We start from the raw sequence: 144,179 nt of genomic DNA on the forward strand, positions 1-144,179 counted from the left end.
GTTTACATACCACAGGTAAACGATTACAACAATGTCACTGCACCCAAGCATGTGGAACCTTTAATAACTTTCGTAGTACTTAATACATTTTTTAATATCGTGTTATCGATTACGAAGACAACTGAGAAAAAATATATTTCATTCTTAATATAACCAACAAATTAATGCTATACATCTTTATATATATACAAATCATCATAAATGTCATGCTGTACATAATATCCTTTGTCAAGGAAACAATGTTAATTGAATTACAAGCAAAATATCAACAATCTTCCAAAAACCCATACACATGGAGGGCTTGCATTCTTGCCATGTTGTCTTCGTCCAGTATCCACTCCTTCACGTAGTTCTTTCTTATTTCTCGCAACTCCTCCTGAAACAAAATGTTTTTGCTTCAGTTATAAACAACACCATCATTTCAAATGTATATCACTGAATTTTATGCTTACAGTTGTGTATTGTGGCAAGCTCTTGCCGTTGTACAGGTCTTCTCCATCCCAAATTTGCATTGCCTTTAACATGATTACTCCACAATCAAATCTGAAATCAAACAACCAAATATATAAGTTATGACAACATACAATAGTGAAAGCACCAAATTATTTACCCTCAACTTACAAGTTCGGTTGACTTGGGATGTTTGATTCTACAACAGGCAAAGCAGAAATACTACCTTCAGGCTGATTGTACAACAGGCACAAAAATTTTGCCATGTTTTGACCCTAACAAAATATTACATAAACTAGTATCAAAAAATTTAATAAATTGAAATCATCAACATTTTGGACATGATATACTGTCATTTCATACCACAAACAAGTCAATCCTCCTCCGATCTCTCACTGCCTTGTTTAAGGAGTCAATCACTGATATTTGTAATGTTTTCATGTTCAAACAGTAACACCACCAGTGGTAATCATGGCAAAATGGCATAAATACCTAAAAACAACATATATCAAATATTCGCACATGGACATGCTACAATTCTAAAAACATAAAAACAAGTCATTATTTAAACTCACAAACTCAGCGCTGGCAATGTCATGAACACCAAAACGATCAGACCTCAGATAGCTCTGGTAATTATGAAGTCTAAACACATGTTGATTTTTTTCCTTCCTCTTATAATCATGGATAATATGGTCCTGTGTACATTTCCAAATGCATTATTTTTTTTATATCATAAAATGTAAATTGAAACGATTTAACATTTACCGCATATAAAGAACTGAAGTGAACCCTCTTCACCACACCCGTCAACCTTTTTTCAAAGTGCATAAAAATTGTACTAGCAAATAACACGACCTACACATTTCAAATTCTCAAATCATGTTACAAAGTAAACAACGATATGAACTAACTAAAACTTACATCATACTAACCATGTTATCAATATAATCACGATGGCCTAAACTCTGAATGGAAGTTGTGTTCAAAGACTGCCCAATGATGTCGCACACAACCCTGAAAAAATAAAATTATTATTCAATCACAAACAAATAAATCACATACACCTAAATTTAAATAAAAAACATGAACCTATTAGCTCGGTCTTTTACACTAACTGCAATGTACAGTTTTTCAACATCCACATCCGTGGCTGGATCACCAACAAACTTCCTCAACGGAAGATGGTCTTCATCTTCATCATTGTCACCATCATCATCGGGAATATAATAAGGAGGAGGGTCGGATGCTCCACCTTTCTCAGATATTACACCTTTGTGATGTTTGGGTGGTGGTTCTTCATCCACTAAAGGGTGTTCATGACCTACACCACCACATCCTTCATCCCCTAAAGGATGTAAATCAACTCTGACAACATAACCTTCATCCCGTTTATGTTCATCATCAACTCCACCTCCACATCCGTCATCACCTACACCAACACCTACATCTACACCTTCTTCATGACGAAACACATCACCTTCTTCATCATCATACACCTTACCTTCTTCATAATAGATTGGACATTGACGGAGGTTCATTAACTCCTTCGTAAGAATTCCAATTCTGGAACTCAATGACAAGATTTCAAGATTGGTTTTCCTAACCATCTCCTCTGCACATGCTTCCCAAGTGCCGTCATCGGAGCTATCTTCAACTGTGTTCGGGAGGGTGGATGGTTCACCCTTGGTCTCTTCACCAATTCCTCTCACATCCATGTCAAAAGCGGCCCGCACTTCCGGCTTTATAAGATCGTTCTTACTTAAGTACCAATCCAATCTTACCTATCACAAACAAAATAACATATGTACTTAAATATATCCATCAATATTGACGAAAACATATTTATAAAACTCGCAAACACTTACTTTTCCGGTCTTAAAGATATTTGCAATTGTTTCTTCCGTTGCCGTATATGGGGACCATCGCCATATGTGCGGCCACAACCTTTGCAAACGGTGACCGTGCAAGGACAATCTTTCCACGGCCCAAGCCTTCAAAAATAAAAACAAACATTTAGCCAATATTTAATACAATTTCAATCATAATGGTTCAATAAATAATGGTACCTGCAACACAGCTACATTGCCACTAAGACCGAGTGACTTTGAGACTTCTCCACGCATTATTTTCTTCGTACACTTGTTTAAATTATGAACAATGTTTTTGTGTACACAAGATGCCCAATCATACAAACACAAACTATCTAAATCATCTAAAACTAAGCAAGGTANGTTACAAACATGTTTAGACTTCCTAGGAAAAAAAAATGTAAATAAACAAACTAAAATATATAACCTACACACCACATCNACTTCTATGTCGTCATCCTCTACAATNGAATGAAACTTCTGAATCAACTCCTCCTTTGTCGTGGTGTTNGGNTTAAACATCTCACCAACCAATCCAACTAAACATTGGTCAAANCTAACTTCTACACCGCCNATGTCTAACCCTGTGNCCATGAAGACATCAACAACATTTAAAGGAACCAATTGTTGACATACCCTAAAACTAACATCAATACCAGCCCACCGTTGAACCATCTCCTTCAATAATTTTAAATTCACTTCAATAGGGTTTAAAAGGTTCAAGCAGAATTTAAAAGGGGTCATATTAAGTCGCTCTATATGACGGTATTGTAGTTTGGTATTCATTTTAAGGATGCAAGCCGAATCCATGAAAATGCGAAGGCGCCACTACAAAACATTAAAATAACATACATTAAATACTAACTTTCAAACTTCATACATCATACATTCCAATAACACATAAAAATTTATCTTACAGTTGGTTTTGTTGAAGCCATTGGACCTGCANTGATAACAATGCCCACAAAATAAATTAGGTTTCTTTCAAAAAATAAATACCTTTTTACCAAAAACGAGATTAGAAAAGGAAAATTATTCCACTTACAAGAAAAGCAAATCACCACCCAAACCANTAAAGTGATGGTGCGAGAACAACAATGCTACGACGACGATGACGACACGAAAGAGGTTTCACCACGCACCCACAACGACAATGATGCTCCGAGAACAAAAAAACCCTTTCACAATGACGCCGGCTGAGAACAAACCCAAACCACTAAAGTGCTGGTCCGAGAACGGCAATGCTCCGACGACGATCTCGACACGATAGAGGTCTCACCAAACACCCACAACGACAATGACGGTCCGTAAAAGACAATAAACTCTCACAATGACAATGCCTGAGAAAGCAAGGAGAAATACGCCGGCGAGAAGCGAGGAAGGGAGATGAGAGACTTTCGTCAAAGAGAAACGAAAACGAAAATGAAAAATGATGATACCGCCAAAACTAAAACCCAAACTCCAACATTACATCTTTGCCCCTCAGTTATTCCATCTCTGCCCCTCAAAAAATTAAAGATTGAAATTTGTGAAAAATAAAATCCCACCCAATCAGACACCGACACCTGGCCAGTGTCAAAACAGTGTCAAGATTGGATGTCAAAGTAACATTTTCCTATGTATTATTGATGTATATATTATAAATTGGTAAACCACAAATGTTACACCAAAGATATTTTTGTAAACATTTTCTAAAGCACAAAAAGAGAATTCGGAGACATCACTGTCCTTAGGCATTGCACGTGACACATCACTGTCCTGACAACCTATTCCCTTTGACAAAAATGACCCAACAATTCCTTTCAGAATCTTTCTTTTGTTTCATAGTTTTGCATGATAGGAAATGAGACAAAAACAACTCAAGACTGAATTACTATGTAGAGACGAAGTCTAGACACTGTAAAATGATAAATTATATTTTTCATTGGTTTTATAAAAACTTTTCCATGTTCACAAAAATAACTCATACCATAACGTTTTCTTAATTTAGACTTTCCTAAACAAAAATTATGATTGTTGCATTGTGAAAACATTGGACGCCGTTACCCTCATTATTGAATGAGCTTCTCATAATAGCTTCGCTTCCTGCAACATATAAAATGTTTAATCATTAGTAATTGGACCTTAATTATGGAGAGAAACTTGAAAAAAAAAAAACACGATGAGGAATACCATTTTAAGCGAATTAAAGTGTTAGTAAAAAAAAAAAATTTCATCTAAAACTGTAGAATTACGGAGGAAATACCCACGTAAAGTTGGTCTCTTTTTCTAATTGAAAAATATTATTTGACACGTATAAATTTTTTACATATTCATTTAACACTATTTTATTTTATTTTTGATCTTCTATTTTTTTTTAAATAAAAAAGTTTACATATTTTTTTATGATCATTTTAATCTTATAAATCAGAGTTCCGTACAAATAAAAGGAACTATTATATCTTGATAGCTCTTTTTTTCTTAAACCCACCTGATAACTCTTACCGGTGTTGAAATAATATCAAGGATTGTGATGTGTGATTAAGAAGGGTTGTGAAAGTATAAGTTCCATAAACTCTGGTGAACCCCTTCCAAGCTCCATAATTTTTTCTCTCAACTCAATTAATGCTTTTCTCTCACCTTTCTTAACTGCTATATCTGCAATCGTTTCTGGAAATTTGTTGAAGCCTTTTTTTTAGTATTAGAACTTCTTTTTAAGACATTTCAGAAGTACACTTTCAATCCCGAGGGAATAATTGAGTTTCGAAAGGTGAATGAAATAATGGGCGTTCATTTCAGCGTGAGGACTAAAATGGCGTACACAAGTACGGCATGTTTGTTTATTTTGAGTGAGTTTGATGAAGTACGAGCGGCGGTTGACATATATATTACCTGGAGTGAGAAAATAGAGGTCATTGGCATATGCAGAAGAAAAACGCAGAGAAGGTCCCCCTGGTAGTACCATTCTCGAAGCTCTTACCAAATTTGTCATATAGGCCTCACCAATTTTTATGGATGCACACACCAGAGAAGGAAACCGTCGCAGCGCTTCCAACATCGGAAGTTGCAGCTGGAACAATTTTTCGTTAGCTTCAGGGTAAACATGTGTTTCTTGATACAACCATTTGTTTTGGGACCACAAAATAACACCAGATACAGGCTAGCTAGCAAGCATTCTCGCTAAAAATTCTAAAATGTTCGCATACTTGACTATTTGCTAACTTAGCCTACCTACGAACCTACCCGCAAGTTCAATATTGAGTTATATCTACACCCTCCATTGATGATGATTGTTGAGTTGCTGAAGTCCTGCGTTCCATTACCTTTGTTATTGAATGAACTTGTTATAGCACCCACTCTGCTAGCTTCACACCTTGTAAATATTCATCAAATCTAAACAATATTAGCTATCAATTAAGGACAATCCAAGACGCAAAGAATTTTTGCATTCATTATCTTTTGTCAATTCACAGAAAGCAAATAAGCAAAACACAATGAATAGTACACATCACGTATGTGCATCTTTATCTGTGGGTAACTTGAGAGCCAACCAACAACTTCATACAAACATATTTTTCAGCTCTCTAAAACTCTTTTGGTGCCTTTTCTTGCTAGAATCACACGTATGTATAATGATAAATATTTTACTCAACAAGGTTCTCTCTCCGTTCGAGGCACACCTGACAAAGCCTTAACCAGTACGACTTTTGGTAGAAAACCAGGGTTTTCTCTGAGGTTCCCTTTCTTGTTCTTTTTCTCTGGGTTAGTTTGGCGACTTGGATGGGGATTGGACCCCGGCTTTTGTTCTCAGAGATGTGAAGGCGGAAAGAGAGGATATATGCCACAGAATCTCTCTCGAGAAGTCATTGTGGGAGAGGTAGAGGTGTTCGAGAACGGTGCAGTTCAAGAGAGGGGAAACGGTACCGTTTAAGCGGTTTTCGTGGAGGTGGAGGAAACGGAGGTAGACAAGGGAAGGGAGGGAGAAGCCCACCACTCTGCTGTTTGTGGAGCAATCCACTCCAAGCCACGCGGCGGAGGAGCTGTCGCTTCCGGTCAAGTTGGAGAGGAGGTTGTCGTGCCTGTCGGTTTGGAGGCGGAATTGGGTGAGGGCGAGTATATGATTTTGCCATGCACTCTCTGCAACACAGACGATGGTCAAGGCCAATGGCAGTGACAGGTTTATGGAAGAAGGGTCTTCCATGTTGGGTGTGGGAACGGGGAAAGAATGCTTTTGCTTGTTCTTCTTTTCTCCTTTCTTCTTCTCTAGTGGTACAGCTAACTTGTGGTGTGTCCTAGGATCTGTTCCTTGATTTCCCAGCTTCTTACTAAGATGGGTATTGCACTATTTCTTTATCTCATTACCTGTTCATCCAGGTAATCTTCCTGTAACGAGGGGCCATCTAATGTAAACACCACCCCAAAAATTCCAGTAAAGTTAAGTTCAGGGTTGTTGTCCCTAAAGCTGAACCTGCAAGTGAAAAGTTGCTTGACGCAGCTTTTGATTTCAAGTTTGCTGTCGAAGTCGAAGAAGCACTAACCGACATTATAAAATACAATAAATTAGGTACGAGAATGTATTATTATAAAATTTAGGAAAATAATATTTTAACACCGTTTTTTAACACCATTTTGACACTGTACACGTGTCAAAATGTGATTGAACGATTTCAAATTAAAAAAGTTGAGACAAGGGTATGTTTGGAAAAGAAAAACCAAAGTTTGTTTTTTTAATTTGAAATCGTCCAACCAGATTCCCGTGTGACAGATTCAGTGTCAAAATGGTGTCAAAATATCATTTTCCTAAAATTTAACGACTTGCTGAATAAGATACTACAAAGATTATGGTGCTAGCAACAGAAACCACTAAAACAAGTTATTTTCAAATCATACATAGAATTCTCTATATACATATGCAAGCACACATACAACGCTATGCAGAATCCCAGTAACGCTGTCAAAGTAGAAAACATCAGAAGCAATATGAAAATGAAAAACAACGTTGGAATCAGCATAATTGAGGTGTGAGGAGGGAAAAAAAGGGGTAAACGGAGCTGAGAGTTGCGCTCGAGCTTCCACGTTATATATGCGGTGTATAGAAGATGAGAGTGAGATATTCGAACCTACGTTCTGTCTTGAAACCAGTCAAGAAATCCAACAAAATATTAATGGAAGTCGTTGTGGGTGGTAGTACAATTGTAGTTTTTGTAGGTATAATAATGACACGATCCTTGTAAAAGATTCACATCACATCGTAGTACCTAAACGTAGTTGGTGAAGTTAGGCCTTGTAAAGGGCATTTACGTGGTTTGAGATTTAGCAGAGACACAGGGACTTTCTTTTGGTGTTTTCTTTCGGTAGAATAACACATTTTGTATTCATTTAACACCTTGTATACCAGATAAAATAATTATAAAATGGTAAAGTTTAATATTTTTACGAGAAAATAAAAGTAAATAAAGATAATCTTAAATTAATGTAAAAAATTTAGTATTTTTTATTTTTTTTAACGAGTGCATGCTCTCAAAAGGTAATTTTGTGGGAGATTATCTATCGCTACTCTGAGGGGCAAGAGTTATGGCTTTTGTGAGGGTAAGTATAGGGTGTGTGATGAGGAAAAAATTGGGAGAATGCTTATGGTTTGAACGGAGAGAGTGATGAGAATTGGGATATGATGGTAATTTTGCTGGAAAGAATGTTATTTGATATAGCTGAATGAGACATAATGTAGGGTTGCTGATGCAATAGTTTGAGCGTGAGTTATGGGAGAGAGTTATGCAACAGAACTTTGGTGCTTTTGTTCTATGTGTTGGGTCCATCTTCTTAGCTGTGTCTCTGAGACGAAAAACCCAGTATATTATGTAGAAAAGAGTAATTATGCATACCAATATGAGTTAAAAAATTCATATAAAAATAAAAAGGAGTTTTATACATACAAAAACTATTTTTGGCATTCGAGAAAAATAGCAACAAGTTATACTATGAGATAATGGGTACTAAATCGAAGCGATAAAGTAAAGTTTAAATTAATAGTTATATGTTAATTTTGTTGATAAGAGCTATGATCTACGTATTAGTCCCACGAAGGCCACCTTGTCTTTTCTCACTCCCACACAACAGTCCATGCATATATGAACATTAAGAGACAATGCAGTATCTCACTTTTGTTTTACTTTTGGAATGAGGCTGGTGGCTATCCTTATAACTTTTGAACCTCTTCTTTGAATGAAAATCCACTTCTCGGAATCATCATCACTTCGCCTTCTGTCTCAAATACTCACTCATGGGCTTTGTCATTTCTTTTTCCGTTTGCAATTTCAAATCCAATCTTACATAATTGCTCTCAGAATAATAGACAGACATCACCTAAAAGAAAAAAATGTCATCTTTTTTTCCATAAGTTGAAGTAAAGACAGTGTAATCGTAATATATTCTAACACGTTAGGGTACACCTAACTAGGTTTCATGTCATTAATTAACCAGTAGGACAAAGAAAAAGCTAGATCGGTGTAGCCCCATATGGTAACCTCGATTGCCGTCGATTGTGGACCTTACCAAAAAGGAGACATCTCCAGCACTTTATAGCGACCTTCTAAAATTTTGTACCTTCTCTGCGATTTTGGTGCAGTGGACTTTTGCGTCCCACTTGAGATACTGTGATTTTGATTGCCACGTTAGGGTTAACATTATTTCTCTGATTTCAATGGAGAGTGAGATGGAAAAGGAGTTGGAGATGTTTTGATTGATCCTCTTGGACAAATTGATCTCTTCCGTTTTTTCTATCACTTCGATAACATTGTTTAATTGGTAATACTCGTTGCAATGGTTTTGGAGAAACTTGAAGTGATTTTACCTCAACGGTTTAGATTCAACATTCAACACTTTATTTAGAACCTGCTTCTTCAAGTATTTTGGGCTATATTTGCAAGATTGAACAATGCATTATAAATAGGACCTACGAAATTTATGAAAAACAAAAATAGATAAGAAATTTTAAGAAGTAAATTTTTTTAAATCTAACTCATTCCACACAAAATTTACATTTATATCTACTTATATAATTATAAATTATAAATTAACTTTAGGACTTCCAACAATTTTTACCATGAGTTGTAGAGTTCTTTTGTAAGATTTACCACACAAACCTATGCCAAAAAATAAAAAGAGGCCAATATTCACAAAAATTAATGGTGTGACTCGTTGTTTAAAAAGCACACCTTTGTTTCTGTAGACAGTGTTGTCGTGCACTGGTTGATTCACATGTATGGCAACATGCCGCTGTTATGTGACAGTGACAATGACAGTAATACTAACAGACTTTTTCCTCAAAAATTATTATAGACTTTTAACCAAATAAAGCTAGACAGGAAAAGTAGGTTGACGTTCATATGACACTGAAGTTAAAAGAAACACACATTTTGAATGGAAGTTGTATTTTAAAGTTTTAACATTAGATAAAGTAATATGATAATCAGTCTGGTTTGTGAATATTCTGAAGTTATAGTTGATACCTATTTCTTTTTATGTTTACAGGGAAAAGGTATGCCTCATTATTTTTCTATTTGCCTTTTCAAGAAAGAGGGTAAAAAGGAGGATTTTGTTTCGTCTGCCCCAATGATTTTACAAGAAGAAGGTACATAAGTAAGATAAAACAAAACCTGTTTCTTTGTGTTTTATTATTCACTTATTTTTATTTATTTTTTTACTTTAAACGAAAATGCTGTTAGCACGATCACGTAAACAAAAAAAAAAAAACTATAAATACGCACCCTAAAGTCAAATTTACAACAAAAGAAACCAAATGAGTAACGGACATGTGGATGAGTCTGTAACGAAATAAAATCTATTATAGCTTTATTCAAATAATATTACATGTGCACATGTTATTTCTTCTCTCCAATTTTCTCCCTTTTTACTACTATTTTTTGACAATTGATTATCTCTTTTATGTTGATCCGATAGTTAATGACAACTTTTTCCCTTATCTCGTCATATTCTTTTCTTTTTCTCTTATAATCAACTCACAATTGATAGATTAGGTTTGTTTTCGTGTCTAAACTTTTAATTTATCTAGTTAAGATAATCTGAAAGTTTTTTTTTTATCAAAGTGAGATCCAGTGGTCTAATTGTTTAAAATTTTTATTTTGTTTTGTTTTATTTGGTTGCTTAAATAACTTTCTATTAATATATTTCGGTGTCTAATAGATTTATATTCTTGCTTAATTTTTGAAAGTGATTGTTTTTAACCCTTTGTTCAAATTTGTCATGGTCCCATGGATATGCTTGATTTTGCTTCTACGAATATTAAAATAAGATATTATCATGAAAATCGACGATGTTGGTGGTAGGCAAGATTTGACTTCTGTTGGACATTTTGCTTCAAACTTAATAAAAACATACGAAAATCATTAAATGGTGGATGTAAATTATAATTCATGAGAATGACTCCAGAACTTGTTGTCATGCTAGTGAGATATAAGATATTCTTGTGTTATGAACAGATGAATAATATAGTGCAAAAGAGTCTATAAAATGGATTTTCTTTTTAGATTTTAGTCAATGAAAAATGCAGGTAAAATATAAATTGTGTTTAAGCTGTTGGAATATGAAGCACCACTGTTTTGTAATGATATCATGTATGTACTCGAGTTATTTGGTGTTTACATAATTTTAAGGATGTCTAAACAAATTATAAAATGACAATAGTTTTTACCGTGAGTTTAAAAATGTGAGTGATGGGATTTATTTATCTAGATAGTTTAATGAAGTAATTATGCAGACAAATATGTTTGTTCAGTTGAACGGGTGGATGATTATTAGAGTAGGAGCATAATCGTACCTATTATGTACATGTTGTAAAAACTGATAATAACACGAACACAAATTTATTTTTAAAGTGTGTAGATATATTATCTTGATTTTTTCTAGATAAAACACTAAAAGATTTAAATCAATAAATTGTGAATATACGCATGACACTGAAATATCAATTTCAATTCAGAATCTTAAAATAATATATTTATAGATTATTTTACTTACAAAATAATTTTTTTATTCGATATAAAACTTTTAACTTTAATTCACAACATTAATTTGATGTTATAATAATATTTATTATTATTATTATTCAAGTTAAAAAATAAAAATCAATTAAAATATTAATATTTTAAATCATGTAACGTATGTGTCAAGTATGGCCCCTCTTGTTTGAATAAACAGTATCTTCACAAAATGTACTCCATCACATGTGTCGATATGTCGGGAATGGAAACTTCGTCTCAATTTCTGAACAAACGAATTTATATTTTATTTTCCCACTAATTTCGCGGTTGTTCCATTTTCTGGTGATGAAAAAAGCAAGGGAGTTGCAATTTGTTCTTTCTTTTGTCTTAAAACCATTTATCCTCACATTAATTTCCACACCCACCTACGATGAAGTTACCTTTTATTTTGTTAACTTGGCTTACAGAGGTAGGTCAGTGGCATCGGAATTCATTGGTGTCATCAGTTAAGGTTATGATATGTCTCTTGGCAATATCTGTTTTTTCATTATCTTTTAGAAGATGGAAAAATAAAAAAAATGTAGAAGAATTGATATTCTCTTTGATGGTTTCTATAGTTAAAATAGACATCAAAATGAAATGGAATAATGTTGAATATCTTTAACTTTGCTACGACTATATGATAGTTTTATTCCATTTTATCTTCGAATGTTGAATAGTTGAGTTTAGTTCCATAAAATTTTATCCTTCGTAATAAGATCAACGTCACAGTAATATATTAATCAATTATTAATCAGTCAGAAATTCCCTGGACACAACGCCTGATGAGTCCTGCTCTTTTAATCACACAACCCATAGATTTTGAACTTGTGTTTTATTAACTTATATGTTGGATGGATTAGCATAATAATTTACTATTGCGTTGGGTTTAGGTTTCAGGGAATTAATTAATCCCAAATCAACACCTTTCTAAGTCTGAGGTCCAAGGATAGTTGTCTTTTCAAGGAGATGTCTTTTCTGAATGACTTGCATGCACGCATGATGACCTCATATATACGGTGGAAGATCAGAACATTCTCACTTCAATGAAAAGACCAAAAGATTCATGTCCAGACAAGATTGCTGATCCCCACGTAAAGTTAATCCAGTAAAAAAGTCATGATAAATATATTTCTTTTAAGTGGATTCTTAACTCTTTGTCCTTAATTTTTAATTGCTTTAATACCGTTTTTGGTCTTTAGTTTAGAAGAGTTTGTTCAATATGGTTTTATTTCTTTTTTTTTTTCATAACAATTGATCTCACCTTTTCAAAAAAAACTGTTTAATTGAATTTTTTTTGTTCATAGTCGTCTCATATTCAAATTTAAATTGTTTATTATCGTCTCATAAAGTTTAAATTGTTTATTATTGTATACGATGATGACATGATTTTTAACATAACATTATGTCATAAGTGTTAAAATAACATTTAGATAGGTGAATGCATGAAAGAACTTATTGACGAAACAAAAAATGAATCAATTGAACAGTTTTTTCAAAAAGTGGCATCAATTGTTACTAAAAAAAAAGTAAGACCATATTGAACAAAACCTCCCAAATTAGGGACCAAAAGCGGTATTAAGTCTTTCTAATTTAAGTATAAACTTAACCACTTTTTAAATAGCAAATTTCTTATCTACAAAGAAAAAAAACACAATTGGATAGACATAAGAAAGCAAAAACATGGGACATGGCATGACACTCCTGAACAACACATCTTAAAAATTAAAAAAAAAACAATTTTTATTATCTATCTATTATGATATAAAAGAAATTAAAACAAATTTATTATATTATTTATTTTATATTATTGATAAGTATTTCAAAATATAATTTTTTAATCATTTTACAATATAATTTTTTTTATTATTTATTTTCTTGTCAAACATATATAAAAATTATTTTATTTTTATCTATGTTTTTAATTTTTTATTTATATTTATTTTTCTATTTCGCATGTGCGTAAAATACATTTTACCCTTTTATCTATTCATTTTATTTTTAAATTATTTTTTTTAATTTTATCCTTTTACTATTTCTAATTAATTGGTTATTTAATAAACTCTTATAAAATAAATTATATTTAAAATATAATTTTTTATATATATTTTTATTTTTAATTTCATTTTTTATGATTTATAATTATTTAGTCATTAATAAAATTAAATTTAAAAACATATATTTTATTTTTAGTTTTTAAAATAATATTATTTTAATATATATATATATATATATATATATATATATATATATATATATATATATATATTAATGGGGTTTGTTAACACACGTACGCCTGTTTTTCAGTTGGTACGTTTTAACAATGTGTACCGGATTATAGTAGAAAAAAATATTTTCATATATCATGGATTCTAAATTTTAAAGTAAAAAATATTTAAATAATTTTCATTCTCAAACTAAAAAAAAGAGGAAGAGAAGGAGAAAACGGGTGGAGGTAATGGATGACGGAAATGTTGAAGAGAAGAGGAGGGAGAGGATGTGTGTGAGTGATGGAAAGGAAAGAGAAGGGAAAGAAGAGGGGGTGATGTGCACGGAAAATATTAAATTAGAATATTTAATTAAAAGTATTAAAAGTTAACAGTTAAAGAAAAAAAAGGTAAATTGGGGAGGTGCATGAAGGGTGTGGAGGTGGAGGGAGCAACATCATCTTTTATAGAGGCTTGTATTTTAACCCATTTACTCCTTGTACCTCCAATGTCTACTAACTCCACATCCACATGTTACTTGTGATGTTTTTGAGCATAATATTTATTTTACTCGCTGTAGCCCACACGGTTTACTAACATTCCCGCGTGTTTATTGTCTTTTGGGGCTTTCTTGCCTCCACACCATTTATCCTAGACTGCATACTTACCAAACTTAATTCATATTTTACTACGTGCACCCCCACATGTTTACTTATTCACCTTCAACATTTTTTTCATATATATATAATGTAAAAAAAATTAAATTAAAAAATCAGACCAATACTCAAACAAATAGTTGTTAGGAATTATGTGATACCTGATTTTTCATGATGAATAAAAATATAAAGAAACAAGGTTAGTACTTGACCAAATCGTTTAAAAAATAAAAAATTATTAAAATTCTTTTGCAAATAGTTTTCCAAATTACGTAAACCTTAATTTTCTACTGAGAATATCAATAGACAGAAGAGATAACTAATATTTGTGGACAATTTTTTTTAAGAAAATAAATTTTTAATTTCTTTTGTGTACAACCTTTTATTATTTTTTTTTGAGAAAAATCAATATTTTGAAAAACTATACCTCTTTTGCATGTTTGATTAAAAGTACCAGGACAGGATGCTGACCGTTTTTCTAAGTGTGATCAACTTCCAAATTCGAAATCCAATTTCATATACATTGGGTTATCTTTATAGTTTTTTTCCTTTCTATTTTTAATTTTTTTTCGCCTTACTATTTCGTAGTTTCCACACAGTATAATTTTTAATCTCTGTAAACAAGCAATAACTATTCCATGGTTCTAAAATGTATATGTCCTGAAAATTCGCACACCCTTAACAGCCTAAGGTTGATCAAATTGGCGAAATGGTTGGCATCTTCTATCTGCATGATGAAACGATACATGATCGAATGTCCCAAGTTCATTTTCCAAATTACACTTGCTATAGGAGAAAACACAGTTATTAAAAAATAGACATAAAGACCACGAACTCGTCCTTAATTATATCAAATTACTTTCTAGTAAGGAAGATTTAGTATTATGTTGAAGAAAAGCATATTTGATATAAGGTAGCTTTTAGTTTTTTCCCCAATAAAACAAATTTAATTAAAAACTACCTACTCGCCTGTTAAAAGTCATGGGATGATAATGCACAAAGAGACAAGAAATAATAATAATATATAATAATAACGTACTTAAATTAAAAAAAGAAAGAAGATATGAATAGTACGATATTACGTAAAACATCTTCCATTCCTGTTTTCTTTTTGTGCTTTTCTCTCCGCGTTTCAGTGGCGCATATCACATGTAGCAGCACCTGACAAGTCACCCCATTCTCTTTCTATCTCGTTTGAATAAAATAACAACACTTTTACTCATTCAGCGACATCCTACCCAACAAACAACTTTCTTTCTTTCTTTTCTCTCTTTATTCCTCATATATAGAATCTTCCTTCTATTTCCTACTTTTGCACACCCTCTTTCTCATAGGCTGTAGTACGTGTGCTGAACTTGTGTCATTTTTTAATGCTGGTATCTAATGTCTGATGCTTAATGGTCTTTTGCTTCCTTTTTATTCCTAACTTTCTTGTGCTCAATTTTTCGTTTTCTGTATTCGGTCCAATGTAGACTGACATTTTCCTTCACCCGTTTCTTCACTTTTTTTTTTTTGGCAAAAATATGACGTATTTAATTATTGTTGTTATTTGAATGATCAGAGTCACTCTCATTGCGGTAATTCTTCCGTTAGTGCCTTTTTCTTCATGATGAGGGTGAAGCAAGCAACGTGTAGGTTTGTAACTTTGATTTGGATTATTCTATCTCAACGCATCTTCTTCTTTTATTTATCTAATAAACAAAGCCACACGACAAGGTTAAACCCTGACTTTGACTTTTAAACTATACGCTTCAATTCTTTACGCCGGAAATAAACCTTTCATGGAAGTTAAATTTAGTTAATTAAATATATTTGTTCAAACCATTCATATTTGTAGGAGATATTCGCCGACGGAATTATTTAAATGACCATGACACTGACAATGAGTGAAGTAAATCAAAATAAAATGACTCCGAGTAGACAAGAAAAAAATGTGACACGAAGGATAAATGAGCTTCCAAAGATTCAAAGTATATTTTGGAGTGCTTATAGTCTGGAGAAGACTCTGGATTTAAAGAAAAAATATCCAATGAACCTAAAAATTTAAGGAAGGCTTGCCGATAAATAGAGAAGAAATACAAAAATAAACACGTTTCCTTATGTATTTTATAAAAAACTTTCCCATGCTCACAAAAAATAAAACTTTAAATTCATACGCTAACGTTTTTCTTTTTAATTTACACCTGGTCAAGCAAAAATTATGATAGTCGTGTTGTGAAAATATTGAACCCCGTTGCCCTCGTTCTTGAATGAGTTTCTAATAATGGCTTCGCTTCCTGCAACATATAAAATGCGTAAATTAGTTATTGGACATTGAAGAAAAATTCACGTTTAGTAAGAAAAAAATAAAAAACCTTTATCTTAAAGAAGAAAAAAGATAAAATGTATTGAACCGAACAAAATAAGAAGGTTAGGAATCATGGAGCCTGCGAAGATTGACGTGAATTAAGAAAAGAGTGAAGACAGTGATTGTCAAGAGAAGACATGACCACATGCAGTTGGAATTTATATAGTTTCCAATATCTTTTATCTATTTATCCTTTTTTTTCTGTTAGTAGTACCTTTCACTTATTTAAATAACTCCTAATTTGACTTGTAGCAGTACCAAACCGACCGTGTGGCCACGCGTCTCAAAAGTACAGTGTTTAAACACAGATTCTTCAAACACTTTTGGGCACACAACAAAATCAAAGCCCACTCTCCCCACTAATAAAATCTCCCAACTTTGGTGACCCCCTCTTCCATTCCTCAATTTTTTCTCTCAACTCTCACGTTTTAAAGCCTACCAATGGTATCTCAACGTTTATGGATGGAACTTTGTTGAGGCCTTTTTTTAGTATTGGAACACATTTTTAAAACATTTCGTAAGAGATAGTACACTTCAATCCCGAGGGAATAATTGAGTTCTGAAAAGGAAATGAACAATCAGCGTTCATTTCAGCGTGAGGACTAAAATGACGTACAAAAGTTAAGGATGTTTGTTTATTTTTAGTGAGTTTGACGAAGTATGAGTGGCGGTTGACATATATATTACCTGGAGTGAGACAATAGATGTCCTTGGCGTATGCAGAAGAAAGAGGCAGAGAAGGTCTCCCTGATATTTCCACTCTCGCAGCTCTTCCCAAACCTATCATATATGTCTCCCCAATCCTTATAGCAAGAGCTATGGATTCGCGCACCAAAGGAAGAAATCGTTGCAGCCGTTCCCACATCCGAAGTTGAACCTGGTACAATTTTTATGTCAGATTCTCAGGTAAAGATATGCTTGTTGACGCAACCATTTCTATTGGGACCACAAAATAAAATAACACGGATACATGCTTGCTAGCTCCACCACTACACCCCTCTCGCTCATATAGTCACCATCTTTCTTTCTGCTTACAAGTCACAACTCAATTACTATTATTTTAACAAATTTTTATAATATTTAATTACACATATTCTTTATTATATATATTTTTATTTAAATCATCAAATCAAGACCTATATACACCTCTCTTGGGATTTCAAAATATTACTTTTGCTCTAAAAACTCTAAAATGTTTGCATACTTCACTATTTTTTAGCTTAGTCCTACCTACGGACCTACCTGCACGTTCACTGTTGGTTTACGTCTCCACCCTCCATTGATGAATATCGTTGAGTTACTGAAGTCCTGTATTCCATCAGCTTTGTTATTGAATGAGCCAGTTATAGCACTCACTCTGCTAGCTTCACACCTTGTAAACATTAATCAAATTTCAAAATTGTTAGTTATCAATTAATCAATGCATCTTTATCTGTAGGTAACTTGAGAGCCAACAAAAGCATACATAGTTGCCAACTCTCTAAATAGCTTTTGGTGCCTCTGTTGCTACAACCATAAATATGTATGATGATCAATATTTTACTCAGCAAGTTATCACTCTGTTTTATAATATCACATTCTAGTAAAGTAACATTTTTTTTTTTTTTTTCATTTTAGTTTGTTTCTTTGGTTGCCTTTCGCAAGCAGCGGTGGAATGCAGAAGAACCCACAAAATCCGAATATAAAACATTTATCTCGGCACATGACATCGTCCCGTGCCCCACAACAAATCTTTCTACTCTGTCGATGACGACGCTGCCATTATCGTTCGTAAGGTCCCACATCACTCGCGGACCTCCCCACGCGCCTATTGAATATGTTCCTGTACTCTATTGCCTCACCTCCATCACGACCTATGAAGACTTCGTGAACATGATAGACGAGTAGGACAGCACCGCCGCAACCACCATATTCTCCGTCGACGAGGAATTCGCTGGCATTATAGTTCTGAAGGCGCCAAATCCCTCATGGACCTCTCCACCTACCGATGAAGACTTCGTGAACATGATAGACGAGTAGGACAGCTCCGCCGCCGCCACCATCTTCTCCGTCGACGAGGAATTCGCTGACATTATCGTTCTGAAGGCGCCAAATCTCTGCACGCGCCTTCTGAAGATGTTTCTGACCTCGATTGCCTATTATTCGTGGACCTCTCCACGCGCCTCCTGAAGATGTTCCTGAGGTCGATTGCCTCACCTCCATCACAACCGATGAAGACTTCGTGAACATGATAGACGAGTAGGACAGCTCCACCGTCACCGCCGTCTTCGCCGTCGACGAGGAATTCGTTGGCATTATCGTTCTGTAGGCGCCAAATCACTCATGAACCTCTCCACGCGCCTCCTGAATATATTCTTCTGAGAATCCCCCATGTTTGATGTTTGGCCGTAGATAATTTGTCCATCTAAGACGACAGCTTTTCCCGCATCTCTTAAGGCCTAAACCACACACATACAAAGAAAATAAGAAACAACCTAAAGAATTCTGTGTTCTAAAATAAGATTGGCAAGTTAAATCATTATATATATGTAATTGAGAAGTTTGGTTTGCAATAATATTTAATTGAGATGTGTTGATTGATGAATAGAGATGGAGAGCATACCTATTTTCTGGGGCAAGGCTATCCAGTTGCCACCAGTACCATGGTGCTCGATATAAGCCTTGAGTTTAGCATCTTCTTCAGGTGACCATGGACCTTTCTTGACGTTGGCTTTGTCACAACAAGGAGCCCTTCCCATGTCTGCTCTGCCAGCTTCTCTCTCTGTGTCAGTTGGTCTGAGTCTTAAGTAAGCCAATCTTTCTTATGGGTTGAGTATAACGATAATAATGGTGCGTTTCTTAAGCTTGATTGCCTCACCCCCATCACGATCGATGAAGACTTCGTTAACATGATCGACGAGTAGGACAGCTTCTCCGCTGCCACCATCTTCACCGTCGACGACGAAGTCGCTGGCATTATCGTTCTGAAGGCGCCAAATCAGTCATGGACCTCTCCATTCGCCGGAAGATGCTCCTGAGCTCGATTGCCTCTCCTCCATTACGACCGTTGAAAACTTCGTGAACGTGATCGACGAGTAGGACAGCAACGCCGCCACCACCAACGAAGTCGCTGGCATTATCGTTCGGAAGGCGCGAAATCACTCGCGGACCTCTCCACGCGCCTCTTGAAGATGTTGTTGAACTCGCCCCACCTCCATCACGACCGATGAAGACTTCGTGAACATGATGGTTCAGTCGGCTTGCGTGACGGATTCAGCCGTGACTGGGACTATATAAAACGGTAATAATCGGAGTTGGAGGTTTTGGGCAGGTAACAGACCTCATGGTTTCGCCGTGTCGTCTCCGTCAGGGCGGATTGTGAGGCAAGCCTCGCAACGAGCGAGGGAAGGTAGGCCATGGAGTTGGCGTACAGCGGGCAGGAAGCAATGTGAACGGCGAAGGACCACGGTGGCGAGTGGCGGGTAAGAGAAGTTTCTAATGGGTTGGATGAAGGTGGCGTCCGGTGGGCCGGAGAAGTTATGAAAGGTGATGCACGGTGGGCCGGAGAAGGTTTGAACGAGGACGAACAAAGGTGGCCACCAGCAGCCGGAGAAGTTCTGAACGGCGAAGAAACAAAGTGGCGAGCGGCGGCCGGATAAGATGTGGGCGATGATGGACTATCCTTTCAGTTGGGTTGAATGGTTGGCGAGGCGCAAAGCAAAGGTGAGCCGGGTTCTTGTCCTTGGAGCTGAAGTTGCAGGTGAAAAGTTACGTAGCTTTTGATTTCGAGTTTGCCGTCGTAGTCGAAGAAGAAGCACCAATCGATATTATCAAATGCAATAAATTAGATATGGGAATGTATTATTATAAAATTGAACAACTTGCTGAATAAGATTTACTTGAAAGATTATGGTGTTAGCAGGAGAAAACACTAAAAGAAGTTTTTGAGAAATGATAGATAAAATTGTATAGATATATGCATGCATACATACAAGGCCATGTAGTATCCCAGTGTGAAAGAGGAAAACATAAGAAGCAGTATGAAAATGAAAAGTAATATCGGAATGAGCATAATTGAAGCGTTGTGAGGTGGGAAAGGAAATAGTAATTAGAGGCACTTCAACTTCTTACCTCTATATATGACTGACGGGGTGTAGAACGTGAAAGTGAGACCATATAAAAGAATTCTTTTGTAGTTATTATAAGTAGAGACAGACAACTAAATGTATTAGGTGGGGTTAGGCGTTGCGAGGGCATTCAGATGGTTAGAGAGTTTAGCAGGGACTTTGGTGGACTTTGGTTGCATTTTGTATTCAACCTTGATAGAAGAGTATTTTTATTTTAAAAACCAAAATAAATTGAGTAGAAAAGTTAAATATTAGTATTTTATTAAATATTCGAAAGGTTTATCTTTACACCTTATTTTTTTGTTTTCTCCTTTCAGTTTCATAGCCAAAATATTCAACGGCCAATACGTACGAATGGGACCACACCACAACAGTGGGATATATAGCACAGCAAACTCATGAATATTCTATTGCGCTAGATCTATGGATTGGTCCCACGCATCTCCCACAAGGGTGCATGCATGAGCATTGCTGGACATAGCAGTATCTCCATTTTGTTTTACTTTTGGAATCAGGGTAGTTCCTATCCTTCTAACCTTTCAATCTCTTCTTTCAATAAAAATCAACTTCGGAATCAACACCAGTTCACCTTACGTCTCAAGGTTAATTTATAATGTATAATATATATGAATGTAATTCGTATTTTACAAGTCAATTTAATTGATTTAGTAGATTTAAAATTTAAGTCATCTTTCCTTTTTTTTATTAGCAAAAATATGCTATGAAAACTTAATTTATCCTCAAACAGGGTGTAAAGAAAAGGTTGGGCAGTGATATGTGCGTTGAAAACCATTACAAAGGATAGATGATGAATAAATGGTCACCTCGATTGTTGCCGAAATTTGACCTTACCAAAGGATATCTCTTCATCACTTTTTCTACCTTCTCAAATTTTTGTACCCCTTTGTCCAATTCTGGCGCATTCGCTATTTTGGCTCTTTTAGCTCCCACTTGCCTTTTCTCCTTTCTATTGTTTTCATTTTTATACAGTTATTTATCGTATGAATACTTGGCTACACCTTATCAAAGTTTTCCAATAAACTAAATTACTGTTGTTGGTTGGTATAAAACTACCTTTTTTATTACTGAAAGAACTATTGCGCTATGGAACTGGGAGTCACAAACATAGATCAGGAACGTACAAAGTTAGCAACTCTAGAAATTGTTTAGTTTAATTCAGCAGTACTGTGGAGTCCTCTTTTCAACAAATTATATAGACTTTAGTAGCCATTTTGTATTAATATCTATCCGAAAGGGTTTTAACAGTACAAGGAGATTTATTATAAGTCAAATTAAAATTTTACTTGTTTCCTATTGATTTAAAACATAATTTTTTTTCTCATATCACATTTATTTAGTATTCCAATTTGAAGTGTTTATCATTATAATTTATTTTTTAATATTTAATATTGAAAAAACAATAATACATTATTTTGATATTGAATATTTGATAATACCACGTTTCCTTTATATGAATTTCTTATTATTTTATAATGATTAATTAATTTATATTGAAATATTAATAAAAATATATAGATACAAGCATAAGTAAGTGTATACATGTTATTCGGTGACGACGAGATGAGATCCAAATTTCATATCTTTTATAAATTTGTATGTAAGAATGAGAATAAATCTAATTTTTTTTTAAGATAAATATAAGATAGCAAAATTAGTCGCCATTGTCATTCCTACTAAAAACAACTAAATCTTTATGTGCATATTAAGTATTTACTTCAGTTAGAATATGTTTAATGTAAGGATTTTTTTATAAAAAATACTCCGATATTTTACAATATTTTAAATAAGATATTGTTTTAAATAAATTATACTGCGTTTTTACAAATTTTAAGCTTATTGTAAGATTTTATGAAAATCAACACTTGTGTAATTTGTATTTATATTAAAATTCTTTATAAATTAAAATATTATTGAGACACTAAAATATTACAAATTATATTTTGATGGTACAAAGTATTTTTTAAGATTTAATTTAAAAAAAAACATATTATGTCATATCAGTCTCTTTTTAATGGAAAATTCTTATAAAATATAATTTAAAATCTTTCTCAGTGTCTCTCTAAAGTATTCTTACCAATTGAAAAACATTTTAAAGCAGTGATTGTGGCTGTGAATAGAAACTCCAATCAATTTCAACTCTTAAAAGCTACTTGCTGTTTTGATATTTGTTAGCATTCCATTGGTCTTTGGGTAGCTATAGCGGTCAATGAACAAAAATCGCTTACACTATTTAGACCACTTTTTTTTTTTTTTTCTTTGCACTGCGATTTTCTTTTTCATACAAAAGAACTAATTTCGTAGAATTTTATTTTCGTAATAAATTTAAAATTTACTTTGTAGGGAATGACTTACATAGATTTAAAAAAAAAGTAGATATGTTAAGTTGGGAGAAAAGAGAGGTATCCTAGAATACAGGAAAAAACACACAACAAAATAAAGGAAAGCAAGTATGAAGAAGAAAACGCATATATGAATACTGATCCTAAAGTCCAATCCATGAACTACAAAGGTCAATCAGCGGTTCAGTTATTTCTTCTTGTATCTCCACAATTACTAACTACACTCTCACTTTTTACTACACCACCCTGTCATTCATTCTGTCAATGTCATTGTCATTATCCATCATCACTTCGACAAGAAAATAAAAGCAGAAGAAAAATTATTTCCAAAAGTTTTTTTAAGAACATACTTTAATGTTTTTCAAAATAAAATAAAATTATGAACATATTTCATGTAGAAATATTCTAGAAAACTAATTCCGGAAGATATTATATGTATTTAGGAAGGTTTGTGGGAAATTTTATTTTGGAAAATGCATTTCAGAATATATTTTGTGTTCTGAAAATGTTGTTTAAAAAATTCTATTCCGAAAATTCTCTGTTATATATAACAAAAAAAGTCACCTTTTCTAACAGAATAAAATAGTTATTTTAAGAATTTGAGGGAATGGGCAAAGAAATTGTGAGGGTGAAAAGCTAATTGGAATTGGGCCGCCTGAGGGACAAGATACATTTTAGTCCAAAAAAGATAATAGAAGGGACAAGTCTTCTTCATTTTTTTAATTATAAAAAGCTATATCACTTAATTTTTTGAAATAATAGTGCATAATTTTACTTGTAAACATATAACAGTGTAGTTTATAATGTTTGTGAAGTAACAAAATGATATTAGAGTTTATGAAAATTAATGGATATCGTGATTATATTACATTTTGAAATTGATAACAATAAAATGAATATATCACGTAATGTATCTAAGATGAACTAATGACAGATGCGATATATGTTCATAATTTTGCAAGCAAGAAAATAATCCATTCCATTTCAGTTGTAGAAATCATCTAATTTCGCATACTACTGCGTTTCATATTTGTAGTTGAACATCTAAGACTTTCAATTGCATTAGTTACCACCAGCACAATGACAGAATCAATTGGTCACTGTCAAATTCCGCAACAATCTAATTCCGAACAAGATTGATTATTAAGTGAAGGCAAACTTAAGAATCATAGCTTGTCAAAAAGTTGCGCAAGTTGTTGTCTAATGACATATTTTTATGTTAAACAATTTGTAAGATTTGTTACACAAATATATTCCAATTAAGAAAGAGAAAGTAGCCAAAGTTCACAAATGCTGTGAATCCTTGTGAAAAAAGTACAAATATCTTGAGGTTGGAATCGGTTTGTTTCCGTAGAGAATTTGTTGTCTTCCACTGGTTGATTCACATGTAAATGACCACATGTCGTTGTTATCCTTTAAATGCGGTCGCCTGATGCTCCTAAAATTCCACTACTCTTAAATTTCTTGGCCAAGTCAAACTTCAGAACCTTCCAGTCTCCAAGGACACTCTGGTCTAACTAATAGTAAACCTTTTACTTTTGCCATAGTCAAATATGAAACTTGCAAAATGAACGAAATTGGGTTTATATTACTCTTCCGTTGAAGAGTGATAATCATGACAAAAACTTAACATGTGTTATTATATTTATCTTCACAATAACATCCCTATTTTTAGCTAACATATAGCATTCTCTTTTGGAAATGACAAAATAAATTAACTAATTCCATCACGCTTTTCCCAAATAGAAAAAGAATCAAAATATATTGATATACATAATTTGGGGTGGGACGGTTCGTTTTCTCAACTTAATAATATTTTCCACGTTTAATATTACAGAAATTTTTACTGTGAATTTTGACAAAAATATTTATAATAAAATTGAAACCGGGAGAGTACAAATTCACTGTTCCAGTAATTTAATCAGTTAAATTTATTATTAACAAATTTAATCAGTTAAATTTTATACTTTCATTATGAACGAGCAAAATAATTATTCATTTAAGTAAACTAAATTTCTTTGAATCTTCGTATCGCTTAACGTTTATTTAAATAACCTCATTCGGTCTTAAATAACAAATTTGCTATTCATAAAAAGTTATGTGTTTAAACTCAAACTACAAAAAGATACATAAACAATTTAAGAAGCCAGTTAAAGAAGTATTTACTATTACCTGTAGGTGGATCAGCCCCTTGTATCAACATGAATCATTCGGTCCCTCTTTTCAAGTGAATTATTAACATTTAAGTTAGAATGTTCTGATCTTCCACCATATTTATGAAATAATCATGCATGCAAGCCTTTTAAAAAGAAAGCCACCACAATTCTTGGTCCTCAAGCTTTACTTGATATAAAAAAGGGTTGATTTGTGATTAATTAATTCCCTCAAGATAATGATTTATCAACGCATTACTCAATTATTATATGTATCCACAGGGAATATATCCTCTTCCTTTTTATCTTTCTTTGCTACATAATGCATTTGGTAGCTTACTAGCTAGGACTATAAACCACAAGGAGATACCAGATTCCAAATCAACACACCCAAAACCTTTTACTTTCTATTACTGAATTTACTTTGTTTGGTTTTACTGGTCTACCTTTACTTAGGATACATTGTATATTCTGATCTTCGATCGCTCTTTTTGAAACCATCATGCACAAGTCTTTTCGAAGAAGACAGATTCAGGAAAAGGAATGTCGGAATGTCGAATGCCATTATATTATTTACATGGTAGCATACCAACCCTTGGCCCTATAAGATACAAAAGGGTTGATTTTTGATTAATTAATTCCCTAAAACCTAAAGGAAAGCAGGGGTCAACGCCTTAGTAAAATATTATGCTAATAGTAAAAGCTTTCTTTAACAAAATAATCTTAGTAAAAAAGTAAAAAGGTGAAGGTGAGAGAAATGAAAAAGGGCGAATTTGGAGAATAAAAAAAGGTGAAGGGATGGGGCGAAAAGCAAAATAAGGGTTTGAATAACATGGACTATAAAATTTCAAAAACTTTTTTGTTCTAGAGTCCAGCCCATGAATGTCTTGGACTTGACTATGTTGAATTGAAATCAACACTGTAAATCTATATTTGTTAGTTCAATAAAACCTTGTGTTCATCGTAATTTGTAACTATATATAATAGCTAAATTGTGCATAAAATAAATTAGAGATATTTCAGTTGAAATTGATGTTTTTAATTGTCCGAGTGAAGTACTACTAGAAGAAAAAGACCATTCTCACCTCAGTATGTAAGAACTGAAAGTGATGGAAATTCGGAACTTTTTTAATTTATCATAGATTATATTTTCTAGAAAGTTAAAGATATTTAAAAGGTCAGTTCTATTCTTACAATATGGTGAATCAATAAGATATATGATATATGATGTGTTATGAATTTAAATATAAAGATAAATTTTATATTGAATAAAAAAAAGACACCTGATTATAACATAAAAAAAATTATAAATTCATGATATTAAAATTTTAAATCGAAAGTGATGTTTTACTTAAATTAGATCCAAATCACATAAAAGAATAATTTTTATTTAATTTTGTATTGAAAGTAATTAGAACAAATTAAAAATTTTATGTAGGGTAGATTATCCGAGCCAAAGAATCTTGTTATTGAATATATTTTCTGGAAAGACGCGGGTTTCACCAACTTTTTCTCGTGCCTGATCCAAGCTGCCAATGGAAATAATCCGATTAGGTACACAGAAGTTATTACAATATATTTCGGAACTATGCTTCAGTTTTAACTATATTGGAATCTAATATAGATATTTTTCAAATGATTTTTATATTATTTTTTCTTCTTATATACTAAATCTATATAAAATATCTTAGAATCTGTACATCAACAACACGTTTTATTTATTAGATTTCTAATGTCTTATTTACTTGAAGAGATTTGGAAGTGAGTAATTCAATGAATTTGAAGATAATTTTTGTTCTTGTTTATTTGAATATATTTGAAGATAATTGAAAGTGAATTTGAAAGTAAATTTTTTTAATCTGTCATAAATTAATTATACAGTAATTCTAATTAATTTTACTTCAAAATCTGTTTAATCACTCCGTCTTAAATCCCTTCAAGTGAAGAAGATATAATAATTAGAATCTAGGTATAAGAATATATTATTCTTTAAAAGATATAAATGTGTTAAATACAATTAATATATAAAAAAACAAAATTTCAAAATATTTGATTCGATGTAATTAATATTTTTTTAACTAGTTATAATACAAGCACTAACAAAATTACATTATATATATAGTAACCATATTTATAAACCGATAGGCTCGTATTTAAAATAAAATTTGAAGATAATAATTGGAACTTGAGAGTTTGAAATACGGGCAACAATGTAGAAGATGCAATCCTAGACATGCTTTGGAAAGCTACAATCTCATCGAAGTGCAACACTACTCAGACAACAATTCAATAGTACCTAAAATAACATGGCAGCTAAAAAAACCCAAACATTATTAACAAAGAACCCAAGCAAGAAACTAACTCAATCAAAAACACAAAATAAAACCAAGAAAACACTCACCAATTTGTAGTTCAGCAACGAGAGTGGGCCTTCAACGAATGGAGGTCCTTCAAATAAAGGCAACAAGTGCCCAACAAAGACAAAGAAGGCATATATGTATGACTTCGGTTCTGCAACAACTAAAGTAGAACATATGTATGACTTCGATTCTGCAAAATCCAAAGCCTATAACTATGCACTATGGTGTAATAATTAAAATATTAGCGACAATTTTGAAAATTTCATACACTTATAGGTCTCAATTGCCGGAGAATCAAAGCTGAATATATGTATGACTTCAATTCTATAAAAACTGAAACATATAACTCTGCACCATGGTGAAATAATTTTAAAAATAATGATAATTTTGAAAATTTTGTACAGTTATAAGCCCTGTGGTTGCAAAAGAACCGAAGCAGAACATATGTATAGCTTCAATCCCCTTTCAATTAGAGCTATAAATTCACAAATTTTTCAAAATTGCCTTTGCATCTTTATGTGTTTCATTTTCTTGAACATTATAGCATATCACGAGGTTTTAAAAAATCAAAACTGTGAATATGAATAGATTTGAGAAGAAATGGAAGTGAAAGCGAGAGAGTAAATTTGAGTAGATTTGAAAAGAAAACGAAGTGCATTTGGATTAAGAGAAAAAATGGTGAAAAAAATGAAGAGATTTGAGATGAAAATTAGTAAATAATGTAATAGGTTTAACAAATTAAATAAATATTTTAATTGATAAATTATAAAATTATCATTTTACCTTTATTACTATTATTTCTATAATCTTTTATTATTATTGTTATTATTATTATTATTAATATTACTTATATTAATATTGGATTGAAATGTATATATATGTACGTATATACCTTGGATAATTCAGGTCTAAAAATATATCCATGCATTCAATTTCATTCAACATATAACTAAAAAAGTCATTTTAAAGATCACAACTTCCAAATCAATCAGGGAAAGTTTATTGTAAATTAAATTAATAATCTACATAATCCATATGAAATTCCCTACTCTAATTAACCTAATTAATGGGGGAGGGTTAAGGCTAAAACCCTTTCCTTATAGAGAACGATTTTAAAAAGGCCAATACTCATATCATTGTGGAGCTTGACACAAAATCTTATGAGAGATGATATATACCTTACACACCCATTAAACAAAAAATAATTACTTTACAATTTAAAATGTTTATATTTTAATTAATATTTTAACTTAAAATATTAATATATATTATTATATTATTAAAATAGATTTTAAGTGTTCGAATTTCTTTTAGTGAATCTCAAATTATAATTTTCCAAACCGTACCTAATGAAAAAAAGAATGTTTTGACACTCTCTAATATAAATGTATTTACTTTATAATCTAATTTAATAATATAATAATGAACAGAAAAATTAGTGAATGTGAAATTATGTTTTTTTTTTTAAAATTTTATGCAGCAATAGAAAAAAAAATGAGATATAATACTTTCGCATTCTCCAAAAGAAAAATACACTCTTTTTACGACTTAATTTAATAATATGATAATGTAGATTTGAATTTGAAATTAACAATAAAATACATTTAACTAAAATATTATTATTTTAAATTGTGAATTAGATGTTTAATATTTTATAAATATGAACATCCCACCACTTGGAAAAAAAGTGCACAATAATTTCCTAATAAAAAATTTTACTTGAACTTCCATTATTACTCACACTTTAATAACAGAAATACATATTCTTTCGTTATTCCTCCACCATGTGACACCCAGGCATTAAGGAGGGCGGAGAGTGATCGCCAGTGCAAGAGGTATGGACAAGGAGCGGCTCCTGGCAGGCTTCCAGTGGAAGGGGTACGTGAACGAATCGAACATACACCGGAATGAGAGAGATCTAGAGATTGTATAGGTATGAGACTATACAGTTGAAGGATAGCTTAAAAGAATTGATTTGGCTACTCATATTAACAAATGTATTTGCTTTCCGGTAGCCTAACTCATAAAAACTCCATGGTTAATAAGCATACTGGAAAGCCTTGTGTGTTACACACCAACCCCCCAAAACCCATTTTTTTTTTTCCATGATATAGAATAAGTACTAAATGGTAGGTTTTATCGAAGTCAACTTAAAACACAATAGCTCGTTTGCATTCCCTTTTCTATTACAATCTTAGTTTCATGAGTATCCCATCAAGAATTTTTGTTCTTTTATGATTTTCACATATAATAAGAGATAACTTTTCATCTTACTTAATTGTCAATATCTTCAAAAACACACCTTATATATCAATAAAATAACTATATATTCCAACTTTCACAAACTTCCTCCTATTAATGTGGACTTTTTAAAAACAAGTTAAAAGAATAAGTTTTTTATTGTCTTTTTAAAACCTTAGGTTTGTTTGAAAACCAAATTCCATAAGCAATAATGAATATATAAATTAACTTTTACACTCTATAAAAAAATAAAAATAAGTTTATTCATAAGAAATTCTAATTTATGGGAAACAATTAGTTTATTTAATTTTCTAAAAGTAGCTATGATTTTTTTTTTCAAAAGAAATTCATCTTGATTTCCGACTTTTTTCACAACTTCAAATTGTTTTTTAGTCTGCTTCTTTAAAACAATACTGTATTGACTCTTGAGTCCTAATGAGGGGGATTTGTAAATGATCCAATTATGGCTTTGTCATATTCTTTAGTCTTATATGATGACGCAAAAATGTTGTTTAATTCATCATTTTCAGAGGCTTTAAACTTGTTCTTGGTTTGAAAATTCGTTTTTTATCTTCTTGTTTAGCAAAATCTGAATTAGAATCCCCTGTTTAGTTTCTAATTCTTTTCCACTTTTCCTCCTCTTCTCTACTTCTTGCACATCCAAATCCTCATTCCCCTTTTATCCAATTGATTTACCTCATTCATTGCTTAATGATTTTTCTAACAAATCTCCTGGATTTTTTTTTTCATTCCTTCAATATCAAATCAATTTTTCTTTCCAAATGAATATCTTTCATTCTTCAATATATACCACCTTCCATAAGTTGTAACGAAATCAGCATACCCTTTGTTGAATTTATGAAAGCTTTTAATGTCCGACGTAACTGGATTTTAAAGTTCTTGGAATAATAAAGGTATGTATGAGTGATGAGTGTTTTGAGAAGTTTGGTTGGTGTATATTTCCCTTATCCAATTTGGTGGAGGACAGAATGGTGGCCATAGGATGGAGAAGAAGGTTATTTGGAAGCTAATTGGTAATTGCCACTCAACAGGCTAACATGAGGGCCTCATTTGGTCCCTCTCCGCCGATAATCACTTTTTGTTCACCATTACTTCACTCAAATAAAACACCTTTCCATTCTAATTATTCGGGCAATAAATGGAGTTTTCTTATAAATCTAATATAATCCTTGTCTTTTTTCAAGAGATTCGACATACACATAAAACTACTTCAGAGTAAAATATTATCCTTTTTGAATTAGGTTTCATTAGTTTGCTTTTCGTATCATTTTAAAAAGTCTCTCATCCTATGTATATACACAGAGCTCTTATTTTTATTGGATGTGCAAACGAGTTGCTGTGCATTTGTTTCCATGGCAACTGAGGAAGAATTATTGAGTAGTGTAGAAGTGGTAAGTGAGTCGTAGTCCATTAATCAAGGAATAATTTGATGAAATGAGAAAGGAAGAAAGAATGGGAAAAGGAAGGATGTTGATGTGAAAGTGCATGTGGCGTTGCATGTGCAGAGAGGAGAAATAATTGTTGTTGTGAGAGAGACTGCCACATGGCATGGAGAAATAAGAGGTTGGTGTGTAATTGTCAGAAGTACCCTCTTGGAACCACCACTTCTTCAGTCTTTCATCTTTCATCTTTGACTCTTGACCTCAACTAACATGGCTGTGCTTTTAATAAAAAACAAACCCTACCTTATCTGCTTTACAAAGACCCTCCCATAAAGCTTGATTGAAATCAAAACGACAACCGTATCGCCCGTGAAGAACAAAATCCATCACTGCGCTTTTCATCTTTCAAAACGACAACCATATGTCCTCCGTGTCGTCGTAGGAGCTTCCCGTTGCGCCATGTCACCATCGCATACCGTGTTCTTCTTTCACAGCGTGAAATTTCGGCGAAGTTTGCGGTTGGGAAAATTTAATTTAATATAACGTAAGAGAATCAAAGCACAGAAGAAAAAAGAGAGAGAGGATACGTTTGGACCTACAAAACCTTTCAGCACTTTGATTTTTTAGTCCAAACCCATGTGCTTCTGTCATTTTTAATCCTGTTTAACTTAAATCTATTCAAATTCTTCTATTCCTATTTAATGCAATCCTTTCATTATTTCCAATTTTAAACTATACTCTCCGCTCTTACGGAAAACTATACTTTTTGAGTAATGGTGTACCGACGGGTCGAATGGACCCGCTACTAGGGGACCCTCTGGAACCCTTCTCTTGGAAGACACTAATTTATCCTTAGAAATCTTTCTTTTTTCTCCATGCTGCATAGAGCCCTCATCTCGAGTAGGGACGACCGAGGGGGTAGCGGATGGAGATGACGAATATGGAGCAATGTTGAGTGCAGGATTGACAGAGCGAGAAGGAACTTTAACAGCGTCCGATCGGGTAGATTTGACAATTGATGGAACGGGTGCAGAAAAGGTCCCTCCACCAACTTTCTTCAATTTCGCCTGCTTCCGAGACATCATCAATACAAAGGCTTTGTTTTTCTCCATCTTCCCAAAAGAGATCTGAAACATGAAACCGAATTTGAATAAGGTACAAAGGTTAAACATGACTGAAGATAAGGGAACCTTACCGAATATTCTAGATGTTGGGAAAATCTTACTATACACACTTATAATGTGGACTACATGTGGTTATTATCCTTTGTTTCCTTAGAGAATTTGTGGTCCTCAACTGGTTGATTTACATGTAAAGGACTACATGTGGTTATTATCCTTTGAATATATTAACCTTAATTCATGCATACGGTCGCTGATGCTCCTAAAATTCCATACTCTTTAATTTCTTGGCAAAGTCAATGAACTTCAGAACTTCTGGTCTAACTAATAGTAAAATAATAGAAACATTATAATTATACTTCTGAAAGTATAATTATCAACCTAGAGGTCGTTTGAGAGTGAGAGTTTTACATTTTACTTATACAAACATAATATTTTTAATGTAAGTAGAATTGATTTATATATATATATATATATATATATATATATATATATATATATATATATATATATATATAAAGAATACGGTACTTAAATTATATGTATATGAAAGTTTATAAACAAATATATGATTTTTATGATAATGTAAAATGTATATAATATTAGAGATTAATTTTACTGGGAAATTATCAACAATCTAAAAGATGTTTTGGATGAATTGAAGAATCCACAGACAACGAACGTTTAAGCAAATTGCTGAGATAAAAGAGAGAGATTGGTGATCATAATATGCTAGTATGTATAATTGATGTTTAAAAGACTTGTTAATCCGTATATTAATGAAAATAATGTAACTAATATATTTTGACGATATACAATTACATTTTAGAAATCAATAAAGTAGGGAACAGAAATATGACTGTTCAAAAAAAAAAAAATTAGTCAAACCATATCGTGATGATCATAGAAACATACATTTGTTCAACATCTTGAAGAAAAGTAAACAAAGGTAGGTGTAGCTTAAAGTTTTTCTTTCTGATCTCAATATTTATTATATTTTAATAAATATTGTATTTCAAGATAAATATGTGTCACAAAATTATGAAACACACATCTTTATTAAAATATCTAGATAAAATTAATCTTAATTAGGCGTATCTCATTCTCCAAAAAAAAAAATAAGTTATCTGAAAATAGAAAAAAATTTCATGTACCAACATAGAAACAAAATAATAAATAAAGAAAAGTTACACGGTAGATCTTCATATTTATATTCTAATCAAATAACTGCAACATCCTGCGTGTGCTTCTGAGCTTCCCAAAGTTAGCCTAAATTAAGGTGTCAGGTGTTACTTGTTTTTATCTCCATGATAAGTACCTCCTCCAAACAAATATGCAATGACCTGAAATAAAATACTTAAAAGGTAGTTTTGTTCTGAATTCTCGGTCCCGTTTGAGCCATTACTGCATTCACCCAATGGAAAATGAAAATAAAGATGTCATATTCGAATTATTTTAGTACAAATGAATTGATTAAAGTAATGATGAAACTACAATGGAATTGTAAATATTTAAAATTCACAATATATTAAGTTAGAGATGTTGTAAACTTCACATGTTAAATCTCCCTTGTTACATAGGCCAGAAGACTCTCCCGACAAGACATTATATTTAAAGCATTTTAAGTCTCTAATTTCTATCCCACTCACTCCCTTTTCCGACAAACCTTCTCCGAGGCATCTAATCAACCTTATTTTTTTCACTATTCTTAGCTAAAAAGTAGTTCCTAAAAAGAGATAAAAATTTAGAAGGAATGCCTTTCGGCACTTTGGTTGTTTTCTTTAAATCTACCACCATAACAGACAATTTACTCTTCGGTGAGCTCAATCTTTATCTGACCACATCTACAAATGTCATGTACACAATTGATGAGGTTAATAGAAATGACCAAATGTTTGAAAGACATCTGACCAATCTATTATAGGTACATTTCCCTGTCCTTGCCAGCCAGATCCATCCACATTTACCACTATAGCTCATGTGAAAATTGACTTTTCAGTCATTAGCTAATTCAAACAAACAGTTCAAAAAGTTGCCTTTATGACCCACACATATTTCCTCAACTTTTCATTCCATGAGTGTCATCAACTGTTTAGGCTTAGCTAGTAGTTTGAAGCCCTCACTTTAGGAATGTATATGACATTTTGGAATGCAAAAACAAGGCAATAATACCTATCAAACACATATCCAATGAGTAAATGTTTAAACAGACCAATCTAATTGCAACATCCTTTAGAAAACAGTACCAGATAATTTTCGCCTTTTCAAAATTTTGTTTGCCCTTTTTTTTGATATTGAACGAGTTGGTAATCCCTCCGGCACGGATTTCCGCCTCAACGGCATTTAGTTCCCCTTCATCATCGGCAAGGAATGAGCCTTCTATACCTGTGGGTCTGCATACGAAATTTAATTAAGGCTAAATTGAGACAATTTATTAATTACTATACTGATAACATATTAACAACGGCTCAAAGGTCAACATATAATAAGTTAAAGATATGCAAACTGATCCTGTTGTGCACAAGGCTGGGTGGGATTATACTGAGACTGAAACCGTTTATTAGGTTTGTTAATCCATGAATAAATAGTTTTGAATATACATGAATTGACATAATTAGGGTAGACTAAACACCATTTCCTCTCAGTTATCTAAATTCCAACTTATGACTAAGTTTGAAGTAACTAAGTAGAAGAGATGGGATTGGTGTTTTAAGTTTCCAATATAGAACCAGAGTACAGAAATCCATACCTTGTTAGGTTACATATGAAGAGCCATATAAAAGCACCCAGGAAGAAGACAATCAACAGAAGATAGACAAGGAATCTGGAATCCAGAAGAATCTGCATCTTACATAACTAAATGAGAGTGAGTTTATTGATAGGGTGAGATGAAATGATCCAGTTATGGATGTTATGGATCTAAAGAGGTAGACAAATGGAATTTGATGTTTCATTAAAAGAATTTTAAAACACCTGTCTCTTTCTTGTTAAAAAAATAAAGGCATAGGGTTTAAATATTGAAGAAAATTTCGTCCTTGTGTAAAGTGACACTCTATAGGGTAGAGCCGCTTACTCCAGCTCAGATAAAGTAAAGACTCTTATTATGCCTCTCGCATCTAATTTTAAAATGAAATGAAATGAAATTTTCCTCGCAACTATGGTTGTTTGGGAGATAATGGACATGTTTTACTTTTCAACGAGAAAAGTAAGTCGTTTTTCAGTTTAAGTCACCTTCAATATAACTTCGCCACTATTCCACCCACCCACTCACCCAGTGTATATGTATACACTTAGGTATCACCTTCTAACATCTTAAAAGATGTATAAATACCAAATATCATAATAACCTCTTCTAAACATCTCAACGTAAATATTAAATATATATCCTTGTATATTTTCAATACTATAAGTAAGATTTTATCATATACATTATTTACTTTATTTTTACAACATTAATTAACGACAATATAATGAAAAAAAATATTTGTTAATCATTTAAAATGACACAAAAATCAGATCTGATGAAACGATTGAAAGTTCAAACTAGATGAAGTATTAGTTAAAAAAGTTAAATGTACCTAAATGTGATAAGCACATTATAAAATTTCATTGTAGCGCTAATAGCGACATGAAAAAAGAATTACAACAGAAACGTAGTTAATTTTATTGAAAAGTGTTCATTATACTTGTAATTTCTTTTCATTATTAAAGAATAATTCCTCACTAAGTCTAATCTATTTTAGAAATTTGATAGTCATTTTTTTCAAGTTTGTTTTTGTTCCATTTTAAGATGATTGTTATTCAATTTATTTGAAAAAATATAATATTTCATTCATAAATAAAAACTTATAAAATTTGCAAATTTCATGAATAGTTTCATACAAAATCATTTATGACTACACTGATCAGTTTTAAAGAATGTAATTGCTAATAAAAGTAAGTGTCGGTCATAATAAATAAACGTATTTCTAATTCAAAATTTTAACAAAATAAACTTATAAGTTTTCATTTTTATATATTATTTAATTTTTTCCTTTCGTGTGAGATTTAAATTTACATTTAGATAATTCAAAAGTCACTGTACGATATTAAGTGCTACAATCTTTCATATATCTAATAATGAACATAGAATTAAATTACAATGGCATTAAATAATTAAAGGAGAAAGAGAAACGTTTTTATTGGATATGTTTGAATTAAAGGAGAATACAACCATTTCATGAAAATTTAAAATAAATCCAACTGAAATAGTAGGACAATGGCACACACATGTTGTAATGAGGTCAAGTCAATGACTTGGTATCCAAGGGTTGGAATTTAGTTTGAAACTTTATATGCATTTGGATATTCTTAGTACATTTGGCTAATATGCAGGGAAAATAAATAATTTTATTTATTATTATTTTTAATTATTTATTATTGGTATTATAATAAAAAACAAAAAATTCATTATAAAGTATGATTACTAGTCATTTATAATCAATAATAATAATAATTAAAGAGATAAGTTAAAATGAGTTTCCTCCCGAATCTTATCTTCCGGAAGAGATGGACTCCAAGTTGCATTTGTGCACTTCATACGGATAAAAAGAATCAACGCAAATATTTTTCCTTCCATCTTTTATTATTAGTCTCTGTTTGAATTAAATAGTAAAAGATAAAATTATTTAAATTAGGAAAAAATGAAAATGAATAAATAATTTGGTTAATTGAAGAAAAAAAATTATATAATAATTTGAACAATCATCGAAATATTTATTATTTTTTATTTGTGTGTTTTAATTAAGACGTTTTATATAAATCCACGCGTTATTTCAGTTGTCTTCCCTCTAAGTGTGCTACTTCAGTAAACAAATGGTTGTGAAGAAAAGGAGAGGGAAAAACATAAAACTTCAATGAGAAGTCACAAAAGTAATTATAATGTCTCTTTGTAAAGTATGGATAATAATTTATCAAGTTCACCAAACCTCCTTTTCAGACTGGGAAATTGAACATTCCTGGCAACTACGGTGTGTTTTTGTAATGTGTTAAAATTTAAAGAACAAAATAAGCTTATCCCTTCTAAATAATATTAAATGATGTTCAATTTTTTTTATTTAAAAATAATAAAGAAATATGTTATTGTATTAAGTAAAACAAGTAATAACATTCCTACATTATTTTAGTCTTTCTTTCGATGGAGACTATGTTTCCCAAATGGAACTTCATAAGAAAAAATAAAGTTTCTTTCAAAGTCAATTCAACGGCAGGTGAGACTTAAGTATAAGAAGCATTCTAATTTTAAGAATAGAATTTTAGACTGATTTTCTTGTCATTATATGTGACAATATTATCATATAAAAATTACTAACAAATAATTCGTATTAGTTGATCTAAAATTTAAACTTTAATAACCTTAATTACTGAGGACAGTGAAATTATTGGTGAATTCATATGTCATGATTTCTTTGTGAAAAAATTATCCTCGATATTTATCAAAAGTCAAATTTTGCGTCTTTATTGATAAGAATGACGATTAATTACATAATTTATCACTTAATTATTATTACATTATCAATTTATAGGTACTGATGAGCCATTTAGAAAAATAGGATATAAAATTAGTAAAATAATTATCATCGATAAAGGAAACTAAATTTATGGAACAAGATTAATATAATTATGTCAAGATAATGGATGGATAAAATTAATTGAGTTGTGGTGAATTATCAATTATAATATATATATATATATATATATATATATATATATATATATATATATATATATATAATAGCCATCTGTTTAATTAAAAATTCAATTATACAATTTTATAATTTATTTTAAAAGTTTAAAACTTATAAATTTGAACCAATTTTTTTTATTACGGTTGATTTGACCAAATTTGTTTGATTTTTGGTTTACAATGATTTACTTGAATTTTAATCGTAATCAATTCAATTGAGTTTTATTCACGGTGATCTCGACATATTTTCAGCAGTGGTCGATTAAGTTAAATTGGATCGATTTTTAGTTGTAGCTGACACGTTCAAATTATGTTAAATTTCGGTTATGACCAATGTAATCAAATTTTAACTATGGATCTCTCGATCGAATTCACTGAATTTCCACTTGAGCCTATCTAAATATTTTGGCAAACCTGACTCATGTCAACGTTTGGTTCAGCCGGAGTTATCTCAATTTTAAGCTTGACACGACTCAACATAATCTTTGGTCCCGACCCAGCTTGTCTCAAACACTAAATCAAGTAGATCTGTCTCAACCATTCGTCTTACTCGATCTATCTCGACCATAGGTCCAACCTAAAAAGTCTCAACATTTGACCTGATCTTTCTTATTTTATAACTCATCTTAAACTTGAGTCAAGTTAACCTATCTCGATCTTTAATCTAACCTGACCCGTCTTGATCTTTAGCCTATTTAAACATGTACTAAAGTTTTGTGTGTTAAAGTAAAACACAAATTTCAAGTTATGTTGTGTCTTGAAGTAAAAAACAAATTTCAATACAGTATTTTTAGTTGAAGTTGTAAGTAGTGAAGAAAAAGAGAGGGAAAACCATAATAATAAGTTTATCAACACTCGTTTGCAGACTGCGAAATGGAACTTTCCTCGCAACTACGGTGTGTTTGGAGAGATATGGATATGTTTTACTTTTCAACGAGAATAAGGAAGTTTTTTTTCAGTTTAAGTCACGTTCAATATAACTCCAGGACAAACACGCCACTATTCCACCCACCCACCACAGTGTATATATATACACTTAAATAAATTTGAAAAAAGCTTCAACTTTTGACATCTTAAAAGATGTGTAAATACCAACTATCATAATCACCTCTTCTAAAATATCTGAACGTAAATATTAAACATATTTCTTTATATTTTCAATACGATAAGATTTTATCATATAAACATTATTTACTTTATTTTTACAACATTAATTAACGACAGTATAATGAAAAAATGTGTTAATCATTTAAAATGACACAAATATCAAATCTGATGAAATGATTGACAGTTCAAACTCGATGAAGTATTTGTTAAAAAGTTAAATGTACTTAAATGTGATAAGCACATTATAAAATTTCATTATAGCGCTAATAGTTAATTTTATTGAAAGTGTATGGTAGAAAGACCAGTTGACTCTATCATGATCGGGAAGAGTGGTATCATGATCGGGAACAGAGACAGCAAGATCGGGTTGGGGCTTATGTATGGTAGAGACCAGTTGACTCTATCATGATCGGGAAGAGTGGTATCATGATCGGGAAGAGTGGTATCATGATCGGGAACAGGGACAGCAAGATCGGGTTGGGGCTTATGTATGGTAGAGAGACCAGTTGACTCTATCATGATCGGGAAGAGTGGTATCATGATCGGGAACGGGGACAGCAAGATCGGGTTGGAGCTTATGTATGGTAGATAGACCAATTGACTCTATCATGATCGGGAAGAGTGGTATCATGATCGGGAACAGGGGCAGCAAGATCGGGTTGGCTGACATCCTGGATAGAATTAAAAGGAAGAAGTGAAAAGGTAGGTGGAAGCAGGTCCGAAAGTGTCCGAAAGTGCTGGCGAGATTCAAGGACATGTTAGCGACAGTTACGCTTAGTGAGCGAACTTCGCGAGATTGTGGGCTAGTGGGCGTAGGTGGTTAGGGCCCATAACTTGTATTCAACGTCTATAAATATAAGGGTAAGCAGTCAGGTAAAGGGATCTGAATTTATTCATTCTTACCTTGATATTAATGTGACTCTGCTGACTTGAGCGTCGGAGTGCTAACTTGCAGGTCACAACCGTTCAGGCGTAAGAGTGAAATTATCTGAAACGTTTCGTCAAGACAGTTCCACTCGCGTTTGGTCTTGAATCCTTCACCGAAACAGAAAGTGTTCTTTATAGTTGTAATTTCTTTTTATTGTTAAAGAATATTTCCTAATTAAGTCTAAGTTATTTTAGAAATTTGATAGACATTTTTTTCAAGTTTGTTTTTGTTCCATTTTGAGATGATTGTTATTCAATTTATTTTAAAAATATAATATTTCATTCATAATAGTTTCATACAAAATCATTTATGTGAAAGTACAGAACATTAAGAGAATACAACCATTTCATGAAAGCATAAAATAAATTCAACTGTAATAGTACGATAACGATAAAGTTCGATTGCAATAGATTGCAAATTGAATGTTACAGATTAGATTCCTTCTGGTGCTTCTCACTGAATTAAGGTCTCAATTACTTTTATCTCTATAAGTAAGCCGCTGCTTTTCTCCAGTCACGTACTCAATTGTTGCTTGATTCACTGCCTCGGAATTCGCTGCCTTGCTTGTCTCAACACTATATTCACCAATTCACAGTAAAAGTAGACATCAGAATTTGAAATTTTATTATAACTTAGTGCATAAGTATATGATTAACAGTTAATAGTTTGAAGTGCTAATTTCAATTTAAATTTTCTAAAAGTTAAAAGGGTTAATCTCCAACAATGTTGATTCAACATTGCATATATCAGTTTTGAAGAAATGAAAAAAAATAAAATAAAAAGAAGCAATAGTCTATCTAACGCATGTGAAGATAACATTAAGCAAACCAATCTTTTAAAATGGAATACCGTCCAAATTTAGCCTTGTTATGTTTTTGTTTGCCTTTCTTTTCGTTATTAAATGCGCCGCAAATCTCGTCAGCTCTTATCTCTGCCTCAGTCATGTCTAATTCTGCTTCCTCTCCATTAACGAATGCGTTATATATATACCTCTAGGTCTGCATAAAAAAATTAGCAGTTAATGTTAAATTGAAACAGTTTAGTAATGAGGTAATTATAATCATAATTATACTATTGACTATATAACTCTTAGATTGATAATAGCAAGATCAACACGTCAACGAATAAGTTGAAGACAGTTGAATACAATTAACTTCAATAAAAGTTAGTTAAATAGAAAATTAATTTTAATTTAGAAGGAATATCGAGTATGTAATTTTGAATATATAATTGATAGTTCTAAAAGCAATAATGGGTTATCCATACCTTGTTATGTTATAAACGCATATCAACACACCCAAGCATAAGACCACAAAGGCAAGACGGAATAGGACATCGAGTTCATCAGTTTGCATCTTAAATAAAGTAAAAGAGAGTTAGTGTAGTAGTAGTAGTAGTAGATAGGTAAGAAGAATGATCCAATGTATGCATATTTATAGTATCCAGATAGGTGCACAAATGGAATTTCATCTTTCAATAAAAAAAGTATTAAAAATCTGTTACCTTTTCTTTGAAAGGGGAATTGGACATATAACAAATCAAGTAGTGGTTGAGTATAAAAATAATGCATGTATAATTTACCACTAGATATATAAAGAAGTGTGCTGTATAAACTTCATGAATAACAAAATTATATTTAAAATGGCACTTTGGTGAAGTTGAATGTGAAATTGGATTTTAGTAAACAACACACCCCAAAATACTTATTGATGAAGTGTAGGAATTTTATTCACAATTCCATAACAAAATTAGAAAAGGCATGTGTTCAATCTTTTTAATTATGCATAAAGATCTTCATATAAATCTACAAAATCAACGGAAGGGCATTTTATAACAAAACTATAAAAGGTTCATATTTAGAAAACAAAAACTTTTATTAATATTTCTAAATGAAAACCTTATAAAAAGATGCTGTGAAATAAATAAAGGAAAGATGCTTCAGTTTTTTTTTTTTTTTTTTAATGAAAGGACCAACTATTTTCTAATTCTTTTATCTCTCTTTTATTTTCCGTCTTCTACTGTAATTATATGGCCTATTTAATTCCAAAAACAACAAAGTATAACGTTTTATCCATCTTGGTAATACAAAATTTGATGCATATATTAATGGATAATGATATTTAGACAACATTCTTTTGACAACATTTGAACATTGATTATGTGTCAATCTCTGATTGATCAAAAAATACTCCACAATAATGTTTATGATTATTATTATTGATTGTGGAGTATTTTGTGATCAATCAGAGATTGACACGTAATCAATGTTCAAATGTTGTCAAAAGAATGTTGTCTAAATATCATTATCCTATATTATAAAGCAATATTGTTTTGTTTAATGATACTGAATAAAAGTATTTTCAGGTCAATTTAATACTTCTGGTTCGTTTGGATGGCATCACAGAATGTAAGAGAGAGAAAAATGAAAGAAAAAAATTATGATGAAAACTGAGAGTATTTCTAAAAATTTTAAAGAACAAAATAATTTTATTTATTATTATTTTTAATTATTTATTATTGGTATTATAATAAAAAACAAAAAATTCGTTACATGACTACTAGTCATCATAATCAATAATAATAATAATAATAATAATAATAATAATAATAATAATTAAAAAAGAGATAAGTTAAAATGAATTTCCTCCCAAATCTTATCTTCTGGAAGAGATGGACTCCAAGTTGCATTTGTGCACTTCATACGAATAAAAAGAATCAACGCAAATATTCTTCCTTCCATCTTTCATTAGTCTTTCTTTGAATTAAATAGTAAAAAATAAAATTACTTTAATTAGGAAAAAAAATGAAAATGAATAAATAATTTGGTTAATAGGAGAAAATAAAATTATATAATAATTTGAACAATCATCGAAAGATTTATTATTTATTATTTATGTGTTTTAATTAAGACATTTTATATAAATCCACGCGTGTTCTTTGAATAGAAATATGTCATTTCAGTCCTCTTCCCTCTAAGTGTGCTGCTTCAGTAAACAAATGGTTAAAGTTTTAGGTACTGAAGAAAAAAATGGAATCAGGAGCTGTTGCCCTAAATAATGAATCAAACATTTTAACTTTTTTCATGTGCATGTGAGCCTCTAAATAAAGTTATACCAGTCCTTCTTCCTTCCTTATCCTTTCAAATTTATTTTTCCTTTTCAAACAATTTTTTATTTCTCTTAGAAACATATAAAGAATTATTTATCTTTTTATACTGAGAACTAAGAGGAGGTAGAATGTTTTTTTTATTTCATAATTTCATATTTTTATTTAAAGTGCACCGTTGTAAAATAAGATTTCAACGTATCCCACTTAATGTCAGAACAAGAAAAAGGCAATGTTAAAAATGACTGAAAACATTTTTGTAAGTAAAAATTTAATTAAAACGTCATAATTTAGATTTTTTTGATGTCAATTAGTTATTAGTTGTTGAAAATTAAGAATTTCGATGTCATATTGGATAAATTTCGCGAAATTTTTGATGCAAAAGTGAAAATGTATTAACGTATGAAAATTCATTCACTTCATCTTTGCACAAGACCTCTTCTCTGCTCAAACATATATCGGACGAAGTTTTCGGTGATCAACACATATAATCTTTATTTCATTTTATATAAATTCACGTTTATTAACTACTTTTAGGTATGATTTTCGTTCGTATTGAGGTTGTAGAACTTATCTGTTGTATTGTTGATATTGATATTGATATTGTTGAACTTATTTGTTGTTCATACACGTTATACATCCAAACTTAGGATAAAACTTAAAGTATGAATGAGGATTACTTACATAATTTATCATTTAATTATTATTATATTGTAAATTTATGGGTATTGTTGAGGTCATTCGAAAAATAGGAGATAAAATTAGTAAAACAATGATAATTGACTAATAATAAATGTGCATGGTAGATTGACGTAATTCCATGACTCTCATTGAGAGATTCCATGGTAGTGCCTTGTAGTGTAGGTATTGATGTAGGAAGTTTAATCCTAGGGGTTATCCTTACGCTCCAATATTTGTTCCATTGGGTAGAGAACGAGATTATGTGATGAGAAGTAACAAGAGGTCGTAGTATAAGTATTCTATCTTGGCCTAAAGCATTGTTTATTTGACTAACCTTATGTGTGGAGGTAAAACCCAATAAATGACAATGACTATGCAGAGGTCACCACAAGTGTATGATCTGTTAGCTCGACATCAATACTTGTATCAAGATTTGTGGAGTCTAGAATATGTATATCCTTATGTTGTTTGATTTTAAAGTGAAATGTGTTGAATGGTGAATTTAATTGCATAACTAAATTGGTTTATAATATTAGATTATTATTGTTTGTGTGTTTGTTTTTTCTTTTTCAATAATGACTTTAATGACGTAAGGTCAAGGAGATACAAGAATGAACATGTATTAGAAAACTATAAAGCTAAGATGTAAAATAGAAAATTTAATTTCACAAATATATTGTTTTTTTAAAGTCATATACAAATATTTACATATTAATTCAGATACGAACAGTTTAATTATTATATTCTTTCACACGTTTAAATAACGTATATATATATTTATTACATACTAACATTAAGTTGGATTAGCCAAAACTAATATGTTCTGTCAATAAATAAAATACAAATAACAATCATGTTGATTTTTCATTGGTTTCCTATTATTCATCAAGGGCTTATCAGTAAATTTGCTTTAAATATTTAGATTTTTATTTGTTTTGGTCTTTTCATATTTTTTTTAATTCAGTTGAATTTTTATTTCTTATTTTTATATTTTTTAAAAACTAAATTAAGTATTATTTTTGTAATATTCAATTAATCTCATTTTTCTAAATTCAACATAACTTCTTCCCTATTAAATTCACGTTGATATTATTTAACGTGAATTTGTCACATGTCAAAATTTTAATCAAAGGTGTTACTTATCAAAAGGATAAAGATACTTAGACAACATTTTTTGACAACATTTGAACATCATCATACGTGTCATTGTATGATTGGTTCATGGTAATGTCATTGTGTCATTTAGACCAATCACACAATGACACGTATGATTGATGTTCAAATGTTGTCAAAAAATATTCTCTATATATCATTACCCTTATCAAAATTAGAAAAATTTTAAAATAAAAAATAATCCATTTTAGCATATAACAAAACTATTGTTTTGACGTATAACTCTTTTAAACAATTTAACCAGAGATTATGTTAATTTTATTTTACAAAAGTCAGAAATCATGAGTAAAAAATAAAGGGTTAAATATGTTTTTAGTCCCTATACTTTGGGGCGATTTTGGTTTTAGTCCCTCTTTCAAACTAAGGTACAATTTAGTCCTTCAACTTTAGAAAACTCTGACTTTAGTCCTTTTTACCAAATTTTTTTAACTTTATTTGTTATTTCAAACGCGTTTCTTAATTAACATTGAAGCAAAAATGTGTCAAACAGTGTAAACAATCCATATGCAATAATAAAACGTGCTTGAAATAGCAAATAAAGTTAAAAAAAATTTGGTAAAAAGGACTAAAACCAGAGTTTTCTAAAGTTGAAGGACTAAATTGTACATTAGTTTGAAAGAGGGACTAAAACAAAATTCCCTTCAAAGTATAGGGACTAAAACATATTTAACCCAAAAAATAAATATATAAATAAAATAATATTAAATATTTAAATATAAATTATTAATTATTAATTAAACCTCCCATAAAAACTCCCACCTCATTGACTTGTCCAAAGTATAAGTCTTCCTCATATTTTCACAAACCTGTACTCTCAGTGTCTACTCAAGCATTCCATAATCTAACACCCTATTTTTTTACCTCTGTTAGAGGACACATTGACTGCCCTTTTACCGTTGAAATTCCATTCTAAAGATTCACTAATGCAGATATATATGAAATTATTATACAAATAACCTACAATTATAAACGAATATAGCTTATATATGCGATTATACTTTTAAAATTATTGATAAAGAACAAACTAATTCTCCCCTATCTTAAGAAACCTTACAATAATATACTAATTTTGAAAGTAACAAAAATATAAGAAATTATTATAATCACTTTTATGATCTAGAGATACAATATTTTTCAAAATATAAAAATACATCAAAAAATATCTATTTAGAGAAAAAGAAATGACACCAGAAACTAAACAACTTCTACATTATTTTTCAACCAAAAGGCAGACGTTTGCTATAAACATATAATTAAAATTTTATATTTAATGAACATTCAATTTTTATTTTGCAATATCTGGAAACAAATTTAAACTTATATCACTATTCATTTCAATGACCGAAACATTATAGTTTTATAGTGCTTAGAATTTTGCTTAAACTTCATTTAAATCTTTCCTTCGTTAAAATATATTATGGCCAAATGTAAGGTATAAAATTAATTTGTCATCCCTATTAACAGCTCCATTAATGATAACATAATAATAATAATAATAATAATAATAATAATAATAATAATTATTATTATTATTATTATTTTAACTTTAATTAGACTATAATAAAATTCTTATATAGTATTAAGGATACAGCATGCAAAAATTGGCCTATTTGTCTCGAGGGAGGCAGACATGTGGTTACAAAGAGTCATAAAACTATTATAATATAATTGTCAACTTCATTCAAAATGGTCATTGCGTAGGTCTTAGGGTTTACACTAATCCATTCAACGCTTTTCCAAAGTGGAAGACCCGCCAGGTCTCCGAAATAATATTAAGAAAAAATCGAAAAGTAAAGGAAACCACGCATACCACTCATTATTACCTTCATTTTAATTTTTAAATGTTTACTATTTTTAAAAACAATTAATACAATATTTAACACCACTTTGTTAACAACCTGAACATTTTATTGCATTTAAATTCAGCAAAATGTTATATAAAATGTTTTTTTGCATGATTTTGAAATATTTTAATTTGTATGTCAAAGACGAGTACATTAAAATTTAAATATCCTTTTAGTTTCTAATCTTTGACAAAAATTAAAATTCGTCATTATCAAATTTTTGATATATTTTAATTTTTAAATTTTAAAAGTAAATATATTCTTTACAATTAAATTGTCATATTTTTTATGTCAACTGTATTTAAAGATAATGTTTAAATAGTTTATACTTTTTAACTTAAATATTAGTCTAAAGCACCATTAAATAAGATTAACAAAATCAATATTATTAGATTAGAATCCTTCAATTTTAAAATTTTAAAATTAAGATATATTAAAATTTAAAACAAAAACAAATTCTAATTTCGTATTAAATACAAACCAAAATTATATTTAATTCTTATTTATGTTGTTTAAAATTTTCATATAAATATCTACCTAAATAATTACGTGCTTTGTATATAACTATTTTTTTTTATCAAAATTTAAAAGGAAATTGTATGACAGTGTCATAAAAGCCATATAACCATTCTATACAAATAAAAGTGAAGCACTTCATTAGCATACCATAGCTAATCAATATTGTGATTGAAGAAACACCTTTTTTTTTTATATATATATAGTGCTACTTTATCCACAAACTATCTCTAGTTGATTTCTACTTCCGCATATAAGTGTATGGTAATGTGGTTTTATTTTTAGTTTATTTGAAACTTCTATTAAATATTTTAAAAATATTTTTCATGTTCATCACATACACATTCCAATTTTAATATATTGTAATTTCTACATCTAAATTATTAAAAATTAAAAGAAATAAAAATAATGTTTATAAGATTATAATAATATGTTTTACTTAGAATCTGTTGAAGTATAAAAACAAAAAATGAAAAATTTGACATAAAAAAATTCTCATATTACTAAGGGTACCCTAAACAATAACTTGGTCTAATAAAAATCAAATGAATTTAAAAAAAAAATTATTTTGATGTTGATAATTTTTTATATTTATTTAACACTATTTTTATTTTTTTTTACTTTATTTTTTAAAAAAAAGTTATAAAAATTTATTCTTTTAATATCATTTTATTTTTGTTAAGTGTATCAAATGAATATGTGACACTATCCTTACAAAAAGTTAACAAATTTGATCCATTCAATGTCATAATAGCTGAAGCTATTATAACTAGCAACTTCATTCACCAGTAGTCATTGCATTGGACAGGGTTTATACTATCAAAAGTAGAAGACTTGTTGGGTCTCCTAAAAAATTAAAAACAAAAAGGGAAACGAGATTACCTTTAAATTAATTTTTCAATATTTATTTCCAAAACCAGTTGATATAATATGTTGACACTACTTTTTTAACAACCTGTTAGTCTTTCCACTGATCAACATTTTCTTGCATTTAAAATCAGCAAAATGATATATAAAAGAGTTTTTTTTTTATACTATCTCGGAATCAAATTTGAGATATGAAGAATTCTCATTACAGAGTATTTAGAATTAGGCCACAGTTTTCTTCTAATTTGTACCTCCATCGTGTCTCAAACTGTAAACACACTTTGATTATTGTTTTTCAATAATAACTTATATAGAAAAGTGATGTTGAACTTATTGTTTGTTGNCATCACTTCCATGTCTAAAGCTTTCCATTAATAATTTTACTAATGATTATTAAACAAGAGATTGTCTCATCCTGAACCTAAAAAGGATCAATATCTCCATTAATAATTTCGTACAGAGCCTTTTATACATTACAAAGGCGTAGATTAATTTTTCATCACTAATTTTTATCAAATCACCATCAGAAACTAACAATACTGTGCCTCTAGCTTATAATACATCCACATAAAAGGAACGGGGTTGTAAACCATCATAGATATCAACATTTAGAAAACATATAGACAACTCAAATAGTAGTCCTTCTAAAGGACAAAAGAAAATAAACAGCTAAAGCTTCAACCAATCATAAATATGTTCGAAATATAACTTTTTATAATTACTGATATCTTCTAACAATAAAAAAAAAATATATTTTTTGCCTCTGGCAATTTATAGAGAAGAGAACATTCTATCAAGTTAAGCTTCAGCAGAACTAACCTAATCAACCAGAGACAGAAGAATTGGCAGTACTACATTGTATATTGTCAGTAATATCTTGGAAAAGTAAATATATACAGAAGTTAGTGATTAGGACTATACACTCCTACCAAGAACCTAGAATTCTTAAAATTTTAGCCTTCCTAAGAAATAAAAATGAAAATATGTCTAAATTTCCATTTAAATAATCTTGTAAGGAGAAAATAGACATTTAAACTTAAATGCAACATAAGACAGTATCCAAAACATTGCATTGAAAAGAAATGGATGAATTACATATCATGCACGACGTTTACTCAAACGCCATGAATTTGGCTCGTGGTATCTATCATAAAGTGGCTCAATTCGCTCTTGACGCTTCCGCTTGCTCATCTTTGTAGGATCTGCTACTTTGAAAAATCTTGGAGCCAGTTCAACAAGCCATTTGGGGTCTATGACAGTCACCTCACGCATATACTCCTTAGTTGTCATCACAAGCTCATGATATATGACCCAGTCTAGCTGCCTCTGGAACAAAGCAGAACTTGGATGGATATACACAGGTTGGTTCTCAACTAGAGTTCTGTATCCTTCCTGGGGATCCTTTCTGGCAGCGTGAAAAAAGAAACCAGCAGTGATAGTCTTCCTTACTTTGGTGAAGTTTCTTCCAGCACTTACAACATCCAATTTGTACTTATCCATAATGGTGAGAAGTTGTTTCCTGACATCCTGTGCTCTTCTCAACGATCTAGATTGCACAAAATTCTCAAAACAGCAGGGCCCAGAAAAATTCTTGGCTTTCCAAGCCTCATAAACAGCAAGTAGTGTCAGATGATCACCCTCTGGCTGGAAAAACTTTGCCCTCTTCTGATCTGCTTGGGCTTGCTTTTCCCTTGGCCTGTAAAAAATATTACCAGTCTGGATCATGGCAATTATGGTTAAAATCTCATCACTGCATCCAAGGTCGACGCTGGCAAGCAACATCTTGGACAAAGGTGGATCCNAAGGAAATTCTGCCATTTTCCTCCCCAATTTGGTCAGAAGGCCCTCTTCATCCAATGCTCCTAGACTGTAAAGCTGCTCCATGGCAGAAATCAGTGCTTGAGGTGATGGTGGATCCATAAAATCAAAGGACAGTAGATCATTTATCCCCATTGCTTTCATATTAAGTGTAGTCATCCCCAGATTTATCCTTTGAATCTCAGGAATTGTAGTGGGAGACATCTCATTCCTGTATGCACTCTCAGTGTAAAGGCGATAACACTTCCCAGGTCGAGTACGCCCTGCACGTCCAGCTCTTTGTTTGGCTGATGCTTGTGAAATTGGAGTTATTACCAAAGAATCAAGACCTAGCTTTGGGTTATAAACATTTTGCTTAGCAAATCCAGGATCAATTACATAAAATATCCCATCAATAGTCAAAGAAGCCTCGGCAATGTTAGTAGCCACGACCACTTTCCTTTTCCCTGGAGGAGCAGGTTCAAATATCCTAGACTGCATTTCACTAGGAAGGGCACTATAAACCGGTAAAATGATCAGCTCTGGAACATTCTTACCTAATCCCTTCATTCTCTCGTATAGAGATTGGCAAGCAAAATCAATCTTCTCTTGCCCAGTCAAAAAGAGAAGAATGTCTCCCTCGGGCTCTGTCAAGTGTATCTGTAGGACAGTTATTAAAGATGCATCTAAATAATCACTTTCCGGCTGTTTGGTATAAAGTATCTCTACAGGAAAAGTTCTACCAGGAATTGTAAAGATGTTACAGTTAAAGAAATATCCTGAAAATTTCTCGGCGTCCAGAGTAGCAGAAGTGACAATCAATCGCAATTTGGGTCTTCGCTTCACTAGCTGCTTGAGCAGTCCAAAAAGAACATCAGTATGAATAGTTCTTTCATGGGCTTCGTCAAGCATTATAACAGAATACTGTGACAGATTCTCATCTACCAATATTTCCCTAAGAAGCATACCATCTGTCATGTACTTGATAACAGTATCTGGTCCAGTGCAATCCTCAAACCGAATGGCATAACCAACTTCTTCTCCCAATCTACAACCAAACTCTTCTGCTACTCTCTTTGCAACTGACATTGCAGCCACCCTACGAGGTTGAGTACATCCAATTTTTCCTTTTGTGGTATAACCTGCTTCGGCAAGATACTGTGTGACCTGAGTAGTCTTACCCGAACCAGTTTCTCCAATAACAACCAACACCTGATTATCATNCACAGCCTGAATCAATTCTTTTTTTAACTTGTAAATTGGCAAACTCTGCCTCTGCTCTTGAATAGAAAGCTTCGACCTTTGCCCAAAGGTAATTGTTTTCCCATATGCATCCTTCTTCCATTCTGGCATATCATAGGCTGATAAACCAACACCCCTAAGCTCCTGGGCAAGATGCCTTTCACCTGACTCTGGCATAGGGTCTTCCCAAGGCCGATTGAGATCCTTCGGAATTGTATCAAGCATTGTCCGTTGTTGCTCTTCTCGCACTTCCTTACGCTCCTTTATAAGTGCAGACTGAAGTGCAGCAGCTCGACCCAGAGAACCTTCAGATTCTTAAAAATCTTAACAGGAGACATATCCATCGAGTATCTGCTCTGCCCTTGCAAGAATGCGGGTTCATCCTCATTCAACTCAATCTCAAGCTCCTCCTCAGCTCCTTCCTCTTGGTACAGCAATCCATCTCCCTCCTCGTCTTAAGTTGGATACTCTGAAACACTCATCACACCTGAAGCAATCAACTGTTTTGCTTCCCATCTCTCCGGTGAGCTCATTCGCTTCAGAGGTCTCCGTGAAGAACCAACATCATCTTCTTCTACAATCCTGATACCTGAAAGACCTGTCCTGGTAACCGGTCCATCCCTTGAACCCTGCGGATTCATCCTCAAGGCATCGTCCTCGGAGCTCTTCTTCAACTGAAGGAGATCCTTACCTGTGTGCTGATCAACGTCCCTCCTGGAAAGAGACAACTTCTGAACGGAAACTGAGATCACCTTTACATAAACCTCCTGGTCGCGCTTAATTTTATAATCTAAAACTTCCTAACACTTTGAAAAGAAATTTTATTTACTTTTTACTTTTTTTAATTATATTATTACTAGTTTTTATAGACTTTGTGAGAATAAGTTGATAAGAGAGTATCATTACATTACATGTACAAAGAGATCATAATTATTCTCTTTAAAGTGATGGAAACATTTCAACTAGACACAATGTTAGAATTAAAAAATTTCTTTTTTTAAACTTTACTCAATTATTAATATTTGTTTATCAATTTGTTCCTAAAAATACGAATGTAATCATCGTCGATAAATAATTTGAAACGTATGGTGTTCCAATATACTTAAAGTTAGTTGTTTTAAAACAATTATATATGAAAATGAGATACTTAAAAATACATAGGTTTGATAAAATTCCAAGTCTTTCATAAATTTAGGCAATTTAGTTCTTATTAAATTTGTTTGTTTATTGAGTACTCAAAATGTTTGTGACACCCGGGCACTGACGAGTGGAAGGGGCACATGGACGAATCGATTTGGCTGTATAGGTATGGGACTATACAGTTGAAGGATAGTTGAAAGGAATTGATTTGGCTACCCATATCACCACAATGCATTTACTTTTCAGTAGCCTAACCCATAAGTTAAGCGTGCTTAGTCTAGAGAAATTCTGGGATGGGTGAGGGAAGTTTTTCCGGAAAGTGTGTTTGTTATTATTTTTGTTTGTTTAGATTTTAAGATTTTGTTTGTTATTATTTTTCTTTGTTATTATTCTGTGTATATAACTGATAGATTAGATAGAATTATAACTAATTCTGTTATAATTTTGATGTATAAATATTTAGAATCAAGATAATATATTGTTATTCTTTTTCCTCTTTATTTTTCTTTTCATAACAGCGCTAATGCAGCCATGCTTTTGTTTGAATAAATATATAGCTCTGCATGAAATAAGAATTACAACAGAAGCCTAAATAGTTTATTTTACTGAAAGTGTTCATTTCAGTTGTAATTTTTTTTTCATTATTAACGAATATTTCCTAAATTAGGTCTAATCTATTTTAGAGATTTGAAAGACATTTTTTCAAACAATTTTTTTTTTGTTTTAAGGTCACTGTTATTCAATTTATTTTTAAAATATATTAATTCATTCATATAGAAAAACTTATAAAATGATCAGTTTTAAAGAATGTAATTCCTGTTAAAAGTAAGTTTCGATCATAATAAAAGAACGTATCTCTAATCCAAAATTTTAACAAAATAAGTTTATATATTTATAAATTTTCACTTTAATGTATTATTTAATTTTCTCATGTGAGATTTAAGTTTACACTCACATTTATTTAATATAAATGTGTCATATGTTAAAATGAAAGGAATTCTAAAATAGAAAATGATCTAGATTTTAATATGTACCAAATCTAAATTTTTTACACAACTTTTTTAAATGGTTCAACGTCAATTTAACTAGAATAATTAAATTAATTTCTTTTACAAAAATAAAAAATCAATTGGATAAAAAACAATTGTATAAACCAAAAACGAATTAAATATTTAATATAGAATGTAAATTATTAATTAATAAAAACTCCTACTTCATTTAGTTGTGGGATTGGAGAACCACAGCTACTTGTGAGAGGATTTCTTGGTGAAATTTTGCAAAACCACTATTATTTATTGGGGGTTTTCAAAACCAACACAACTTACTAAGGTTTGCAAAACCATCACTATTTACTGAGTTTTTATAAACCGTCAGTAAGTACTGGACTTATATCATTATTCATTTTAAACTAAACATTACCGTGTAAATGTAACTATAACAGTGTTCACAGTCTCATTATAATTGTTATAATAATAATAATAATAATAATAATAATAATAATAATAATAATAATAATAATAATAATAATAATAATAAGAATAATAATAATAATAATAATAATNATAATAATAATAATAATAATAATAATAATAATAATAAGAATAATAATAATAATAATAATAATAATAAATTTTTTTATTAGAGTGTATAATACAAATATGTATAAATATAAAACTAAAAATTAGATCAAAATGAAAATTACATATTTAGTAAAACATGAGAATTAAAGTCGCAAAAAAAAAATGAATTACGCATTAAATCAACCAAATTACAGTTGAATTGATTTTTATATAAACATTTATATGCGAATTTTCTTACAAATAAATTTAATTTATAAGCAAATAAAAATATTTCCATAAAAAATAATCAGAAAAAGCTCTTATAAATTAAGTGATGCAAATTTTTTTTTTTAATTCATTAAAAATAGCCCTCGTTTTATTATTTCATAAATATTTTCCATATTTATCATAATTTAATTAATTATTTAGTCCTTATAATCGTACCAAAAACATTGTGTTCCTATACTTAAAAATAATATATTTCATTTCTCTTTTATATATATATATATATATATATATATATATATATATATATGAACTATAAAAATTAAAAGTGAAAGCATTACACATACAAAATTCTCATATGTTGCTCCGCTTCAGTCAGCAGTACATTCACCCGATAGAAAGTGAAAATAAAGAAAATGTCACAATTTCAATATTATAATAGTAGATATCACAGGAGATTGAAAATCATCCAGCAGAAAAATAATTTCTTCTGTATATTCACAAATAAAAATTAAAAAAAAAATCCCAAAATAAGTTTAACGGAGTTTGGATATATCAGGCATCATAAATACTTAATAAAAATATTATTATTTAACATAATTTTTTTTATCAAAAATGACAAAATTATAAATCCTTTAATCGTACAACTATTAAATCCTCTATATACTTGCAATGGGAAAATATATTATCTTCTAACATAAGTATATTACATTCACGAATTCTTAACCGTATGCAAATTGTTTTACAAAAACTACAAATCCTCACATAATATTTTAGGCAAAATCTGCAAACTTTCTCATCATATGAATCAAGATTCATGTATTCTTAGATGTGGTACAGCCCTCTGGAGACTAATTTGACCAATTGTCTTCAATGTATTCAGATTCTGAATCTGGCATATTTCATGTGAAAAAGAACTCCACAATATAAAAATTCCACGAGTTTTGGCAATAAATTGGTATAAGCAAGACATTACACAAGATAATTTGATTTTAAAATTTTATGGTTTATGCATAATTGGCAATAACATATGTATTATTTAGTAGTTTAACATGAATATGTATAATTTCATGACATCTAATGTAAATATTTTTTATATTCGTAACATGGTCAATAGGTCTAATATCAATAATCCAAGAATTTACCTTTCTTGCCTTGTTGTGTAGATGGCTCACCATTAGCAACACTGATTTGGTTGATTTTCATTTCAGATGTTAGAAGAAATTTTACAAGTTGTTGAATTTGTCCATCAGTGAGAGAGTCATTATTTTGATTGACCACAATTTGATGATGCTTCAGATCATTTTCTTCTATAGCATGATTGAAACTATTTTCTGCACCAATTTCGTTGACAGCGTTCTTGTTCTTTTGTTTCATCGAATAATATCCATCTGCAATGTGATACAATTTGTGAAAAGATCTACCTTTACCTCTAACTCTACCATGAGGTTTCCGTTGTTGTTGATGAGTGCTATCAGTATGAAGTTTTACATCAGAACAACTACTTCCATTTAGTTGTCTTTCTTGATGAAGAATGAGCGAAAAAACTTTGTTGATTTTAGGCAAAGGTTCCATGAGAAGAATTTGAGTCTTAACATTTGTATATAATTCTTCTAATCCCTTTAGAAAGCACATAACATACTCTAATTCCCTATAATCAGTGTCAATCTTATTCACATGACAACGACATTTGATGTTACACATGACAACTACATTTGATGTTATGTTACCATCATGTTGCAACGTTCCCAAGCATCAAAGATGGGTTCATTTGGTGTTGGTTTGGTGATATCACCATTGATGAATTTCACGATTGAGGAGAATTTATGAGAAAACCTGTTACCAACTACACTGATATATGGAGCGTGGACATTTTTCCCAAACACTTGTTGTGTGCCTTCTTTATTATGGTATGAACCAATTACACCTTGGGCTCTGTAAAATTAGATTTAATCAGTAATCTGGTTAATATGATAGTAGCGGATTAAAGCGCCTTTCCACAATAAAGCATATGACAACCCCACTACATCATGACCACCAATATATTCAATGTTCTATGAGTCAACATAATTAAATGTATTAGTTAAATAAATTAGTAAAAAAGGCATTAGATGTTGACCATATCATAGATAGCAGTAAGATCAACAAATCAACTTCCATGGATTGTTTTAACATTTAAATATTGAATGAAATGACCAATATGGTTATGCGTAAAATATTCAAAAGATAGTTGTGTTGTGGATTGGTTGTTCCGCTTGAGTGACTAGTGCACTCACCCAATTGAAAGTTAAAATACAGAAAATGTCACAATTTCAATATTATAATAGTAGGTAGTGCAGGTTCAAAATCATCCAAGGAAAAAGTAATTTCTTCTTATATATTCACAAATAAAAATAGAAATAAAATCATGACATAAGTTTTTAGGCGTTTAGATGTTATCACAAAATGTAAGAGCATAAAAAATATGAAGCAAGAAAATTGATAAAAACCCTAACCTTTTTCTTGGCCCAACAGACACAAACAATAGAGTTTCTTCTTGCACCTCTAAACCTTTTTTCTTGCACCCCAAACTTTTCTATATTTCCATAATAGTCTCTTTGACTTTGACTAACAGGATAAAAAATAATTATTTATTTTCCCTCATCAACCCTCGCCTCCATAGCGCCATATAACACCTTCTCTTCCTGTGCATCCCCACAATCACAGCCACAAAACCACAACGCACTGTCTTCTTGCCGCAGCAGAGTTTAATTTATTTTTAGTTTTCTTACTGCTTATTAATGGGAGTAATTTGTGTTTGAACGAAATTTTAAAACTTTAAAATTTCACAAAAGATAAATTCTCAACCCACCTTTTCCCATTTCATAGTTTTCAAAATGGATTTATTTAGTTTATTGTAAAACATAAAATATTCAGCTTGAATTTTTTAAAAAATAAATGAATTTGATTGAAGTTTAGAAGAATCACATTGTTACATATTTAAGAAACTTGATTGAAGAACCCAGAAAACAGTTAAGCCATTTGAAAACAACTTGCTTAAAGAACCCAGAAAACTGCTCGAATTTTATATATAGATGGATGGAATTTTGAGCTGTGAGGTATGTGTTGGAAAGTGGCGTGACATCAGAGTTTCCCCACCATAAAGGTGCCATGTTTGATGCAGTAGTGAAGGTAGGACCCCATATTGTACCATGAGCATGAAAAGCAAGAGGGAATCAGAGGGGAAAAGAGAAAAGCAATTGCAGTAATCGATTGGTTTCTTAAACCAAGGAACAAAAAGTGGCAACCATTCCAAAGTAGAATATAAGAGCATCTTAATACATGGTATAATCATCACTCTTAAAGCTACTTTAGACCCATTGGCTTCCCGTTCTCTTTCTCTGCATAAATTGCGCTCCAACTCTCTCTTTTTCTCTTCATCTCACAGCAGCAGTAAAACCAAGATGTGCATTGCAATGCCAACTCCAAATGACCCAATCATCACCTGCACTCACCCACACCACAACAACACAATCCAACTTCCAATCAGTAATGCATCAACCCCACTTCTCATGTCAAAATAACCACATTCATCATTTAGGTGCACCAACATAACATAACATTTATGATTTATGTTGTATGTTTCTTGCCGATATACCACATTTTGGTACATGCATAGATACGAACTTTAGGTGCATTAACTTCAATTAAAAGACAACAGAACGATAATGATTTTTGTGCACTTTTGTAGCTATTACACCACATTTAGGTACGCAGATAGATACACATTTAGGTGCACTGACATCAATTGAAAGACAGAATAACATTTATGATTTATCTGCACTTTTGTAGCTAATTAATAAACCACATTTAGGTGCACTCACATCAGTTAAAAGACAGGATATATAATATTTATTATTTGTGTGCACTTTCATGGCTGATGACCACATTTAGATACACACATTTAGCTGCACTAACATCAATTATGCCATAACACAACATTTATGGTTCATTTGCATGTTGCAAATACATCATTAAAGACACTATAAGTAAAACACGCATGAAAACATTTAGTTGGACTAAAACGAACCGAGAAATAACCAAGGTCTTAAAAAGAAAAAAAATATTTTAACACAGATATTTTTATAATATTTTAACACCATACATATATCATTTTATCATTAATTATTATTTATTTATTAGTGTGCTGATCTACTTTCAACCTAATGAAAAAAAATGACACCATAATTTTATCCTTTTAAAAACTGTCTGTCAGAACAATTTCAGTCACAATATTAGTGATTTCTTTTTTACTTTACAGTCACCCATCACTATTCTAGTTATATTATATCAACATATTTATCTATAGTTTTCTGTAATGTCAAGAATTACATGTTTTGTAATAAAATTATGACTACAATAGTAATTTAAAACCTCAAAGATAGCATTATGGTAAAATGTAAATCATGTTCGCGGGTGCAGTTTCTTCGTGTTTCATGATATTGGAAGAAATTGCAGATAAATATAACTACTGTTGCTAATATTGCAGTCTGACTGCGGTTGCAATCACTCCAAAAACTAGACATTGGGGTGGAAATTGCAGCTGGGAAGCTTTTTTCAAAATCTTGCACATGGTCTACAATTTATTGTTTGTGCAAACTAAGGGAAAGTGCAAGACACAGAAACAGCAAAAATAGAAACACTGCACATTAAATGCGTGGTTGCTTTAGTAGAGAGAAAGAGAAGTATGGTATGGGCACCTGTCCTTGATGGCCAGAGGTGGGTATGGGGCGTATGGTGGCAGAATCAACTTCACCGGTAGGCAGAGGAACCGCAGGATTGCTGTTAATGAAGGGCATGCCACCTTTATCTGGCACTAACGGAACTGTCACCGGTGAACCTGCTTGTGCTTGTGGTGCTGGACCAGGTGAAGAAGCAGCTTGGTGTGGACGAAAAGGCCACGGAAATGAAGGGGAAGATGGTACCTCTCCACCAGAAGAAGGAGCTGGTGTTGCCACTGGAGAAGGTTCTGGAACCATTGCTGAAGAAGCAACTTGTATGGCTAGCTTTTCAGAATCTTTGCATGCCTTGAGTGACCCATTGTGGAAGGTAAAATAGAAGAAACCGGGTCGTGATGGATGCCACTGAAAAACATTATCTTGGTTAAGGAAATTGGAAAAGTTAACGCTGCTGAAAGTAAAGAATGAGGCTTTAAGGGTCTTACCGTGTAGGGGTTGGTGAGAAGAGTGGCTTGGGTGATATTGCAGAGATTGTAGGCTTTCTCGTTCTTGAAAATGTAGAGGTTGAAATGTTGTTTGTGCTTGAAAACTGAGAAAGAGAAGAGGCAGAGTAATGTTAGATGTTAGTACTGGAGATTGTTATACATTGTTTATGTAGATTCCAAATCTGGGTGTTGACACTTACTGATGGAATCACCGATGGAAACTGTGGGGTTCTTCCACTCTGAAGATCCGTCTACGAGAATTGTGGCTGAATGTGAAAGCTTGAAGAGGGAAGGTAGGAGAAGGAGAAAGAGAATGGGGAAGTGCATTGTGATGAATGTGGTTTGATTTCGAAGGGAGACTGAAATAGGGTGTAGTATTTATTTCTGGCTCGGCTCTTGGCTCTCTGGGTAATTATGGAATGGCAAAAGAAAAAGGATTTTGAAAACTGTGTTTGATGTGGAAGAGAGAGAGAGAGTGTGGGGAAGGAGACTGTTAAATTGTCAGGTGTGTTTGGCTTTTTGATAAGGAAGAGTTTGAATGGGTGCCAGACATGGGTGTTGGGAAGGGGGTGCTGATATTATTATTTTACAGAGCAAAAGGTTGTGAGATTTTGTTTCTGAAAAATCTAATCTCAAAATTGTGGCAAAAGAGGTTGAAAAAATGGACAGGAACGCAATCACTAGGAAGTTTTTTGGGTTCTGAAGTATGATGATGGGGATTATAATTCTAAAATGATTAGTGCTGTGATTATAAACCTGCAGTCAATAATGTAGTCAATTCTGATTTCATTTTTCAATTCAAAGAACCCCTTCTTCTTGGGTGCTGAGAAAAAAAAATTGCCTTTCTCCTTTACCCCTTTTATTTTAAACGAAGTTTTGCTCCCTTCTTTCTACAATGCAATGTTTTGATGCAATACCGGGAATAAAGTTTTCAACAAATCCTTTTTTTTCTTCTGCTTGAATGCTAACAATTTTCATTGGTTATAGAGATAGAAAAATAATAATAATACAAGTTTATAGTAAAAGGACTTGGCATTTTAATTTTATGTAAAAGTGTTATCCTTTTTCGGTTAGATGTAAATTAATTTTTTGAGATTTAAATCGTTTATAACAAATCAATAAATAATTTCTGGATTATGGAACTAAATTTTTATTTTTATTTTTTTTGGAAGCTGGACGTGATTTTTAACTTCTTTATATTACATTAGTATAATATAACTCTTCTCTTACCATCTTTCTTATATCCATAATACTTTTTGTGTATAAGTGTGATATCATATCAATCAAATAAGTTACAACCAAACAAAAACCTACACTCCACAATTACTTGGAGAATGGAATGCTAATAATATACTATATTAAATCTATGCCTAGAATGTATGGGTCTCATGAAGTATTGGATAAAGATACTTTGACATTCAAATTCTAACAAATTTTTTACACCGGACACATGTAATAAGCCAATTGGTCCGTGTGCTTCAATTTTTTAAACATTAAACACACTTATCAATTGACTTATGACACATGTTCGGTGTCAAAAATTTGTTAGAATTTGAGTGTCAAAGTATCATTGTCCGTGAGTATTATAATATGTTCTTCGTTGTCACGCTTCCTCTTATATTACAAACACTTTTTCGTTCGTTTTATTTTTCTTCTTTTGTCAATACATGGTCTATATAACATCTTTGAAGCTGTTTATAAAAGTTGTTTTAAAATAAAAAATATTATTCTAATATAAATATCAGAAATATGAATTATTTAAAATTAAAAAATGCTCATAAATTAGAGAAAGTTGTTTATTTAAACAACTTTTTTTTTCAATTTATTTGTTTTCAGTATCATATTGAAATAATATAATTTTTTGTTTATAGGTAATTTTACAAACAGCTCTCATTAATACTCTAAAGGTATAGAAGAGAGCGAAAGAAATTAAGAATGTGGAATATTATAACATTTGCAAAACTTTTTTATCAACCACGTGATTCATTTTCTTTTTAAACTAACTGATGTGTCCCCAAATATCATTTATCAGTATATCCTCTTACTGTTAGAGCTCTGAACTCCAGAGTCCTAAAGTTTTACTGTGACTTTAATTTTTAACATTGACACTTGTGAGTAATGTTCTTGGTGTAAAACGGTACAACAATTGCTCTATGGAAGTAGGGACAGTAAAAAACATAAGGCTCCATGTCTTTCCCTAAGGTGGCAGCTTTGCTTTCATTTAATCTCAGCATGTGGTCCAACATACAGATAACGAGACCACAAGGATAGCAACGACAAAGAGGAAGCATCATATTTATTGTCTTTGGTCTATTTAATATTTTCTCCTCATTTGCCCCTCGCTTCTCAAGAACTCTGTCAATTTCTATAATCATTATAATTAACTTCGGTTTTCTAAAAGAGGCCTACGGATAAAACAAAAAATGAGTTACAATAGAACAATAAATCATCTGAGTCAAGAGGTATTTTGCAACAGGATCAGGTTCTCGAGACTGAAATACTCACGCAACTCGGGACGTCAAAGATTATCTTTCGCACACACAAAAGAATTTTCCAACTGTAACGCTTTTCCAGATCGCATTAACAATTCCTATATACTTTTCTCCAAATAAATATGGTCTGAGTGCATGACTAGGATATATACTCATCTACAGATCCCCCCCTTTGCTATCTACTATTACACATTGACACTCTGCATAGGGGAGAGAGACCAGGATGTCAAACTCATATCTAAAACTACATGGTCCAACTCCATATTTCTGTTTTTACACCTATGAATAAGTAACTGCTGTTTCTCACGCAATAAGGAATTTTCCTTGCCCCTCCCGGTTCAATTCCTTCTATCTATTTCTTCATATCATTAACCAAGATCGCCCTTGACACTAACCGTTAGGCTGAGAACTATCATTTAAGACATGATGATTAGTTTGGTCCTGTTATTACTTCCCCACCACCGATGGGACTAATTCAGTAACTGTCATGCAGCTGCACCACTAGCAAATTTTATCTACCACTGCAAGGAGCGAGCCCTACGGAGTATACACGGTGGCTTTTGTTTCTGCGCTACAGGGAGTACTTTTTCCATTAGCTGCCCAAAAACGCCAAGGTCAGTCGTAATCCAATCACTTTCTACAGCCAACATTTATTCTATAAACACACACTTTAATATAACAAGATAGCAAACAATCCAATCTACAAGCTTCATGAAACAACACAACTACGTATAATATCATCATACTTGGCAGACTAGTTTTGTTACATTGCATCTCTATTAAATCATTATGAGCACTATCGATAATAAATTCAGTATGAGCACTGGGTTAATTTTCTATATCTTATATCATATACAAACAACCTTCATAATCCAATAAACCGTGTTTGTATTCATGATTAATTACCAGTTATGTTTTCAGGCAAAATATCTAGAAGAAATATTTACCAATAACATATTATACCAATAGCAACCTGTAACCTTCAGATAGAGTATCAGCAGAGAAAAAAATGCCTTCAAAGCAATATGCAAATTATTATCATAAAAATTTTCACCAAAAATGTCCAACGCTTACTAAGTTCATAGAACAAATCAGTACCTGCTTGTACCTCTCTTTTTTCCTCTCGGCCTGCACAATAAAATCTTTAGTAAGAGATTAGATGATAAAAATACATAATATACTCTAAAGCTACAAAGGCCGATGGACAACAAGAAATGAGACACACAAAAGTAGAACTTGTATTACAGGCTACACTCAAACCCCTTACAAGTTACATCCTCTGTTTTGGAAATACAGTCCAAAAGGTGGGCTGTTTGCAACCCAAAATGCTTGAAGAAACATTCCAAATTCAAACGTGTTAGCAGTGAAAACAAGACCCGAAGCAAGTGTTTAGGGAATAAAAATCAGAACATCATGGCTCAGGTCTAGATAGAGACTGAATTCTGAGGCAGAAATAGACATTTTCCCATCCCAACAATGGATTTCTTGGTTGATAGAGGGCAGACTCGATATTACAGCTTGAAGATTATACACGGACCCAATTCTGTGAATTTCAATCAACAATGTACCATTCCCGCGGCCCATGTTTGTAACTGGAAAAACGCAGTGCCATTGCCCACATATCACTAATTTCAGTGAACAATCAATGAGGGAAACAGTGATATTTCAACATAAAAAATAGTACAAGCATTCTTAACAATGGGCAATGGTAAACATATCTGTTTATAAAAACCAGTGAAGTTATCACACTTGTATGCAAAATAGTAGTGGTAAGATTACAACATTTTGTAAAAATATATTGGTGTAAAAATCATACATAAAAGGTATACAAAATTATTTCTCAAAATATGACAGAAAAAATCTTCCCATATCTAAAAAGTTCAAGGCGAGCATCAAATACAATGTCAACAAAAAAGTGGTGATAGGTTAACCACAGTTTGTTTATTACTAATATCAAACCTATCCCAATTTTGTACGCGCATCTAAAAAATGTGAGACACTTGTCTACAATATAAGAGAGAGGGTAAAAGTGATTACAATAGGATCATAATTGTAACAGCATTAAAGCAACTGGGAGCACAATCGCACAGACATTTTATTCCAATGATAAGACAGCCTCAACTACAAAATATTCATGGCTTCAGAAACATTTATTGCAAAACCAGATGCCAAAAAACAAGACAGATTATACTTAAGCAAGGATGACTTCAGGTGTGACGGAATGAGAAATAGAGAATAACACTGTGAACCCATTTATGATGAGAGCGAGAGAAAAATATGACCTGCAAGCGTGTTTACGAAAGGAAAGTCCATCAATGCAATCCCAAATATTAATAGATAGCAGCCAACAGCAAGGTAACGGAACCAGGTCAGGGAACAAGACCAGGCCAAAAACCCAATCAATGATCAGCCAAATCAAACCAAAAACGAAAAGTCAGCACTGGAAGGGTTTCAACTTTCAAGTTCAACACATAACAAAACTTATTGTCTCCTGCAATGATTACAAAAAACAAGTAGCACGGCTAATGAAACCTGAAAGTACCCCCGGGACAAAACTTCAAAACAATGAAAACTAAAGCACCTTTTCCTTCAAGAGCTTGTCGTTTTCCTCCTCTAGTTTCACTGCCAAGGACTCTAATTCCACCTGGTAAGCCTGGAATAACGAATTCACATCACAACCAACAACGAAAAGTCAAATACACTGAAACAAACACACACATATACCATATCCACATCACTATAGATACCTGCTTGCGTTCCCGAGACCTAGCAGCAGATTCTCTGTTTTTAATCATCCTCCTCTGTCTCTGTTGCGCTGCCTTGTCCAACTGTTCCAAAACGGGACGTGCTCTCTTTCCTCTCCCGCCTTCAACCACCTCCACGCCGTTCCCGAACCCTATGACGGAGCCTTCCACTCCATCCTGAAACGGCGTCGCGGCGAGGAGGGGATCAAAGGCGAAGACGCCGCTGCCAAGCCTCTCCGTGAGGGGCATTGGAATCTTCATGTCGCAATCGACTTCTTCATTGTTGTCATCGTCGACTGCACCGGCCTTGGCGAGGAAGTCTTCGAGAGTCATCATCTCGTCGTCAGGAGCCTCCTCCTTGCATTCGCGGCGGTCTCCGGCCACGATCTCCCGCCAGACATCATCGACGGTCTTGGGGGCGGCGGTGACGGCAGCGTCGGAGATGGGGATGAAGTTGGTGGTGGTGAATTGAGGCGTGGGAGAAGGAGAGGAGGACTCTGAGTTCCGTGAATGGGAAGAAGCCATTAACTTGGAAGATGCCATCAATCAATCATTCAGTGCCTCCGTGTCTCTCTCCTAGGGTTTTGGTTTTGGGATTTGCAATTTGGAATTTGAAAGTGAACCAAGTGAGAGTGTGCAAGCTGCTGAGTAGAAACCCCCCAAGGCCTTGTCGCGTGGGCTGTTTTTGGTTTTACTCTTCTTCTTCTATTACTCACTCTTTTCTTTATTTAAATAGACTATCATCAAAGTCACTTTAGTTACTCCTTTTTACTTTTTAATAAAATACCTTCGTATTGGGCATTTTCACTGTAATTTATTTTAAATTTAATTAAATTTGTCTTTCGTTTCAGTGAAGAGATTGTGCCTCCCAAAGAAGCAAAAGGAAAACTGCTTTCATTTTCGAGGTCGCTATGACGAAGAAAGAAATTTGTTTTGATTTCAATAGTGTATTTCTTAGTGAATATGATTATTATAAAAAATTTTAGAAAATATTGTATGATATATTTAATTGCTTTTTTATATTTATTAAAGTAAAATGGGTTTTATGCAAAATGTAATTGGGAAAGATATATTTATGTGAATTTTATGAGATTGAGGTTATAGGTCCCCAAAGATTTTTTAATCAATTATTGTATTAATATTTAGGTTAAAAGCTCTTTTTGGTCCCAATTTTGGTTCGGAAAATTCGTTTTGGTCCCTTAGTTGAATTTGTGTTCAATTTTGTCCCAAAGAACGAATTTAATGTTCAATTTGGTCCTTTTTAGTAACTCCGTTAAAATTGTTAACGGCAACGTGTCCAGCTCTGCAACTGCTGAGTGAGGTGTCAGTTTTTTGTTGACTGAGAAACCTTTTCAGTTGGAATTAGGATTTTTTTTAAAATTTAAAAGGGCAAAGTGGGAAAAAAAGAAAGACTTTCTTCTTCCTGTGAAACCCTAATTCCTCTAAATTGAATCGCCAAACTGCATTCAAGTGCAATAATTCTACATTACTGTCCTTAAATTCACCTTCATTTGGCTTCGTCGGTTCTGAAACCAGAACTTGACTTGCTTATTCTCCAACCCAGAGATCCAACCTTTGCTTGATGAGGACACTCCTTGAAGAAACTAAAAACCAATAAAATTAAAACCCAAAAACCACAAACCAATCTTACCACGTAACTCAATTACAAAAGAAAATTAGAAAAAAAAGTAAATAAACAAAATTTTCCCCAATGAGACCCGTCTCACTTGGGCCCTCCATTTTCCTTTGCTGTAGAACATAATAATAGCTTCATCAGCAACGAGAAGGGGATGAACAATAAGATGCGTAAATGAAATTCAATGCCAACAGAGAAATAAACAAAAAATAAGATGTCTGGAGATGGAGACCGAAACCATACATTTGAGTAGGAGAAGGAAGATGAATTTTGCATTGAAGAGGAAATGGATTGAGAAATAATTATCAGTCACAACAACTCTTGCACCCTAACGGCTAACCCTCAAGGCTCAATCCCCACAAAAGGTTTTAAAAAATTGGACTGACCCTGTACCTTTTATCTCCCAAAAAATTATGTTCCCGTTTATGCTTTTGGGTTTGTTTTCTGCAGGTGCGAGATGCAACGGTGATGGAGGTGCGATGGTGATGGAGGTGCGAGGGTGATGGAGGTGCAATGGTGATGGAGGTGCGACAGTGATGGAGGTGTGAGGTGTGATGGTTGCTGACGGCGTGCGAGGAAGAAGATGATGGACGGTGGTCGGTGGTCGGCGGTTGGGGTTTGGGTAATGGTAAAGGAATTAGGGTTTCAGAGAAAGAAGAAAGTCTTTCTTTTTTTCCACTTTGCCCTTCTAAATTTTTAAAAAAATCATAATTCCAACTGAAAAGGTTTCCCAGAAAAAAACTGACACCTCACTCAGCAGTTGCAGAGCTGGACACGTTGCCGTTAACAATTTTAACGTAGTTACTGAAAAGGACCAAATTGAATATTAAATTCGTTCTTTGGGACGAAATTGACCACAAATTCAACTCAGAGACCAAAACGAATTTTCCGAACCAAAATTGGAACAAAAAAGAGCTTTTAACCTAATATTTACTCTACATTCAATTAGGAGATTTCGAATGTCTAAAAATTACATCGAAGTAAGAATATCTTAATATATTCAAATGACGAGACGGATTAAATTGATTTACAAATTTATCATTGTGATGAATTGACATAATTATTTTTTACTACGAGAAAATTATTTTCGTATATATATAACTTATGTTTATATATACTGTATATAATATCCAATTAGATAAATAATAATTACACTGACGCATTTAGTTACCTTCTCCTTGTTTATGGGTAATGAAGACAAAAAATAAGAATAAAAACAAAGATTTTCGTGCAATGACTTATCCCAGCTTAAACACAGATCATAAATATGTTTAACTTCAAGCAGAGTCAAACTCGGGGGGAAGAAAGAGTTACACAAAGACATGATTCCTGTAATAAATAATATTAGTATGTATCCTATATTAAGTGCTCTCCTTTGCAAATCATCAGAAAATTGTGAAAGAGCAGCATGCATATGCATACAAGTCTTAAACTCCTTTGTCAGAAATTGAACTTTGCACGCACCTACACACAAGCATTTTCTTGTGGGACTATAAGCGGTTGAGTATCTTTGTGCTCAAAGCCTCCAAAAGCTTGCGTCTAATTTTATGCATCACTCATTCTTATGTCGTTTACTGATCGGTGATGCTAAGTCCTTTCTACACGTGGAGCCTCCAGCTCCCTTCTATCCTACGCGTGTAATTCACATATTGTGCCTATCCTATTCTAAAATCAACCCTTATAGATGATAGCAAATCACTTATTTAAGTAATCAAGATGATAAGATGATAATTTTCGTGTACCACTGCTTCTATTATTGTTAATCACACTTCATAATTAATAATTACCAGTTGAAATACCGATCCCTTCTGCTTGACATTAGAGCAAACACTTGGCGATGTAGCGTAGGAGACTATATTTCCGTGTGACAACTAATTACCGTATAAGAATGTATTATTGGGTCTGTTTCTTTTCCACTTTGAGAATGTTCACATCGATATATACCAAACCAAGCAAGTTTCTCAAAACTAGCAAGGTTTATGCTTATACACAGTGACTGAATTTATGTATACGCATGTCTCTTTCAATTGGTTAAAACGTAACAACAGAACATTATTAGGGGCCATGTATGCCTGCAATAACGACAAGGGGAAGGAGATTGACTAAGGGATATTTTTAACTTAAAAAGGAATAAACCAAATGATTAAAGATGATAGGTGGTTAGCCATGACAAGTATATATATTTGATTTCAGCCTTTTCTTCTTGGAGCTATGTGTGCATGCCGAATAAAGGACAATAAACAGATTGCTTGTAAGGTTGGAGATGGTCCATGCATCAATCAGCAGGTAAATTATAAATGTGAAAAACCAGAAACCACAAACACGGTTTTACCTAATTTTCCCATCTATTAATTAACCTTTTCTTCACGTATATATATAAACGCATTTCTTAGCAGGACTTGTAACACAACAAGTGCTAAAAACATTGATTGAGAAAATAAAAAAATCGAAAAACTGTTTAAAAATATTTTCTGCGTTTCAAATTAAAACATTAAAAAAATATATTTAAAATGATTAGAAATATTTAATGATACAGGGTGCATTAACTATGTTCTTAATGTACTTGAAGGATGTAAAATAATTAATCTACTTTCTGGGATAAAAGTATCTCTGTCTGCATGATATACTGTAGGATAGAATGGTGTACCCTTGCAAAATTAGGTAATTGAAATGAGGAAAAAACAACGCGAAGCAAATAATTAGAAAAGGGATATCTCCAGCAATTTCAGCCTTAAGCTTGCAGACAAGTTGTCAAAGAAATTATTATCTCTGTATTTGTGGATGAGATTTGAAGACTCCAATATCCGAGAGAAAGCTTAAACCAGAATCCTTGAAATTAACAATAGTAAAAGAGGCTTTATAAGCACATTAAATTTAAATATGTATCATCTTCCATACACAACCTATATGATCATTAGCATTATAGGGTTACAATTATATAAGGAATATTGAGATTGTATAATAGCAAGATTTTTTAGAGCCAAGTTTGTTTAGTTAACTTCGTTATTGATTATCAAGTTTTTATTAGGATCAAGAAACCTTATGTCGCCAAAATTAAGAGCTTGGAAAACTCAAGGTATGTGTTTTACGACTTCAGCCTTAATTTTTATTTTTTTTTTCATTTGGCTTCTTTATTTGTTTCAAACCCATGGAAATCTAAAGCAACATGATTCATGCGATTATTTTGTAAAAAATGATTAGGTAATGGTGTCGAAAAATTAAAAGGAATGGTAAAAAAATTAGTATCATGTGTCATGTGTGTGTGTTCACCCATGTATTTGTTGTTTGTCAAATTTCAATCTTCCCTCTTCTTCACGCAATCCTATATTTATGAATGTAAATTAGCTTATCAGTCCTTCTTTCTGTTACCATTTCTCACCAGCATTCTGATTCTTGCATAAAGTTTTCCATGTAGCGAATCTAAAACATTGTTTTGGCAAGTCTTTCCTGTAATTTGTATCATGATTTAACATCACAGATGTGAAGGAGTGCAGAGAAGCCCTGAAAAGCATAAACTTTCATGATGAGTACCATAGGACACTAAGGACAAAGCCCTATGTTGATTTCTACAGTAAAGTTCAATTACTTGCAAACCAGCCTTCCATTAATTACAACCATGACAATTTTTCAGAAGTCCTCCTTGAACCTTGCCAAGAAACTATATTTTCCATCGTTGATTCAGGAACCCTTTCAAAGACACCAAAACTCAAAAACCTTATGCTTAGTTACTTTGACATAAGCGCGGAGGCTTCACACATTTGCTGTAATCTTCTCAAAAGCATCAGCCAAGTCCTCTCTTATTATCAGTTCATTCAAAGAGTTCTGGACATTAAGGATGGTGACTCTTTCGAAACTTTTGAAGTAGTCATCTTTGAGCTAAACTCATTCACCTACTCAAATGACCCGTTTTCAAACCTTAAAACCCATGACTTCAAGCTCATCAATGATAAGCACTCGTCAGTTTTGTGCCATCTAAAGTCAATGAGAAAAAGAGTGGGAAGGAAAATTAAGCTCATGAAGTATTTGATGAAGACATCTTGGTTTTGTGTCACTGCAGCTTGTGCCTTAGTGGCAATCACAGCCATGGTTATAGCCACACATACTCTGACAGCAGTAATCTTGGGGCCAGCAATTCTCTGCTTCCCATTTAAGCATCTTAAGAGGGAGCTTAGAGGCTGTAAAGTTTCAAGAAAAGGGTCTCTTGGTAAAGTTTACGAGCAGCTTGACATAGCAGCCAAGGGGACTTACATATTGAATAGAGACTTTGACACGATGAGTAGACTTGTAGCTCGGCTTCGTGATGAAATTGAGCATAACAGAGAAATGGTGCAGTTCTGTTTGGACAGGAAAGAAGACAAATTATCATTTCAGGTTGTGAAGGAGCTTAAGAAAAGTGATGTAGGATTCAGGAAACAAGTGGAAGAACTTGAAGAACATGTGTACTTGTGCCTTGTAACAATAAACCAGACAAGAGCCTTGGTCATTAAGGAGATGAAAAGATCAGTATGATGTCATGGAGATCAATGGAAAACTTCAAAATAATTTGAAGAAACATTCATTAGAATTTGATCAATCCTTTTTTCTTCTGTTAAGGTATTATTATTACATAACAAATAAAAAAATAACAATTGGACATTATATTATTCACAAGCTATCAGTTATGATTACTTCGTATGGAACTTGGAGTGTGACACGTGAATCTCTCGATATGCAGAATGAAATATAGTAATCCTCTTCATGAGTATCACTACTTTGTTACATTTCCCGTTTTAAATATTTCCATCGATTGCCTTAGACATTGAATGTTACAATTTATCGCTGGATGTAGGCCATGTTCTATCTTTGTAATAACTTACAAAAACCAAATTGATGTTAACTTAATCAGAAATACACTAAGGTTTATTTAAATTTTGTTACTGCAGATTATCATTAAAGTATTACATGTTTGATAAAGAAAATTGTAGCATTCATCTTTTAAATAAAACTAAATTATGGTTGTAAGGACCTGATTATATATATAAAATTTATATTAAAAGAAAATATGGATAAAAAGTTAATTAAGTTAAAAGAGGTGGGTATTTTAGTAATAAGGAAAATAGCTTTATAATTATGCTGAGCTCTTGAAAAGAAAACAGTTTTTCTTTTTAGAATGATCTTCTCTCTAGAAAGACTGAGTTCTACAAAACTCCTGCCTTCTCTCTAAACTCCAAGCTCGCTGACTCGTTGCATGTTCGTTTAGGAAGTGCCCAAGGGTCCGCAACGTCAAGAGCTTCGACTTGAACCGATTGGGTTCTCGTTATTTCGCCGGTAGTTTCCCCCTTTCCTTAGGCTTCTAGGGTTTTGAGCATACAACAGTTCTGTTGATACATGTGTCTTTCCCTTATGTCCTTCCAATCTCTGTTCAACAGTAACTCTAAGAACTATTCTTGATCACAGTTCTGTGGTCTGTAGGGTACAGTCTAAGTTCGGTGTGACTCGGGATATTGTAGAATCAAGCTTTGGTACAGAGCTGTGAAATTTCCAGGTAAGGAGAGTTATTTAGTATGTCTAATTGTGTGTGTGATGAATGATATGTTTCTTACTATTCCTTTCTAGTCATACGGGTATTGATGATTTGAGTACGAAATAATTGTTAAATTGATGTTGAATTGTTTTGGGTAATTGATTATATTATGATATACTAGATTCTGTAATATTATATACATATTGGCATGTGTTTTTGTGTTTACAGAATATACAAATTGGGGTGAGAAATAGGTAATTTGATGTTCGGAGTGTTATATGGTATGAGAAGATGATAGTTCTCCTCTATTTTCTATTTGAATAGTAGTAAAATACAAGGATACATATGTCTCCTGTTTCGTAACTATTTATGGGATTAGTGTAATATATATATATATATATATATATATATATATATATATATATATATATATATATATATATATATATATTATTAAATGGAGTTGAAATGTTAAAAATTTTGGTTAATAGAAAATATGTGTAAGGATCACTTTTAATATTAAAAACTTGATATTGAAATAAGAATGGGGTACTGGTTGTTCAGAATATGTTTGATAACCCTTAGAATTTAAGTTACTTTTTATAAAATTAACAGTCTATGTCTTATAAATTGCTGGATGAACTTAGTATATTATATTATAATATTTTATCAAATGATTATTTGCTGTTATGATTCTCGTACTTTATATAATAATATATAACTTTTATATGAATATATAACAGTATGAAAACTTGACAGGTTAAATTATATATAATATTATATTATATTATAAGTATTAAAACTATTAAGTTTTACGTTAGATTAAATTTTTGGCTAACATATACGTTGTTTCATTTCTCAATATATACATATAAGTTAAGAATTGGTATAAATATTTTTCATAATTTAATATGAAGAATTATCATGTATAGAGAATAAATAATAAAAGTTGAATATTTATAAGTATTGCGGTTTGTGGTTTAAAGTCGTAATAATTTTATATGTTTTGGGAAATTTACTTTAAGTCATAATATTTTATATAGTGTAGTAAAACTTTGTGTGACAAGGTAATGTTTATTATTGAGATTTAGTGTGGAATGTATTGAAATTGTGCTATGAGCCTTGTGATTTATGAGCAGCGCATGTTATTGAGTAATGCGTATCTTATTGTGAGAGATGTTATAAATTTAGTGATTTGTGATTGGTTGGTTAAGGTATATGGATTGATTAACGTTGTTTGCTCTACCGAATGTCATGTATGTATGTCTATCTAGGTGACTCGTGTGACTTGAAATAACATGATTGTGAATTGATGAACTTGAGTGTGAATTGAACATCTCAGGGTGAGATGAGTGGATGTGATTGTAGAGATTTTGTTGTTGTCTATATAATGTTGGGAGCTTTGAAATGGTATGTCTATCCCTACACTCAAAGCATTGTTCATGCTCAAATAGAGAAGAACAATGTGAGTGGTGAGAGTAGAGGGAAGTCCTCGTCTATAGTCTTGGAGTTTAGACATAGACAGATTGGGGGATTTACCTTGCATAGTGTTAGGGATGGGCCAGCTGAACTATGCAAGTGCAAAGACAATAGCTAGACAGTTATACCAAATCCGGATGAGTCACGTTGAGTATTTGATGCATGGTGTGGTTGGTATGCCTTGCTTGTTCTTTTTATATTTAATTAAGCATGAGGACATTGATTGACTATATTTTATGTAGGTTGTTTGTTTACCTAGCTCACCCTTACTTTTGTGTTGTATGTTGCTTGGGTATGCTTTCTCTTGCGATGATCATCCACTTGGATGGGAGCAGATGTCGGTTAGGAGGTTCCATTGGAGCAAGTGCTAGAGGACGCTGACGCTGCAGCCTAGTTCTCCCTAGGATTTTTTTCTTTTACCTGATGTCATTTTGGAATGCTCTTATCTTTGTACCACTTTGTTGTACTCTTTATGTCTAAGTTTTAGATTTAGACTTCTCTTACTTGAAGTTCAAACCCTCGAATTATATTTGGATGAGTGTAATCTTATATTTAATTATCATTCTACTTCCAACTATTTTTCTATATTATAATTATGGACTTTTATATTATATTAGGTTTTAATATAAAAGGGATGTTAGAATGGTAACTCGTATACAACAAGAAAAGTGGTAAATTGACTCTGAGAATAATAAAATTACCAAATGGGAAAAAAGAAAGACAACGAAGAAAGTTGTCTTCACAGGAACTGACATTTAGCAGAACTCAATGATTTCTGTACTGGATAAAGCGATGGGCGGCAGTGTGAGAAATTTAGAAGGAAAAATGAATCATATAAGTAAATGTTTATCCTATTTAGCTTTATTTTGTTTCTTTACATTCTTGAAAAAAATGTTTTATTATTTTTTTCCCATGATAATCCAAACCTTTTTCATGTAATTAGTGTAAAATTATGAATAAGTAAATAATGATACATTCAATCAAACCAACACGTATTGGGCAGATCGTTATGATGTTAGATAAATTATTCATGACCAGTATACTTAAGTACAAGTGGAGGTGCTAATTGGTCCAAATGTAGTTTGCAAAACGATTACATTGTATTCATAATATATCTAAACACATATAATCGAGATGTATTCTTATATGGTATAAAAAAAAATAAAGAATTTACTGATTCTTAAAAGAATTATATATTATTTTTAATTTGAGAAATTTAATTGAATATTTTCATAATAAAAATTAGTTTAAACCCTTTTTTTTCCTCAGTTAAGTTGTGATGTTCAAGTTTAGTTCCGCTTTTAAAAATGTCAACCTTTAGTCTCTATGATATGAAAAATGTATTAAATCAACACTTAATAAACAATAAATCACAAGTTTTCCTACCTAGTTATCCAATATTTTGTGATTTGAACAACAAATTACTTAATGAAAAAACTTGTGATTTGATACATTTTTAAAAGTGAGGACTAAACTGAACATCAGAACTTAATTTAAAGACAAAAAAGAATTTAAACCTAAAAAATTAGAATAAATAAAATAAATAAATATTTAAGAATTATCCAACAACAAATAAGATAATATATGATATCATGACATAATTTTTCGTGTGACTACATAAATATGAGGTGAAAGATAAAATATAAAACCTAAAATTGTAAATTTAAAATTGAAAAAAATGATATAATATGATAGTGTAACTTATGAAAAGGAAAAAAATTTGGACACAATTTTTTTATAATATCTTAATATAATGTAAAAATTATTTTTTTAATCATTCATTATTTATTTGTTATTTTATTAACCTTTCTAAATTTAATGAGAAAATCACATGTATTTTATAAAATAGAATATGTGCTAGTGCTAGCATATTGGCCATGTAAAGATGAGTTAAAAATATATTGGTAAAATATAGGTTAAATATCTATTTTGGTCCCAGTTTTGGTTACGAATATTCGAAATGGTCTCTATTTTATTTTTTGGTTCAATGTGGTCTTAAAGAAGGTAAGTGTGTTCAATTTAGTCATTTTTCTGTTTAATGTAGTTCTAAAGAACATAATTTATGTTCAATTTAGTCCTTGTTTGTGGTTCACAGAATTTGTAAAAAGGACTAAATTGAATACAAATTAAGTTCTTTAGGACTACATTGAACACAATTACGTTTTTTAGTACTACATTTTGAATATTCGTAACCAAACTGGACAAAAAAGTATTTAACCTAAAATATATAATTTTAAAGTAATTTGAATACTATTAAGTTGACCGTAAGTCGTATTTGCACTGCAATGGTAGCATTGAAGCTGCGAATAGCTTAGGTTGGGGATTTTGTGTAGAATTGCTTCTCCTCGTGAGGAACGTGAATACAGCTTGAGTTGACACGTCGAAGGAAGAACTGGGTTGGAAAAGGGTTTGAACTTTAGGTTTACCAAATGTTCTGTGTGTTCTGATGACTGGTGGGTCTGCGTGCCAACTGTTTTTTCGTTACAAAACCTTTCGACTACTAATTTTCTCCCTCGCTTGTTGAAGGCCCACTTCCCACGTGTTAGCATGGATGCCTGCGCTTTATTTCAACAGTTCAGTACGCGATTCTCTGGAACCGTCTGTTTCTGCTGCTCCTTCTGTTTGCAAGAAGTAATGGGTTGAGAAACTCTGTCTGATGATGGGTAGTAATGAGATTGAATGCTTGACCCAAGAAGTGTCGGAAGGGATTCTTGATGGTCGGCAGAAGAACGATCTCAAGCAAATGGAGATAATAAAGTCACAGGGTGAGGATGAGAAGTTTGGTGGAGCTTCTTCTGAGGACGACGAGTCGGTGCAAGTTTCTTCTTCATCACGAAGAGGTTTGTGCTCGATACTTCTGTCCAATTCAGTTTCTTCTATTAAGCAATTGATTGTTATTACTGTGAAATAGGAACTGCTTTAGATATGTTGTGCGGTGGGAATAGTGAAGGCGTCTTCAGTGTATTAAGTATGTTGTTGCCTTACTGCGTTCAGTTATTGTCAGATGACTGCATTTTTTGTCTGGCCTTTTTTTTACCCCCTTTTGAGCATGTGGGCGTAGGTTTATTTTGCTCTGGGATTTAACTGGAGGGGAGTTAGCTCCAGCAGCACTGTATAATTCAATAAAATCTTGTGAATTTAGTTGCCATGTTTTCTTGAATGGGGAAGGAAGAAGGGAGGATTCTTGTGTAGATAATAAATATGTCCTAGCTCTACAAAATTAATGCCTTGGAGAAAAAGAAATGTTACTGCATTGGACCTCTTCAAAAGCTTTTATGTGGCTGCTGTTGTTTCTTGAGTCTAAATTAATTGCCTTCCGTGTAAGGCCCTATCCAGACGAGTTTCCATTGTATTTTAGTTTCTCTCAGATTCCGGTTAGAAGTGGAGTTTAAGCCTAACTCAACCCCACAAAACCGGCTTGTAGAGTGAGGTTTACACCATTTATATACACTTAAATGGTCTTATCTCTAGTCGATGTGGGACTTCCAACAATTCCCAAGAACAGATAGTTAGTGACGAGTTAGTTACAGCAAATAGTTAGTTAGTTAGTTGGTTAGAGAGCGTGCAAAGAGAGGGTTAGAAATGAGTGGTATATTCCCTTTTGTATCAATGGAAAACTGCATTAGCTTTGTAATAGAAAGGGGAAACTCTTTGGTAAAAAGATCTTTCTCCTTGTTTTTTTCATTTTCGGTCAGGAAATAAAATAATTCTTTCTCTTCTTTGTTGTGTTCTGGGTCCAAACAGTTTCACAGGTTTAAATCTAAAAAACCGAATTTTACCATTATTTTCACAGGTTTAAATCTACCTAGTTCACAAATGCTATCGGTCTTGTCCTAATGGACTGCTGTTACTAATTGCTTCGGTTGGATGATTAACTTTTCTGCCTTGTATGTCCCATTCTATGTGTGAAGGTTTGGAACATTGCATCACAGCCCCTGTTGGAGCTGAAAGGAACCCACTTATACTTGATGACAAGTTTATGATTTCTAGATCAATGACAGAAAAGAGTGGATTCCCTAAGCGAGACACAATATTGGACAGGCTGTCTGAGAGGGCAAAGGTATTGCAAGTATTACTGTATGTGAATGATCTTAAATTTCAAACTTGTGTTTGCATATTTTTATTCTAGTTGGATTAAGTTTCACCCCAAAGTTGATATAAATATTTGTTTACTGTTCATTTCAACCCTGTTTGAAAGATGCAATGTAAATCTCAATACCTATTAGTTCTTGTGTGTTAGATATATCTTGTGATTTCTTGGCACATGATTGGTATTTGAAAAATATGGTTACACTGTCTTTGTACCTCTGTTCTTGAAATGGTTCTATATTAGTCAATTATGTGTCATATTTTCCACATTATTTGCATGTTCATGACACTTTCTTGTTTTGCTACTCAGCAACTGATTACTAACTTAGTGAAGATACAAAATGATGGAACTGTTGAAGTTGATCTTGAAAGGAGTGCATCTGTTGCTCCAGAATTGTTAGAGCTCCAATCTTTTGAAGAGTCAACAGTGAGTGGAGGTTTTGGTTCAGAATCAAAAAAAATTGTTCCACGGTTACAAATTGTCATACTTGTAGTTGGAACAAGAGGTGACGTACAACCTTTTGTGGCTATAGCAAAGAGACTTCAGGCATGTTTGGATATTTCCATTCAATTCATTTTGATGCACACAGCACGTGAGAATTTCCATTAAATCATCATAACCTTTGTTATTGCTTTCTTGCCTTTTGTACGGTGTAGGTCTCCATAATATCTTCATATTTGCTTCAATGTGAGCCTAAAATGTGACATTACTTTTCGTGGAGATCACATCATATAATATTTCCTTTTATTAGTTTTGTTCTGAAAGGCTTTGTAAAAACTTACGTATTAGTATATTATCATCTTGCTAATTTATCATATTGGCATTAGTGAATACAACTTGTCATTGTAATTCTAGATTAGATTTCTTATATTTGGGAAGGAATTATTCTGGTCCTATTCACTCTGAGTTTAAAATCCCTAGGTTTTTCCAAGTTATCTGATTACTGTTGGACGATTTGCTCTGCTGATCTATCTGAAAATATGCAATGATGTGGTTTTTAAATACTGTTGATGTATCTTGCGTCCCAACAGTCAGTTTTGTTGCATTTATTCTTTCTTTCATAGATGAACTAATTTTTACTTGCAGGAGTATGGTCATCATGTTAGGCTGGCAACTCATGCTAATTTCAAAACATTTGTAAAGTCAGCTGGAGTAGATTTCTATCCTCTGGGTGGTGATCCTCGTGTTTTGGCAGGATGTAAGAGGTCCCTTTTTAATATTAAGTCATTTATTCTCAGTCTACTTGTACTTTTTATAATACTTATCAGGTAGCTGTATGTAAGACCTTGCTTTTATACTTCAAGTTGTTAATGTATGATACATTATCTAAATTTCCAAGTGTTAAGCTCAACAATGCAAAATAGATACTCTAACGTATCTTGCTTGCCTATAACTGTATATGAACCTAAAGCATATCTAAAATAGATAAGGATGTATTATATATCCTAGCTATAATAACTACCAAGGAAAGAAAATATAAGTTTCTGGATCAAGGATTTTGAGAGCAAATCGAGCATCTTAAATAACCAATTGAAGTGTAAGGTAAAGAAATAAGGGAGTTGATAGAACTTAATAAAAATTCAAACCTAACAAAAATATTTCCTTTTAAATGCTTCACTACAAAAAGTCACAGGACTGATCTCTCTATTAATACAGTTAATTCATATACAACAATTCTTGTCCTCATTGTCATACGAAATGTCAAACCTTAAGGTAATTAAAATTTTTAAAAAATATTCTCATTTCATTCTCAAATGGCTAAGCCTATGCAAAAAGGTTCATTGATTTCTCCATTGCAGATCAAGCTAACTTAGGCAATATAAGCATCCTAGCACTGGCTGAACCTATCGTTAAAATCTAAGAGGGAAGAATCAAACACTTAATTACTACACCTGATATCAAATACTACTCAATATGGGACTTAGGCACCCCATAGTACCCAAATCACTTTCAGGCAATGACTATGGTCTTTCAAGCTTCAGCTCTGTTCTCTTCATGGTTTAGTCTCTCCTATTTTTGCTTTGCAAAATGCTGAAACATTGTGTATTTTTATTTTAATCTTATTCTCCTGTTACTCTTAATCATTATATACTAATATACTAAATGAGCTATTTAAATAATAGATATGGCTAGGAATAAAGGTTTAATCCCTTCTGGACCGGCTGAAATATCTGTCCAAAAAAAACAGCTGAAGGCAATCATTGATTCCATTCCTCCAGCATGCACAGCACCTGATATGGAAACTGGTGTTTCTTTCAGAGCTCAGTCTATTATTGCCAACCCTCCTGCTTATGGTAAGTGGTTAGGACTTGAGAGATTATTGTGTCTTGTATTTCTCCATTTCGCATCTTATGATTTATTTGTTTTAAAGTTTTATTATCTTTAGTTCTTTTATTGAAACACAATAACCACACAAGATGTGATCTGCATATATGACATTAGGTGATTCTATGGTTAACCTAGAGACTAGTCTCTGTGCCTGTTCAATAGGGCATACTTCTGCTACGTGGATGACAGTTGGACAATATTCACGGTCTTCATACAGTAATTTTATGTTACTAGACCTTGTTTTTTCCTAAATGATAAAAAAATATTATTAAACCTTTTACAAATTGTGGACCCTGATATTTTAGTCAGACATGGCTACTTGGTATTGACAGGTTGAAATGCATCAGCATTTTGCACATGTACATGCAATTAATTTTAAATGCTCATAAACATAATGTGGGATCGAGCTTATCTCATTAGGAGCATAAACTGAAAAGTAGAAGTAGAAATAAAGAAAAATTAAGCTATTTCAGTTTTTTCCTTAAATACTTGTTATGTGAATACCATACTCCAATTTATAAAAAAAAAGTGTTAGCCATGTACTGGAAAAAGGAAAAAATATATGTATAGAAGGAACAGTGGGAATACAGGAGTAACTACCGACATTGAAATATGAAATTCAGGGGCTTTTCACATTCAAAGCCTGAAAAATAATGGATCTTCGTTAGAATACGTGTACCAAGTCCATAAGAATGTTGTTGAATTCTGTAATTTTTTTAAGAAAGTAAGATTTTTTTTCATTTTAGGAATATTTTTGTTTGTTTACGATTTCAATATCTGCAAATTTGCCTGTACTGTATCTCGTGATCCCTGTTTGCAGGACATGTACACGTTGCTGAAGCCCTTGGGGTGCCCCTCCATATCTTCTTCACAATGCCATGGACGTGAGTTTTTATTGTTATATAAGCTGTCACTTTATGTCAGAAAGAGAAAGTTTCATAACATGATATGAATACTTTTCTAATTCTTGAATTGATTTTTATTGATCAAGTAGTACAGTAGTGTTTTAATTAAAATCAGTTACAACTGTATTTTCAAATATTCAGATAAATGCAACATTCTTATAGCATCATTTCTTAGTGCTTTCTTTAAATATTTGAGGTCACTTAAATAACTTTTCAATGTGCAGGCCAACATATCAGTTCCCCCACCCTTTGGTACGTGTTCCTCAAAGTGCTGGTTATTGGGTATGTCCTTGGCTGACACAATATATACTCTGATTTTGATAATTTTATAAATATTTGCTGGACTACCTCACGACCAACATACCTGTTTCAATGTTTGCTTGCCATCTCCAGCTGTCCTATATAATTGTAGATCTGCTGATATGGTGGGGAATGCGAAGAATTATCAATAACTTCAGGAAATCGACATTGAAGCTTGCTCCTATTGCATACTTCAGTATGTACCGTGGATCAATATCTCATTTACCGACTAGCTATATGTGGAGTCCTTATGTTGTTCCAAAACCAAATGGTATGCACTATGATTACAATATTATCTGATGGCTTCGTCATACTTTTTTTTTTTAATGAGCAATCATTTTAAGTCATTGAAGTAGCAAATAGATAGCCGTTTCTAGAGAACTGAAAACACAGTAACTGTTGACTTGAATTGTGAATCTATATTATGAAGTTATTTATTGAAATTTAATTACTGAATGAGTTTATTATATAATATATGAATTTATAAAGGACGACCTCTGTAATTGCTTGGGTTCAAATCGGATTTCAATCAATTTTTGTCCAAGTTTAAGCATTAAAAATATTTCACATGTATCAAGCATACACTATAAAGTACAGTATACATTTTATGTTAATAATACTATTATTTGTAAATGTTAGAGATAAAAGTCATTGACCGGCCTCCACTTAACATCTTTAGCCTCTAGAAGAAATTATTCTTGACAGTAATTACTAGAGTCACCTTACATTATTGGTAGACATTTTTTGGTCGGAGTCCCAAATTTATTACTTGTAGCACTAATAACATTTTACATATGTGCAGACTGGGGCCCTTTAGTTGACGTTGTTGGTTATTGTTTCTTGAGCCTTGCATCAAAGTATCAACCTCGGGAAGATTTTGTCCAATGGATTAAAAAAGGGCCACCTCCTTTGTATTTTGGGTTTGGGAGCATGGTATGGTAATTTCACTTGAATTATAAGTCATTATTTTCATGAATTATATCTAATAATGAACTTCATCTAAAAAACAATAGAGTAAATTGCCAATTTAATTGTATCTTGATGTCTATTCCCTGAGTTTAACAAAAACTCAGATAAGCTTTTAAAATATTTCAGAATATCATTTTTGTTTCTAAAGTTAACTCCTTTTTTCTCCATTAAACATCTGTTAATATTATCACTTAGGTCCCTGGACTGGGGACCAAAAATGAAAAAAAGAAGATAAATTTTAGGGACTTAAGTGATGGACTAATATGACAGAGAGAAACAATTTTAAGTGAGGTGGTTTGCTTTAATGGAATCATAGTGAATTTGAGAAGAAAGTTTATTGGTATATATTGTCGTTTAGTATCATATCACAATTGCCCTTAACTATATTTTAAAAAATGTAAACATTTTCTGTTAAAAAAATTAGTTGAGACTGAAAATAAATTATGTTAGAGATATCATTTATTAATTGCCAATAATAATTGTAAAAAATTAAAGAAAAACTATATAAATAGAATTATGTTAAAAAACCAAATGTTGAACTGAAAGGTAAATTTGTAATTTATCCAACCATCCCCCAGAAATCCCTCACTTTCTTCACATCTCATACAATTTGCTCACTCAACTTTCCGTATAAATCATCTCATATCACCTATATCAAACACAATTCTAATAAGTCAACTCTACAATCCTTCAAAATTCTAACTACCCTAACCAAATTATGCATTATACATACGTGGAGGGTGAAATTTTTTTTCAAGTAAATGAAACGTGATGTTTCATGCAAGGAATTTTAGGTTACTTTTTCCTTTCAAGCGTGACACATTTGATGCCTTAGAATGGTTCAATCTATTTTTGTACATCGCCTTTGGATTGTGCCAGTGCCTTGATTAGTCATTAGATAATCTTTTCTCAATCACAGATTGGGCAGAATCCTCAAGATCCTCGATATTCATATTAAATGGAGGCTGAATTCTTGAATTCCTTTGATAGCCATACAGGGAAACAATACCAAGGCAAGTAACCCAAACTAGTGGATCAAAAAGTTATAATCTGGAATTGAACAAAATGTTCTTCTCCAATCTTCTAATAGGATGCCGAGAGACTCTAATAACTAAATCTTATTCTCAAACAATGTTATTAAATGGTGTCCACGGTCGCACCATTGGGAGTGACAGTGATGTGGTGGGCTTTTAGTTGTGGCTGCTGTACGCAAGGTGCCTAAAAATGCAAAAAAATTTAGTTAAATATTAACATAAATACCGATGTCCCCAATCATAAATCCTAATTCCCAATGTCTCGTGTGAAAGAGCACTTTTCCTTGAGCTTATAAGATTAATTCATTTGGTGTGTGTAGAAAATATGAGCACTTATTATGATTTGACCCTTCTGAACTAGTAGATCCACAGATGTGACTCTGGTCAAGATAATTTCCTTTAATTATTTTCTTGACCATCCATAAATTGGGGTACACTTTGATTGTACATGTCATATAAAGAAGCGTTATAGTTATCATAGAATCGGTGCAAATGTATAATTGGCATATTTTCATCAATAACTTTCAGCAATACTCATAACTTTGTAAGCTCATGAACTTGACATTTTATAAGTTGATGACTCTAAGCAAAATTTTGAAATCCTCTAAAACAGTGTGATTTTCTTTTTAAGCCTCTTGAAGATCCCAAAGGAACAACAGATGTTATATTGGAGGCACTAAGAGATACGGAACAGCGGGGAATTATTGACCGGGGTTGGGGCAATCTAGGGAATTGTAAGTATCTCATTCCAATTTTGTTTTGCACCTAGTCGGTATTTTTTTTTTCAAAATATTTACTGCATTTGTGGAAGTTATAATTAATTTTTGGTTTCACGTTTTATTTGTTTGTGTCAATGCCAATGAATGAGATGTGAGTCGTATTACCCAGTTTAATCTAATGACCTCGTGCAAGTCGTCAAAATCCCTCCCCACTAACCCCTTCCAAATGGCGATGTGTTTTGTTAAACATAGTTCTTTTTGGTTTTTACAAATTTGTACGTGAATATGCCTGAGAAGTTTACATTTTTTAGTTGTATAATAGATTTTCTCATTCTGCCATGCCACACTTTTTTTCTTTGAAGATTAAAAGTCATCTTCTGATAATTATTTTTATAACATGTGATTCTACAAACTGAAGAGGTCTATTTCCAACCCTAAGAAGGGTATATAAAAGTAACGTGATATGAAATATTATGAAAGTTATTCCCATTTGTAAGAAGAGTTATTTGTTTTTCACTCATGTTCTGGTTGGCATATATAATTTCGTTTCATAGGAGCTAAGTTCCTCTTTGATGGAGAAGAGAAAAAATAAGGTGAGCGAAATAAAAATGATGGAAATAAGTGAAAAATAAAATGGAAATTAAAGCTGTTTGGTTGAAGAGAAATAAGAAATATATGAAAGAAGAGATGGAAATTATTGAAAATAGTGTGAAATGGTATAGTGGGTCCCTCTATTTTAAAACTTCTTCCACTCTTTCACACTAATCAAGACAAATTAATTTCATCGTCTCTGCTTCTTCCGTTTTTTCTCAACTGCAAAGATCACAATGCATAAAGGATGAGTGAACTGCAAAGATCACCATATAAATGTTTTTCCTAAAATATTATATAATAATTTTTAAGAAGGATGAGCAGAATAAAGCCAATATCATGCTGTGAATTGGCAAATACCCTAGACATTGAATACTTCAGTTTATTTTCATATGCTTTAACGTCTACCCCCTTAGATATGTTTCTATATGTTTTGTCCGCTATTGTATTTAAAGACTAAGACATGCCTCAAAAATTTTCTTTAATATTTTGAACTTTGTCCATTAATCACTTCATTCTGTGAGAACTTCCTGTTGAATTGTTTGCTGTTCGTTGGCCTTAACTTCGAAGAATGGATACCTTTTCTCGTGACATGTTCTGTGATATGCTTTGAGAAAATTATATATTTTGCTTCAATTCATTTTAGATAGTTTCATTTGCATTTTGTTTTCCATTATGCAGTGACAGAACTTTCTGACAACGTTTTCCTTCTGGAGGAATGCCCTCACGATTGGCTGTTTCCTCAATGTTCTGCTGTGGTGAGTTCGAATTTATCTTTTATTGTGGGTTTTCTTGGAGGTGGTTTACTTAATGCTAGTTTAAGCCTTTTTTACTCTGATTCTTAATTTTAACAAAATAAATTTTACAGCAAAGAAAAAGACTTAGAGAAACAGGGGAGGTAGGGGTTGGTGGGGAATACTTTGGCATGCTATTAACTGGAATATATTTTGTCACAAATTTGCAGGTGCATCATGGAGGAGCGGGAACCACAGCTACAGGATTAAAAGCTGGGGTAATCAATGTTCATTAGTATCTTCTTAGATATTTTCTTTTGAATTTCATAGAATTTAATGACAACATAATTCTGGTGCTTTTAAAATTAAAGTAAAGAACAGTTTTTGCGTCCTTTTTTGTTTGAATTTGAGTACTATACTTGCAGTGTCCAACAACCATAGTTCCATTCTTTGGGGATCAATTCTTTTGGGGAGAGAGAATATATCAGAAAGAATTGGGGCCCGCTCCAATCCCAATATCTGAGCTCAACGTTGAGAATTTATCAAGTGCCATTAGATTCATGCTCCAGCCAGAGGTGAAATTAAATTCTATTCATTCCCTCTTTTATACTTCCAAAGAACAAGGCTTTTAAAAATAAAAAATCTAGGCCCACCTTTTTGTTTCCTCCAGCATACTTAATAAACATAATATAGTAATATTGATAGCTAGTGGATAATAAATGTTCAGGTGAAGTCTCGGGCAATGGAAATTGCTAGGTTGATTGAGAATGAAGATGGTGTTGCTGCTGCGGTTGATGCATTCCATCGACATCTGCCCGATGAGTTACCGCTACCAACTCCATCTCTGGTGGAGGATGAAAACTTGAATCCTTTACAGTGGTTTTTTCTACGACTTGGAAGGTTTTGTTGTGCTCCTTGTGGTGGTGTGTAGCTTTTGTGCATTGATTGCTTTTTCATTTTCACTGATTCATTTTAGAATTACATTTTGTAGGCTGCATAGCGTTTTGCTTTACTATTCCATTCATTTTGTAAAGTCTCTATTCTGAGGATGTGCTAACAGTCAGTATTCATGTATTGTGTATATTTGATATCCTCCCAAAGTATAGGTTCTGTCATTAGTGATAGATACAGGGATATAAAGAGCTGGGTAAAAACATAATTCATGTAGCGGTTGATCCAAATACTATGCTTCTGAATGATTCCAAATTTGATAGTTGATAATAATATCATGCAGGGATTTTGTGTAGCTTGCCTTCATTTATTTCTCCAGGTAATTAATTATTTGCTTTTAAAAGGTTGGATATTCAAATATTTTCTGTTGTATAGATGTTCTCATCACTGATCCAAATATCAGGGTAACAACAAAAGAATAAAGTGCATTATGGTAGGATTATTTGCTCAACCATCGATTATAGTAACTTCCACAATCTCATTCTGAAAAAATTCTAAGCTCGTTGCTTGAACTTTTAGGATTTGACTAGATAGTTGTTATAATGCTAACCATCTTTTTCTCCTCTTCTACCGTTGCTGTAGATAGTTGTTATTTGACTAGATAGTTGTTATAAAATTATTTTCAAGAGAAATTAAAAATTTAAGTTTTCTTCAAATTACTCTATGTTGATTTTGCCATTATAGGACGGTAGGAAGTATTATTCTCACAATTCATTATTTTCAAAATAAAAAGCTTTACTTATACTAAACACTCCTTATAATTTTCGTAGGCTTCGTTTATTAAATTATCTTATCATTTGATTTGCAAATAATTCTACAGATTTATCAGAATATGTCCAAATTATCCAAATGCAACTTAAAATAGTACTAACCTAATAATTGAGTTATTTTCATTATTCTTGGGAAACTGTTATGGTAAAAGAAAAGAGAATAAATGTTTTTTTATAAAACAGAATTAACTTATGTACGTCACTTTTTAAAAAGTCTTCTTTAACTTTCTCAAAAGTTGAATTGAAGTGTATAAATTATTTTATGAAAAAAAAAACACTTGACGTGTTATTGTATATTTAATTAATTGTGTTTACTTGTCCAATTTTTTTGTGCTAAGAAACAAATTATCTAATCTACCTCTAATTAAAACATGTTAAGAAAAGTTAAAAATTTTCTTTTTAAGAATTGTATGGAAGTAAGGTAACAGTGATATGATGGGTATTTTTTCATTTGATTGGATATAACACTCTTTAGAATTCACTTGTAAGGATTACGAGATCTGAATCCACAAGTCAAAGACGAAAATAGCGAGAAAGAGTTGCTCCTTATATATTACTTTTGATCTTGTTAAGGGACATAAGTTAATTTTCTTAATATTAGAGATAATTTTGTTAATATATAATACACAAGTACTTTATTTTTAATTATGTTTAGTTTATAGTTTAAAATTATTTTAAAAATTCAAATAAACACGTGAAAATGCTAAAAACACGTTTTGAAATATTACATCCTATTATGAAAATAATTGTAACAAATTTGGAAGTAGTTGATGTTATTAATGTTGGAGCTTGTCCTTATCACACTTACGCTTTTTGAGTAACGGTGAGTAACCGTGGTAGTGCAAGACTATTTTAATTGAAAAAAAAAAAAACTGACATATATATAATTTTTATATTTATTTGATATTATTTTTTTATTTTTAAAAAAATTATAAAATTTCATTCTTTAATAATTATTTTACTTTTATTATTAGGGATTCAATTTCAGCTTTAAATTATGTGAACAAAGGAACTAATGTGGTTTGACTCATTTTCAAACACTTACTTTTCCTTAAATAAATTACGTTGGAAAGATAATTACAAGAGACAATTTTTATATCATAATGATATTATAAAAATCAATTAAATTTAAACCTAATTTATAATCTAATATGTAAATCTATTTTTTGATATAATATTAAAATTTATTTTAATATGATTTATTAAACCAATTCGGATGATTAAAATTTTATATTGATTAAAAATAAAAATAAAAACTATATTATATATAAACAGAAACAATCATTATTAAATTTTATAAAGCTGAATTACACATGAATTTACCTTTAAATAAATTCTTTTATTTTGAAACACATCTTATCATAACTTCCTATCCTATTAATAAAAACAAAGGATACAGTATCATAATTTTTTTTCATATTTTCATAACCACAAAGCAAGGAATAAATCGAAGTACACAAATACATTTGTCATATTATAAGTTTACTTCAATTCTCTCCTTCATTTGTAATTAAATACCATACGTGAATTAAATAATAATTCTATAACCAGCCTAATTCTTTTATTTTTTTTTTTACCAATGTTATAATAACATGATAAAAACATAATACATATTTGTCTTAATATCTATTTTGTTTCTATTTTTGCAATTTTTATTTAAAGTGGTAATCAAATTTTGTTTGGTATTCAAAATAATTCTGATTTTTATAATTTTTGTTTAATGTAGTCATTTACTCTCACGACGTCTAAATTCATGAAATCAAGGTTAGTCATTAATAAGTGATATGATTCATTTTATCTGACTTAACTCATCATCTTCATCATGACCACTTCATCATCTTCTATCTTCGACTTTAGAACCCTAGCTCTCATAGTTTTCTCCTTTATCGCACCACCACCACAAGGCACATCAATTCACCACTATGAAAATCAATCCATGGTCATACCATCTTTGCATCTTCATCTTCCTTGAAACTCCAAATTGCAACTATTATGAATTGCGAAACCACCATCGCAAAATCTTCCATTACCACCAATAGAACACCGTGATGCATCAAACCTTAATCATTGTTTTCCTTCAACCTCCTTCATCATAAAAAAAACATGTATCACACACAAAAACTGTGAGAAACATTGAGCGACCATAAAAACGAACGTAAACGCAAGATTTTCTCTACCACTTCATGAACTTCCATTTCCATCAACCTCAATGCACCTTCATATCCACCATCGTATTAATTCGTTCATTAAATCTACCATCCAAATCAAACAACCACCACAAAAGTCACCAAGTTCATCTCCAAATCAATTGATTCACCCATCACCTTACCTATCCAAAAAATCTACAAATTAGTAAATCAGACCAAATCACAGAAACCCAACTTATGAGAAACCAAAATTAAGAAAACCCCAAACCACGACCTTTCATTGCCATGAAAACCTAACATACAAAAATCAATTCCTTTTAATTTTTGATTGAAAGATAAAATTAGAGTCTTTCATTAAATAATTGTTACCTATGCCAAAAGACTTATACTTTATTTAATAATTACTCATCTAAACACTATGCTCTTAATGATTTACACACTATTAGCAAATATATCAAATTAAAAAAAACTATAAAAATTGAAACCAACTACAATAAAATATAAGGAACATTTTAAACAAAAACTGACGAAAATACAGGAACAAATATTAAATCTAAATATTTCACTATTTTAAAGTAAATATGTAATAATTTCTATATTTCTAAATACCAACTTCCCTTAAAAGACCGCCGCAACTCGATTCCATTCTTCCAGTCAGGCTTCACTTCCACCCACTCTCAGATTCCTCAGTCTCACTCGCAGTCCATGCCGTGGCCGGCGAAGAACGCCGGCCTGGGCATAGCCGCCATGTCCTACATAGCCGTTGACTACCTACGCCACCTGTCCCCGACGTGGCACTCCCGGCTGCAACCAGTGCTGTGGTCCCTCCTCGCCCTCGCCGCTGTGGTCCGCGTCCCCTCCTACCGTCACTGGTCCGCCGAGTTCCGTTCAGCGATTCCGTTTGTCGCCTCCATGCTCTTCATGCTCTCCGCGCTTCTCTTCGAAGCCCTCTCCGTCCGCTCCGTTACCGCCGTCCTCGGCCTCGACTGGCACCGGTAACCGTCCCCCAATCCAACTCCATTTTCTTTCCATTGCAATGCGTAGATCAACGTGTTTCCTATGTTGTGATTCTGTATTGATCCTGTTTAGATTTTGGAAAGTGGATTTCCTTTAGGTGTTGGATGCAGATCTATATTTAGTAATATTTTTAATTCATATGCTTGTGGATGCTTCCTGTTATACCGGATTGGCTAAAATAAGATAACTTGTATCAATGTCTCTCTGACACTTAGATATAATGACTGAAATTTAGTAGTGTTAATTTTAGTTCTTAATTAACTCTGTAACGAACTCCTGATTTTTTAATTTTTAATAAAATTTTAACTGTACGATTAAAAACGTTAGAAAGAATATTTCAGGGAATCTGTTACTAACACAAGTAGCAAGAGGTAAGCATCAACCAGCTAACACAAGTGCGTTAAACAAGAATACTGGCATTGATAATATCAATTTGAAAATCAGAATATAACAACCGGCTATTAGGTTTTGAGTAGTTCACCGTTAACATATATCACAAAGGCAGGTGTGTTAGAGAGTGTGTATGCGTTACTTTTGCATGAACTTAACTTCAACCGAGTGTTGTAATTTCTATTTAAAAATAAAATGTTTTTTTTTTCTGACAGGAATACGCCTCCTCTTCCAGATACGGGTCAATGGTTTCTCTTGGCATTGAATGAGAAACTTCCTAGTCCCATTGTTGAGATATTAAGAGCTCGAATCATTGGACTGCACCATTTCTTGATGTTGTTTATGATGCTAGCGTTCTCTGTGCTATTTGATTCTGTGAAAGCTCCGGGCCTCGGATTAGGTGCTAGATATATGTTTACCATGGCAGTTGGCCGCCTTCTTCGTGCCATAACTTTTGCATCTACAATTTTGCCATCAGCCCGTCCTTGGTGTGCTGGTTCTCGGTTCAGAGTTCCGGCGTACCCTCATCCTTGGGCCCAAAAGTATTATGTTCCCTATGCCAAAGATCATGATGCTATCAGCCGAGTGATAAATCTAGATACAGCTTATGGTATGTAGGATTTTATTTTTGCTGAGTTGGGCAACTGCTTTTAACTTACAAAGTTATGTTCTCGTATCATTTACTGATTTAATCTGGGAGTGCTTATGTTATGGCCCATAATGTTTTCAATTTACAAGACTTGGGATTCTGATTAAAGAACCTCTTCGTTTATTTTTCATTAACTTTATTGGGTAGAAAGATCAACTTTGAATTGAAGCAGAAAATGATTAGGTTTTGGACAGTGGAATTATTTGCAACCACTTGGAGTTTCTTTTGAAATGTGTTCTACTTATCTGAATTTAGATTTTTATTATTTCATGTATCATCCGCAGATATAGCTTTTAAAGCTTTTATCTCAGGTCGATAATATGTCTGTCAATACCTTGCTCTATGTCTATATGTCCTGTCCACCTTTAGGGACATTTTGCTTGGATGAGAAGATCTTCCAAATTAACATACTTTTTTTTTTCTTAGTTGACATTGGAAAGCCAGTTAGCGACTACCAGCCAGATTGGGGTTCAATGAGCTTTCTGATTGATTTTTTGCGACCCACTGTCTCCGAAGGACCTTCATGGTACAGTCTGTTAAAGAAAGCTGGAGGTGGCTGCAATGACCTCCTATACAGTGGCCACATGCTTGTTGCCGTACTCACAGCCATGGCTTGGACAGTATGATTTGAATTAATTCCAAGATTTGTGTTTTCATCTGTTGTTGATTGTTTGCATTTGATTTTTTTACGAGTAGCTTACCTCTGGATTTTTTTTTTCTATATTTTAATAACTGCAGGAAGCATATGGAGGTTTCAGTTCTGCTCTTGTATGGCTTCTTTTGATGCATAGTGCCCAAAGAGAAATACGAGAACGTCATCATTACACTGTAGACTGCATTGTAGCCATCTATGTAGGGATCCTTTTGTGGAAGATGACAGGTTTTATTTGGTCACGTGAAGCTAAGTCAAGTAATAGGAGTCTGACTAAGCTGGAGACGATTCAAAGCAGATTAATCCAAGCTTCAAAAGACTCGGACATTGACAAAGTGAGGGAGCTTCTGAAAGAGATTGAGTTAATCAGTGAAGAAAGCAAGGATTCGACTGGAATTAAACATGCACGGTTGTTTCGTAGTGCCACCATTTTCTTTGCACTCACCATTGTTGTTCTGGCTTTCACGTTGACAAGTGATGGATGATCTTCTGGCGATCCACTTGTTTAGAATGCCACACACGGTTTTAAACTTGCAAGTATTCTAGTATTCTCGGTAATAGTTTTGGAGTCATACAAATATGTACATCACGTAATGAGGCTACCCGCAAATACTGTTGAAGTGAGGATTTAGTGTTCGATATCATGTACTTTTTTTTATCATTGTCATCCTCTTGTACCACTGGCATGTATGTAGTTATCTTGTTTCAATGTATTGGATCATTTTGAAGAATTGACAACTCACCATGGATGGAAATCAGAATTGCCACGTTGCATTTGCAATACGAGTCTTGATTTACTTTGTTTTGGAAGATTGAAGTGAATAGAATGGTTAGATTTTTATAGTATTTTCATGCAATTCTTGTACCAAGTGTAAATCATCCTTGTTCCACAATTCCTCCATCTCCCTTTAACACTTCGTATTGAGTCAAATGCATTAATGTCATTTTGTAATTTGTACTTTATGTCTTTGTGTAAATGTGACAAAGCAATCAATTATGAATACGAATTAATAATACTAAAACTTGAAAATGAAATATCCTACAAAAACTTGTAAAAGCTGACACTCGAAACACTTCTTTACAAGTTTTCAAATCAACAATCATCTAGGAAATGGACATGTGCTAAAAGGTGATATCTCAATGAGCAACACATTCTCCGCCAGAGATAGTTCTAATGGTATATAATAATCATAATAATAGTTTTATTTAATTAAAAAATGCAATACCTCCCTTTAAAATAAAAATACTAGTTGCAATATATTAAAAAAATTATAAACAACATTATCATCTGTTTTAAAGTATAAATATAAAGTCACGAAACATGCAAAATAATTTTTTTAAGAGAAGGTACACCATTAAAGTTAATTATTGTAAGATTAGCAAAAATATGAACAAAATTTTCTTCCAACGCAATCAAAGTTATTTTGATTTAAAATGCTGCCTTGGTTTGACAATAGCACGCGGAAATTGTTTTTTATTATTTAACCAATTGTAACATTTATAAAAAAAAAAACAAATGAAAAGGAAAAGAGAGTTGGGATTGGGAGAGTACGAGTCAGAGCAAAGCAGCAGCTTGGGTTGGACCTTGGAGAGTCCGTTTGTTCCTTCACTTTGTTTTCTTTAGATATTTTTTTTTTTCTGTCGTTTCATTGCAAACTGATACTTCGGTATCCAAACACACCTCATCTACATTTTCTCATCTCCAGCACAAACAAACACGTGCATCTCCTTTCGTTCCCATGGCGATTTCCGTTTCCGCATCCTCCGCGATTTCTTCTTTGAGTTCTGAACGTTCTACGCGCTTGCCGCCATCCTTTACCTCCGCATCTTCTTCCGCCAAACAGTTCTCGCTGCAATTCCCCTCGCGCACGCACCTTCTTCGGATCAGTACTCCACGCGCTCCTACTTCCCCGCGGCCACGATTCCTTCTTCAGGTAACCTAAACCACGCTATCTGCTTTCATTTTCCATTGCAGTTGTACGTACGACTTTCTTCATTGTTTAGTAAATCAAGGAACACGCGTGATTATTATTATTATTATTATTATTATTATTATTATTATTTTAATCATAAATTGTGCGTAAATAGTTTGTGAAATCATATTAGTGGTACAATAGTAAAAATTACATTTGGTTCCTAAATTTGTATTTAACCGTGAAATTAGTGGCTGAATGTGTGTTTCAGTAGTCAAATTAATTCTCAATTTTGTGAGGTGAAGAATGAATTGAATGAACAAGTGTAAACTCAAGGACCCTGAATATCAATTTGATTATTTAATTTTGTGAAGCTGATCAACAGTTTTAGTCAATTATGGACTTATAAGTGTATTGTTGCGTATTGTTCTGTGTAGGTTCAAGCTAAGAAACAATCCTTTAACTCTTTCGATGATTTGCTTGCCAATTCTGAAAAGCCGGTATTAGTTGACTTCTATGCGACCTGGTAAGTTTCTCCCTCCATTTTTTGTTTTCTCCGTATTTTGCTCGAAGGGAGTTATGCTGGTTTTGTTAACTGGTGCTTTTTGAAGTTGAAGCTGTTTTGTTAACTTGTTATATAATAGCAAATAATGAGTGACCCTAGACCTCGTTTACAGGTGTGGTCCTTGTCAATTCATGGTTCCCATTCTCAATGAAGTAAGCACTCGGCTTAAGGATAAGATACAGGTGGTGAAGATTGACACTGAGAAGTATCCCAGCATTGCTGACAAATACAGAATTGAGGCATTGCCAACTTTCATCATGTTTAAGGATGGAGAACCTTATGATCGTTTTGTAAGTCAATTTTTTTTTTCTTTTTTCATTTGAGTTATGCTTTCCTCGCACCTGGTGGTTAGTCGTGTCTGTGTGACCCTTTATAATATATGGGAGTTTCTGCTTCTGCTTCTGCAATGACTCCAAACACTTACATTTGGCCTAAAATGGCATGACATTGCATTAAAATTTGAATTGTGAAACCGAATTTAGTGTTTCTATTTGAAAATACATGTCCATTAGCAATGCAGCAATGCTCTGAGATATACTAAACATAGAATTAACAATGCTACTACTTTTCTTTTGTTCTGTTAGGAATGTGAATTTGTAGTGTGAAGGATCCAATCCATCATAAAACTTCCTTTGACTGCAAAGCCAGCTAATAAAAGAAGTAGCGATCTTTTTGGCCTTTTATGGGAAACTGCCTGAAGTTAGTTCTTATGCTACAAAAACTTGTAGAGCATCTAAAAGAATAATCTCGTTCCTAATTTTGCTTAAAACTTTGATATTGGCCTATTCACCTTTATATTCTCCTAGGCTTGTTCAATTTAACAGAATGAAAGCAAATTTTATTTTATTTTATTATAATAAAAAGAGCCTAATTGCTAGTTTTGTACATCCATTAAAGAATGTTTAAAATAGAGTCTTCTGTCTGCAGTCAATAATAGCACAAGTCTCTGTGAAATTTCAAATGTTTTTCCCCATCATCATATTTGTGGGAAGGTATATGTAGCTTGAAATGTTCTGGTCTTGAGTTTGTCTGTTTGCGGGCTTTTCTTTAATATTCTTGAAATTTGTTGCTAATGTTGATGGAAACTAGACAGATTTTGTTGAGCTGAATCTGTTATTTACTAATGAATTTTTGTTATTAAGCTACATAGAAATTTGCTTATTTGACAAAACAAAATAAAACAAGGGTGTTGTCTGTTATCTCCAAATTCTAAACAACCATCTACACATTCTAAGCAAGAATTTTTTTTGGTCTTGATGATTTCCAGGAGGGAGCATTGAATGCAGATCAGCTTATTGAACGCATAGAAGCGGGACTGAAGGTTGAACAATAACCCTAGTAAGTCTTTATTGTTACGCTCATTGTTATTTTATTAAAGATGCTCAGAACATCTCCCCAATAATCGCTGTCCTCTAAACTCCTTATTAACTTTTTTCAGCTTTGATGAAGACAGAAAGAAGCTTGTCCATTGGAATGTTCGATCACATACATGATGTGACCGACTTGAGGATCATTAGTTGATTGAACCTCGTTAGACCGACTTGAGGATCACTAGTTGATTCAACCACATTAGACATTTTTTAAAGTGATCATTACCTTTCATAAGTTAATTCTTGCCCCTTATTTAGACTCCTTCCTCTTGATATATACTTTATTTTCATTTTCTGAGGCTTAAAAATAGTGCAAGTATAGGGAGATTAAAGTTGGTCAATGTTTGCTATATACTGATTGAATCGCATGGGAAATGCTAAATGTGATGATACACATCTTAAAATAATTTTATCAAAATTATTTTGATTAAACATTAATCCGTACAAGTTTGTCGACAACGCATTATAAAAAAGGTCACATTGAATGACAGCCTAGACGAGTAGATGGCAAACGTGATTGCATTACACTACTTACTAATCAGTAAGTATTTTGAGAGATGTATGGTTAGAGGCTTGTGCGGCACATGAACCTTTCAGGGTCAATGTTTGCACTTCATTTGTCTGTTGACTTTTGTGCGGACAGAAAGAACAGTCAACCTCTGCAATTCTTGCAGGGTGTAGGACAGTAACACCATTATTTGTCTAGCAAACTATCAAAATTCCCCAACTGTCAAAAGTAATTTATTTCGTAACACATTTCAATATAATTTATAATTAAACTTAAAGACATGTCCAAACTGGGGTGTACAACTGAGTTAGAATTGAATTAAAATGTATAAGAGTTTAATTAAACTAAAAGAAAATGTCAAAATTAATCTGAATTAGAAAATTGTTCAACCAAATTGAAAAAAAAAAAGTATTTTGGTTGACTACATTTTGTATCTGTAGATTGAACTATCTTTAGTATAGTTTGCTACGATCTACATTTGTAAACTGATTATTTTTCTTTAAAAAATAAAGTAATTTAATTATTTAAATTTCTTATTTACTACACTACTAGAAGAGACAGAGAATGTCTTTTTTTTTCAATTAAAATTTATATATGCATCATCACCAACTTTTTTTAGCATTGTTACATTGTATCTCAACAACTAATATAAACATTGAAGTTTTAATACGAAGGGAAACAAGCTACTTTCACTAGTATCTATTGGAATGCATTCTGGTTCTTGATAAATAAAAAATTTAATCGATGACTTCATGAAGAAATGGTGAATAATTACGTAATTTTTTTGACTATAATTATAATTTAAGTAGCTAATAATGTAAATTTTAAAAATTTCAATCGAAGAAATAGTGTAATATAATTTTCAATAAGAATAGTTCAGTTGTTTTGTTTTTAGTTTAGTTCAAACTAAATATTTTTATTTCAGTCCAGTTTTTTTAACACTTGTCATTATACCAATGTTTCACAACTAAACTATAAGATTAATAAAAGGTTTAAAGAATAATTCTGATGTATTATTTCAAAGAGTAGAGTATCATATATATACATATAAAGATCCTATAATCCTTCATCTATTAAAGGAATGACAGATGCACAAATCTGTACAAATTAAAATAATATCTAAATTATAACTAATACAATATTTGATTGTCTAATATCCTTTAATAGAATATTTAGCATATCTTAACACTCCCGCTCAAGTTGGTGCATGGATATCACACATTCCCAACTTGAATAGAGACTCATCAAACAATCTTCTTGACACTCCTTTAGTAAGAACATCAGCCAACTGTAACTCTTTGTTCTATCATGTTGAACAGGATTATGAGCAATTGCAATAGCCGAAGTATTGTCACAGTACAAACTCATAGCTTCATTCGGTTTAAATCCCAAATCTGATAACACATTTTTAATCTACAAAAATTCACATACACCTAGTGTCATGCCTCTCAATTCTGCTTCAGCACTAGATCTTGCTACTACAGGTTGTTTTTTACTCCTCCAAGTTACAAGATTCCCTCCTACAAAGGTAAAGTATCCAGAGGTANATCTTCTATCATCTTTTGAACCTGCCCAATCTGCATCAGTGTATCCTTCTACCTTTAAGTTTCCATTATTTGAGAACAAAATTCCTTTTCCAGGAGCAGACTTCAAATATCTCAAAATTCTTTCAACAGCATCCATATGAAGCTTTCGTGGGTCATGCATAAATTGACTAAAAGGTTGATAGACATTGTAACGAAGAATTCCAACTATATGTACACTATTTAGAGATGTTGTAAGTAATAAAAGGTTTAAAGAATAATTCTGATGTATTATTTCAAAGAGTAGAGTACCATATATATACATATAAGGATCCTATAATCTTTCATCTATTAAAGGAATGATAGATGCATAAATCTGCACAAATTAAAATAATATCTAAATTATAAATAACACAATATTTGATTGTCTAATATCCTTTAATAGAATATTTAGGATATCTTAACAAAGATGAACTTTAATATCCTCAATTTGGAATACGTTTGATTAACTCAGCCAGAATAATATTTGGTTAGTTCTCTTGAAAAGTATTTTTTAGAAAAATGTCAATTTCGTCTCTATATAGAAAAAATTTGTGTTAAAAATCATTGCTTTCAAAACTCACCAATATCATAGATCGGACGCATGAAATGGTTATTATTCAAAACTCACTTTAAGTTTTTAACACCATTTTTACTATATGGAGACGAAATTGACATTTTTCTAAAAAGAGAAACTAATAGAAACAATTAAACCTAAATTTAAAGTTTTCTATCCTTGTTACTCTTTTGTTTTTGGGATGTGTACAATGGGACGAATACGCCAATATTTCAGTTACATGCGATTACCTTTATATTGGTTTCACTGCTTCATTACATAAATTATTTTAAAATAATAATCATTTTCTTCAAAACATTCTAAACTAATTGTACTAAATTCACTTATAAATTCATTTGTCTACAATTTATTACGGAATAATCAGAGTAGACATGGAATAATCAATGAAATACCAAAAAAACAATAATAAGAAAATTCACCATACTAATTTTAAGAATAATTATAAACCACAACTGACAAAAATCCATAATACTAACAATAAAATTCATAAATTATAAAACCTTGTCTTTAAAACATTTTAAACTAACTATACTAAATTCACTTTATGAATTAATTAAAGAAAAAAAGAAGAAAAATTACACCATACAAATTTTAAGAATAATTATAAAATACAATTCATTGCCAAATTTATTACAACTAAAGGATTCTTCTGTGTAGGTTATTTAGTAGTTTAAATATCTTCAATCAGACATTATCATTCTTTTCACTATTTATTATCTTAATATACAATAAAACATATTAGTTATATTTATGCTTAGATACTAAATATCACTCAAGCACTATGTAGGCATGGTAATCATATATTAATCTTGCTCAATATTAAGCCATATTTTAAGGGAAATGCACATGGCGTCCGCCTTCAAATAGGACAAAGCGGGGGCAAAAATAAACAAGATTCATAAGGAAATAAAAGAACAACCAACCCAATCACAGTTAAAATTCAAATGCAACAAAATCCAAATGCATTCTCAAAATAAAATGGTTGACTTTAACAAATAATATATCCCATTGTTCAAAAAACAGAATAAGGGAGAGCTTTAAGCTCAGCGCTTCTTAGAGACACCAACAGTTTTACCCCTACGACCAGTAGTCTTGGTATGCTGGCCACGTACACGAAGACCCCAGTAGTGTCTCAACCCCCGATGGTTTCTGCATGAAAGAATAAATATCAATCAGGATGCCCAACATTTAGCAAGCTACAATCATCTTCACAACCAAATATAAAATGATGAAACCAATAAAAGAGAGGAAGCCTTCTTCCTTTTCATTGGATTTGGATGATACCAAAAGGGATGTAACTCTTCAAGATCTCTACTTTTTTTCATTTCTCTACATGATACCATACACACCCTGACATGCGGACAGCAAGGTTGAAGGCATACAACTTAAATTCGTATGGCTAATGTCCAACGTCAGGCACAAAGAACAACATTAACATGCTAAATGGTACATTTGAACTCATACTTGCACGTATCACTTATTACCTTTGCAGTTTATAGTACATGACATATTTGCACTTTATGAATGACAGTAAAGAAGCAGGTTATCTCATAGTGCATGCAGAAATTAATAAAACAAATATAACAGCCAGGCGAAAAGTATTGTTTTGTTCTGATGCATATCTCGGTTTTCATTTTTAAAACAGCTCCAATTCCAAACAAGTGTATATTCCGAAACTGCTGACGGAAAAACAGACATTCAACATAATTGAAATCAATAATGTTCGAAAGAATAAGTTTGTTGGTATCAGATTTTTCAGTGAGCAAAAAAGTATCAAGAATCCAAAAATCACTCTAACCGTGCATGATTAACAATCTAATCATTAAAAGTGGAATGTATCAGTTATAGATAAACATTTTTCCATGAAAAACACACAATAAAAAAGGGTATTCACCTGATCTTCTTGAGTCTCTCCAAGTCATCCCTCAACTTCATATCCAATGCATTGGACACTACCTGAGAATACTTCCCATCCTTGTAGTCCTTCTTCCTGTTTAAAAACCAGTCTGGAATCTTGAATTGCCGGGGATTGGCAACCACAGTCATGAGGTTATCCAACTCAGCGGCACTCAGCTCCCCAGCTCTGTCAACAAAATAACCAAAACCTATTTCAATACAAAACATGACTAATTGAACCACAACACTCTTATGCAACACTAAGCAATTATCAACAGACAATGAGAAAACAATGGCAATGAAAGTAAAGTAAACCTTTTGTTCATGTCAACATCGGCCTTCTTACACGCCATGTTAGCAAATCGTCTCCCTATACCTTTAATTGAGGTAAGGGCGAACATTATCTTCTGCTTCCCATCTACGTTCGTGTTCAAAACACGAAGTATGTGCTGGAAATCCTCATTTGCCACCAAGGCCTATAAAACAAGGCAATGATCGGATTCAAATAAAACAAACCAAAATCACAAAAAACCCGAGGATAAGTTCTAAAATTTCTTATTTCAAATCACAGTTAACAAATTCAATTAAAATTCACCATTTTATGGTCATTCCCACGAGAAAAGTAAAAACTTCCAAACACTAAAAAAGCACGAACCCTAAATATTAATAGCATGAGGAAATAAGAAGAAGTAGAAAGCGTCACAATCTTCGTGTTCAAAACAATAAGTGTGTGCTCGAAATCCTCATTTGCCACCCAGGCCTATAAAACAAGGCCTAAGGATCGGATTCAAATAAAACAAACCAAAATCATAAAAACCAAACTTCTACACCATATGCAATCATAACCACCGAGAGGAAAAATTCTAAAATTTCTGATTTCAAATCACAGTTAACAAATTCTACTAAAATTCACAATTTTATGGTCATTTCAAAGAGAAAAATAAAAACTTCCAAAACTCTACATGAACCCTAAACATTAATAGCATGAGAAAATAAGAAGATATAAAAAGCGTCGAATTAAGCACCATCTTGATCGCAAGGAATGCGCGATTCCAGTAAGTGATGCGGCTGAAAGTGGGTGAAGACCGTTCCTAGGCTAAAACCTCGAGGTAGCAGAAGAGGGTTCTTATATTTCTGGGACCATAAACACGAGTTGGGCTTTATAATGGGCCTGATCCGCCCAACAATATTGATGAACTTTTATATATATGGGCCTAATATTTGGCTCCCAAATATTACTTGTGTTTGGACTATTTACAATCATTTTGTTGTATTTTAAAAAAATATTTCATTTTTAACGATGCATTAACTGTGTTATTGATGTTATGTCCTTTACTTATAATCAAACAGTTACATTAATGTTTATTACTATTTAATTAAATTCAGCACGTGGCTAAATATTAATTATTGGTTAAATAGAGTAATAATAAATAGGAATGACAAAAAGATTAAACTTGACAAATCTATAGGTCAATTTGATAAAAAAGAAAATTAATCGAAATAATATTTTTATCTTGAAATTTGAACCAACCCGACTTACAAAACTCAACATCATTGAAAGAATTTAAAACATTCGTCATGATATTTCATATCAACAGTTAAACTTCATACGAGAGACTTCATATATTTGAATTCATAAAACATGTTTTATATTATGTTATTTTCATGTTATTAATTTTATTATTTATTATATTTAGCATAATTATTCATGTACATGACACATTTGTTAATCTATCTACTACGTTGTTTTTTTAAAGTGTCCACCATACTATCCAAAATACCATATATCATAATTTTGACCTTAATTAGTGTTGGATCCGATACCATCTATTGGAAAAACGTTGACATCTAAAAATAATTTTATTCTTCAATTCATTGTGTCATTAAACCTTAGCAAATCGGGTCTTGGGTCAACTACAAATAATAAAAACTGACAATAAAATATCAACTTACCTAAAAAATAAAATCTCCTTATTTTATCATAAAATAATATTCTACCTAATAAACATAAAATCATAACTACTCATTTCTCTTTTATATTTATCAAATCAAATCAAATATTACTATACCCAAACCTAATAAAATAATAAATCTCTAAAATTTAAGTTTATCCCAACAATTAGACCACCATCCATATTAAAAATTTTAACTTGAAAAATAAGAGAAGGATGATTAACAGAAGCTATAATGGATGATAAAGAAATATGATTGTGTTAATATATTTCAATCTTAGACATGTTTGAAGTGAATTCAAAGTAATTTTACACCATGAGAAATTGAAATTCAAAAGAGAATATGCCCACCAACATTTTGTGTTGGAAACAAATCACCTACAAGCTAGGCAAACAAAAAAATAGCATCCTTACCTAAAACTATTTGTACACGAAGTATAAGATTCACTACACACATCAAGCACCACTTCAAACTAAAATAAAGACAATAAACACTTGCTCATTATTACTATAGTCTACATTGTAGTGAAAATGTTCATAACAAAAATAGAACAAACATGAAATCTACAATCAACAAAAATCTTACTTACATAACCATATGTTTTTTAAAAAAATATATGTTAATGTGCGTATAAGTATGTATTGAATTATAAAAATTAATTTTATTTATTCCTTGTATTTTTTGAAAGGAAATATGTAAGCAAATTGGTTTAAATATACTTATGTAAGAATTTCAAAAGTCATGTTAGACTTGATAGAATATTTGAAACAGTGAGACTCAATTGTTTTAATAATAAAAGTTTAAAAAATAAATAAAAAATTTATAAACAAGTTTCATTATCTTACAATCACATCATTTCTCTGAACATATTTCCTCTAAAGTTCTCTTTCTTATTATTGAGTTTTCTCACCATCATTTCATTTGTTTCAAAATCGAAGACCACTAGGATGATTCTTAAGGCATACTTTCCACTTTTATCTGATCAATTTCTTCAATAGAATAAATGAGTTATTTATCATTTTTTTTTGGTTTATTTGCTCCTTCTCTACGTGTGACCTTTTTGGCTCGCATGAGGTGTTAGAGTTTTCTTTGCAAGTCTTTGTTGATCATTGGTTACGGTGTGTCTTAGTTGTGTGTGTTTGAAGGTGTTCTTGAACAATTTGATTTGCCTTTCAGATAAGGAAAACTAATTGCATTATTTTTTAAGTTATAAGTATCTTAAAGTTTGTAATTGCATGATTGAGTTGTATGATGAATTTGATCTGCTGTGTCTGGTCTGTTGAATGTTTGTCATGTTGAATTGTATCGGTTAAGTTGTGTTGATTGAGGAATTTAGAATTTGATCAATTGAGACAATTGGTATGTGCCTTGACATAAAAGTCATTTTTTACCAAAGTACTAAGAAGGGAATACCAATTTGACCATTTGAACAAGTTCTATTCTCCTACATCAAAGAATTTCAACAACATTGAACGATGGTAGGTTGGCGTTGAGCGTCAGCTCACTGTGAAGTTTTGAAAGCCTTTTATATTCAGGTCGTTGAGCACCAATTTTGTATCGCTGAGTGTCGTAAAATGCGAATGCTTTAGCACTAAGCGGTAACAGGGCATCGCTAAGTGTAATCACTCATTATAGGTTTGGAGCAATTTAGTTCTAAGACGTTGAGCGATATGAGGGTGTTGCTAAGCGCGACTTTTTGTAAGAACAATGACGTTGAGCGCTACCTTTTGCAATAAGTCTGATACTTAATGCCACTTCTGAGCGCGTGCATGTTTAAAATTTCTTATTCCATGACTGTTTAAGATAAAATTTCAATGTATTTTATGCATATTTGAAAATATTATGGTATCTATTTTGGTACGATATTGTAATGATTATGAGTATTGTATTTATATTTGTGTTTTATTAGTCTATGTATTGATATGAGGATTCAATTTTTGGAATTATCTTGTCATTCTAATAATCATCCAATTTCAAGTAGAGAGATGAAATATATAATGAAGATGCACGAGGTTATAGTGTAGAAGCTTTACATTGGACAAAAATGATTGACGGATTATCATTGTGTGTGATAATTTTGATGGATTAACTCTTACACTATCACAAACATATAACTCTCCAAAATATGATATAAATATATACGTCGGAATAATTGAATATTATATTATGTTACAAGTAAAAAGAGAAATAAAAACTAATTTTATTTATATGAAAAAGAAGTTCAAAAAATATATTAAATGAATAATATATTCAATGAACGTATTAGAAACATAGTTTGAAAAAAATATTTATAAAGACAAAGTGGGTTTTTTAAAATAGTTAACTAAATTTTTTAACGAAATAGACAGAGAACATAATTCGTTTTTCCCATTATTAACTTTTCTTTAATAATCGACCTTTATAGTTTAATTCGAAGTGAACTAGGGAATTTCTGAATTACGCAAAACGCAAACCAACAAAACTATTACACTTTGGTGGTGATAAAATAAAATTATAGATAAAAACGAAATACAATTTATGAACAATGCATGAGATCCTCCAGATCCTAAATAGTTTGCTATTCAACACTCAGGAAGTTACATCACGAGAATCAAAACACTAACATAATTCCTTATTTTTATTTTGTTTTTTATTTATTTATATTCTCAGTGTTATACACGTGTCGGCACCACGTGGCTCTAATTTGATCCACAATCTTTAATCTTCCGAAATTCAAATCCTAAATTGAATCAATTAATTGAACTGTGACAACTATGTCACATAAATAGCCAATACGTGTAAGATCTAATATGCCACACCCAAGTTTCCTTCAATTCACATCTCTCTCAATCTCTCTCCAAAACAAAACAAAAATTATCAATTTTGTTTCATTTTACAACTCTGCTACTTTACGACCATTGTTTTGTTAAATCTATTCATTATTTTAGATAGGGGCTTTTTAAATTACGATTTTTCTTTATAACACAATTAAATAATCTGTCAAAATCAGTTATTCATCGAGAATTGAATTATTTTAAAAATTCTAATTAACTGAGATATTAATATTACAAGTGTGAGGTCACGAAATAAGTTTTGTGGTTTCGTGTGACAGATGGCTATCTATATTTGATATGTTATTTTCTTTTATCCCTTTTTGTGAGATTTCATTTATATAGACAACTTTTATATCATATCAATCTTAAAAATCTTGTTAGAAACAACAAAATTTTCCAACTTTATGTAGACAATTTGTATTTCTTCACATGTAACTCGCAGATATATAGCGATAAAGTTTAGTAATAATCATAAATAAATCTAGTTAAGATAATTCTTTAATAAACTTTACCATATATATAAAAAGTAAAATGTAAAATCCAACTGCATCATTCATCTTAAATAATAATAAAAATATGTTGTCATATTTCTCTAGAATATATGAAATATTTAAAGAAACACTTAAGTTTATTTTATCAGTGAATCATATAACTTTTCTTACATTATAACAGAAATATACGAAAATTAGAATTATGTCTATTATATTTATCTTTTAATTGAGAAAGAATATGCTTAATAAGATGAAATGGAATGTTCTTTGTTGCCGACACAAACGAACAGTTCGTCAACTAATAACTGCCATTCAAAGGGTCCCATGTGATTTCAATCCAATCACACCCAATCTTATCCATTTCAATTATCTTTCTGTTATTTTTCAACATAATCATTAAAATCTTTTGACCTAATTGTTTCTTTCTCTACGAGGTTTAACTTACTGACCTTGTTTCAACAGTGCATGTATTTAACATGTATATTAGGGATTTTTCATAAACGAAAAAAAAAAAACTAGACACGAAAAGATAATTAATTTTTTTCAAGACTAAAATATTTTAAGATGGATTTTAATAATTTGTTTCATTTTTGTTGCTCAACTTAGATTAGGCTTCAACCTTAACTCATTATCATTGTTCTATCTTATTCTCAGTACTGCAAATAAAATTCCGTACTTACCACTTATTGAGGCTAAGTTTGGCAATGGAAAAAAAATGAAGAAATAAAAGAAAAAGATGGAAATGAATTATGTGAAAGAAAAAAAAATGGATACAAATATAAGGAAGTAAGGTGAAGTTAAATATTGGTGCAGAAGAAGAATTTTTTTAAGGTTTGTTTAATTTATAATGTAAAAATAATGATTTAATTTAAACACGACTAATTATTTATTTATTAATATTATTATTGTTAGTGAAGGAATTTAGTTATCTCTACTTTCTTTAATATTTTTTATAATGTTTGACCTTTAGTTATACCATCATAACTTGTATGGTATAAGGAGATTTTAGATAGAATATTAAGATATTAGTAAAAATTTAGTGTAGTTAATTGACTTTCTTATAAATGTGTGAAGTTAATATTTTTTTTTTGTTAGAAATAAGAGGAGGCAGTATTATATATAAACAAAATGGGTTAAATATGTTTTTCGTCCCCCAACTATTGGCCGTTTTTGTGTTTAGTCCCTCTTTCAAACTATAGTACAATTTAGTCTTTTAACTTTAGAAAACTCTGATTTTAGTCCTTTTTACCAAATTTTTTTAACTTTATTTGCTGTTTCAAACGTGTTTCTCAGTTAACATTGAAACAAAAATGTGTCCTATAATGTAACATGCTTGAAACAGCAAATAAAGTTTAAAAAATTTGGTAAAAAGAACTAAAATCATAGTTTTCTAAAGTTGAAGGACTAAATTGTACTATAGTTTGAAAGAGGGACTAAACACAAAAACGGCCAATAGTTGGGGGACGAAAAACATATTTAACCCAAACAAAATTGAATTAAGTAATTATATAAAATACATTTTCATTAATATAATTTAACTTTAATAACCAACATTTGATTGGTTAAATAAAATAAGGTCAAAAGTTCTTAAAAGAAAGGTTTGAGTCCAAACTTTACTTAGGAAGACAAAGGTTGAGAGAGAAGATATTATTGAAGTGACCAATCATAATTTTCAAAAAAGAACTAATCATTATAACATTATCATCGATACCCATAAAACAACGAGAACAAGAGGTTAATATATGAAAAATATCATAAACAGTGTAGTTTTGTTTTGTATTCCTCTTAATCTTCCGAGGAATTATGCATTGTCCTTGTCTTCTAAAAAAGAGTATCATTAAAAATCTAGAAAAACTTTATTTTCTTCCAACTTTATATATTTTTCGCGTTCCAAACAAGCATATTTTAATATATATGATATACATGAGAACTCCAAACAAGTAATTATAAAAAGAAAAATACATCATATAATAAAAAAACAAAAAAGTGGAAGAAGAAATTCTAATAAAAATAAGTTAAATGTTTGAACAAAAGTTAACCATCGATCTAATATATTTCATTAATAAGATATTTATTAAGGAAATATTAAGTTATAACTTTACTTTGAAAAACTTAAAAAATAAAAATATTTATAAAAAAAAAATATTGTTTGTTTGAATTCTTAAAAATGTGAGATTTTTTTTTTTGACAAATAATGATAAAGCAGGATGCTGATGTTAAGGAAGATAATTTAATGCCCTACCAAAAAAGCAGGAACTTAAGAATCATGTCTAACATGTTTCATGGTGATCACCACTTTATAAATACCTAACAACTCCTTCTCAACTATCACATCTCACCTTACTTCAACCCATTTCCCTACTCACCCTTCTTCTCCATCATCTTTTCATCCACTACTTTTCCAACCACCATGGCCGAAGAGAAGCACCACCACCACCACCTCTTCCACCACCACAAGGACCAGGAGACTAAGCCCGTAGAAACTGAGACTGGTTACGACAACCCATCATACGAGTCTTCTGCTGCTGCTCAATATGAAACTGGCTTCAACAAAACATCATTTTCTAGTGACGACCCTTCTGGTGAAGGCTATGAAGGGCGCAGAAAGACAGGTTATTCTGCCATTGATGAGTCTTCAGGTGGCTATGGCACTGGTGGTGGATACTCTGACACCACCGATGCTGGCTACACCAAAACAAGTGCTGGTGGTGGATTTGGCGTTGGTGGTGTGTACTCTGACAACGATGACGGTGGCTACGGCAAGAAAAGTGGTGGCGGTGGCTACAAGGATGACAGCGATGAACGTTACGATGAGGTTGACTACAAGAAGGAGGAGAAGCACCACAAGCATCTTGAGCACCTTGGTGAGTTAGGTGCTGCAGCAGCTGGTGCTTACGCCTTGGTAATAATTCTTAACCATTCTTATTTGCTTTATACTACATACATACATGCATATTACGTTGTTCACTTGAAAAAGAGTTGCTAATTAACGTACATAATATATTTTTTTTGTTTGATCTCATTTTCTTGATCTTTTTGTTTGTTATTTCTTGATCTGATTTTCACCTTACGTATAGCTTTGAAAAGGAAAGTTAAATGATAATTGGAGTTTGATATGTACATATAAATATATAGCATGAGAAGCACAAGGCAGAGAAAGACCCAGAGCACGCACACAAGCACAAGATAGGAGAGGAGGTTGCAGCAGCTGCTGCAGTGGGAGCTGGTGGATTTGCCTTTCACGAGCATCATGAGAAAAAAGAAGCGAAGGAAGAGGAAAAGGAAGCAAAGGAAGAGAAGCGTCACCACCATCTCTTCTAAACATTTATAATTATGCAACCAATAAGAGCATATATATATACTCCCTCTACTTCCCTATATGCTCCTGGCTTTACTTATGTTTGTGTGTTCTTAAGTTATATATCTTCCACTTTATATTGGGAGTGAATGCTTTGTGTGGACAATATTTCCTTCCTATGTGTATGTAGTAACACTTGAGTACATATATATAATCATAACATATATTGTGAAATCGTTTCAGATCCATACGCCACTTTTTCTTTTTAGAAGTATATATATGTTAGAAGACAATCATTGGTTACTTTAAATCTATATCATTTTATTTTTAAATTAAGAATATACATACATACATATATATATATATATATATATATATATATATATATATATTACGTGGATATATGTATTATTGAAAGAAAAATAAGAAGAAATGAACAATAGAAATTGTTATTACTTATGATCTGGTTTTTTCGTTTACTTTATGTATAGAAGATGTGCAATCTCTGTATTAAATTCGAAGGGGTAACTGTGAGTAAGTGGTTACCGACAGAAGTAGATAGAAATAACCCATTTTTTTTTCTTTTTTTTGCAAAATTATGATGGGCATTAAAGAATGCAATCTCACTGAAAAAATCAGAGTCACACGGTGCAAATATCAACGTTGCCAAAATTCAACGAGGTTTGAATTAAAGTTGGAAGAGGGAAACAAATGGGCCCGCGTGATTAAATAACGATCCCAAAGGTTTTGTTTTTATGTGTTGATTATGTTGAAAGTTTAATAAGTTTTGAAAAAAAAATATAAGAATATCAATAATACTTAACAAAAACACATTACACTTATCTAACTTATTTTTTTATGGCACAAAACAAATTCTCGTAATTTTCTCTTTTCCTAAAACCACCCTCACGGGTACATTCATCATACTTCTTAAACAATCTTATATATGAGAAAAAAATTAACTTATTTCATAATTAAGCTTAATTCATGCATAAATAATTATTAAAAATATTTACATATCCATTGTTCCATCAACTCAACTTAATTTAAAATAATTAATGGTTTGGTTCGACTTATTAAATCAAACCAACTTGAAAAATTGATAAATATGTACACTTAAATTTTTCATCATTTAGTTCCAACTTTATTCGATGAATCCAATCATACATTTGATCCTATTCACCTTTTGAGTGTATATTATTTAGGAAAAAAATAAAATAAATGGACATCCAACTACATTTTGACATACTTTCATTACAAGTTACAAAATAATAAACAGCAAAGCGATTTGTTTGTTTTGAAAAATACAAAATCGTTTGTTAAATTGATTCTATTTAGTCTATCCAATTGTTACACTCAATCACTTACATCTTCTTTCCCTACTTCTATCAAATAATAAGTTATTAAGTTGCTTCATTGTAGAATACCTTTTCTTTAGAAGAGAAATATGTCATTCTGTTACACCAATACCACAATATTAATAATTATTACACAATGAAGTAAATTAAAGAATTTTTTTTATATTAAATTATTTAATATATTATTAGAGGGGCAAAATGGGAAGCAAGGAGAATTTGGGGGGTGCAGGAAGAAGCCCCCTTAACCTAAACAGTGTGTACTATGCTAGTATAATATATACACCGAATCCCTTGGATCTTCTTTCCCACTGCGATCCAATAATAAGTCTAAGTTGCTTCATTATAAAATATTTTTCTTTGGAAGAAATATGTGTCATTTTGTTATAGGCTTAAATCCTTAATTGGTCCTCATGTTAGGAGAAAATTTTCAGTTTAGTACCTGTTTTTAAAAGTGTATATATTAGGTTTCCATGTTTTGCAATTTGTGTCAATTTAGTTCCTTTGAACCATCAATTTGGTTTGAAAATTGCAAGTAAACAAGTCATTTTGAGTTGCAGCATGTTTATTATCTACTTGAACGTTTCCAATTGCTGTTACAAACTTGTTTAAAGTGTCATTAATTCACTAAATTGACACAAATTGCAAAGCATGGGACCCAATGTATACATTTTTAAAAGCGGGTAATTTCCTCTTAACATGGGGACCAATTAAGGATTTAAGCCTTTGTTATATGTTACACAAATACCACAATATTAATAATTATTTGTTACCATCATAGAATAAATTAACTACACCACATATTATGTTTAGAGATTTTTATAGTGATGAATCTTTAATTCATGGTGATGAATTTTTATAGATTAAGATGTATTTTTCTATAAAAACTCTCAAGATATGTATAATGATAAAGAAATCATATTTTAAACTTGTTTTTACAACATAATTTACGTTTACTATGAGATCTATAAAAAGTATTTAAAATCTCAAGGTGAAATCTATTAGTAAAGTAAATATTGAATGAGATGTTAACAGATCTTACAGCGTCCAAAAGAAACAGTGTAGATTCCCTCAAAGGCATAAAAAATAGTGATACTGACAGTAAAGTAAACTTACCAACATTATAGTAGCTTTGCCCATACATACTATATAGTGAAGAAATGAATATGTGCTTTACTTGCACAGTTTTGTTTTTGGAGACACAAAACTGTACTTGGATACTTCGACATCGTCTCTATTCAACTAAATACAAAAAAAGAAGACCTTTCAATTTCACAAGGTTCCGTTAGTTTGAGCAAAAAAGTAAGGATCATGGAGGTTGAGTTGGGGCTGAAGATCACAAGAACCAAAGATGATAACACTTCCGTTTCTGATTTTCAGTTTGCCAAAGACAGATCTGGACCAGTCTTTTTTTCCAAAGAAACTGATTCAAAGCTCATCCTCACTGCACATCTTAAAGGTTTCTTCAATCTCGAGTCTCGTAGGGTTGTGTTAATCTGTATTAATTAATATTGTTATGGTCATGTGGATGTGCAGGGTATAAGAAAGAGGACATTGACATCAATATCAGTAAAGATGGGAGTGAGATTTCGGTGAGTGGGGAGAAGGAGGTGCAGGAAATGCAAATGATACCGTTCAAGAAAGAGGTGAAAACCAAAGGGTTTGCGAAGAAGTTTAGAATTCCTGATAGGGTGGTTTTGGATCGGATAAAGGCTAAGTATAACGAAGTGGATGCAGTGTTGAGAATCGTGATGCCAAAAATGGAATTGGAAAAAGGAATGACAGAAATTGAAGAGGTGCAGGAAAGAGAAGAGGTGGATAGGGTGACGGCAGAGGCAGAAAAGATTGAAGAGGAAACATGTCCTGTGAAGAAGCCCAAAAAACCATGGACTCCTTCTCCTCCTTTCTATTATGGAGGATCAACTTTGCTTCTAACTCTTCTATTTCTTGTAATACACTATATTAGAGCCAGAAAGAGTTAATCTTTTTCTTGTAATGCAGTATATTGGAGAAAGAGTTCATTTGAGTTTATTCAGGGATTATTTTTTTCAATTTTTCACTGTCTCCACCTATAAAGTATTATTTTCTGTATCTACATATGGTCCGATGAATCGTAGTTATGAGATTTTTAGTATTGTCCAATTTTTGACACCATTATCCAATTTTTCACACCATTTTGATACTGTATACGTGTCAAAATATGATTGGACGATTTCAAATTAAAAAAAGTTGAGACAAGAACATATTTGAAAGAGAAAAACCAATTTTTTTTTAATTTAAAACCGTCCAATCACATTTTGACACGTATGCAGTATTAAAAAATTGATATTAAAATATCATTTTTCTTATTGATTTGATTATCCATTATTGAAAAGTTAATGAAGTAAAACTTTCGCTGTGCAGTAAAATGATCCTACCAAGAAAATTTTAAGCAAATTTAGATGAATGATGGAGTCAAATCCCGGTGGATAAATAAAATTAGTAAAATAGATAATAATACTCGTATTAGCTCGTGAATTATAATTACTTAGATATTTTATCCAGTCCAAAACAAAGTTTTAATATTTAGAAATGTAACATAAACATTTTAAATTTTAAATTTTAATTTTGGTATGATATTTTTTGTTAAAATTTAATAGTAAATTATATAAAATTATATTTGTAACATCTTAATCATTAGAATAATTCTACAAAAAAGAAAATATCAGTCATTCAAAATAGAAAATTCATGCACTAAGGAATTCTTATTTCGTCTGTCCGAAGGGAATTCTTATTCCATTTGTCCAAAGGTATAAACACAATTACAAAACACCTATAAAAAAACTACAACTTCAAAACTGTATAAGTAAACATTACAAAAGTTTTTCAAAAGGTATATAACAGAAATGAATGATAATATAAAAACTAAACAACATATCACCATCTAGAATATGAATTTTGTTAAGGTCGAACCTTAATTTCTTTTTCTATTTTAGGATGAGAGAACATGAATGAGTCTTTAAAATCACTTAATCAATTTTTAGCTTTGGCAAAAACTCATCCTAACATACCCAATAACCTTTGTGAGCCAACCTAGATTCAATCCTTGTTGATCCTAGGTTTAGCCGAGACCTAACCAAGTTCAAAGAGAGCTATAAAATCTTCCAAGAAACAATTTCTTAGATATTTAACTTGTCTTAGATCTTGTGTTTGTTAACCAAATTTTTATTAGAGGTGAAGACAAATACCATTTTAGACTTTCTTCCAAAGTAGGGGGAAGGAATCTACGGGACTTTAATACTAAAATAGACAATAAGTATTTAACTATTTTGTATTTAGAATTTTTTAAGTTTACATTTTCTTCTTTCGACTTTATATGGAAGAATATTGTCAGATATTTTCTTCTTATCTCATATAATTTTACTCTGCGTATCATTAAATTTTTCTTCTTGTTTTTTTAAGTTAATATTTTCTGAAGTTGTCCTCAATGAAATCCCTGATTGAATTCTCAGTATCTTTTTAATGGAATGAAACTGATTATGATTTTATAAAAAAGGTAACTAAATAAAATAGTTTAACTGAAGTGCATTCACCGTATTATTTTTTGAGTAGCATAGTCGCCTATTTTCTCAAGTTTTTTTTAACTTCTATAATAGTCGATTTTAAAGATATGGATATAATAATTTCTCTTATTAAAAATGTATATTATGCTCACAAAGCAAGGAAATTAAATTGTAAATAACATGAATGGTTAAAATATTTTTTCTCACCACGGGTTGCATATATCTGAGTACTCAGTATAATAGGCCCAACTTTTGACCCAGTACACGATTATATAATACATATTGGTGATTGCTTCCTATACCCCATCAAATTTCTCACCCACTCCATCAAAAAGCTTTTCCGTACTAATAGAGTGCTGGAAGAAATCTTATGGGGTACAGAAGTAATAGCCTTACAGTTTAGCTGCCCATTTGCAAAAACCATTAACTATAGGTTTCTACTGCAAAAATATCCAAAAAAGGGTTATTACTGACTCAAGTCAAAGTCATAATGCATCTTCTTTATTGGAAGTCTCACATGGATTAGAGATAAAATCAATTTATAATATATAAGTGAGGTACAATCCTCATCTTACAAACTAATTTTTTAGAATTGAGTTAAGTTTAAAACTCATTTTCTAATATTCCTCAAACTTGGTTAATTTATTTATTTATTGAGTGGACAGGTAATGAGTATTTTGAGAACACTCATTAAAATGAAGAAATAAAATGACAAATTAAAAATAATTTAATAAAATATGTAGCATTATATATCAAAGGTTTTTTTTTTTATTTTAGTTTTTTACTTTTTTTGGATTTGAACAAGTGGAGGTTACTTCTTAAAAAACAGTTGAAACTACTTGAAAACAAAATAGATGAGTTTCACTTAATTATTAGTGACTCGATAACGCATTCCTAGCTTCTAAATTCAAGTTTTACTATTAGAACAGAATACTACTTGTATATGTTTAGATTATATCAAAATTCTGTAAAAAAAATATTACTTTTCATCATTTATTAAATTGTTGCCATATTTGACATCCTTACATTATATATTAGTCATTGTTTTTATAACATGTCTTAATAATAGGTAAGGAAACATTTATTTTCAACATACTTTAGAGGAGAGGAATTCTTGTGTTAGCTGCTTCACCAAATATGAAACTTCTAATTATAAAAAAAAAAAGTAAAATATAAAGTGTGAAGTAAAATACACGATGACACTAACATTAGTTACTTTTAAGGTCACATGGTTGAAACAATTCCTCAAAGAATGTAATTTTAAATAGTTTTCAAATAAATTTTGTATGTGACGACGAGACAACACTGCATATTATCTCTAATTTTATTTTTTATGAAAGGACTAAATATATTAAGCATATTTTTCATCCATAAAACAAAAACCAGCGTATTAAGATATCACCACTAAATTTGTCAATTGGATGAACAATTGACAGACATGTTTACTAAATCGATTGATAATCAATTATATATGCAACAAGTTGGACTCATTATTATGACAGGATATCAAATCTTTTCTTCTATGTACTATATTGATTCTTCTTTTTCCTTTATAAATAAAACATTTTTATTGTTTCACGAATACAAATTTCAGTTTAATGTTTCTCTTTTTCCTGAAGTTTAACAATTTAAAATATACTTTTAAGATTATTTCAGAAGTATTCAGAGTATATCTCGAATTTGTACTGCCACCCGTTTTTGTTTTTTCTAATTTCATGTTCGAGATATCTAATTCTTAATACGAGTCATTTTAAAAATTTCACAGATTAAATTATACTATATAAATAAATAGAAGTTTCATCTTTGATTTTACATAATTGAGTCATATCTACACTTCACTTTCTAAATTAGTATACAAATTATTGTATAAAACGTTAGGCAACGTTTCTTTGCAATAATATAACATTATTACAACACAAATCATACAAAGCTTATCTTATATTAACCGTGTCTCATGTTTTGAGGTTATAATAATAGTATGAGATCATATTATGTTTAAATAATAGTAAAGAGTTTACTTGAGGACAATGATGACACGATATATCTTCAAATCAACATTTTTATTAAACCAAAAGGTAATCATCCAATTCTAACATTTAGGTTATTTTGTTTTCTCGTTAAAATAGAGATTATGGTATAAGTAGTTCTAGAAAAATGAAAACTAAATTAACTTTTATGAATATGTTTAATATAATATATTCTTACTGTAATTTTAATTTTTTATGTATTAATTATTAATGGTTAATAAAATTGAAATAGAAAAGAGAGATTTTTGGAATTAAGGTACAAAAAATAATTGGTGTTGAGTAGACTAATTCATCAATTGTTCGACTACCATGTGCCTGACAAACTCTTAGGTTAGGTAGACACAAAGCTATCTTCTAAAGCAGACGTTATCACTTAATTGCATGCTACTACATCAACTTGCTAGAAATAAAAGGGCATACCTTAAACTTTAGTCATTCTATGCTATCTCAGAAATTTGTTCTTTTATCTAAGAGTACATAACATAATCAAAAGCAAACCATTTTCCTTGATGTATTCATATTGCATTGAGCTGGAAAGAGAATAGTTTGCTTCTGAAGCAAAAACCATACATTCTTCTAAACCTAGGCACAAGTTGCAGACATAGCATGTGCATACAGATAGATAAAGATATACTAGTAGAAATCATCATGAAGACACTTAAAAGACATAAAAATAGATTGTAATTATTTAACAGTTGAATGCCCCAACTGTTGAAATATATTACTTCGATGACACTTAAGAGATATAAAAATAGATTGTAATAATTCACATAACATGAGAAACAAAATTGATGTTCAATGGAATAATAATAACAACGTATTTTAGCATTGCCTTACCCGCTGAATCAAAACTACGATGTTTTCCAGCAGAAAACGAGGGAGAAGCTATCAGAAAACCTTTCAAACACTTCCAAGTTCTACCACAAATGTTACATCCACAGCCAATTCCTGATGACTTTAAGAGATGTCATAAAGTATACATTGACCAGAGCTACTGTCACTGGCTCGAAATTCAATTCCGGATGGCAGTAACCAAGTCAAAGTCCACCAAATTCAACAGACAAATAAATCAGACACAGATAACAGATTATATTTGTGAGATTTCCAATTCAATATGTGATCGAACAGTGAATGGCTTAAGGGTGACGCACTGGTCTGATTTCAATTGACCAACCCAAATGCTATTGCAAAATCTTTGAGACCGTATTTTCCTAACACATTTCAATAGAGCAGAAAAAAAAAAAAAGTAGTTGACCAACATCAATGCCATTCCAAATTCAAGCCCACAAATGATAATGGAACAAAAGACAGACTTAAGCATATGAACGACATTGTCTTTTTCTACGTTTAGTACTTTACAGTTTAAAGGAAATTAAACAATCCCAAGACTGCAAAGGAAATAAAGATTGTACCACAATTTGGTCTTCCAAACCAAACAGAGATGTCAGTATATGAACCAAAGGGATTTGACTAATACAATCACGGTGAAGCAAGTTACAGCGAAATTTGATTAGACAAAAGCAATGTTACATGACCAAAACAAGAGGAGAGGAAAACAAAGCATAGATCACAATGATCTACTTCAATATCCTACATTCTATACATTTTATATGATTTTTAAGTACAAGAATCATTCCCCTTTCCATTTCCTTGCGGGTATAATCTTCATTTCAAATTACCAAACTTTCATTTTCCACTTTTTATATCCATTGGTAATTGGCTTCTTCATTTAGTAGTATTCTATTTCCATAGAAGCAAAATTAAGTTATCACATCATCTCAAATTTGTTTTCATTACAGCACCCACAAATAAATGATGCGGGCAGCAAGTTATTCAGCATAGGTTGGCCTACCAAGAGAGTCAATCCCTTCTGTTCGACTGCGAACAATCTTATGGAAAACCTGCCTTACTTGGCGCTCCAAAGGGTCCAGCCCGTCCTTCAAAGCATCACAAACTTGTGAAACCTCCTGCACTATCTGTCTAACCTCCCGCTCTTTGTCCTCTGTCAACGGGAAGTTCACAGAATCAGACAATTCATTCATCGATCTAGCACATTTCTCAATCTGATGAATCTCCCTGAGCAAGCCACAGGAGTTCTTGCGTTCCCTTTTCTTTGATTCCTCCATGATCCTTTCGTGGAGAGAGAGTAATGCAGCAGCCCAGGAGAAATTCCTGGGAATGGTAAAGTGGACATGTAATCCGCGGTCCTGGCACGGAATTGCTGCCACAAGAGCCCACATAACAAACAACAGGATCGAATTCATGATGAACAACGTCATCGCAATTCCATTAGAAGCCACGAGATCATTTGCCTTAGGTGGATTAATGCTGTTCCCAATTGCTTGGAGCTGCTTGGCAGCAGACCAAGTCCGAGAAACACTCCATGAAAGCGATCGAAAATGCCCTAAAGACCGATGATGATAGCCACTACCGCTACTATGACTGTAACCATGACTGTGGCTATGATGATGATCTTTACAACCAGTGTTGCGGCCAAAGGATCGGTTTCTATTTGCAATTGAGGCATTGGAGTCCTTATCATCAAGCATCCCAATTGCCAAATCAGCGAGGGCCTTCCTAGCTCTTCGAAATTGGCCCTCGCCAATGCTCCTCTGATTCCCCAATGCATAGACAACAATCTCCAAAAGCTTCTGCCATTGGCGAATCTGCTCAATCCCATCACGAATAGCGTTACAAACATCCAAAGCCTTAACACTGCGGTCAAAGTAATCAGACACCATGCGATCCAAGGGAGGTCTCAACACCTGTGTCTTCTGGGCACGGACAATGGCTCTGAATTCCTCTTGGCAACACAGGAAGCAATCAAGGAGCTTCCCAACCCACGAGACTGAAAGCAAATCATCAGGGGCAACCGAAGAAAGTTCCAAGAACCGGTCAGTGACGTGTTGCTGAAAAGATTCCATCTCAGCCTCCAAGCTTGACCCTTCCATGGAAATGGAGTGAACCTGTTCGCGACGAAGACTGAAAAATGAACGGCCAAAATGGGTTAAAGATGCAGGAGACGACCCTTGGTAGTCCGTCGCGGGCATTCTCGTACAGAACGCAACTTACACAAACCCACTCAACCCTCCCCCAACACCTGTCTCATGAAGAAAGATACCAAAAATTCAAACAAAACAAAATGTTCTCGAATTTTATAACTTTTTCACCTCACTTTTAAAACCAGAAATCAAAAACTCAAATTTCACACACTCAATTCACAAAGAAATTGATACCCCCAAAAAAGAATAATAATAACAATCTCAGGCTTAAAACTCCTAAAACTGCAATTTGAAACCGAGGAATTGAAAACCCAACATTTTCCTAGAAATTCGAAATAGAACTTCCTGAAACTAAAAAAAGAATCTCCTCCAAATTAAAATTTAGTCACTCCGATTGGAAAACCCAGAAGTGACAACCAAATTTGGGTTTGAATTTGAAACCAGTGAAACAAAAGAAGAGGGAGTTGAGAATAAAAAACACAAGTCAGAATATTTCAAAGACGGAGAGAGAGAGAAGCAGACAAGGAAGGAAGTGAGAGAAATGTGGGGAGAAGTGAGGCATGGAACCCTAGTAGGAAGGTGAGGCTTATATTGGGGACAATTGGTCCGCGTAATACGGTGGTTGGAAAATAAAAACAGCGAAATGCGCAGAAACAAAAAACGAACCCACGAAAAAAAAAGGAAATCTATTTTCCCGGATTAGTAGTAATAAAGAGGTCTAGGTTTAAATCCAAGGTTAATTAGTGAAAATTTTAAGGTTGTGAGAGAAGTTTGAACGCGCACCCAACACGTATCCGACACGGTGGCAAGAACCAAGATTCTTAGTTAGCGGCGTAGATCCCGAGGAAAAAGTACGGATTATATATTCGCCGTTGATTTTTCAAATAGGAACCCTGTACAACAGCACCTGAAGACGGGAAGCCAAGGGTTAACGTAGTATTAAATAAACAAAATATTTAACGTATTTAAAATCCAAAAAAAAACAAATTAAATATTAATAAGAATATGTTAGAAGAAAATTTAGAATTGTTTTTAATTAATTATTTGAGGTTAGAGTTTGGAGCAACCATAGATGCGGCACCAGGTGGAGGAATGATGGGATTTGGTGTCACGTTGGGTCCGGGAAAGACACGTGGAAAACTGAAGCTCAAAAGAAAATAATGCAGCCATTGCCATTGTGATTGTGGTCTGTTACAATCAAAGACTTTTGTGCACTCTACTATTTCCTCTCTTAAAAAAAACTTGGATAAATGTATATATACATATTATTGTTAAGTTTATTGGCTTCAACAATCATTGTACAGGGTAAAACATTTTCTTGAACATTTAATGCAACAGTATAACAAGAATTCAAATTGAAAATCTAGAATCATATATAATTGAACTCGTGTGATTGAAGATACAAAAATAGTAATGTAATATTTGCCTTTTTTACGTTGTGGATTTTTCAGAAAAGAAGCAATGGAAAGAAATGTAGGAAAGTGTAAAAAGAGGAATGGGTTTGTGAGAAAAGACGTGGCTGAAACAACCGAGTCTACGATGGCGCGTGAGGGACTGGGTCCGTTCATTCATACTTAATTTTTCGCTGCTTTCTAGAAAAAAAAAATTGAAATGACGAAAAGACTAATACCAAAAACTTTATTTTATAAATAATAATTGATTGAAAGGTTCAAAAGTGCAATGTATCTATTGAGATTGTAATTGGTGGGGCAAGCAACGGGTAGTATTGTTTGCATTGGTAGCTATGATGTGATACTCATTTCTTTTTTCTATTTTATATCTATACATCAATATCTCTTTATTTTACTTTTTCCTTGTAGATAATGGTGTTTAAGTAATCACTTAGCCAACCACAAAGATCCATCAACTTTAGCGTACCGTTTATCTTTTCATAACTAAATTGAAAAATACTAATCCATTTCTTATCTTCAGGTTATATTTGCAAGAAATTTTCCCTTCAAAATGTAAAAATCCAAATTAGTAGCATCAAATTATAATTTTTTTCATCATTTATTTAATGATGGCCACTAGCATCTCGTATACTTAATATATTTAAAATCTTTCAACAATTTGTTTCAAATATTTTTCATAAGAATTATATCAATTATAATTTATAAGAGATACTATCAAATATATATATATATATATATATATATATATATATATATATATATATATATATATATATATATTCTAATACTTTTAAAATTTTGTAATCTTGCTTCTACCTTTTTGTTCAATTGTAATATATTATCATTGAAGAAGATGAAAATTACAACTACAGTCATGAAAGGAAATTAATGAAAATTTATAAATACTACATATGAGAATTCCATCGTCAAATTAAAATTAATATTTTTCGTCAAGTCATATTAACATTTATATTTTATGGTATAAACGATTTTTTTGTAAACTAGTTTACCTTTTCTTTTTCGTTTGTTTGTCTTTCTTCTTTTGTAATTATCACTTTAATTTAATGGTGTGAACAAATAAAAATATTTTTGTTGATCAAGCGTAAGATAAGGATGATGTTGAAGCATAAAATAAGATGTTATTCTTTTCTTTTTATCTGTTTTGAAATTTTCTATTACGATTTTTTATTAAGTCTAATATTATTATTTAATTTGTACAAGATTATATATATATATATATATATATATATATATATATTTATATATTTGAGATAATTGTAATAGCATTTATATATTTCTTTGAATTAAATATTCTTTATATTGGAGGTGTGATAATTCCAATTATAGTAGTAGAATACTATTAAAAAAAACGCTACAAAAAATTATGGATTTAATTAGAAATATCTTTCATTTAATAAATTTTACTAATAATTTTATAGTTTCTAATAAAATATACTCATTATAAAAACTTGTTAAAATATGTTGTTAAACATTTCTATTATTAACTTTATTAATATATAGTGATAATATAAATACATATCTTCTCTTAGTTTTTATAAGAAATTTGTATAGTAGTTGAATAAAAAGCATGAATATAAATAATATCTGATTTTTAAATTAAGTATGAGATAAGAATAAGAAATATGTGTATATTCATTCTTTAATGTCTTCATATTTGATCTTATATTTGTTCTTATTTTTATATTTATTTTCATTTTAAATTACTAAAACACTCATAATCTACAAAGTAATTTAAGAAACTTATACTCATAATTTAATCTGTTTTTTTAATTTCATTTATTTATAAAACCTTTTTTTTTCTTTTGTTATATACAATTTTCATTCTCTTTATTAATTGTTGTTCGATTTATTTAATATTTACAAAATTTACTAAATTTTTTAAGATACTTTCATTATTACCATATTCTTGATTACATTTTTTTTTCATTATTTTCATCATACATTCGAAAAAAGAATACAAACTTCTTTGTTTGTTAAACGATTTTTTTTATAAATATACATTTAATTATTTCTATCCATTATAATTAATTTATTTTTTGTTTTTTTAAATGAGAATATCTCAATTTAAATTATTCAATGACATACATTCTTATAACGTGTTTCCTTTTTTTACCTGGAATACTTTATACGTGTGTGTAAAAATAATAATTAATATTTAAAATAATAAAGACACTATGAGTATATGTATATCTATTATAAGAACGAGAAAAAAATTTCATATACATTAAACATGAAAATAGAGATATATATCAATTTTTACTTTAAAAAAATAAAAATTAAACACTTAAATTTGTACCGATCCTCTCTCGTCATCATCCCTCGTAATGATTTGTCACGTATGATAAAATTGATACTTTTTATAAATTATTTTGAAAATCATATCTAAAGCAATTTAAATTTACCAATAAAAAATTATTTGTATATTATCAACATGTTAATGTTATATCTTTTTATGTACATCAAGTTATGATTATAAGACAATCATATCTAAAATAATTATATTATAAATATATGTTTCAGATAATTATATTATAAAAATCAACTATTCTTAATTATATGATTGTATATGAGAATGAATTCACTCAATTATTATATTTTGCAATCATCTAACTTGATGAAAAGATTAGAGGTTACTAATCAATTGTCGCATATATTGAAAACGAGATATTCAACTATAGCATTTTATTCAAAGTTCTATGTGTGAACTTATAGATTTTGTTCCATATAAAAACTAAATTAAAAAAATTCAACTCCTAAAATAAAATTTCCTTCTCTGAGAATGAATATCTTTTACTACGTAAGTTGGAAAAAAAATATTTATTTTTAAAGAAATTGAAACACACTTTGAATTACTATTTTTAAAAAAATTTCAATTTTTACTTAGACAAACTAGTTCAATTTCACTAACCTTTTTAGATAAAGTATTACTAGATACAAAAATTGTTAAAATTTGTATTGTTTTTTCAAAAAATGTTTATAAGTGTTTTATTTATGGCAAATATTTTAACTGATATCGTTTAAAAATATTTATTTATTGTATTGGTTAAAGTTTTTTTTTTCACTTTTCAAATATTCAAGTAAGATTGATGATGATTGTTAAAAAAAAAAGTCAATTAATAACTGTTAAAAAATAATCTTATGATGTGAATAAATATAAGTCAGATGCCAACTTTTCATTTTTTTTCTCTGCATTCCTTGAATCTAAAAGAGTTTCAAGAGTGAAAATGGTAAAAATATTGTAAATATAAGGTTTTGAGCTCCAACATATAACAAAATCATTTTGATATATCAGAATTTATTTTTGAATGATATTTTGAAATACCTTTTACATAATTTTTAATAAAGTGAATCTTTCTATATTTGAACACTATTTTTTTGAATTTTTTTTTTTTTATATATGTCTATACAAGATATCATATCATTAATTCTAATCTAAAACTTTAACATAACAGATTTATAAATCTTTTTATTAATATTACAATTATATTTATATTTTTATTTAACGAGACTTTCAACTTCAACTTTTAACACCAAGAAATCAAACATATTTAAAGAAATAGTTTTCTAGTTGGTAGTAACTAAAAATTTTATTTTTACTAAAAAGAGTTACTTAAATTTAATGTCTGAATACCAATTTTGTGTGCAGACGAAAAAAATTTAAATAAGAATTTTATTTAAGGTTTTTTGTTTTCTCGGATACCTAAAATGATTAATATTAAAAAAAATATTATTTTTTAGATGTCTAAAATAATATGGACTAAAATATTATTTTTGAGATTTTTTTTTTCTTTTTGAAGGTTTAAAGCAACTACTTGTTATTTCTCGAAATATATTTATAGAAAAGTAAAAAGAAAAAAAAAACGGGAGAATGAAAAGACACAAGAATCCTTCATGGTCACCACGTCTCATGTTTTTAATTTGTACGAAAGCTTGTAGATGGTAAACATTAAAACATAGATATAGAAACATATCTACACACATTAAACAATATTAGTTACCGTTGAAAAGAATTAAGCATTCATCAAGCGACGATATTAACTAAGACAGTGGAAAGTGCAACGATGAAGTCATTTGTCACAAACTTTGTTGATTTTTCTATAAATATATATTTTTGGAATCAACAATGATATTTAGATAATATTTTTTTTATAATATTTAAATATTATTTACCTGTCATTCTTTATTTGATCTAAAATTATTTCACAATCAATAATAATAATCATAAACATATCATTATGGACTAATCATATAACAACACATAAATAATATTTAAATAAATATAGTCTTAGTATCATTATCATTTTAGAATAAGAGAATTTAATCTAACTTTTAAGTTGCTTTCAGTAATGTCAGTACAAAATGAAGTCTTTCAAGAATGAATGATATCGACAGAGACATTTTGGCACTGTATAAGCTTAATCTTCCTTACGACGCTGGTTTGATTTAAATTTTGTGGTCAAGGGATATACCATACATACATATATATATATATATATATATATATATATATATATATATATATATATATATATATATATATATATATATTAAACTTTAATTACATAAATACAGTGAAAAGTTGTATTATAATTCAATTCTATATAACTCGCCATATACTAAAAACTTTTCAATTTTATAATAATTGATTTTAAAACCATGTTTATACTGTTTTTGAATAAATTAACTATATAAAAATACGCTGACAATCTGCTAATACTAAAATGAAACATATGCATTATACAACATTTTTTTATGCTCTATAATATTAATCTAATACTAAAACATATCGTGGACAAACTCTGTTCTAGTACATAAAAAAATAATCGATTTACAAGTTGCTCTTTTGGAATTAAAGTATAAAAAAAAGAAGGTAATCTAACACCTATAAATCTATTATCTTAAAGTTTTTGTTTATTAAAAATTGTTTTCGTGAGAAAAAGAAAACTAAGAAAACAATAGGATAGAGGGTTGATATGTTGAATTAAAAATTTTTGAGACAGGGACATTCAACTAGCTGTTCTGACAGTTACCATCTACCAGCAAGCTCGTAGTTGTTGTTGGATGAAAAACCTTATCTTATTTATTTATTTATGCAAAGAAAAAGAAAGAACACATAAAAGAATATAATGGAGCCCACAATTGTAAGATGGAGGAATAAGTTAGAGCATTGAATCGAAAACATCTTTGTTATTGGGTAATATATATATATATATATATATATATATATATATATATATATATATATATTAAATAATTATATTATTATATTATTAGTTAAAATATTAAAGTAATCTAATTAATATAAGTATACGATTAAGGAAATATATATTATGAATGGTTAATTTTGTAGATTATAAATAAATATTTTAATTTGGTGAGAGGTTAAATTAAAATTATAGAAATAATTAACAGAAATTGCATTGTTTTCCATTTTTTATGCATGTAGAGGAAGAAGCATCGCCAATAATTCTCGTCAATCGAAAACCTGAGTTGTTTTGTTTCACATATAGGGATGATTCTGCAAAATACTTTATACACAAATATAAATACGAAGATCCCTTATCAAATATTAACCTTATATTAGAATTGTATGAAAATACGTTAAAGTTGAATGTTGTAAATTTATGAGAGTCGATATAAAATGTAATATAAATATTTTCTCCTTTCGTTTAAACAGAATAATTACCGAGTTTCAAATTGAATGATATTTTGAATACGATAATGTTTATTAAACTATTTTGAATACCACAGTGTTTATAAATAGTGAATAATTTTTAATTTCTCTTCTATTTTCTGTTATTTTTCTTTTTATACTTTTTTATGGTCTCTCTTAATTAGTTCACTTGTTCAATATCCATATAAAATTTTCAAGATATTTTTGTTTTTACTACATTAATTTTCATTAATTTTTTTTCTGTGTTTTTTTAATGATGTAAACCTTGATTTCATAAAATTAATTTTTTTTAATATTATATTCGATGTTAATTATTAGTTTTCACGTGATAATGTCTATATATAAATATTTAGAGTTCAATCATACAAATATAAATCTTTAGTTTATTTCATAAGTTCTAATAAAATATACTTGAGTCTAATAAAATATACTATACGTCCATAAACACAAGTTTAAAACTTGTATACTTTTTACTATACAATTTTATTATTATTTATATCAATAGTAAACTAATTTAATATCCACCAAATTCACTAATCTTCGAATAAATATTATAATTGTTATGTATACTTATTTTCTTTTTCTTATAATTGCTTACGATAATGTAATTTTTATTTTATATTCTATTTTAAAATTTATGTCATTGTAATTTCTTTCTTAAAATTTCATATTAAAGAAAACAAAATATGTCATTTAAACTTTGAATCAATCACAGTATATTGTTTCTGTTGTAATTTTTATTTTTGATTAAAAATATTATTTAATTAACATTTAAATCGATTCAAAAGTGGGTATGTGAATAATATTAATTAACACTAGTGATATACACAAAGATAAAATACCAATTAAATGAGGATTAGTATAATAAAAATTAAACTCTAAATCCAATATAAATAAAAGAGGTCATCGTAGTAAATGGGATCGTAAATTTCTCGGAGGAAATTAAATTATGATTATTGCTCACATTCATTAAATATATAAATAAAATATTATATAAATTTATTTTCACAGCATTAAGAACTCCAGTAAAGTGTAACTCTTATTAAAGACGAGCTTTTATCAATCTCACTTTTCACAGTTAGCTCTTGTTAAATAAAAATATCAACTTCACAAGTATAATAGTCATTTTATTTATTTTTTATTCTAATCATTGATCAAATTAAAAAACGCAATTGGTAAGGGAAATCAGGAGGACATAAGTACGAGAGGGTGTCACTCCTCTTACATTTGGCAATATACACTAGCTACCGTTTCTGACTTTCTTCGACAATATCCATAAAACAGATACATATACATATAATTTATTAAATTGTAATAGAGTGCAGATAAGGGAGATAGAAAGAAGAATAATAGATACGTAATAAAACAAAGTAGTCTGTTGAATAAATTGTGAGGAAGAAATATATCAAAATGACGTGGTTTTCAAGATAGTTGTACTCTCATTATTTTCATTTTTAAATAAAATCATACCAAATATGATTAAAATTAAAAACATTTAACCTAAAATAAAAGTAGGGAGCCACCAAAATATACGTATTCAAAATATATCTCAATAAGCAGTTGGCTGGTTACCTTTGAAATACAAGAGTCTCGCTATTGCGACCTTTTCTCTTGTTTGTTCCATATCTACAACTACCACTACTTCTCCTAATAAGTATAATTTTCCAACAAGACAGCATAATCAATTTTATCATCCCCATGGTATAGCAACCCTCCTTGACCTTTGACTTTGATGGTTTCCAGAAATTGAAGCACTCAACAGCGACCAAAAAATCCATAGTAATTAATGACCAGCAAACAAGGAGACATGCTTCAGTTCAGACAGGCCAATAAACGCTTAAATTCTCACGAATCACTTCCGAGCACATAAAGCCCGTCATAGACGATCACTGACCATGGCGTAGCCTTTATATGTACTATGAACATACCTTACGCTACTTTAATCTTTATTGCTACACCTCAATTCTCCAACCCACCAACATTAAGTAACTCCTATAGTCTATCAAAATAGTTAAATTGGAGAAAGAAATCATTATAAAATTTGTAATATAATAGTGTTTATATAAAAACCTAACGAATGGTTAACCGAAACGAGAATCCACAAAAGAAAAATAGTTAATCAGCTATTGATTGTTTCTTTAAAATAATATTACAACTCTGAAAAGTAAACGTCTCTTTAGCATCCCAGATTTCACAGTATCTATATTCTAATCTATAGCCACAACTCAGAATAAAGAAATAATGACATCTGCTGCTGAAGTTCATTAACGAAACCAGCTTTCCGGTCTATATATTATTTCAACAACGACATTGTTCGGTTAAAAGCACTGTATCAGTTTATATCATCTTCATCAATCAATACACATGAACATGAAAGGGCAAGAATCATAATAGCCGCTAATCAAACTCGACCACTGAACATAACTTCAAAAAGTTACCATGTCCGACCTAGATTCACAATATAGATGTGAACCTCTTCAGAAAAAAAAAATAACACCACTGACAAGACATCACGATGGCCACGGACAATCAAGTCAGCAAAAAACTTCAGGAAAAACAAAAGGCATAAAGAAGAACATGGACAATAATTTGACCGATGCCACACCCATTACACTAAGAATGCATAACAGATAAAAGTAGTATTGCGCACTCAGATAACTCCAATTGGTACTACTTTTTCAACATCCATAAAAGCCTTTCAACATCCATCTTGGCACTAAAACCCCACAACCTCCGTCATCTCTACTTGCCGCCAGCAATAATACTAATAAATAATAATAATAATAATAATAATAATAATAGTAATAACAACAGCAGCAGCATCAACAACAAAGGGAATGAAGAGAAAGAAGAGAAGCAGTAGCAGAGTAGGTGACGGCAGTAGGAAGAAAAGCAGAAAAGATGGAAAGGCTTTGAACAATATTCAAAGTACCATATCTCAAAACGAGCGTTCATCATTGCGCGATCACAAGAAATATAACAATGACACTCAATTATGACAAAAAATATCGACCTGGGCATTCGTCATTGACGACCAAAGGTTATGATAATGAAAAAAAGTGGAAGACAGATTTGCTCATGAAAATAATATGATTGATACTAAAGAGACTTGTAACTATTAGTACATTACAAAATATAATTAAAATGACACTATCAACTTAATCAGTTGAATGAGAAATAAAGTGCTTCCATTGATCTAACATTACTGAAGGAAGTTTCAAGCTTTAATATACAAAGACAAAATAGTGCAGACAAGACCCAAAACATCCTGGCAACACACAGGTGAGCAAGCATGGATTACCTCAAAATGGGTGAACGAACTACTACATAACCTCAATACGACATGAAGGATAGCATTTACAGCCAATGCTTGCTGTAGAAAAAGAGAAAACAGAGAATTTTTGTGAGACTTCATAAAAATAGCATTGGCTTAGATCATAAACCAGTGAATGCTAAAAAGCGAATCCAGAACTTAAAGGAGAAAGACTTGGGATTGTTCTTATGGCCATAAAAACGAACAAAGATTCCATGACTACCGAATTAATTTAAAACAGTTAAAAGTTAGTATACATAAAACATCTCCTCGGCACTTTTCTCCTGATTATTTCAAATGCATTTCAGATGTTAATCAAAATTGTGTAAGCCTGCTAGCATGTCTAATAAGAACAATAGAAAAATTGCTTTAGAAAATGGAAAACAAGTATTGCCAAATAAAATAGAACGCAAAACCCTCAGATCTCATAGCTAAAGACGGATCATATACAGCTTTATAACAGGCTTCGTTCACAGCCTTCTTGCACCATCTCAACATAGTTTATGTATATATATATATATATATGGAATGTTGTCAAATATCATTATCCTATATGCTCACACGAGAGAGACAAAAAGAGAGAGAGAAAGAGGAAGAGAATGGTGCAGGTCCAGTTACGAACAAAACCATGTAGCCGTTCAATAGACTATTTATCCATCATTGGGTAGCATAGAAGGCAGCCGCATGTCAATTGAACCAGTTGAAACAGTAAGTATGTTTTTTCAGACCAGAAAACCCTAGACCAAAATTTAGGTCACCCTGCTTCATACTTAACAAATCCTTTCAAATTTAACCGTGTAACAGGTTTTAATTGGCATATTAATCGTCAAACTAATAGGGTTTCCCCAAATGCAAACCATCGAGAAACGAAAGTACAAAAGATATAGAAAACACAAAACAATAACGAAGACGGCGGAGGAAAATCTAACTTGATGATATCACAGAGCATACACAGTGCTACTCAATCATCAGGCTCATACAAACAGAACAAACCTCTATGATAAAGAAAATCGGTGAACTGAGGTAAAAGCGTGAAAATGCCCTCAGATCCCATATCTTAGGAATAAATCATGCAGTTTTAACACAATGGCGTTCATCAAAAGCCTTTACAGACAACCACACACATACACACACGTGTGTGTGCATGACGAAAAATGTAGGTGGCGGTGGCGACGGCTATGGTTAGGTAAAAAGGCAATGACAGGTCAAAAGCCAATGAAAAATTATTCAACACATTTTGAATTGTGCAAGAACATTAAACCACAAAAAAAAAAAAAAAAAAAAAAAACTTCCATTGAAGAATCAAGGAAGGACTGAAGTATGAAAAAAACAAAAAAGTGGAAGTGGAACAGTGTGGAGAAGAAAGGGCAACAAGAAAGACACAAAAGCTTTTTGTATTCGGGCCGTTTTAGATTTGGGCTTTTATTTGTTCATGGACTTGGTAGGGACCGATATTGCTAACTCAAATTGCTATTTAAACACCCCTAAGTTGAAAATGTTTTAACGTGGATAGTTACACATACCTGTTTATTTATATACTTCTTTTTGTTTTTAAGAAATTAACACGGAACACCTATTTTTGCAATTAGGTTTCAGGGAGTGTGTGAAACACGGCTTAAGGTAGATATGGGTTCTTTTTGTGAATTTTGGTGCTTCCTAACAGTGGAAGGAAAAAGTGTGAACTAAGTGACAACATTATCTTCCAAAATATTACTGAGAAAGACCGACCCGTGAGTCCAAATCCAACGAAATTCAGGATTTTTGTGTGGGGATAGAAAATCTAGCTATAGTGCTCCACCAACCTAGCCCATAACACCAAAAAATAATTACTTTTTTTCCTGTTACATGCGCATGACATTCTTTTGGGACCACAAATTATTTGGAATCCACTCATATGGTCTACAAACAGCCACCTTTCTGCATTACCCTTCAATTAGAAAGTTGCCCCTTCAAATAAGTTTTGCTTCCTCATATGTTTATGATTCCATCCATCTTATACTATATTGTATCGTATCAACTCTTCATACACATACACTCACAGGGATAACATATAATAATGAGTACCCAAGCTCATCATTAAACTTTCACTACACTTCAAAACTTGTACACGTCATAATTGAGCTACAATAAACAATACTTCATGTAAAGTGTAATCTCACTAATTTAATTGTTAATCTAAGTGATTAAGATTCCACTGTTTTCAGTCAAACCTTACAATTGAACCTTTGAAATCTTCTGTGGCTAATAAGGCACTGATTTGGTTCGGTTCAATCTGAAGAAAAAGGGGAGGGCTTGGTGTAATCAATTGCGGATATACTATTTTTTTTCATTTAAATCTATGAATATATCTTGATGCATCTGTCGCCTCTTCACAGTCAAACTGACTCATATCAATTTTCGTTCAATGTTAGATATATTTTGTTTTTAATTCAATTATTTTTAGTATAAATTGAAAATGAAAATATTCAATTATGTTCTACATGCTTCTTCTGCATCCTCCAAAACTTATTACTCTGAAGGGTGAGCCACCTCAAAAACATAACAAAAATTCATTAAAAAAATTTAAGATTAACGGATATAAATATTTACAAATATAAATACTATGCATTCATTTTATACCCTTATCGAGGAATATATTGAATAAGGATTTTGTTTGCATCCCTTATCATAACCTAACTCTTTAGGTTAACTTTCTCATTTTCTATTTGATACTTTATTTAATTGATAGTCATAATTTAAGACCCACCAGCCGACGGAGGGGTTGCTGCTCTCAACCCCATGAAACCACGTGGGCGCGCACCATACATTTATATAGCAGGTACCTTTCATCCTCTCAGAATCAACCAGAAGAAAAGATGGAAGAGGGAGAAATGAAGATGGAAGAGAGTTACACACTCGTGTGCTTTCTCCATCTCTCCAATATTAAATCATGATTGAAGGAGACTCAAGCAGTGCTCACTTCTCGTAACTCTGTCATCAGGTTCAACATTTTGGCTGTGCTCTCATCTTATCTTTTTAATTAATCATACAACCATACTTTCTATATATACTCTTTTTAATTGTTCTAGTTTTTACAGTGTTTTCTCTTCAACCAGATCTCAATGTATTTCTACAGACTCTCATATTTCTAATGCTCTATGATCCTGCACTCTTGTGCATATGTACCATGTTCTTGCTATGTGTACCACAGCTTATAATGAGTGAATAAAATATGTTTATTTTGGTTCACTGAAGATGTTTTATTTTTGGTAAGTAATGTGTAATGGGTTAGTTGGGATATTTAATGATTTTCCACAATATATACATCCTTTTAATAAAAGGGGGTCTAATTAAAATGTATAGGTCAAATGTATATGGGATTTTATGTTTGTCCCCTTTAGTTTTTGGACTATTTTGGTTGGGTTGCACCTCTTTATATACCATTATATCACAGGTGTATGTTGGCAAAAACTAGACAAACTATTCATGAGTATTTATGATCCATTAAAACTTTTTGGGAAATGGTGCACCACTACATCCATCTTTGATGTAATGACATAGTCTCAATGAAATTTTTTTGTTGTGCAACAACTTTCATTTGGATATGGTGGGATGAGATGTTGATAAAATAGGTTAGGATGGCAAGAAGAGATAAAATAAACAATCTAATTGATAAATATACTTATTGTATCCTTATGTTAATTGATGGCTACATAAAGTTACCAAAATAGAATGACAAATGCTGTTCAAAATTTAAATCAATCGTGTTTACTTAAGAGTTCGGTTTCATTTCTAATAAAAAATAGTATAAATAAAAATAATTATGCAATACATACAAATATTAAAGAAGCATAATACTATATGTTTATTTATTATAAACAAAAACAAAAAAGTTTGTTTAATTTTACCTCTTCCTTGTTGAGACGGAAAAGCTGATAACAAGGTAATAAAAGAAAGATATAAAATACTATTAAGAATCGCATTGTTAATTCTCTTAGTTTTGAAACAAATAATATATTTTTTTAACTTTTCAAAAGATGACAACAGTCCTTTTTTGAAGGATGTTCAAATCCATTATATTTTTCATTAAAATGACATTTCACCATTACGCTTTTAGTAAAACCATATTTATTTTTCATTTTATTTAGAAAAAGCCTACTATCTAAAATCTAAATAAAAATATTTTAAATTTAAATATAAAATGTAAAATGTTAAAGAAATTTTGTGAACAATTGAAGACTTCAATTATTATATATTAATAATGTCTAAAAACTTGACAGTCAGCTAATTACAAACAGACTTATAAAAATTATAAATATTTTTGAGAACATACTGTTTTAATATAAAACAAGTAATTACTATTATAGTTAAAAATGATAATATTATGCAGCAAATCAGATCAGATAATTTTTAATTAAATAAAAATATTATTAGCATCTATTCGGGTTTCAGCAGATTCTTATAACATCTTTCAATTTCATGAGCATTTCAACAGAAATACAACTAATGGAACTCACTTTTTTCGGATCAACCTGTGCAAAGCAATGTCTTGGTGTGTGTTTTATGCACGATTAACTTGACCCTTCATTTGTTTTTCCTTTCAATAACAACGCAATAAAATAATACAACAAATTCTCTAGTCACCATACTTTCTTATTTTTCATAAATACCTCTGGGCGACAATTTCATTACATATTTACATAGAGTATGGAAATCTACATCATCAACGTTTGACAAAGATAGTCCAAACTATAAAGCGTAAATTGACTATAAGAAAGAAAGGGGCAATGGCAAGAAAAAAGGAAAAATGTTCAAAAGAAAAAGAACAGCAAAAAGAAAAAAGGTAAATTGGGCAGAGATTGTTCCATACTTTACAGTTTAACCGTGAGGAGAACAATGACTTAATGAAGCTTCAACATTCCTACCATTATCTAAAGTGAAGATTAAATTCTACTTCTCTTACCGCACATATATTTCTTGTAAACTATTCACAAGCCAATTTTGTGTCAAAGCTAGTCAAGCATATGGCAAAAGCCTGAAATGCAGAGAGGGGGTACCGGTAGTCCATTGTAAACATATCCTTGCCAACCTTGCCAAACTGAAGAATAATCTTGTCATGGTCAGAAGAAGACTGTGTTGGCTGGGATAGAGAAGGTCCTGATCCTACAGGCGCAGCGGTGGCGGCGGTTGGCGGTGCGGCAGCAATCAGCTGAAAATTCTTAACAGAGGCAACGGTGACCCTTCCTCTGAAGTTGAGACACCAACACTGCAGCTGTTCATGCCACCTTGGGGACTTGTTCTTGAGAACTAAAGGTCTCACTTTTCCCTCCTGGTCTTCATTACCGGTTCCCATAATGTCTGAGAACCTAGAGCTGCTAAACTCGGTTGAATTGTCAATTGATTTTGAGAAGGATATACTGCGAAAAGAATCCTCAAGGGGGCGAGAAAGGAGCTCTGGCTGGCCTGGGACAACGCCATTAGGCTCAAGGGATGACGCAGGAATGGAGTACATCGTGCAATTCATCCTTCGCGGACCCCTAGTACCAAGAACATTCAACTCATACGTCACCTGGGCAATGTTGTAGCTGCCGCTAGGGACCTTTGGAGAAACCTTTTTCGAAAACCTACGGCTACGCCCAGGTGGGGACAGCATAGCATTGTTGTACGGTGGTTGTGTATCATAGATTATGAACTTGGTGCCAAGAAAATTTGACCTGGAACAACCAAAAATTAATACATCGTAAGTCCATGATGACTACAAAGTAAAGAAACAATTGATTTGTAGTTTCTTGAATGATGGTATAAAAACTTATGCATAAATTTAGATCTTGTACAGGCCAGTGACAACAAAAAAATTGTCGTACCCATCACTGTCAATGCAAAAATGAATGTCAAGCAGTCCCAAAATTAAGTCTTACCTCAGTTTTCCAATGTACGTACTACTAGATCTCGATATGTTATCTGCATCCATTGATATAATATACTCCGTGCAAGTTGTTCTTCTGGTCCGTTTTGCAGAGAGAAGAAACTTTCCATTTTCAACAAGCAAGGCTGCAGGAACACATTTATCAGTCCAGAACAGGCCCCAAAAACAATGATAACCAGGAACACAAAATTACTAAATGCATATTTATACAGCACACTGTAACAGCAAGACATTTATCAACTCAATACTCGTGCTAGCATAGTAAACATTTCAACCAATAAAACAAGTAGGATAGGCAAGGCATGACCTATTTCTCTCGCAATTAAAGAGAACCTAAGCAAGAAATGCATCACACACCATTAAAACTTTAGCAAAGCTAACAAGCCAAACACACACCAAATTGAAATGATGCTCGGAACAAGGTTGAATTATTTGAATGGATCATATGACCAGAATAAACTAGAAGTGACATCAGCACCCAACCCTCAAGTAACCTGAGCACCAGTAGTTATTACTTACTTTCATAAACTTCAATAAAACGACACAGTAAGTTTGTAAGTGGGCCACGACAAAGAAGTTGACCATCATATTCGAACACTACTATCTAAATTGCATTAACAACAACAGGTTTTGATAAAAAATGAATTTGGAAAAACAATTCCCAACGCCACAAAGAAGCTGTAAGATCGAGTTTAAGGTAGCAAAGCTTACATTTCAAAAACAACCACCCAGTTCCATCATTTTTCACCAATCCAAACATAGAAATGAACATCACAAGCAATTAAGCTGAACCAAAAATCAAAGAAACAGCAATAAATTCTACGTTCAAAGGTGCCACGGCTCATATTGATAAGGGAAAAAGTCAATAAATATATCAATACCAGAGGCCATAAGCACAAAAATTAAACAGTAAAAGCAGATTAAAGAAAGAACAAAACAAGATGATCAGATAAATTCATATATGTTATTGTCAACAAAGGAAAGCTTACCAGGACTGAGGCAAAGGAAGAGATGGTATGTCAGCTTAGATTTGTCTCTCTTGATGAAACACTGGATGGTTCCATTCCTATGCCCAGGCTGCAGACAAGACGAGTCAACGAAGCATAAAAATGTAAACTTTGGTCATGGTACAAATTTCATATCCTTTATGCATAAAGCAAATACTTTACACATATTTTAGGCACAGGATAGAAGAGCAAAAGGTCTACCTGCTTCAGGGCAACAGGGAAAGTGATCTTCCCACAGAATTCAGGACTGCTGACAATTTCTTTGCACGTTTCTCTCCAGGACTTGCACACGGCAGCACATGCAACGACATGCTTACGAGCAGGCCATGTACTCTCGCTTGCTTCCAATCTATTAATAACATCGCGAAGGAGCTCAGGGGGAAGGCTAGCCCACCGGCTGTTCTGTATAACCGCTGGCTGCTCCTGCAACTCGTGGACCGAACTGCGTGACTTGCCCCTGTTATGGCCAGGAAGCCTTACCTCAAAGCTCCTCCTAGATAGGCTTCCCAATCCATCCCTTACGTCACGAACTATGCTGCGGAAGGACATCTCTACTGATATACTCCCAGCCCAGAACTTAATATATAATCAAAGAGCCACTAAAACAATAAATGTTCCACTCTAGTCACCAAGAGGATCTCACAACTGAAACCTTAGAAGAGTGACGAGCTGCAAATAAACCAAACTTTATTTTAAATTCCATCTTCGATACTTAGTGATCGAGAAGCAAAAGAGAAGGAAGACAGATTGGGTTAAGCACAAAGTGGATGAATAAAAATAAAACCAAAGATTCTCATAAAAGAAAGCCCCACATGGACCTAAAGGCTAAAATTCCATACTTTAGTCAGAAACATGTTTTTGAAGGGTTTTTAGACCTAATTTTTGTTTCTCCTCAATCTAACTTCACATAGGAGCAACTGAACCAAAATAAAAGGCTTGCTGAAGGTTCTATTTACACTAACTTCAACTATATGTGGAATCTGATTTCCCTATTTTTTGGTGCAGAATTTACTAGGCCATGAATCGAATAAAATACCCCTTCACGGGGGGCTGAGACAAACAAGCACACAAGAGAAAAAGAGGGGTCTTCTTTCTAAACGCTGAGATCAAACAACATAACGAGATCTTTAAAGAGCAGAAAAATAGATCAAAGCTCTATACTACCGACTTTCTTGTTAACCAAATAACAAGATTCCAAAAGAATTCTAGAACCAAGACATAAATTTATTTGTCTTTGCAAGTTCCCAAAACTACACAGCAAGAAATAAGTCGGGGACTACCCAAATATAAATTTCACAAAACCAAGAGTCCTCAGACTAAAAAAACAGAAGTTTTGAAAGACGAACAAGAAACCCGGCAGAAAAAAGAATTCAAATTCAATATTACAAACCATATCCAAAAACACCAGGGTCTCGAAGTTTCCCACACCCCAAACACGGCGAAGGAAAAAATAAATAAGGAGCAAAGAACTTTGAAGAAATGGAGAAAAATTAAAAAGATAAGAAATTGAATAGAGCAAAGGTGCGTTCATACACATAAAACCACCCAAGGCCATTAGATGAAGATATAGCTGACTAACCATGATGTTCCAAAGTCTTGTCAGTTACACGTTTTCAGATCCTGTGTGCTTCACAAATCACAACTCTCTTTCTCTCTCTAACTTTTCTCTCTTTCTCTCTTTCTTACTTTCTCTCTCCAACACACAGGCTGACTCTGTCTGAGGCACGGACTCAACGCCTTCATTAAATCCACCCCCCACACACATGTAAAAAGAAATGGAGAATACTTACATATAATACTATAATTGCTCACCTTCAATCGTCTTTAGAATCTTATTTACACAATACTATATTATTAACTCTATCATATTTTATTAAAATAAAAGTTTAAAATATCACTCAAAAACAATACCTATATATTATATTATTTATATTTTTTTCATAAGAAAACTGCTGAATCTTTAATTATTTTTAATGATTATCCTAGATGTTCGATCAAACAATAAATAGCAAGTAAAATTCGTTATTAATTATATAAATACCGAAATTATTGAAGTACTAACCATTTTTCATGCGTAATACAGAAATAAATATTTATGACTTTCTTTATTTAATTTAGGATTAAGGGTAAAATTACGGTTTTGACCTTGACAGTTGACCTTTACAAATTACTTGAAAAGGTTATACCGACTAACGATGCTTGGTGTGCTCACAGTTCACGCTTTGCCTTAGTGGGGTCGGATAGCATGCGAAGTGGTGTACACATATTTAAGGTGGTCACGCAATACTATTTATTCTATTTTCGTTGGCGACAAATCTTCCAATTTTTTTTTTTCGATTGTATTCAACAATAAATATAGAAATATAATGTAGTGGTAAAATATCCAAAGTATACCCATATTAGGTATGTTGAAACTTGTTTTGAAATTCTGAAATTATTTCTGTTTTGTGTTGATAAGTATTCATTTAAAAGGTTTTATTGTTTTTCAGTTTTTTTAGTTATGTTCTCGTTTTACTTTGTGCTGACACTATACTACAATGATATGGAAGGAATGGAAAACGTTAAACTAAGAGATCCATTGTTGTTTTTATATTATTCAATTCCACATAAAGATTGTATTTTATTTAAACAGAATTTATATAAAGCACATATTTTTACTTCAAGCATTACCTTTATTTAACTTATTTCACTTTTCATAGACATTGTATTGCATTTAACTAATCATTGTTTTCATATATTACATTTAAATTATTTGGTCACGAGAGAAAAGAAAAAGAAAATAGAGAGACTATTTTTACTATTTATTATCTATTTCAATCCATCTTTCTATATTTATCATTATTTTCCATCAAAACTATGACACTGAGTGAATAAACATCCATGACTATATTTTAAATGTCAAGATAGGAAAAATATAGGACAAGAAAATTGATAAGGTGAGGAAGATGCTTATAAAAATGTTTTCTTGTAAGAATCAGATGAAAAAAGTAAGAAAAAAAGGAAAATAATTTAGTTGTATTTTTTTACTTATATTTCATCTTAAAATAATCTCATAATTGATTATGTACTTTTTTTAAAAAAAAAACTGTTCACATATTTTGTAAGTAAATAATTAGTATAAAAAATAAAAATCAAATAAAATATTATTACTGTAAATTATTTTGCTCACGTACTTATTTTAAATAAAATAATGACTTTTTACCTGAATAAAATTTTATTTTAATTTTTGTATTCATTTTAATTTTATTTTACTACCTAAAGTTTTTTTACCAATAAACATGTTATTAATAATATTATTTTATATTACTTTTCATATTTTAATAATTTTTAATTTTTATCAATAAAATATATATTTTTTATTTATCATGGATCACATTCTAAACAATTTTCATATATTTTATTTTTAAATTCATTCTCAGTTACTTTTAATTGTTTTTTTTTAAATTCACAATTTACATTATGATTGAAAGAAAATGATAAAAAAAAAAATATTGTTTGTTCAAAATGGATGGTCAACTGGCCATGCGAGATTGAGAATCAATGTGTGGCCTTCCGTGAGATAGTCACTATACACACACTTTCAATAAATACAAATCTTAATCTAATTCACATTAAAATTATTTTTTTTATTTCATTACTATATTAACACTTGTCAAGTATATTCAAACATTATAATTAAATCATTTACATAATTTTTATTTTTAAAGTTAATTTTACATAAAATATATATAAACAAAAATAATACAATATAACAACAAACATATATAATAATTAAAAAATAAAAAAAAATCCCACCCATGTATGCAGAGTCATGACTCATGTTGTTTTTATTTTGTATAGTATAATATTTTATAATATCTTTATATTTTATTTTTGTAACTATGATTGCATATGGATTTTATTTTAATATAATATAAAAGTCAAAACTCTAATGATAAATTTTAATTATATAGCTATATTATTTTATTACAGATCACTAATTAATTATTATATAAATTTATAACTTAACATAAACAGATACATATTTAAATATTCTTTTTTTAATCTTAATTTTATCATTCCAAACAAAATCATCTACTCACATCAATATTTAATGATTATAAACTCAATGACTATGTTAATAACAATACCTTTATATATTTTTTTAAATAAATTTTAAGGTTAGTTTCATGTTATCTCCAATTATTTTAAAAAAATTACATTTCACAATATTTTTGCGTTTTATTCTAAAGGATTATTTATATGTCCATGTTATTTTTATTTAAAATATTTAAAATTTATGTGATTTCGATACCTTTAAATATATCTGTCTTTTAATTTCTAGTTGTTTATGTATGGGTGTGTTTTTATTTACAAATTTTAACTGTATTCTTATATTATTTTTATTTTATTTGAATTATATTACATATCTATATTTTACTTTTTTTTAATGGACATATTCTTATAATAGTATTGTCCTATTTTAGTTTTCGTGGTCCTTTATTATTATTTATATTATTATTATCATTATTTATTAGTATTGATATTATCATGTATTCTTTTTGAAGTGTTTAAATAGTTAACAACAAAGTATTCACATGAGTTAATAATGAATCACAGTATTCACACGAGTTATAATACTAAATTATATGACTATCACATCATTTCATATTTTTCTCAACATCTTTGACTTCATCATCGCTACATCATGGGTTATCAAACTCTCCCCTGCCACTGCATCATCACAATGCATCATCATCTTCTTTCTCGTACCACTATCGTGAGGCAACCAACAATGTCTTCGAGCAAGCCACAAATCACAGATTTGTAACCTCACGAACAACCTACGAAAAACCCTAAATGGCACACCAGACTCCAAGAACCTCTATGACCAACCATCCAAACCAAATGCAAAGCCTCAAAACACAACTACGAACCACTGTAGAAACCTCTATCAGCCACCACTGTCTCACACCACCAACAAAAGCCACAACAAAACCCTTACGACCCATTTCATGCCTCCTCCACAAAAAACCCATTATAAGTTTGAATCTACAAATCAGAAAGTTAGAGATCATAAATTGCAAATCAAACTCAACTTCTTCGCCACCACAAATCAAATTAACCACAACGAGGGCACCATGTTTGTTCAACTACTATATTTTCGCACAACTACGAAACCCAACTAATGAATTGTATTGACCATGATAGAACAAAAAACCATGAAACCCTCACATAAGCCACTTGCAAACACAAACTCCAAATCGCAAACCAAAATCCCTAATTGTGAAATCCATCTTCGCAACACCATGAAAAGCTAAATCGCGAACCAAAAAACCCTAATCACATTACCTCCATAGGTAACTCCGTGAGAAAAATGGACTCGTGACTCATATGGACAATATACAGTTAACAATTTAGATGAAATAAAAAAAATCAAATTAAACAAAAATTAAAACAACTTTTAACACTCGAAAAAGTAAAAAAAAAAATCACTTTAAATAAAATTAATGAAGATCAAAAATAGATATTAAACTCATAAAATATAAAATAAAACAACCTACCTCCGTGCTCAAATTAGTTTCTTTAGAACATTACAACTTTGCATCAATTTTGAGAAGAGGTATAAAAAAATATTTGTATATTGCTATCGATATTTTACTTTTTTCATTGTTGAAGATTTAAGATTGGAGAATGAAAAAATTATAACAATTATAGTCCAAGTAATCAAGTTAGAGTGATTTTTTAAATTATAAAAATACTCGGAAAACTTGATTAGTACAATATGATTCACTGCAAAATCGATTTTCATACCTTATTTTCTCCACCTTTGTTTAGTCTTATGCACGCTATTTTGTCCCAAAATTCACACTCTCCCAACTGTCCCACCTTGTTGAGTCATATTTTTCTTCATTTTTTCTCTATTAAATCAGTTTTTCATTTTAGCTTATTTATCTTAATTGATAACGTGTAGATACTTTAGCGGTTTATTAAAGTAGAATCAATTTAATTAAAAAATTAAATTAACATTCACCCAATTAAATTTACTCGATAAGTGGGTTTCAGTCTATTATAAGTGATTAAGATATCATAAAATCATCGAAACATCTATCCGTGACCATTTTAAAAACAATTAACACCAACATCATCATTGCATATACCAAATTTTTGAACAGTTTATAAAATAAAATTAATCATATTTATTTATATACACCAAAACCACATAACTAAGCAAACAATGGATGGGCAAATTGATACGTTAACCATTACTTCCTATAATATTTATTAAATCTCTACTGCGGTAAACATGTAAGCAGAAATTGAAATTGAGAATTTATATATGTTCAACTTGGACAACTTTGATAGAACTAAGATTTGTTCCTGTTTTCACAACAAAATTTGTGGATTAAAATGCTAATTAGACCTCGTAAAACACTTTCGTTTTGTTAAGAAAATTTTATTATCCCATTAACAGAAGAACAATTTTTTCTCTCCAGGTTCGACTTTACTCAGTCCACCGTGTGTTGTTACTGTTTTATAATATAATGTCTGATTTTATATGATCCACAGTGTACTAAATCTAAGGCAGCTAGCATTGAAAAAATAATGGAAGAAAATTGCAACTTGTATAACGATACTATGATCAATCTAACAATTCAATTTCAGATGAAAGTCAAATGCACAGGTCTTAATCGTACACACTAATTAATCCTTTCACACTGCTAGAATTGAAATTTTTTAAAAGGCTTTAAGCACCCCTTATAACAGAAGAAAAATATTCATGTAATTCTTTTACATTTTCTATTTTTTACTTTTTTCTTTTAAAATAAAATATAAAAATTTAGAATTTTATGACTATTTTAATTTTGTATTATATGTTAAATGAATGTAAAAATATGTGATAATGTCTTTATACTTAACATAATACATAATACAGTAAACAAAGTCAGCTTGTAGTAATTCAAACTTGAAAGGAAAAAAACGATGGTGACTTTATTATTGATTATAGCATGAATAAATGGATAAACCCCATCGTACCCTTATACTGGTCCAAGATAAGCATGAATAATTTTACTTATAAAATCTGAAAAGAAACAAGTTTCAAATTTGGTTTCCAAGAGGCGTTTTTCACGACACAATTTTCAGGGAGCTTTTAGCCACTGGATTGGCCCATCGATTCCTTCCTTCATAGACAAACTTACCCAACGATTTAATCCAACCACGTTAAAAGTATTTTTTTTTTTATACTTTGAAATAATTATTAACTTTTATATTGAAATACTTTTTATAATTATTTAGTACCTTACTAAGAAATTTGTATCCTATAAATATTGAGCATGGATCATATGAAGATTAAGGCATTTTGTGAGTTTGTGTTTAAGTAGTCCCTTTGTTGTGAGCTGAGACTTGCCAAATTTTCAACTTATACGGATTATTTATTAATAAGTTATTTTAGAAAGTGACCTTTTGTTAATGAATGACCATCAATTTAAGTCAACCTAATAGAATAATATAATCATTTTAATTTCAAATATTTTTACAAGTTCAGAACCACAGACACATGTATTTCTTCAAATGAAATCAAATTCGGCCATCTTATTGAGATGATCATAAAGATTTGCCAAAAAGAAACTTCAGATTTCATATTAAGATGTATACCTTATATAGTTGTACAAATAGATATCTTTGTAGGAGTGAGCATTATCAAGCTAGATCGGCTTTAGATTCAAAATATGACTTATTTAATATAATTTAAAATTCATATTAGACAATTTAATTTATTGGTTAGGCAGATTCATAATATTCAAGTTGTGGGTTAATTTGATCAGATTTCTTAAATTGCAAATTTATACTAAACTAAAAAAATTATTGACTTTTTTTATTCTAAATAAATGACATAAATGAAGTGAAAAATCTTTAACTAAACAAATATGACATGTATGATTTTGATAATGATTATTATAAGAAATTATGATTTTATATAAATTACTACTAAATTTTAATAAAATAATATCATATTAAAAATAAAATTTAAAATTTAAAATATACTTACAAATTTATAAAAATTAAAATATGAATTTAAATTGAATCGGATATTTATAAAATTTTAATACATTATTCGAATCCAATCATCATTATTTATTGGGAGTTACTCCCTGTACCTCCTCAATTCCAACCCCCACCCCCCAATTTTTTTGGATTTTTTTTGAATACAAAATTAACCTTTATGTTTTTTTTATTTTTACCGTTTTACCCCTATTTACTAAAGTTAACCTACTCTTTTACAGTCTGCCTCAGTCAAAAAACACAGACTCAGATTCCTCTCCTTCGTATTCTCACCTCCACCCCCACCAAAGCTTTTGAAACGCTCCTCCTCCTCCAAACGCTCTCTGCAACTCTCACTCTCCCATTTATACGTTAAAAATATATTTAAAAATAATACATCAAAACATATAAATTCCATTATTAAAATATCTGAAAATTAATATAAA

The 144,179-nt window shown here is 31.4% G+C and overlaps 13 protein-coding genes and 2 long non-coding RNA genes across 23 annotated transcripts; 6 read left to right on the forward strand and 9 right to left on the reverse strand.

Annotated features, from left to right (window-relative positions):
• Positions 1 to 33,386: 33,386 nt before the first annotated feature.
• On the reverse strand, positions 33,387 to 35,279 carry LOC106771594. The gene is made up of 3 exons (XM_014657589.2): positions 35,042 to 35,279; positions 34,539 to 34,685; positions 33,387 to 33,696 (listed from the first exon to the last, which is right to left on the reverse strand). Exons 1-3 carry the CDS (start codon positions 35,137 to 35,139, stop codon positions 33,582 to 33,584), a joined length of 360 nt encoding a protein of 119 aa, XP_014513075.1. The 5' UTR covers positions 35,140 to 35,279; the 3' UTR covers positions 33,387 to 33,581.
• Positions 35,280 to 40,426: 5,147 nt separating this feature from the next.
• Positions 40,427 to 41,428, reverse strand: LOC111242366. The gene is made up of 3 exons (XR_002669304.1): positions 41,319 to 41,428; positions 40,902 to 41,050; positions 40,427 to 40,627 (listed from the first exon to the last, which is right to left on the reverse strand). It is a non-coding gene; the product is annotated as an uncharacterized LOC111242366 (long non-coding RNA).
• A 7,662-nt stretch (positions 41,429 to 49,090) lies between these two features.
• On the reverse strand, positions 49,091 to 51,979 carry LOC106772331 (probable pre-mRNA-splicing factor ATP-dependent RNA helicase DEAH5). The gene has a single exon (XM_014658693.2). The coding sequence runs from the start codon at positions 51,500 to 51,502 to the stop codon at positions 49,337 to 49,339; it is 2,166 nt and encodes a 721-aa protein (XP_014514179.1). The 5' UTR covers positions 51,503 to 51,979; the 3' UTR covers positions 49,091 to 49,336.
• Positions 51,980 to 57,431: 5,452 nt separating this feature from the next.
• On the reverse strand, positions 57,432 to 59,959 carry LOC106772332 (uclacyanin-3). Its single transcript, XM_014658694.2, has 4 exons — positions 59,605 to 59,959; positions 59,405 to 59,508; positions 58,941 to 59,324; positions 57,432 to 57,685 (listed from the first exon to the last, which is right to left on the reverse strand). The coding sequence occupies exons 1-4, from the start codon at positions 59,729 to 59,731 to the stop codon at positions 57,623 to 57,625; spliced, it is 678 nt and encodes a 225-aa protein (XP_014514180.1). The 5' UTR covers positions 59,732 to 59,959; the 3' UTR covers positions 57,432 to 57,622.
• A 1,994-nt stretch (positions 59,960 to 61,953) lies between these two features.
• On the reverse strand, positions 61,954 to 65,359 carry LOC106772444 (G-box-binding factor 4). Of its 5 annotated transcripts, none has more exons than XR_002669413.1 (5): positions 64,644 to 65,359; positions 64,478 to 64,549; positions 63,934 to 64,017; positions 62,995 to 63,024; positions 61,954 to 62,492 (listed from the first exon to the last, which is right to left on the reverse strand). XR_002669413.1 is itself a non-coding variant. In XM_014658845.2 (4 exons), exons 1-4 carry the CDS (start codon positions 65,181 to 65,183, stop codon positions 62,412 to 62,414), a joined length of 723 nt encoding a protein of 240 aa, XP_014514331.1. In that variant the 5' UTR covers positions 65,184 to 65,357; the 3' UTR covers positions 61,954 to 62,411. The 5 variants fall into 5 exon arrangements, 2 of the variants coding, with proteins under 2 accessions (XP_014514331.1, XP_022641288.1); XR_001376587.2 differs by lacking the exon at positions 63,934 to 64,017 and adding an exon at positions 64,179 to 64,387 and having other exon boundaries at positions 64,644 to 65,358; XM_014658845.2 differs by lacking the exon at positions 63,934 to 64,017 and having other exon boundaries at positions 64,644 to 65,357.
• Positions 65,360 to 68,543: 3,184 nt separating this feature from the next.
• LOC106771561 (UPF0496 protein At1g20180) lies at positions 68,544 to 70,969 on the forward strand. Its single transcript, XM_014657556.2, has 3 exons — positions 68,544 to 68,562; positions 69,305 to 69,352; positions 69,755 to 70,969. Exons 1-3 carry the CDS (start codon positions 68,547 to 68,549, stop codon positions 70,783 to 70,785), a joined length of 1,095 nt encoding a protein of 364 aa, XP_014513042.2. The 5' UTR covers positions 68,544 to 68,546; the 3' UTR covers positions 70,786 to 70,969.
• Positions 70,970 to 75,533: 4,564 nt separating this feature from the next.
• Positions 75,534 to 86,174, forward strand: LOC106772358 (sterol 3-beta-glucosyltransferase UGT80B1). Of its 2 annotated transcripts, XM_014658730.2 has the most exons (15): positions 75,534 to 75,711; positions 75,785 to 76,098; positions 77,170 to 77,318; positions 77,658 to 77,894; positions 78,435 to 78,546; positions 79,472 to 79,642; positions 80,497 to 80,560; positions 80,806 to 80,863; positions 80,975 to 81,152; positions 81,684 to 81,814; positions 83,516 to 83,618; positions 84,876 to 84,952; positions 85,159 to 85,206; positions 85,354 to 85,503; positions 85,656 to 86,174. In XM_014658730.2, exons 2-15 carry the CDS (start codon positions 75,915 to 75,917, stop codon positions 85,857 to 85,859), a joined length of 1,866 nt encoding a protein of 621 aa, XP_014514216.1. In that variant the 5' UTR covers positions 75,534 to 75,711; positions 75,785 to 75,914; the 3' UTR covers positions 85,860 to 86,174. The 2 variants fall into 2 exon arrangements, with proteins under 2 accessions (XP_014514216.1, XP_014514215.1); XM_014658729.2 differs by having other exon boundaries at positions 75,534 to 76,098.
• Positions 86,175 to 89,396: 3,222 nt separating this feature from the next.
• LOC106769740 lies at positions 89,397 to 92,350 on the forward strand. The gene is made up of 4 exons (XM_014655478.2): positions 89,397 to 89,791; positions 90,419 to 90,813; positions 91,279 to 91,472; positions 91,591 to 92,350. The coding sequence occupies exons 1-4, from the start codon at positions 89,502 to 89,504 to the stop codon at positions 91,987 to 91,989; spliced, it is 1,278 nt and encodes a 425-aa protein (XP_014510964.1). The 5' UTR covers positions 89,397 to 89,501; the 3' UTR covers positions 91,990 to 92,350.
• Positions 92,351 to 93,020: 670 nt separating this feature from the next.
• LOC106770967 (thioredoxin-like protein slr0233) lies at positions 93,021 to 95,770 on the forward strand. Of its 2 annotated transcripts, XM_014656826.2 has the most exons (6): positions 93,021 to 93,096; positions 93,211 to 93,438; positions 93,855 to 93,943; positions 94,095 to 94,272; positions 95,250 to 95,320; positions 95,421 to 95,770. In XM_014656826.2, exons 2-5 carry the CDS (start codon positions 93,244 to 93,246, stop codon positions 95,313 to 95,315), a joined length of 528 nt encoding a protein of 175 aa, XP_014512312.1. In that variant the 5' UTR covers positions 93,021 to 93,096; positions 93,211 to 93,243; the 3' UTR covers positions 95,316 to 95,320; positions 95,421 to 95,770. The 2 variants fall into 2 exon arrangements, with proteins under 2 accessions (XP_014512312.1, XP_022641289.1); XM_022785568.1 differs by having other exon boundaries at positions 93,033 to 93,438.
• Positions 95,771 to 98,802: 3,032 nt separating this feature from the next.
• LOC106770864 (40S ribosomal protein S18) lies at positions 98,803 to 101,046 on the reverse strand. The gene is made up of 4 exons (XM_014656696.2): positions 100,921 to 101,046; positions 100,211 to 100,371; positions 99,894 to 100,082; positions 98,803 to 99,148 (listed from the first exon to the last, which is right to left on the reverse strand). Exons 1-4 carry the CDS (start codon positions 100,921 to 100,923, stop codon positions 99,043 to 99,045), a joined length of 459 nt encoding a protein of 152 aa, XP_014512182.1. The 5' UTR covers positions 100,924 to 101,046; the 3' UTR covers positions 98,803 to 99,042.
• A 6,426-nt stretch (positions 101,047 to 107,472) lies between these two features.
• On the forward strand, positions 107,473 to 108,684 carry LOC106771109 (POU domain, class 4, transcription factor 1). The gene is made up of 2 exons (XM_014657014.2): positions 107,473 to 108,054; positions 108,288 to 108,684. Exons 1-2 carry the CDS (start codon positions 107,563 to 107,565, stop codon positions 108,471 to 108,473), a joined length of 678 nt encoding a protein of 225 aa, XP_014512500.1. The 5' UTR covers positions 107,473 to 107,562; the 3' UTR covers positions 108,474 to 108,684.
• Positions 108,685 to 111,000: 2,316 nt separating this feature from the next.
• LOC106771727 (17.6 kDa class I heat shock protein 1) lies at positions 111,001 to 111,916 on the forward strand. The gene is made up of 2 exons (XM_014657731.2): positions 111,001 to 111,264; positions 111,342 to 111,916. The coding sequence occupies exons 1-2, from the start codon at positions 111,117 to 111,119 to the stop codon at positions 111,785 to 111,787; spliced, it is 594 nt and encodes a 197-aa protein (XP_014513217.1). The 5' UTR covers positions 111,001 to 111,116; the 3' UTR covers positions 111,788 to 111,916.
• A 4,943-nt stretch (positions 111,917 to 116,859) lies between these two features.
• Positions 116,860 to 119,052, reverse strand: LOC106772527. Its single transcript, XM_014658978.2, has one exon. The coding sequence runs from the start codon at positions 118,422 to 118,424 to the stop codon at positions 117,204 to 117,206; it is 1,221 nt and encodes a 406-aa protein (XP_014514464.1). The 5' UTR covers positions 118,425 to 119,052; the 3' UTR covers positions 116,860 to 117,203.
• Positions 119,053 to 128,120: 9,068 nt separating this feature from the next.
• Positions 128,121 to 130,334, reverse strand: LOC111242389. The gene is made up of 2 exons (XR_002669416.1): positions 129,790 to 130,334; positions 128,121 to 128,856 (listed from the first exon to the last, which is right to left on the reverse strand). It is a non-coding gene; the product is annotated as an uncharacterized LOC111242389 (long non-coding RNA).
• Positions 130,335 to 133,407: 3,073 nt separating this feature from the next.
• Positions 133,408 to 137,455, reverse strand: LOC106772394 (tubby-like F-box protein 8). Of its 3 annotated transcripts, none has more exons than XM_014658781.2 (5): positions 137,288 to 137,455; positions 135,910 to 136,377; positions 135,691 to 135,778; positions 134,694 to 134,826; positions 133,408 to 134,489 (listed from the first exon to the last, which is right to left on the reverse strand). In XM_014658781.2, the coding sequence occupies exons 2-5, from the start codon at positions 136,255 to 136,257 to the stop codon at positions 133,760 to 133,762; spliced, it is 1,299 nt and encodes a 432-aa protein (XP_014514267.1). In that variant the 5' UTR covers positions 136,258 to 136,377; positions 137,288 to 137,455; the 3' UTR covers positions 133,408 to 133,759. The 3 variants fall into 3 exon arrangements, with proteins under 3 accessions (XP_014514267.1, XP_014514270.1, XP_014514268.1); XM_014658784.2 differs by having other exon boundaries at positions 137,242 to 137,455; XM_014658782.2 differs by lacking the exon at positions 137,288 to 137,455 and adding an exon at positions 137,099 to 137,234.
• Positions 137,456 to 144,179: the final 6,724 nt, after the last annotated feature.

This window comes from Vigna radiata, chromosome 8 (genome assembly GCF_000741045.1).
Source record: "Vigna radiata var. radiata cultivar VC1973A chromosome 8, Vradiata_ver6, whole genome shotgun sequence".
Classification (NCBI taxonomy): domain Eukaryota; kingdom Viridiplantae; phylum Streptophyta; class Magnoliopsida; order Fabales; family Fabaceae; genus Vigna; species Vigna radiata.

Excerpts from the sequence above, each read along its gene's own strand:
- LOC106769740 (XM_014655478.2), top strand. The coding sequence starts at position 89,502 with ATGCCGTGGCCGGCGAAGAACGCCGGCCTGGGCATAGCCGCCATGTCC. Across the intron at positions 90,814-91,278 it reads AAATCTAGATACAGCTTATG|TTGACATTGGAAAGCCAGTT; the intron begins GTATGTAGGATT and ends TTTTTTTCTTAG. Across the intron at positions 91,473-91,590 it reads TCACAGCCATGGCTTGGACA|GAAGCATATGGAGGTTTCAG; the intron begins GTATGATTTGAA and ends TAATAACTGCAG.
- LOC106772527 (XM_014658978.2), bottom strand. The coding sequence starts at position 118,424 with ATGCCCGCGACGGACTACCAAGGGTCGTCTCCTGCATCTTTAACCCAT.
- LOC106770967 (XM_014656826.2), top strand. The coding sequence starts at position 93,244 with ATGGCGATTTCCGTTTCCGCATCCTCCGCGATTTCTTCTTTGAGTTCT. Across the intron at positions 93,944-94,094 it reads GTTGACTTCTATGCGACCTG|GTGTGGTCCTTGTCAATTCA; the intron begins GTAAGTTTCTCC and ends CCTCGTTTACAG. Across the intron at positions 94,273-95,249 it reads GAGAACCTTATGATCGTTTT|GAGGGAGCATTGAATGCAGA; the intron begins GTAAGTCAATTT and ends GATGATTTCCAG.
- LOC106771594 (XM_014657589.2), bottom strand. The coding sequence starts at position 35,139 with ATGCAGATTCTTCTGGATTCCAGATTCCTTGTCTATCTTCTGTTGATT. Across the intron at positions 34,686-35,041 it reads TTCATATGTAACCTAACAAG|ACCCACAGGTATAGAAGGCT; the intron begins GTATGGATTTCT and ends TTTCGTATGCAG. Across the intron at positions 33,697-34,538 it reads GAAAAGGCGAAAATTATCTG|TAATGGCTCAAACGGGACCG; the intron begins GTACTGTTTTCT and ends GGGTGAATGCAG.
- LOC106772358 (XM_014658729.2), top strand. The coding sequence starts at position 75,915 with ATGATGGGTAGTAATGAGATTGAATGCTTGACCCAAGAAGTGTCGGAA. Across the intron at positions 80,561-80,805 it reads TTCTTCACAATGCCATGGAC|GCCAACATATCAGTTCCCCC; the intron begins GTGAGTTTTTAT and ends TTCAATGTGCAG. Across the intron at positions 84,953-85,158 it reads TTCCTCAATGTTCTGCTGTG|GTGCATCATGGAGGAGCGGG; the intron begins GTGAGTTCGAAT and ends ACAAATTTGCAG.
- LOC106772394 (XM_014658781.2), bottom strand. The coding sequence starts at position 136,257 with ATGTCCTTCCGCAGCATAGTTCGTGACGTAAGGGATGGATTGGGAAGC. Across the intron at positions 135,779-135,909 it reads TCCCTGTTGCCCTGAAGCAG|CCTGGGCATAGGAATGGAAC; the intron begins GTAGACCTTTTG and ends TCTTGTCTGCAG. Across the intron at positions 134,827-135,690 it reads CTTCCTTTGCCTCAGTCCTG|CCTTGCTTGTTGAAAATGGA; the intron begins GTAAGCTTTCCT and ends GTGTTCCTGCAG.
- LOC106770864 (XM_014656696.2), bottom strand. Across the intron at positions 100,083-100,210 it reads GATGTTGACATGAACAAAAG|AGCTGGGGAGCTGAGTGCCG; the intron begins GTTTACTTTACT and ends TTTTGTTGACAG. Across the intron at positions 99,149-99,893 it reads GAGAGACTCAAGAAGATCAG|AAACCATCGGGGGTTGAGAC; the intron begins GTGAATACCCTT and ends TCTTTCATGCAG.
- LOC106771727 (XM_014657731.2), top strand. The coding sequence starts at position 111,117 with ATGGAGGTTGAGTTGGGGCTGAAGATCACAAGAACCAAAGATGATAAC. Across the intron at positions 111,265-111,341 it reads CCTCACTGCACATCTTAAAG|GGTATAAGAAAGAGGACATT; the intron begins GTTTCTTCAATC and ends GTGGATGTGCAG.
- LOC106772444 (XM_014658845.2), bottom strand. The coding sequence starts at position 65,183 with ATGGCATCTTCCAAGTTAATGGCTTCTTCCCATTCACGGAACTCAGAG. Across the intron at positions 63,025-64,477 it reads ACAAGCTCTTGAAGGAAAAG|GCCGAGAGGAAAAAAGAGAG; the intron begins GTGCTTTAGTTT and ends TTTATTGTGCAG. Across the intron at positions 62,493-62,994 it reads AAAAAGAGAGGTACAAGCAG|CTAATGGAAAAAGTACTCCC; the intron begins GTACTGATTTGT and ends GTTTTTGGGCAG.
- LOC106771109 (XM_014657014.2), top strand. The coding sequence starts at position 107,563 with ATGGCCGAAGAGAAGCACCACCACCACCACCTCTTCCACCACCACAAG. Across the intron at positions 108,055-108,287 it reads CAGCTGGTGCTTACGCCTTG|CATGAGAAGCACAAGGCAGA; the intron begins GTAATAATTCTT and ends ATAAATATATAG.
- LOC106771561 (XM_014657556.2), top strand. Across the intron at positions 69,353-69,754 it reads AAGAGCTTGGAAAACTCAAG|ATGTGAAGGAGTGCAGAGAA; the intron begins GTATGTGTTTTA and ends TTAACATCACAG.
- LOC106772332 (XM_014658694.2), bottom strand. The coding sequence starts at position 59,731 with ATGCACTTCCCCATTCTCTTTCTCCTTCTCCTACCTTCCCTCTTCAAG. Across the intron at positions 59,509-59,604 it reads TTCCATCGGTGATTCCATCA|TTTTCAAGCACAAACAACAT; the intron begins GTAAGTGTCAAC and ends TCTCTTTCTCAG. Across the intron at positions 57,686-58,940 it reads CCTCTGGCCATCAAGGACAG|GTGATGATTGGGTCATTTGG; the intron begins GTGCCCATACCA and ends GGGTGAGTGCAG.